The sequence below is a fragment of the Diabrotica virgifera genome, chromosome 3 (genome assembly GCF_917563875.1).
Source record: "Diabrotica virgifera virgifera chromosome 3, PGI_DIABVI_V3a".
NCBI classification, from domain to species: domain Eukaryota; kingdom Metazoa; phylum Arthropoda; class Insecta; order Coleoptera; family Chrysomelidae; genus Diabrotica; species Diabrotica virgifera.
Genome location: NC_065445.1, coordinates 71436854 through 71556946, shown reverse-complemented (window position 1 = coordinate 71556946; position 120093 = coordinate 71436854). Strand labels below are relative to the sequence as shown.

The window sequence follows — 120093 nt, the reverse complement described above, 5'->3', positions numbered from 1 at the left end:
TTGATTACGTTGAATTTGACGATGGATAAATTTGTTATAAAACAAAGTACAAGTTCTAAGCCTTGCACAAACAGACCGTCGAGTGATCTGCAGTCGGGTACAAGTTCTAAAAGCAACAATAATAATAGACAGTCGAGTAATGTCCATCCAGAGGCAGGTACGAGTGGTAATTACAAACGGCCGCTCGATGCGCATTCTACAACTGTCACAAAAAAGAAGAAGGAGTCCTGGACCCGACAGTATTCCGAAGATTACTTACAGTTCGGCTTTATAAAGGGTACTGATGACAAACCATTATGTGTGTGTTATTTGTTACGCTACACTTTCAAATGAGTCCATGAAACCTTCAAAATTGAAGAGGCACTTGGAATTGAAGCACCAGGAATACACTGGTAAGCCAATAGATTTTTTTATAAATAAAAAGAGAGAATTAATAGCTACCAAAAAGACTACGTCTTCGAATTTTTTTCAGAACGCTTAATCTGAAAACCTTGTACTTGCTTCTTAAAGAAATATCAAAGTTAATTGCTGAAACCGGTTATCCTCACACAATTGCCGAGAAATTAATAGTTCCAGCAATGAAAATAGTAACATCTCGGATATGTGATAAAAAGCAGGAAAAGCAAGTGAATTCGCTGGCTCTGTCAAATAACACAGTAAAGCGTAGGATTGTGGAGATGGCAGATAATATTGAAGAAACTATAGGTCACTTGAAGAACTGTAACTATTTTTCCTTGCAAGTTGATGAAAGTACAGACATATCAGATTATGCTAATTGTAAGATACGATAGTGAAAATACTATTCACGAAGAATTTCTATTTTGTAAATCTCTGACAACAAGAACAACAGCTCAAGAAATGTTTAATCTGATTGATAGCTACATTAATGACAATGGCATTGAATGGAATAAATGTGTGGGACTAAGTAGCGATGGAGCACGGGCAATGGCAGGCGTTCGTACTGGACTTTTTCCGAGGATTAAAGCCATAGCGCCAGAATGTGTTTGGGTGCATTGTAGCATACACAGAGAGGCATTAGCTGTCATAAAATGCCACCACTTTTAACCGAATCTATGCAAGAGTGTGTAAAATTTATAAAATCTCGCCCACTGAACTCAAGAGTATTCTCTGCTTTGTGCAAGGAAATGGGAAGTGAACATGAACATCTTCTTTTACACTGCGAAGTGCGTTGGCTATCAAAAGGAAATGTCTTAAAAAGACTTATTGAACTGAAGGAATAAATTTTAATATTCTTAGAACAACATCCACCAACGGCTAGGGATGCAATATTTCAATTTAAAGACAGTTTTCATGATGTCAATTGGTTAATCAAGATAGCCTATCTTTGTGATATTTTTGACTTTTTAAACAATTTAAATATGACATTACAAGGTAGCAATGTAACTATATTTAAAGTACAAGAGAAAGTGGAAGATGCAACAAAAAAAACTTAATTTGTGGACACGTCGCGCGGAAGCAGAAAATTACAAAGCTTTTACGAAGCTAACAGAAATACAAAAACAGTATAACGTGAATTCATTGCCGGATGAGATTTCAGCTGCTTTGAAGGAACACATGCTAGGACTGGAGGCAAATCTGAAGGAATATTTTCCCCCCATTCACAGAAACAAAGCTTGGATAAGGAATCCATTTACAATGAACGTAGAATCCGAGACAGAACTTCAAGATTTAGATATTGAGTCAATAATTGAACTATCGTGTGATAGGGCACTCAAAGATCTATTTGACAAAATACCACTGGTAGATTTTTGGCTGTCTTGCCGCCAGGAGTACCCAGTGTTAGCAGAAAAAGCAATAAAGTTTCTAATTCCTTTTGTTACGACCTATAAGGGCGAGGCAGGATTTTCAACACTGGTTTTCCTCAAAAATAAATATAGAAACCATTTGGAAGTCGAGCCGGACCTGAGGATAAAATTAACATCTTTTCCTCCAAACGTGAAGTTTTTAGTTAACCAGAAACAACTGCATACTTCTCATTAATAAAGTATTTGATTTTTATTTTGTTTTATTACATATTTGAGCTAATGATTCTTTATTAAACTATATAAAACTATAATAAATATTTAAATATGTTTTCTTTTACACCACACCAGGGTATGCAAAATAAATAGTGGGTCGCGAAGGATAAGCCCAAAAATAACCGGGCCACGGAAAAATAAGTTTGGGAAACGCTGCTCTACCGGTTTCGAAACTTATTAGTCTCTCATCAGGAGGCACATATGCTGCTCTCTCTGACCCAACCATGACAAACCCCGGCGTGCAGTCACGGATTGCAACGAACGAAATGGTAGGGATGTCCTAGCGGCAACTGCTAGCAAAAGACCAAGTTTTCAATCTAATAGCACATAAAAGAACACTAAAAATATTGCTCTACATCCCACCAGATTGAAAACAATGGGAACCTTCTCTGGTTACACCTCCGAGGCTTCTAAAATTTGCAAGCCATAACGGATGCTGAGACTAAAGAAGATGAGGGAATTTTACAATTTATAATTCACGTCCCATCTGCTCAGCGCGGTAAAGTTCCAACGAAAATGGTTCCCTTCGTACCCCAATCAGAGTAAATATGTAAATAAAAAATGAATAACCATTTTCAATTTCGTTGCAACACGAAACTACAGCCGAATCATATTCTAGTTCAATCAGAGAGTGCAGCAAGTACCTCCACCGATTTCGAAACTAATTAGTCTCTCATAAGGAGGCACACATGCTGCTCTCTCTGACCCAACCAGGGCAAACCCCGGCGTGCAGTCACGGATTGCAACGAACGAAATGGTAGGGATGCCCTAGCGGCAACTGCTAGCAAAAGACTAAGTTTTCAATCTAATAGCACATAAAAGAACACAAAAAATATTGCTCTACATCCCACCAGATTGAAAACAATGGGAACCTTCTCAGGTTACACCTCAGAGGCTTCTAAAATTTGCAAGCCATAACGGATGCTGAGACTAAAGAAGATGAGGGAATTTTACAATTTATAATTCACGTCCCATCTGCTCAGCGCGGTAAAGTTCCAACGAAAATGGTTCCCTTCGTACCCCAATCAGAGTAAATATGTAAATAAAAAATGAATAACCATTTTCAATTTCGTTGCAACACGAAACTACAGCCGAATCATATTCTAGTTCAATCAGAGAGTGCAGCAAGTACCTCCACCGATTTCGAAACTAATTAGTCTCTCATAAGGAGGCACATATGCTGCTCTCTCTGACCCAACCAGGGCAAACCCCGGCGTGCAGTCACGGATTGCAACGAACGAAATTGTAAGGATGTCCTAGCGGCAACTGCTAGCAAAAGACTAAGTTTTCAATCTAATAGCACATAAAAGAACACTAAAAATATTGCTCTACATCCCACCAGATCGAAAACAATGGGAACCTTCTCTGGTTACACCTACGAGGCTTCTAAAATTTGCAAGCCATAACGGATGCTGAGACTAAAGAAGATGAGGGAATTTTACAATTTATAATTCACGTCCCATCTGCTCAGCGCGGTAAAGTTCCAACGAAAATGGTTCCCTTCGTACCCCAATCAGAGTAAACATGTAAATCAAAAATGAGTAACCATTTTCAATTTCGTTGCAACACGAAACTACAGCCGAATCATATTCTAGTTCAATCATAGAGTGCAGAAAGTACCTCTACCGGTTTCGAAACTTATTAGTCTATCATCAGGAGGCACATATGCTGCTCTCTCTGACCCAACCAGGACAAACCCCGGCGTGCAGTCACGGATTGCAACGAACGAAATGGCAGGGATGCCCTAGCGGCAACTGCTAGCAAAAGACTAAGTTATCAATCTAATAGCACATAAAACAACACTAAAAATATTGCTCTACATCACACCAGATCGAAAACAATGGAAACCTTCTCTGGTTACACCTCCGAGGCTTCTAAAATTTGCAAGCCATAACGGATGCTGAGACTAAAGAAGATGAGGGAATTTTACAATTTATAATTCACGTCCCATCTGCTCAGCGCGGTAAAGTTCCAACGAGAATGGTTCCCTTCGTATCCCAATCAGAGTAAACATGTAAATCAAAAATGAATAACCATTTTAATTTCGTTGCAACACGAAACTACAGCCGAATCATATTCTAGTTCAATCAGAAGAGTGCAGCAAGTACCTCTACCGGTTTCGAAACTTATTAGTCTCTCATCAGGAGGCACATATGCTGCTCTCCCTTATCCAACCAAAACAAACCCCAGCGTGCAGTCCCGAATTGCAACGAACGAAATGGCATAGATGCCCTAGCGGCAACTGCTAGCAAAATACTAGATGGGATCTATCTAGTCTATCATCAGTTGGTCAGCCACATCTTGGAACCTTTGTTGTAAGTGGCAGATGTTCTGCTAGATCGCTTGGGCTTGTGGTTAACGTCCATTTTATACCTCTTATGTCGAAGTCTAGTTTGAAGAGAACATAGTCTATAACTATGTTAAAAAGAAACGGAGAAAGCACGCATCCCTGTCTGACTCCAGTAAGTATCTTAAATTCGTCACTGTTGATCCCGTTATGTGTCACGCTGCATTTCGCCTCGGTGTTCGCAGTGACTTTATGATGGAAATTATTTTTTGTGGGATATTTTTTAGCTCTAAGTTTTCCATATAGCAGCATGAGATAAACTGTCAAAGGCACACTTGAAATCGACAAAAGCGATGTATAAGGGTGTGTTCCATTATTACCCTCACAGTATTTATGTGGTCTATGCAGGAGGATTCTGGTCTAAAGCCTGCTTGATTAGCTCGAACTTCAACTTTGTTAATTTTCTCAGTATGGTAGTGGTGAAAATTTTATTTAAGCGAGGTTATTCCTCTCCAATTTTTGCAGTGTGAGGTTGCCCTCTTTTGGAACCTTGATAATGTTACCTTCTTCCAGTCCGCTGGAATGTGGTTTGCTTCCCACACCTCTCGGATTATGGGGAGCAAAATTTCAGCAGTTAGATGCGAATTGGTTTTTAGTATTTCGACAGGAATGTTGATTTCGATTTTCGGGGACTTATTGTTTCTCAGAGATTTAATAGCTGTTATTATTTCCGTTTTGGAAAGAGAGTTGCAAAAGATATGTAAATCTATATTCTCCGGGTTTTCGACAATTTCATCTGCGTCATCCCTGGGTGTAATTAGCAGCTTTTGAAAATGCTCCTTCCAACTCTCTACTTAGTCATCTGTTGTAGTAATTAATCCACCTGTCTTGAATTGTACAATGTTGATGCTGGACCCATTTTTTTTAATCGTCCAGTAATTTGGTATAGCTTTCTAGTTCTGTTGTGTAGCTGTTTCTGCTTGTTTTGCCAGTTCTTCAGCCCACCTTTTTGTCTCTTCTTGCATTCCTTTTAATTGTTTATTGTTTCATATTCTTGTTATCTATTTGTTCTTTCTTCTACAATGTTTGCTTGAAAGATATCTTTTTTCGAGAACGTTCCAAATTTGATCTGTTATGCAATCTTTTGTGTCTTTCTCTTTCTTTACTCAGTTTTTCTTAAGGTATTTCTGTCAAAATATCTGCTAAATCTTCCCAGCTATTTACTTCGCGCTCTCTTGATTTCCAGTTTAATTTCCCTCTGTATCTTTCTATAGAGCGTTTCACGTTAAGAATAGAACATTGCGGAGATAGCCCCATGTATTTCTTATGAACGATAGAAGCGCGCCGATGCCACGCCGTACTGATTAGACTGAATCGTATATCGACAGTCGAGTACCTATCCACCCGTGAGCGAGAGGTTTGGCAACACTGATCTCCAGGGGCGTTTTTAATTTGTCTAGATTGTATGTTGGACTGTTGGGATTTCGCGTGATTTTGTTTTTTATCATCTTGATTTTAATGGTTCCGATTAGGAAATGATGGTTACTTACGATGTCTGCTCCTCTTATACTACGTACATCAAAAAGAGATGATCTCCACCTTTTTGATATGGCGATGCGGTCTATTTGATTTTCTCTTGTATGACCAGATGCAGTTCATGTATCCTTGTGAATATTTTTATGTAGGAAGATGGTTCCACCAATAACTAAACTATGATTGGAACAAGAATGTGTTAAACGCCCTCCTTCTAGGCCATGTTTACCCACTACGGTTTCAAAGTTAATATTGTCTTTACCAACTTTAGCGTTCATATCGCCCATCACTATTAGTTTATCGCCTGATTTTGCCTTAAAGACTCATTTTCTCTCTCTTATACTGCTGTCAAATTCACGAACCCCGTTTTACATAGCTAAAATTTCCATATTTCGTACCCCTCCGATTTCTTATGTTCGTTGTTTTTCTCTTGCATGCGTCTTTCGCTTCTGTTGTAACGGATGCAAATATTTGACAAGTCTATCAAAATATAAAGAATAAATAAGATAAATAAAAGACCGAGTATCTGAGTATCTTTTATTGGTTGTTTCAAAACGAAATAAATCACGGGTTAGAACATAACCATCATTCAGCTTCTATCGCTTATTTAAAAACCGTAAGAGCTGGTCGCAAATTTATTTACAAAAATAGTCTATTTCTTAATAAAGCAAACCATCTTCAAAAAATAAACTAATATTCAGGGCATCTTACGCTCTATATTGCTACTCACTAATCTAGAACAGTATGTCGTATTTATGTCATTTAAAAAATAATATTTTATATACAAAATCTTTAGAATAACCCTGTACATGTGATTATTTTTGTATAAGGTATATTAAAAATTAATTTTCATTATTTAACAAATTGTTCAAATTGAGAAAAAGTATATCGAAAATATATAAGGATTTTAAAAAGCTTTCTTTACTGCCAGTCTTCCTGCCTTTGCAAGCATATATTTTTAGGAAATCTAAAATTTCCTAAAAATTATACGCTTACAAATAAAAATTTATAATAACTAAATAGTAACACAATTTAAATAAATTAATAAAATAAATAAATAGTTTCTATAAGCGAAAGACTAGAATTATTTTTTGAGTAGAATATTTGCTAAAATTTTATTAGTACTGAACTCTTAGGATCAGGATGCAATAGAAATGACTAACTGTTCACCTTCTACAGAGCAATTAGTCTTTTGACAATTCCAGCTTCATTACTTAAAATACTTCTGCTCCAAAAAATTACACACCGTATTAGAAATCATCCATAATACCAATGACCAATTCGGCTTCAGAATGTAAGATACATCTATAGAAAAAATTCATACGTAGGGAGGAATAAAAAAAAGACAAGTCAAGACTTTAAAGATAAACTTTACTGTTCGGTGAAGTTTACAGATATAAGTCTGTCATACGGGAATTCAGATGATTTACCCAATAATGTATTAAACTTCACACCAATGCATTAAGGAAGATACTACATCAGCAGTGTAACGGTACGAAGGCCATTGATATATCACCCCTTCATTTTTTTGTGTTAAGACCGTATTTATAGTACGCCTCTAGTATTATCGGTTTACCCTGTATGCTGAATCCGTTTGAGGAATTGTACCGTGTATTGTGTGGAATTAGATCATCTGATTTTTTTTCGTTCTCACAGTATTGAATCGATCTTGTGTTTCTCGTGAATTGATGAATTTTTATTTCTTCAACTGTTTACGTTAAACCGCCAAAAGGAATCTTCTTCTTCTTGTGCCGTGCTCGATTATCGAACGTTGGCTATCAAATTGGCTATAGAAATTTTGTTAACGGCAGCTCGGAAAAGGGATGCAGAGGATCTGTTATACCATTCTCTCAGGTTTTTAAGCCATGACGTTCTTCTTCGACCTGGCCCTCTTCTTCCGTCTACCTTGCCTTGTATTATTAAACGGAGTATATTATATCTCTCTGGGTGTCGCATAACATGGCCAAAATATTCAAGTTTTCGATTTTTAACTGTTCTGACGACTTCTGTGACTTTTCCCATCCGGTGCAAAACAACTTCGTTACGAACTCTATCCACCCAACTTATTCGTAGGATTCTTCGGTATACCCAAATTTCAAAGGCTTCCAATTTCTTGAGAAGAGTATCTGTTAAAGTCCAACCTTCGACACCGTACAAAAGAGTAGAGAACACATAACATCTCACTAATCTAATTTTAAGATTCAAAGTAATGTTGTTTCCACATAAAAGTTTCTTTATCTTAAAGAATGCAGCTCTGGCCTTCTCTATACGTATTCTAATTTCTTTGCTTATGTCCCAGTTCTCATTTAGATTACAATCAAGGTAGGTGATACTGTTAGTTCTCTCTAATTGTTCACCATAAGCTGTTACTACTTCCGGTTGTATTGGCGTCTTACTGACAACCATCACCTTGGTCTTTGCGGTGTTTAGCTTGAGTCCATATTCATCACACGTTGTGGTAATCCTATTAATCAGATGTTGAAGTTTTTCATAATTGCTCGCAATTAACACCGTGTCATCCGCATATCTCAAATTATTAATATTGACGCCATTCATTTTGATACCACATTGAGCATTATCCACTGCTTTATTGAAAACAAACTCAGAATAGATGTTAAATATTAGTGGGGACAAAATGCAGCCCTGCCTTACTCCTCTTCGTATTTGAAGTTCTTCAGACGTGTCCCAGCCAATCCTGATGTTTGCACGTTGATGCCAGTAAAGATTTTTGATAATCCGTAGGTCTTTATCATCAATACCCACTTTCTGAAGAATAGCAATCATTTCCGTATGTTTTACCCGATCAAAGGCCTTCTCAAAGTCAATGAAACACATATAAACCGGATGTCCAACATCTCTGCACCATAACCTGAATACTAAACAGTGCTTCTCTGGTCCCAAGGTTATTGCGGAATCCAAACTGTGTATCACCAAGCTGTTCTTCTATTTTTTGGTACATCCTAGAGTGCAAAATTCGTAGAAATATCTTTAAAACATGACTCATCAAGCTAATGGTTCGGTAGTCACTACATCTTTTCGCGTTTGCTTTTTTAGGTATCGTCACAAAAGTCGACAGCAGCCAATCCGTTGGTATATAGCCAGTTTGATAAACTTTATTAAAAAGATGAAGGAGAGATCTTTTACCTGAATTTTCGAAGAGCTTTATTATTTCATTCGGTATTTCGTCTGGTCCCGTCGCTTTTCTGGTCTTTGCTAATCTTATTGCTTGTTCAATTTCGTCCATAGTTATGTCAGGTCCTGTAACTACTTCGTTAATTTCAAGCTCGGGCCTTTCATCATTAAACAGTTCCTCAATGTATTCTTTCCATCTGTCTATTTTATCCAAATCAGTGATAATCAGTTTTCCGTCTCTATCAACGATGTTATTTGCATGTTTTTTGTTCTGACCGGTGAGTTCTTTTATTTTTTTATACATATTAAATGAATCATGTTTTCTCTGCAACTCTTCAATTTCTAAACATTTTTTTTCAAAGTATGTTTCTTTTGCCGCTCGTATTTTAGTCCTTGTCTCTTTATTAATGCGTTTATTCATTTCGATGTTTTGATTCTTAAATTTGCGTCTTTTTTCCATCAAATTCAAAATCTCATCGTTCATCCACTGTTGCTTCTTTTGATTTTTCTCTTTGAAGTTTGGAGTTGAGTTGCTTATAATCGTTTTGATTTGGTTCCAATGATCCTCGATGGATTCTTGTTGTTCGCTATTCTCAAAATTGCTCTCTAAATTGTTTGAAATCCCCTGACTGTTGTTTCTAATAAAATCGGTATCCAGTTTGTTAGAGGATCGTTGTTGTTTTATCCGTTTAAGTTTTAATTTTATTTCGGCTAACAATAGATTGTGATCAGATGGCACATCGGCGCCAGGATAGGTTTTTACAGACGTTAATGCATTTCTGTAACGCTCACTGATGGTTATGTAGGTCATCAAAATGAATCAAAGTCATAAATTCTTCTATGATATATTTTCCGTTTGCCCAGAAGTAGAGCATTTGTTTATCTTCGGCGAGTTATCAAAAGAATTTAATGTTTTTTTGAGACTGAATTCTGTCCACTAGAGCCGGAATGTTGATATAATAAATTCCATAGTAGCGATAAAATTCTCAAGTGACTTTGAGTTTAAATTAGTCGTTAGAGCTGAGCTAGCAATTTTGGTGAGAACCGAAAAACTTGTTTACGGATAATGAGTATTTTCTTATTGGTTAAGAAGAATATTTACAACTGTTAGTAGGATGTTCTTAGGAACATTGGTTTCTTTTTATTGGATAAACTATCTGATGATTGCTGGAATGGGAGTGTAAATTTCTGCGTTGAATTTTGGAGATAGGAGTTTGAGGAGATCGAGAAAGTTAGTTACGTTGGAGCCGTCAAGAAATTAAGTTTAGTTTGAGCTGTAGAGCAGTGAGGTTTTGAAGTGAAGTTCAAGATGTAGTTACAAGTTTCTTCGACGGTTAAGAACATATTGAGATGTAGTTACAAGAGCATATTAATAACATCCCGTTAAGAACCATCCCATATCTCTTCCGATTCTGAGCAACCGAGGACTTGTTCTCCAAATTGTGTAGCACGTCACATCCTTATATGACATATCAACATCGTGTCAAATTCTATATTCCATTAATGTTTCACTTTGTTTTCATTGACGCTACAGCAGAATGGGGCAATGGTAGATCAATCGTTTCAGCTCAAATGACTAAGGAAGACATCATGCATGATTTATGACTAGTGTGACCAACTAGCCCGAAAAATCCGGGACATGGCCTGAATTACGAAGTTGTGTCCCGGCGTCCCGGACAAGGCTTCCGGGCCATCCGAATTTTCAACGTTTTGGTAAAATTCCATATTGAAATTTTTAATACATCATTCTTCTAAGAATTCACATCAAATTGAATTAGTGGGACGAAAAAATGTCGACAATTTCTAGACTGTTATACTAATACCACATTATCCAAAACGCATGCATTTTATATCGTTGTATTAAAGTTCCACGAAAACTCAAACTCTGGACTTTTTCCGGTTTCTGTATTTTAATTATAGTCTTCTGAAAAGACGATATAAAAACACGATAATTATATTTTAACCAAAGGTTCAATTTACATGGAAATCCAACATTAGTTGATTTTCTAATTTTTCATTTTTTGAGAACGATTTCCGGCTTGAAAGTCGAAACGTCAAAAACAAAATGTCAAAAAACAAAAATGTAATTATCATTACAACTCATTCCATCAAAAAAATTTTTGTCAACATAAAAATGTTAATCAATAAAATTATATTATTAAAGTTTTATATTAAAAAAAAATGGCCCGATTTTCATTGAAAAGTCCCGGATTTTAGGTAGTTTTTTCAGTCTTGTCCCGAATTCGACTAAATTGGAGTTGGTCACACTATTTATTACGCCTTGGAAAGAGTTATAGATAGAATCCTCAACAGGTTATGCCTATACTATGCGGGGATTTTAAGGCCAAAATAGACAAAGAACCTAGCCTGCAACCTACAATGTTTATCCACAGTATATCCAATGACAATGTTAAAGACATGGAAATACAAGCAGCAAACAACAATATGGTAATAAAGTCAACCATATTTCCACATAAAGACGTTCACAAATAAATTTGGCTTTCAAACGATCATGTGGCTCAGAAGAATAGATGGAGACACAGATCATTACTTAGTTCGAGCAAAAGTAAATCCAGGATATCGACCCACAAATACAATAAATCAAAAGGTAAACCACAATATTAAACAGGGATGAATTGCAAAACAACAAAAATATAGAGAACTTGAACAAACCTCGAACTTACAAACAAAATGTAATGAAATAGAACTGGGGAGGTTCAACAGCAGAAATGTATCAAAGCATCCAATGTTGATGACTTCAACAGATGGTTTTTAAATAATGATTTTTTAAAGCCCTGGGGAGCTCTTAATTGCTGAAGAAAAAAATTATCTCGTCTCATAATTTCAGTAGCCTAAATAAAAATAAAATGGTACATTTTCTTAGGATTCAGTTGACAATTATGGGCACGCATGATGGGAAAAACCATACATTCTTGGTTTCTGCCTGTTAATTTTCATCGTTCGCAGAAATTTTGCCACGATATATATAGGGTGTCCCAAAAGTAGCGGAACGGTCGAATATTTCGCAAAATAAACATCGGATCGAAAAACTGAAAAATACGTATTCAATGATTTTCAAAAATCTATCAAATAACACTAAACACTACCCCCCACTCCACCTCCTAGAGGTAGAGTGGGGGGTAACTTAAAAATCTTAAATAGAAACCCCCAGTTTTAATTGCAGATTTGGATTCCTTACGTAAAAGTAAGCAACTTTTATTCGAGACATTTTATCAAACTGTGGATAGATGGCGCTATAATTGGGAGAAACGATTTATCCTGATAACATAGGTAAATTATAGAAACGGTCTAATATCTCGAGAAATACACTTCCAAATGAAAGACAAAAAAACACGTATTTAAAATTTTTCAAAAACCTATCGAATAGCACCAAACATAACCCTCCAACCTACCCCTCGAGGTGGGGTGGGGGTAACTTTAAAATCTTAAATAGCAATCCCCACTTTGTATTGCAGATTCGGATTCGTCATGAAAAATTAAGCAACATTTATTCGAAACATTTTTTAAAATTGCTGATAGATGGCGCCTATAAATCGTTCGTATTTTTCCAATTAAAGCGTCATCTATTAACAATTAACAATAAATGTTTCAAATAAATGTTGCTTAATTTTTCATGATGAATCCGAATCTGCAATAAAAAGTGGGGGTTGCTATTTAAGATTTTAAAGTTACCCCCCAGCCCACCTCCAGGGGGTGTTTTTTGGTTTCTCATTTGGACGTGTATTTCTCGAGATATTAGACCGTTTCCATAATTTACCTATGGTATCAGGATAAATCGTTTTTCCCAATTATAGCGCCATCTATCCACAGTTCGAAAAAATGTTTTGAATAAAAGTTGCTTACTTTTACGTATCGAATCCAAATCTACAAGAAAAACTGGGTGTTTCCATTTGAGATTTTAAAGTTACCCCCACCCCACCTCCAGGGGGTGTAGTGGGGGTTGGTGTTTGGTGTCTTTGGATAGATTTTTGAAAATGATTCAACACGTATTTTTCAGTTTTTCGATCCGATGTTTAGTTCGCGAAATATTCGACCGTTCCACTACTTTTGGGACACCTTGTATATAAAAAAGGATTGTAGTTTATGTTATTGTGAAATAAGAGTAATAAATGAATAAATTCACCAAAAACCTTAATACTTGATTCTTTTATACAAAATTTTCATTTATGATTGCCAATAAATATTCGATATTTAGTACTTTATATATTATATTTCCGAATAAAATATTATTGGTCAATACTAAGAGGAAGGTAGTGCAAAAATATACTACCAGAAATAAAACTTTTATATTGGATAATAAATTAAAAGATTTTTATGTAATTTTTTTTTGTTAAAGCAAAAAATTGCTCCAATTTTGAAAAATAATTTTTATTTCTCGTAAACCTTATCACATGTACAGACTATTCTTTACAATAATAAATGGAGATACGTTCCTGATTTGGCGTGATGAAATACACTCGGCCATTCTGGTCATAACATTTTATGAAAATTCGTACTAAATTTCACAGAAATTTAAAGAGCACCTAAAAATATATTAAATTAAAGCAGTCGAAATAAAGGTGAAGAATGGTTAGAGATATTTGACAAGAATAAGTTATAATATTCATTTGCAAGTCAGAAAAGTGAATACTAGGGAGGTCCGATAAGTATTTAGCCTTCAAAAGAAAAACGAAAATTTTGGAAAAGTGGTGATTTATTTCTGAACGCAGTCTCCTCTTAGCACGATACTCCATCTTCTTTAACCCGCCTGAAAAATAAGTTTTCTCGAGGTCTGCAAAGTAGGCTTCCGTGGGGGTGATGAACTCCTCATTCGACTTAAATTTCTGCTCAACGAGTGACTTTTTCAAAATAATAAAGGCAGTTTTTGTTTTTATTCGATTCAGTGTTGGACCACCATCTCCATATATCTATTTCAGCATCCCATGCATCTCCAGTGAAGCTATGCAGTCACAACTCTGAAGCGAATATTAACAACCCTGCCTATTTAAGGGAAACCATCGCGATACAATGATTCCACCTTTTAAGACGAAATCTAGCGGCATTTCTCGCAATACGAGGAAAACAACGAAAAGCCCTAGATACAAAGTTTACTACTTTTTAAACAATTAGAATAATTGAAATAAAAATATATTAAACAATATTTTAAATCCAAGACTTTTCGTTAATAAACTGCTTTCTGGCTGCATCCTGTATCTCTGGCTTTTACAATATATAAGCACAAGAGACGACGAAAATAGGAGAAAGCAAATAGAGGACACTTTGGCCACGCATTTACCTTCTCTCCGTCTAGGAAAAGGACCGAAAGACAAAAGGACCAAGTTTGGAAACAAAAAGAAGTGGTACAGGATCAAATCTGGAGAATACGGTGGGTGGGACCGCAGTTCGTGGCCCAATTTGACCAAGGCGACGGCGGAGATGTGAGCCGGAGCGTTGTCATGGTGGAAGAGTACTTTTATCTTCCCCAATTGGGGCTATTTTTCTGCAATTCATCGTCAAATCGGCCCAATAATACGATATAGTAAAGCCTTGTCACTGTTACGCCCTTTTCCAGGAAGTGGATATAGATCACACGTTGCGATTCCCAGAAAATGGTGGCCATCACCTTTCCGGCAGATTTAGTGCAGTCATTGAAGCTTTTTACCTCAGAAATTTTTTACTATGAACCGATTTACATGAAATTTTGGAATTAGGCTTATCCTACCCTTAACTTCAAAAGTGATATTGACCCGAACTCCGTTTTCACCCTGGGGGTGGTTGCCACCCCTTTTCGGTGGTGGAACATTTTTTTCAAAATAACCTCAGATATCGATAGAATACCTAATTTTAAGCAAAAAATGTTGTATAAAGTTTTTTCAAAAACCCAACACTTTTCAAGTTATTGGCAATTGAAAATTCGGAATTTTGCCACGATTTTCAACAGTTTTTTGCAAATATCTCCAAAAATATGCATTTTAACGATAATAATTATACTGAACAAAATTGTAGCAGGTAAAAAAATGAACAAATTGGTTTTTTAAAGAATGTTCTAGTGCAATATTAAGTGACATATTGAAGTTCAAAGCCGTTTTTTATTTTGTGTGAAATTTAATCGATGTATTCAATACCATCTAGCGAAGAGCGAATAAATTTTATGCATGCGAATGAGAAAGGATTTTATAGTGCTTAAAATAAGTTTTAAAATGAGCACTGTTAAGTCTTTTGTACGTCAAATGAGTAAGCTGTAATGAAAAAAAGAGGAACATCTAATGGTTTTTTTTAATCAATGGATTTCATAAGTGCCATTTCCACCAATATTTAAAAAAAATTCGAATTTTAAAAAAAACCACCTTTTTTTCATAATATCTCAAAAATAATGAAAGATACGTAAAAAAGTGTAATAATAAAAAAAAATAGGTTTTTTTGACAAAAATTTTGGTTTGTTTGTTTTTCCTATCACACAAAAATTGACAAAGATATGATTGATTAAAGAGCGCGCGGTAGCGCAAGGGCTCTCGAGCCCTTTGACCCTTCACCGTTTCAAAATAAAAGGTTTTTCACTACATATTATAATGAAAAAGTTATAGCTCTTTTAATTATCTTCAAAATGGTTTTTTATAAGTTGTGATAGCTTCAAAATTGAAGTAGTTATGGCCCAAAAACTAATCGTATTTTTTTCTACTTAGTAAATTAAACATTTTTAAATAATCATACATATTCAATGTTTTAATTTAAGGGTAGTTTTAAGGGTTAAAGAACTTGAGCATATGATTTTCCAGCATAGCTTTTTCGAGAACGTGGAACGATATTTAAATCCTTTTTAGATTATCAAAAGAAATTTTTTATACAATTTTAATCGAGGGGTTGATTTTAAGCGGTGAAAGGAGTTAACAATTAAATAATTAAGATAGAGAACGTAAAATATTATTTACTCTATATTAAGTCTTCTTGTCAAACCAAATTAATTTTTTGTAATTTTTTTCTATTTAGGGGTTGTTTTTAAGGGTTGAAAGGGGGTTAATAATATGATAATTAAGATAGAGAACGTAAAATATCATTTACTCTATATTTAAATCTTTTTATGTCATACTAAATTAATTTTTGAAGTTATACTTCTTTACGGGCGTAATGACGGTGAAATTTTATACGGGAAAACCTAGCGACCGGGCGCATGCGCATTATAACTTTGTTCTGATTGGATGTTCAAATGACATGACAAAAATTATCCAATATGGCAGCTGTGGCACAGCTGTGGGACTGTGTTTGGTTATAATGTATGCTTGTTGCGTTTTAAAATTTGTAGGAAGAGAAACAACAAACAAAATATGAGTTAATGGTTATACTGCCTTTTTAAATAGTTTTCATATTATATTTTTGGACTTATTTACATAGAAGAGATGATTGTTGCATGCCAATGTGAAAGCTCATCAAACTGTGCCTAGTATGAGTGCCGCAGATCTCGCTTATTCAAAGCTAAAGAATCTTTCACTGGTAAGTGTTTTATAAATAGTTGATCAAATTTTGTTATGATATTTGAACATAGCCACTTTGCACGACGCAAGTGATAGCGAAATTTATTAGTCGTTATACGGGCTCCGATACCTACCTTGAACCTACCAAAATACATAAGTAGTATGTAATACTTTTTTTTACATAATTTGATTACCATCAAAATTTCTATCAATATTCACCTAATATATTGTCTTCTTACCCTATGTTTTGTTATATTTTTTCAATTCTAAATCATTTCAATTCAAAATCAAAATAATTTGATTTACATAAGTTAAAAATGTCAAAAGGTTAGTTTAGTTAGACGATCTTCGCACATAATGACAAGCTGTCTCTGTGGCGCAGTTTTAATGCGAGTGAATCCCAATACAACGCAAATACCAGCCGCGTGGTAAGTTGGTTCGAATCCCAATAGAAACTTTTATTTTTTTATTTTTTTTTATACATTTTATGATTGTAAGTATATTTATTATATAATTTTATTTTCAGAAAATACGTATTTAGTTAAAAAAATTTCCGACAATTAATGTTCAGAAATCATTTGTGGCATTTTTAATGTGTTTGTGTGTGTTTTATTTTTTTATTATTTTAATTTTTGGCACTGTTTTAATAAAAATGTTTGAGAAGTATTAAGTATAAATTAATTTAATATTTAAATAAAATATAAATAAAAAGTATATTAATTTCGTTTATAATCATATAATCATATAATAGAAGTATAACTTCTTACGTGCGTACAAAGTACACACACATTCTTTTTTGTAAATTTTTTCGATTTAGGTGTTGTTGGCAAGTGTTGTACGGTTTTCAAGGGGATGAAAATGAGTTTAACATGAGGTTATTGTGTTAGAAAACACTTCACAATGTCACTCTTTATTATTAAACACGTTTTATGGCGATAAAATGGCTCAATGTCAATTTTTCCATTAAGGGGTTGTTTTCACCCCTTAAAAATAAAAAACGGAGTTCGGGTCAATATCACTTTTGAAGTTTTTTTGTTTGAAGTTTTGAAGTAAATCGGTTCATAGTAAAAAATTTCGGAGGTAAAAACCCATTTTACGCCGAAGCTTCATCGACTGCACTAATTGGACAGTCTTCGCCCTCTTCGGAGCACGTTCTCGAGGTGACGTCCACTGTCCCGACTGTTCCACGGTCTCCGATGTGTATCAGTGGAACCATGTTTCGTAGAAGGTTATGAAACAACGTAGAACCTCATTTGGATTACGCTGAAACAGCATCAGACACTGCCCTGAAGTGGTCTAATAAATGCGCTTATTGTCCGGAGTGAGAAAACTCGGCACCCATCGCGCCGACAGCTTCCTTATGCCCAAAAATGTCATGCAGGATATGGCCAACGAGATCTTTTGAGACGTCTCCTGCCTAAGCTATCTCGCGCACCTTCAGTCGGCGGTCTACCAACACGAAATCGTTGATTTCTTCCGTGTTATCCTCCGTGGTAACCGTTTTCGAGACACCTGGGAGCAAAGCTGGGCAATACCCGGGTACAAGTACCCAAATTTGAGTTTTGGTAGTCAATACCCAGTACCCGAGTACATTTTCAATAAAGTCCTCGGTACTCGTACCCGTAACGTATGGGTAAAATACCCGGTACACGCGTTTATTATACGAGTACATTTTCCGAGTACTTTTTGCAAGTCTAAACTTGTCGCTGCATGTGGGACAGCAAATTAATAGCAACACGCAAAAAGCCGTTTTCAGTATCAGTCCAAAGTCAAGCAAACGCTAATTCTCTTATGCCATAATAATTAATAGCCCTTCAAGAAATGCTCTGAAGAACTGATGAAACTTTGAAAAATTAGTTATCTTAAAAGCCAATAATAATCAGTGAGTGTGAGTGGCGTTATACTTATTACAGTAAAATCTGTGTTACCGGCCACCTGCCAAAATCGGCCCCCTGTACTTACGGCCGGTTTCAAAATTCCTCAAACTAATTATATGTATAATTGCCTATTTATGACCTGCTACTTACGGCCACATTTATAATACGAACTCGGCCAAATATTCACACATTTTTAAAGCCTTTTTATAGAAATTGAATGTGAATGTTAGCCAAAATAATTTTGTCTATTTGTTGATGGAAATTCCCAGTACTATTTATTAGGACCTATTGTATCTACCTAAACAGGAGATTAAAACCTTCATCGGGTCGGTGGCCACAATAGGTTCTTAAAATCCTATAATAAAATGTGGTAAAAGTGTTGTAAAAGAGAAACGTTTGTCACTATTTATAAGTATGATTACAATTCACAAAAGTTGGCCGAAAAATATGGTGTAAAAACTCAAATTATCAAAGGATATAAAAAAATAAAAGTGGGTTGAAAAATTCTTTAAAAAAGCTTAACATCAATATGTTTTTCCGTAGTATAGTTTTGTATTATATTAGGATATTAAAGTAGTTTTAGTAGTTTCCGTTTATGTATAGAATTATATTGATTTTCATTAACAAAATAAACAAAGTTCCAATTATCTTTTATGTATTTGTGGACTACAAAAACTGGAAATACCGGCCACCTTTCTATATCTGCCAATAGTTCCTTCATTTTTAGTGGCCGTTACTGACAAGTTTTATTGTATTAATCGATGATCAATTTTTAAAATTCTTATTTTTTTTTATTTAAGTTGGGGTTGTATGTTATTTTATGTTTTCATGGTTCATAAATATTATATAGATATAAATATTTTATGTTTTCATGGCTCATGTTTAGGGAGACAGAGATCATTATTACCTTCTTACCCTTTTTCGGGTTCTATATTCAAATGTACTAGAAATAAGTACCTGAGAAATTCGGGTAATTGTACTTTGAGTATTGTACTCTGAGTACTTTTTTTTGAGCAATGTACTCGGTACTCTGTACTCGTTCCTCAAATATGAAAAGTACCCGGTACTCTGTACCCGAGTACAATTTATCAGTACCCGGCCCAGCTCTGCCTGGGAGTGACTTACCAAAATCGATGTGCGACCAAGTTGAAACTCGTTAAATCAATTTTTGACGGTCCCATCGAAAGAGAAGAGTCGCCGTACAAAGCATTCAAGCGCTTTTTGATTTCGCTGCGGGATTTTTCTTCCAAAAACAAGAGTCCAATCACCGACCGATATTCTTTTTTCATTTTTCTACAAACTACTAGTCCGATCCGGCTGAGATTATTTTGACATAGGCCGTCTACAAGAATGTATTACACGGTATTTCTTTTGTATTAGTGGCGCCATCGGGAGGAGAGGCTATGTACTTATCAGACAACCCATGTATGTACTACTTAAATGCCCGTCTTTCAAACGGGACAGACAGAAAGATATTTGTTGATTAAAACAAGGAAATCATTGTAAGTTAATGCGTGATCTTTCATACACATTTGCCAATAAACATCGCAACCCACCTAACAGATACAGAGTCCAAGTAAAATGACCGGTAAAAATTTGCTGTTTAGGTAAAAATATTATTCTGTCTTTTGTATACTGTAAATAAACTGTGGTACATATACAAATCTAATATTATGCGGCGTTGAAATCACATCACTATTATGGTATATATACAGGGTTGCGAGAAAGTCTGGCAACACGGTAATTTCTCGGAAACCGCTAGAACGATTTTTATGGATTTTGGTGGGTGAGGGTCTTTTAATACGGCCGATATTATAGTGGTAATTACATTGTAGTCAAATCTTCCGTTTTTCTGGAAATCTAATGAACTTTCTTATGCCAAATAGAATACTCTGTATATTATTTGCGTTTTGGAACTCCTAAGCGATACTGATTATTTTTCATATAATATTCCCTATACCTAAATGCCACAATTTCAGAGTTATTGCTACATTTATATAAAAAAAAATTTAAACAATTTATAAAAATCAATTTTTTCGGCCCGGGTAGACATTATTTTAGGTTCATTGAATCATTGTGAACAAAAAAGGTATTTTGCAATTTTCCTCTAAAGTTAATCGTTTGCGAGTTATAAACAATTTAAAACTGAAAAAAAAATCGAAAAATGACGATTTTCCAGGTTCAAAAACACAAGTAAAAAATAATATTTTTGAAACTACGAAGTGCCTAAATTCAAGTTTAAGCCTTATTTTATCAGTTACCGATAAGCAATTTGGCCTTGTTTCATTTTAAAATATTATTTTTTAGTTGTTAATGCAGCCCCATCGTCCGTTGACTCATATGCGCTTCATTAATAATTTAAAAAACAATATTTTAGAATAAAACGTGCCAAAAATTCTTATAGGTGTCTGATAGAAGGTTTGATCTTGAATTTAAGTAGTTTGTAATTTCAAAAATTATTTTTTTTGCTTCTGTTTTTGAACCTTGAAAATCGTCATTTTTCGTTTTTTTTTTCAGTTTTAAATTGTTTATAACTCGAAAACGATTAATTTTAGAGAAAAATTACAAAAGACCTTTTTTGTTCCCAATGATCTAAAGAACCTAAAATAATGTCTACCCGGGCCGAAAAAATTGATTTTTATAAATTTTTTAAATTGTTTTTTAATAAATGTAGCAATAACTCCGAAATTATGGCATTTAGGTATAGGGAATATCATATGAAAAATAATCAGTATCCCTTAAGGATTAAAAAACTTAAAAAATATACAGGGTGTTCCATTTGAAATAAGAAAGTTCAGTAGATTTCCAGAAAAACGGACAATTTGACAACAATGTAATTAGCACTATGATATCGGCCGCATTAAAAGACCCTTACCCACCAAAATCTATAAAAATCGTTCTAGCTGTTTCCGAGAAAATAACGTGTTGCCAGTCTTTTTCGCAACCCTGTATGGTACGTTGCTTACAACGATTCAACAAAAATTCCATAATATACTTCACTTTTGAATTCATTTTTTGGAACGTCACTTACCATAGTTATCCTATTGTCTCTGCTATATACTATTTTTTAGAATTACTAACCACTTTATTTGACCTTATCTTCACAGATAAGCATAAAAGACGAAACTACCAGATTGGATCTTAAAAAAATAAACTAGTAGTTAGGTTGTACTACGATGGGATGCTTTCTGATACTGAACTAAGATAGAACATATCAGAAAATCTTAAGGCTTATATATTGTAGCTATATTTTAATTTAAATGGAAACAATCAAATATATAACAACGAAACTAATAGTAGAGTATAAAATGATTTAAGGGGCTATCCTAGTGTAAAAGTACGAAATTCATATACTTTTTTGGGGAATTTCTAAAATAAAAAGTACTGTATCAATTATTTTTAAAATTTGCACGAGCATTTACTATAAAAAGAAGTACACGTAAAACAATTTTCATAAAAAAAATATTGAAAATTAAACGATTTATGCGCCATCTACTGGCACCGTGAAAATAAAAACATGGCCCGACTGCTGCGGTGATTGGGACTAATAGAGATCCTGAAACATAAAATTTCAAAGTGATTATTGAAATATAAGTTATTTCTTATACCATCAACTAGGATTTTTGAAAAATATTAAAACTTGCAAAAATGACGAAGTGTTGAAAATTTTTTTTTTAATTAGCTAAAACATTTTCAGTTTCAAAAACCGCCAAATTGACATTTTTTATCCGATCAAAAATCCCCTAGTTGATGGTATAGAAAATAAGTTATATTTCAATAATAACTTTGAAATTTTATGTTTCAGGATCTTTATTAGTCCCAATCACTGCAGCAGTGGAGCTATGTTTTTATTTTCACGCTGCCAGTAGATGGCGCATAAATCGTTTAATTTTCAATATTATTGTATCAAAATTGTTGTTACCAAAACAATTGGTACAGTACGTTTAATTTTAGAAATTCCCAAAAATTTATATGAATTTCGTACTTTTACACTAGGATGGCCCCTTAAGAGCATTTTAGTGAAACAAGTGTAAGCCACAGTTAACGAAACTATCGAACCATTCTTCTCCCGATTAAAAATAAATCAGACATTTTGATTATGCATTTTAAAAATCACGTGTATATTAGTGCAGTGTGACCTGCAACTCAGTTATATCCGTCATATCTTCTTCCATATCACTACCGTCGACGTTTTCGTATTTTTGTTCATATTTGGTTTCTACGATTTCTTCGTGGTCGGCGTCTTGTGCTACAGAAGCCATATTAGCAGAGGAAGTCAGGGAATCGGAAGATGTGTTATTCTGCTGAGCATCGTCAGCACTCGAGGATATCTGTGGTTTGGTCCTACCGTATTTTTCGTGGATGTTTCTGTGCCTCTTCAACGCAAACCTACAAAATATGGAATTAAAGAATATATCCAGGCTCGTATGAATAAAAATGAGAATGTAGTTTATACTCCAAATTTTTGAGTAAATAATACTCCACGTCGTATGAATAAAAAAATAGAAGTAGATACTCGGCTTGAGTAGGTAATATTAGAATATATAGTAGAACCTCGATTATCCGTCTGGGCACCGGACCAAGGTTATGACGGATAATCGAAAAGACGGTTAACAGAACATTAAAAAAAAATTAAAAACGCGTAGTACAATTCTCAAATTTCATTTGTATATTTTGTTTGAAAATATAAGAGAGATTTGTGTTCATACAATCGAATCAATTTAAAATATTCTAAAATCTTTGTTTGTTTTTTTGTTGCTTCACATTTTGCGACGGCTGAATTTCTTAATCGGCATAAAATCATGCAATCCACTTTATTGGCTTCTTCTTGTTGAGAATGCCATTCGATGAATTATTGCATGGGCGATACAGCTTCTCTAGATTATTTACGCAAACCTTTGTCAGTTGCAATAGGTTCATCAACATATCTACAGTCAAATTCCAAGTCTGTGCCAGCTTTTGAATCTGTTTGGTCCGTCTTTGTTGCCATTTCAACGATATATTTATCTATCAGCAATGGATAGCCGTTTGTGTCCTCATCACAAATCAAATTAACTTTTTTCTTTATTTTTTTACATTAAAATTTTTGCTTATGTAGTCAATACAACGTCTGTACAGTCGGAAAAATGAAAGAATACCCATAAACGAACATATAAAACACGCTGTATTTTCCTGTCACCGTGTCACAAAGAAAATTGTCCAGTGCAAGTACATGTAACAATAATTATTACATGTACTTGCGCTGGCCAATTTTTTGTGTGACACGGTGACAGGAAAATACAGCGTGTTTTATATGTTCGTTCATGGGTATTCTTTCATTTTTCCTACTGTATGTACCCTGACGGTTAACAGAGGTGACGGTTAATGGAGAGACGGATAATCGAGGTTCCACTGTACTCATTTTTGATCTGAATAAAAATATATTTATGCTCTTTAGGATGAGAATCTACTCCATAAATTTGACGTCTAATAAGGTCTAATAAGGTCAACAAGGTCAACGAGGACAAGACCAAGTACATGGTGGTTACGAAGAACTTAAGACCAAGGGTTAGACAAAACGTAACAATTAATGAATACAATTTTGAAGTCGTCAAAGAATTTAAGTACTTGGGAGCGATCATAACATCTGAAAATAACTATGAAAAGGACGTGGCAGCCAGGATTATTGCAGGAAACAGGGCATATTACTCGTTAAGGACCCTACTTAAATCAAAAATACTCTCAATACCAGCAAAAATAAGAGTATATAAGACAATAATTCGTCCCACAATAACGTATGGAAGCGAAACCTGGACTCTGAATCAGCGGGAAACAACAAAATTACTGGTACTTGAAAGAAAGATACTGCGGACTATCTATGGGCCTTGCAGAGAAGAGACAACAGGAGAATGGAGAAGAAGACACAATGATGAACTCCAGACAATATACGGAGATGAAAACATAGTACGCTACATTAAATCAAACAGAATACGATGGGCGGGTCACGTACTAAGATCAAGTGACGAAAGACTTCTAAACGCCACATTCTGGGAAAGGCCCGATGGAAAAAGGTCAGTTGGTCGCCCAAGAAAGAGATGGAAGGACGCAGTAGCCAGCGATCTACGCAAAATGGGAGTACAGCAATGGGAAATAGCTGCTCAGGACCGACAACAATGGAGGGAAATAGTAAATGCGGCCAACACTCACATAGAGTTGTAGAGCCAAATGATGATGATGATGAATAGATACCAGACTTCAGTTTGATCGTGGCAAAGCTATTACTGAGTTCATGTTTAATTTGCGTTAAAAAAAAATTATAAACCAAGAAGTATGTGTGATCGTGACTATAAAGAATTATATCGATTTAATAAAGAAAATATTGAGTGGCTTTCAAACAACTTTTTGAGTGAAGAATCGGAAGAAACAAGAGTAGGGGCTAAATTGTAACTTTGATAAAATGAAAATATTTTTAAGATATGGAGGTGGTCCGGGATTTCAAGCAGGAGTGGGAGAAGATATTGGTGGACGCATCATGGCCAGGGGTCGTATTTTCGAATTCATTCGAGCATATTTCGCATACGAAATTATAAGAAATTCGCCCGAAATTCAGTTTCTTGTATTTTCGAATAATTCGTGTACGAATTTTATGGATACGACGACTCGAATGGGTACGAAGTATGAACCATTCGAATTTGGATGCTCGTATACGAGTTGTTGTTGTCATTTCAGTTGTCATTGATCGTTTTAGCCGATATTTTTAATCGTTGTATACAATATTTTTACACTGAACTTTCTTTCAATTGATGGTTTAAATTATTTTTTAATAAAAAGAAAGTACATGTACGAGAATGCATTAAATATATAACCTAACCTAACATTTATGTACGTATTTTGGCATTGTATCTAAGCTCTAAGCTTGACATATGACACTGTTGCCTTATCCTTAATTTTTTCATACTATCACTTTACATAAAGTTACATTTAAAAAATAGTTTTGAATCACCAAAAAAGTAAAGTGTTGAAAACTAAATAGTAAAATATCATAGTAAATTCTCAATTTTTTCATACTATGATTCTTCTCAGAGGCATTTTTCAGTGCGACACAAGTGACAGCAAAAAAGGCACATCCGTGATACATACACTTGTATAACATTTATTCAAGTTGTTGATAGATGGCGCTATAATCGGAAAAGAAATGATTTAGGTAAATATTTACCCATTATTTACCTATTATATATCTATTGGGACCGTGCAAGTTCGGCAAAGCGACACCTATTTCTACGCTCTGCAACTTTATTCGCACTTTTAATTATATTGACCAATTATATTAGTCCTGGTTACTGGATAATTGTCAAGGCCATAGTCCAAAAAAATAATAAGAAGAAAAAATAAGATTCAGGTTGTTATTAAAACGTAAACAATTGTATGTAGTAAATAAAATTAGTTATTAAAATGCAGTACTGCAAGCAAAATACAATTAATTAAATTTACCTTTATATAATAATTGCATATCATATCAATATTGTGGAGCAACATATAATTTTTCTTCTTCAATGACAGTAGATATGAAATTTACGTCAATTTGACAATTTCAATTAACAATATGAATTATTTAAGAAAGTTGCAATATTTCTTCACTATTCGCGCACGATCGTTTCTCAACTCCCTTCCAATTACTTGCACACCGCGAATACGACTATAATTCAAAGTCTTCTCAGTCTTTCAGTGTGTCATTAATGACGTAATATATGATTTTAAGAATCTAGAGTATCCTAGCATGACATTTTAGTTAAATCTGACAGTTGTCAGAATCGTAATCGTAATTTTTTATAAAAACAAATCAATTGTGTTTATTTCATTTATAAAAAGGTATGTTCTTTGATTTGTATAGTCTTATAAATTGTACAGATTATAGTCGTATAGATAATAATTTTCAGATTTAGTCATACGGCTCACACTCCCTCAAAGGGCAAAATTGACTCATCCCAGATACCTACGGTATCAAAAGGATTGAGCTCTGGTGGGACTCTTTCCATGTTATAGAGCCTTAGGTGACTTGGTATGCAGGTGTATCTCCCAAAAATTTTCGTACACTTCTGGCCGTCGCGAGTAGTACAGCTTTCTGCATGGTCTTATAAAGATGTTCATTCAGACCCAGGTTTTTGATGCTTTCGAGGAGGGTCTTCGGAATGACTCCAGTAGTAGACATAATAATCGGTATCGTCTGGGTACTTTGCATTCTCCATTGCCTTCGTATTTGAATTTCCAGATCTCTGTACTTGGCGATCTTTTCAGTAAATTTACTACGTAGATTATTGTTGTTGGGTATCGCCACATCAATTAGTGTTGTTTGTCTTGTTAATTTATTAACTAGTACGAGATCTGGTCTATTATGTGCCACTGTTTGGTCTGTGAGCACAGTGCGGTCCCAGTATAGCTTGTAATTGCCATCCTCAAGCATACTCTCGGGGACGTATTGATAATACGGGAGATGGTCCGTTTTAAGAAGTCCCAGCTTGATAGCTATTTCTTGATGAAGGATATTATTAATATTATTATTATATAAATCATTTTTGTTTGATTATAGCGTCATCTATCAACAACTAGAATAAATGTTATAAATGATTTTAATCACGGACGGACCTTTTTTCTGTCACTTGCAACTCAATGCGTTAGAAAGAAATCGAAAAACTGTGACGCACTGAAAGATGCCTGTGAGAAGGATATTATCAAATTACCTACATAAAGTTGCATTTAAAAAAATAGTTTTGAAACACCAAAAAAGTACAGTTTTGAAAAGTAAATAGTAAAATATCAGTGTAAATACTGGATACAAAAATAATAATAAACAAAACAGCACATTTTCTGCAGACTTTGCAAATCTATTCCAGCTAAAATAGCTGCTAAACATCTTGTCCCAAAAATGGTCTTTTTCTATAATTTGTTTGGACTATAAGTCGATCTTTATATTTTAAACGTTCTTATACAATCTCATTCTTTTACATTATATACCAGTATACAGTGATGATCACGCTAATAACCGGTAAAATAACGCAAAAGATGGAAAACATAATACATTGCGAAACAAAAAGGGATGAAACTAGTGGAGGGGGAAATTATCATTATAAACGTATAAATGAACATTACATAGTTTCCCACATTTAGACGTCTGTGACAGGAGTATTTTATAAAATTCTACTGTCACAGTGACAGTAGTCATACTCCTCTGATACGTCTAAAGGTGGGAAACTATGTAATGTAATGTTAATTTAAACGTTTATAACGATAATTTCCACCTCCACTAGTTTCATCTCTTTTTGTTTCACAATGTATTATGTTTTCCATCGTTTGCGTTATTTTGCCGGTTATTAGCGCGCTCATCACTATATATAACAAATATAACATTATTTGTTTTTAATGCTGTGACTAAACCATTGACTGAAATTATAGAAGAAATAAACAAAAAAGTATAGCAACACTGTGGCTTTCCAGATGCCAAATAAATGAAGGTTAAGTTCAATGTTGTTCGAATTTGCAGTGTTTCCGGTGAAAATTCTTCTCGTATACGTATAACATTTCGAAGGACGTTCAAAAATACACATTTTGATTCGTATACGAAATTTTTCATTCGAGTTTACTCACATACGAAAAAATTCGATTGAATTCGAAAATACGGCCCCAGGATCTGTTCATGATTCACGGATATGGAGCAACTCACAAATTTGTAACAATGCTAAAAATGAGTTTAGGACGTCAAATGCAATAATTTTAGGAGATAAGGATATAGCGTAGCACCGTGGTTATTGGTGCATTTTAGAAATCCGAATACCCCTGAAGAGCTTGCTTTTAACAAATTATTTACAAAGGAGCGTGTAATAATTGAAGGATGTTTTGGACGGCTGAAGAAGCAATTTACTCATTAGCGTGGGGACACGGCTGAATGATACTTTGCAAAAACTGTTCTAATAAAACAATGTAACGTTACAAACGTCACATCTTTGTTATTGTATTTTTAAATAATTATTTTACTTTATTTTCTTTAATATTTCATTAATAATTATCTTCTGTATTCGTTTTAACTTGTTTTTCCGTTAAAAACCTGTTTGGCGCCCGTTCTATAGGCAAATCTCTTTTCATCTAACATCTAAATCGTCATACTGAACGTACTTCATATTATATTCTTACTCTGTAAGTATTTGTCTTACTACGGAACCTGCCTACCTTTCTACAGTTCACGCTGTCATTTCAATTCTCAAAATGGTGGTGGTAAACTCATAAAAGCCAAGGGAGCTTGGAAATAAATTATTTTATTCCGAACAGACGATCTCTTGGGGTAAGAAAATTCATTAATTCTTTTTTCTTGTATTCACAGTTTAACCTTAATAGTTTTTATAGCATTTTTTATACCTAACCTCCCATCTTCTAAAAGCATGTGTTCTGATATTTTAGTTTTAAATATATCTTTTTACTTTACATATTATATGCATATGAGTAATCAAATTATTTAACTATTCCCCTCATTTTAATTCCATTTAATTTATTCTTGTCATCTGCTACTCTTTCTGACGATTATTTCTTAAAAGAATGGCAGACTTGGCACACTTGGGTTTCTCTACTTCTTGATGTTTAATGTTTTTTTATCTTCTAGTTTTTGGGAATAAATCAACTTTTCTCCCTTCGGGAGCCTCAAGCCATCTACATCACCGGTGATGCTACTCATAAGGCGAAGACAACAGGATGCATCTAGATAGACAGCAGCACCCAACATCTGGGATAACTATATATACATAACTATCTTGGATGATTGGAGTAATATTTTCGAATATTATTTCAATTAGCTGGGGTAATCTATCGCGTTTTCGTTTCAACAAGTCTTTTGTAAATATACATATATGTAAATTATTGATACATATTAACACTGGACTTACCTATCTGAAAATCCTACTGAACAAATATCACATTTAAATGGCTTCTCGCCTGAATGTACTTTTGCATGGTTTTTCAAATGGGTCGCTTGATTAAAGCACGAGCCGCAGATATCACACCTGCAGAAACAGAAAATATAAGTAAACAAACAAAACAAGTAAATAATGCAGATGTTAAAAAATATAGGTATGGTGTGATGGTACACGAGAACCCTCAAGGAATTGGCACAATTTCTTTGTTATAAAAATAATGTCATAATATTATAATTGCAATTGTACTTATAACTTATTACGACAGTAGCAAAGTTCAAAGTATTGAATCTATTGAAAGAATGCAATGGAAGCAAACGTCATTCTTACTACACTTTATTTGTAGTTCATTACCATATATGGTAATCTATTATATTTGCACTGTTTTTAACTACACTCCTGGCTAAAAAAATCGGGACACCTTAAAAATGGGCTATTTTTGATGTCTCGAATCTCCTAAACGTGTTGTCCGATTTTAGTGATTTTTTTAGTATGGTGTAGCCTTATTCTTTAAGAATGTCGATGTAGTCATATTGTTGCTGAACATGTAAATGCCATTGTATACCGGATGTAAAAATAATACTGTGTTTTTTTCTGAAAGTTCGTAACACCCTGTGGAATATTCTAGCATTTAAAAAATATTGAAATTAAAACTAAGTCGTAGCCTTAGCCTTTCTTAACATTCTGCTTTTTGACTCATTTACTTATGTTGGACAATGAAAAAGTTAGGTACTTTGACAACTAGCCATGTTCTTCATCAATACACGGTGTTTCTAAATAAGTGCGACAAACTTTAAGGGGTAATTCTGCATGAAAAAATAATGACAGTTTGATTTAAAAACATATGTCTGCAAATGCTTCGTTTCCGAGAAACAGGACGTTGAGTTTTTTTACACATTGACGATTTATTTATTGCTCTAAAACCGGTTGAGATATGCAAATGAAACTTGGTGGGTTTTAAGAGGCAGTTATTGCGCATTTTTTTACATAGAATTAAGTATTTTATGGCGTGTATACGGGTCATATTACCTGTATGCACGCCAATGGCGAATATAAAATTTTTAGTTGTATGTCAAAAAATGTGAAATGACTATCTCTTAAAACCTACCAAATTTCATTTGCATATCTCAACCAGTTTTAAAGCAATAAATAAATCGCCAGTTTTTGAAACTAAGCAGACTTTTCATGTATGTACTAAGCAGAACGTAAGGATTATCCACATTTTTTCTTTAACTAGTCATAATTTTAACCTTTTGCATTCATTATAACGTGGAAATACTTCGTTCTAGGCACTGAAGATGATCTGATCTAGATTGAAAACGTTTTGCGAATCCTTTTGGATGACTTTTTAATAGTTTTTCAATAAACTTTTTATAGCATTATACAAACGAAGTTTTTACTCGTCCCGTATGATTAATATTAAGACGTTTCTTCTTTATAATATCCGAATGAATATTACTCACCTATAAGGTTTTTCTCCTGTGTGTATCCGTCTGTGATTCCATAACGTGGAATGTCTAGCAAAAGATTTATCACATACTTCGCAGATATATGGTCGTTCCCCTGAATGTATCCTTTCGTGGTTCTTTAAATGTGGCGATTGTGAAAACTGCATACCGCATACATTGCACCTAAAAGTAGACTTACATGAATGATTGTATGTGAATTATTGTCTCAATGAGTGTAGTATTTTAGCCCTGAAAGTCATGAGATATTGTCATGATTGTACCACACATAGGTAACTAAATTACTAAGAATTAAATATTAGAGCACCGATACACTATTGAAGCAACTTTGGCCAGTCCTGGTAGTTTACGGACGGGGTCGTTCATAGAGGTGAGAAACACAAAAAAGATAGACACAAGAAGACAAAAAGAACAAGTAAGAGGTTCACCTGACACCGTACGGGGAACATTAAGAGAACAAAATTTATCATCTTAGTACCTGCTACAGGTCCTTTATTGGACGCAGCTCATTGGAGACAACGTTTGAAATTCTGTCTTGCATGCAGATTGGGATAGGGAAGATTGGAGAAACGTTCTGTTTACAGACGAATCTCGTTTTACGAGATACATAGTTACCTGATGCTCGCCAGACAGTGTGGAGAAGGCGTCGAGAGTGCTATACCCAATGTTGCTTAACTCTTAGAGTAGAGTACAGTATATTGGTGAAGGTATAATAATGGTATGGAGGAGGTGTAACCAGGATGATCCTAAGAGGGGGGGGTACAACTACTTGATGGTCTCTGGGGGGTATGGAATAGTAATGGTGTTAAGCGTATAGAGCTCAAAATAGATCCAAATTGGGGGGGGGGAGATTATAACCCCCAAAACCCCCCTGGTTGCGCTTATGTGGAGCACATTCTTTGGAGGCACAAACAGATCTGGTTTTGCTATGGGCATGTGGCCCTAATGCTGTTTAGCATTAGGGCCACATGTCTGGAAGGTGTTACCTTATATGCATTTCGTAGGTGATTAGTACCTAGTTAGAACAGGAGCTCACAAGGGATGCTCTCTTTGTCTTGAACGTTCTAACACAGAGATGCCTAGATGCCAACCAAGAGGTACACGCCTGCTTTATAGACTTTGAAAAGGCCTTTGACAAAGTGCACCACAGTAAACTCAAATAAATCCTGGAGAGTAAGAACATTGACACCAGAGACATACAAATAATATTAAATCTGTACTGGAATCAGCGAGCTAATATAAAAATAGAAGACCAAACATCGGACGAAATAGAAATACGTAGAGGGGTACGACAGGGTTGTATATTGTCACCGCTCTTGTTTAATATCTACAGCTACAGCGAACAAATATGCCAAGAAGCTCTCTCATATGCAAACGAAGGGATAATAGTCAATGGAGAAGTTATCAATAACATTCGATATGCTGACGATACTGTGATAATGGCAAGAACAGCGGAAGATCTACAACATCTAGTTGAAAGTATGAATGAGATATGTAATAACTACGGCATAAGGATGAACGTCAAAAAAACCAAATATATGACCTTCAGTAAGAATCCAATAAATGACACTAGTATCACAATAAACGGTACCCAACTTGAAAAAGTAAACGAATACAAATACTTAGGAACCCTTATCAATGAAACAGGTGACCAAAATCACGAGATAAAAAGACGTATTGAAACTGCCAGGTCTACTTTTATAAAAATGAAAAAATTATTTTGTAATCGTGATATTAGTATTCATCTACGAACTAGAATGTTAAAATGCTATGTATTCAGTACTTTGCTCTACGGTGTTGAGTCATGGACTCTTAAACAGAGGAATATTAAAAATCTTGAAAGCTTTGAGATGTGGTGTTACCGCCGTATACATACTAAGAATAAGTTGGGTGGATAAAATTACAAATGAAGAAGTAATACGCAGAATAAATAACGAGCCAGAAGTTCTACTGAATATAAAAAAGAGAAAACTTGAATACTTAGGCCACCTGATGAGGGGACAAAAGTACACATTCCTACAAAATATAATGCAAGGAAAAATCCAAGGACGAAGAAATCCAGGCCGTAGAAGAATGTCCTGGATGAGAAATTTGAGAGAGTGGTTTGGCTGTACCACTAACGAATTGTTCAAAACAGCAGTAAATAAAATTAGAATCGCCCTAATGATATCCAATCTCCGATAGGAGAGGCACTCAAAGAAGAAGAACAGGAGTTAATAAAAGAGTGGGAACAAATACCGAAAGCGAGATTGCTGCCTTGATTCATATTGCCAGAAAGGATGAGCACTGTTATTCGAGCCCGAGGAGAAACTAATTGATTTTATTATCCATATTTTAGAAATATTTTATGATTTTAATTTGTAAAATGTCTTACTCCGGATTAAAGTTATTTTGTAAAATTTTTATTTTTTGTTACATTAGTCATTATTTTGAAATTTGTTTTATATTTTATGGTTTGTTATTGAACATACAATAAAAATAATTTATTGGAATTAAAATTTTTCTAATACACTCAACTCCCGATTAACCGTAATCGGAATAACCGTGATGCGGCTTAACCGGGACGCGTTTCAGAAAAAATACGTAAAATTAAATGCAGTTGGAGACGGTCCTGTGAAGCTCAGTAGGCGAGTCACTCATCTTCAGCCGGCAGCCGGGCCCTCGCAAGGTCATATACCCCTCCCCTCATATCTCTCCCGATACGTCGACACACTCTCACCCAATGTTACGGCAATGATACAACCAATGGACCAAGGCGTTATTTCTTCTCTGAAACGTAACTATCGCTCAGCTATCCTTCAGAAAAGAATAGAAGAAGGGAACGACCTCAAGAGCTTTTGGAAGGACTTCACAATCTTAGATGCCATCTACGAAGTATGATCTGTTTGGGAAAAAACCAAACCGCTTACTATCGTACGATCTTGGAAAAAAATTATGCCCGAAATTTGTAAAGACTATGACTTTCTAGGATTTGATGAGACTGATTTTGTTGTTAAAAATATCACTGAAGCTATAAAAGATGTGCCAGGAGGAGAGGAAGTGGACGGAGAAAATATACTGCAGTGGTTGGATTGTGATGCGGAAGATCAAGGGTATGAGCAGCTGACAGATGAGCAGATTGTAAACAAGATAACAGGTGGAGTTGGGGAGGACGAGAGTGAAAGTGATGAGGAGCGGGGGGGGGGGGGGGGGGTCACGCGATCAACAACAAACAACTGTGTCGCACAGTGCTGCATTGGCGAGTGTGGAACATCTGCTTGAGTACGTTAAGAGTCAAGAAGATGCTCCAATCGCAGACAAAATTGTGTTACGAAACATGAGAAGTAGAATCAAAAAGAGATGTTTCTCTGTTCAAAAACAGAAAACTGTTACGGATTATTTTCAGTAGTAATAACCCAAGGACATTGATAATTGTTCGAAAAAATTTTATAACAGATTTCGAAAGCTTGTTGCTTGGAAACAGACCGACGCCGTAGGCGGAGGTCTGTTGCCTGTAAGCAACAAGCTTGAGAAAGTTGTTAAAAAATTTTTGAGCATTTATCAATGTTCGAGGGTTATTCGGATAGAAAATTTTTTGCTGGTTATGAAAAAAAAAAATACAGAGCTGAAACAATTTATTTAAATGTGCAATTAACAAAGGAACAATTAGAAAAATTTAATGAAGATTTATAATTTCATTAATATTCTCATCAGTATTACAACCAAATCGTGACATTTTGAAATATTGAATATTTGAAATGTCAAAATCGAAATGAAACGAAATGTAGGTATCCATAGCTACATGATTGAGTGAAAACAGCCCATGGGATCTGTTTTCAGTATAATGTTGGTTTTATTGGTTGTATTCAATCAGATGACCACAAATTAACTGATTTCATTGGATTTCTAATTGAGCAAAAAATTTTCAAAGAAAGTAATTCACGCTAGTTTGTACCTTGTAAATATTTTTTTTACATATTTGAAAGTATGTACTGTTATTGTTCATATTCTTGGTATTTACAGTAACGTGTTTTATTGTGTTACAATATGTATGTGTGTTATTCATGTGATTCTTGTCAAATACAACATTCAGGTATGTTTTAATGCAATATAAATACATTACACCATTTAATAGTGTTTTGCATTTTAATACCCTTTCCTGTTAAATTTATAGTATTTTGCGGATTAACCGCGATTTTACGTATCCGGGAAGCCTTAACCCTACTTTATCCCGGTTAATCGGGAGTTGAGTGTACTTTTTTATTTTACTTAAGAGGCTACAGTAGCGATCAACAGGTAGCAACAAAAGCGGTTCCAGATTGCGGCTGTAATTTTGAATATTTTGTCGAGATATTTGGCACACATATTCGTAATAAAGGGTGATTCATTTAGAGGTACTTTTTTAAAAAAGAAAAAACAATGAAAAAAATGAATTTTATTTGAAAATCTTTATTGTAGTAAAAAAGAACTGTTCTTTACAATTACTTCTTAAAGATAATTTCTTTCAAATGCTGACCATGACTGCGGTTAAGACGGTCCATTCTGAAGGTCTAATTCTCGATGACGCGTTCGAGCTTCTCGATTGGTATTTGACCAGTGACTCGAGTAATACTGGCTCCAATGTCTCAATCGTAGCCGGTTTATTCATGTAAATTTTGGACTTGAGGTAGCCCCAGAGGAAAACGACTAGACGTGTGATGTCACAGGATATAGGCGGCCAACTCACTGGTTCGAAGCGTGAAATAAATTGCTCACCGAACCGTTTTCTCAGTAAAGCCATGCTTTCACGGGATGTATGGCAGTTGGCGCCATATTTTTGGAACAAAATGTCACTTAAACTACGAACTTCAATTTCTGATACCAAATAGTCTGTTACCATGGCGCGATAATGGTCGCCATTCACGGTAACATTCTGGTCGGTCCAAGTCATGGACCGACGATGACACCGGCCCATAAACCACACCAAACAGTGGTTTTTTTTAATGTATTGGCAACTCTTGAACCTCTTTGGGTTGCTCATCAACCCAAATACGGGCATTTTGTTTATTCATGTCCTCATTAAGCCAAAAACGGGTCTCATCGGAAAACATTTTTTTTGCTCTAAGCGCACGAAACACATTCCTCGTTGAACGCCTATTTTCGTAATACAGTTAAATAATTTCTAGACGTTGTGCCGAGTTAAGTCTTTCTAGGATGAAAAGTCAAACAATACTAAATAAGAAAACAACTTTAGGTGATACCATTCATGCACGATCTCCCAACAAATCCTCACCAAAAAAGTACCTCTAAATGAATCACCCTTTATAATAAAGAATGGCAGTATGGCCCAATTTGAGAAATATATTAGTATGTGGAAATTACTCTGTAATTAAATATAATATTAAAAAAACGAGCCTGTACCGCCATTAAGAAGAACAAAAAAATACACTTTCTTCAAATAACCTTTTTTATCCCATGCCTAGATTTTGCGTCATTGTGGACCTACTAAAATTTTTTATTTCTAACAAGAAATCGAACATATTATACCTAATAACTAATTAGGCAACATAGAGAAATTGTCACTGTCATTTTGACAAACCTGCGTCAGATTTTCTCTTATCTGTTCTCTGTTATCTTTATCGATATATGTTCAGTGCAGTAGTGTATTATTTTAAGAATTCGTTATTGTTGTTTCATAGGAAAGTAGTGTTTATTTATAGTTAATTTATTATATGTTTGTGTAATAGAACGAAGTTGTTGGCCTATTTGAAAAAATAGATTATTGTTAATTGTGAGTTTTAGTTATATGTAGGTAGGTAAGTATATTTTACATAAAAATATTTCGAATTCTCATGCGAGTATATAAAGGTAGAGTACCTTTAGCGCTCTAACTAAATAAAAGAAGACGGCTCTTGTTTCGCTTCACAACGAAATGATTATTTATTATTATTATTTCGTGCAAATACCTATGTTAACATAAAATTTTCACCCATTTTGGTTTATTTTTATAAATATTTATTTACCAATAACAAAACTGTTTTTTATTACTTCCATTTAGCGTGCCTATGAGTATAATTGTCAAAATATTGATCTCAGATAATGTCAAAGATTACCACTGTTGCCAAAGTTTCGCAGACCATACGAAAAAAGGTATGATACTATCTCCCGAAGTTATATTGATGACGTGCTACTGTATGCTCTTAAAATAAAATTATAGTGTCCGGTTACTTTTCCAGGATAGGCGGCAACTGTGGACGCGCACTATAAAGCATTTAACAACAGAAATCTTACCTGTACGGTTTCTCTCCTGTGTGTATTCTGGAATGGTTTTTGAGGTACGCAGCTTTTGCAAATGCTAAACCACAAATATTACACTTAAAGTTTTTTTCACCAGTATGAAGCCTTTTGTGAGACCATAGAGAAGAGTACCTGCTGAAGGAACCTGAAAGATATTAAATATTCACATGTTATTGTTCAATATACAGGGTGTCCTGAAAAGATTGGTCATAAATTATACCACAGATTCTGGGGTCAAAAAAATGTTGATTGAACCTCACTTGCCTATATACAATAGTGCACACAAAAAAAGTTACAGCCCTTTGAAGTTACAAAATGAAAATCGATTTTTTTTTCATATATCGAAAACTCTTAAGGATTTTTTATTGAAAATGGACATGTGACATTATTACGGCAGCAAAATCGTAAAAAAAAAATTAAAGTGAAATTTGTGCACCCCATAAAAATTTTATAAGGGTTTTGTTCCTTTAAACTCCCCCCCCCCCAAACTTTTGTGTGCGTTCCAATTAAATTATTATTGTGGCATCATTAGTTAAACATTTTTACCTCTTAGTACTTTTTCGATAAGCCAGTGTTTATCGACATAATTTGATTATTTGTCGAATACACCACATATTTGTATATGATTATGAATAATGTTCCGTTGGTGTATGTTGACGGAAACCATTATTTGAGATAATAAAAAAAATAAGTATAACAACGAACGGTAAATATTTTATTTATTTTGGGAACAAAAGGTATTTCGCTTGGTTTCGGAAAAGGGCCAAACTATAGGTGTGTGTCGTTCACCAGCTGTGTCGTGACTAAAAGGAAAACCACAAACCACAACGATAATCTGTTGATGTTTCTTCTCTCTGACCAGATGACAATAAATCATTTAGGTCTGGCGTATACTTTTAAACGCCCTTGAATGCATTAGTGAGTTGTTGACACAATTGTCTGATATAGTACTTAATTTATGAGGCTTGAGTTTGTTAAACCGCACAAACGAAAAACAGATGGATACATTCCGTTTTTATTTACATGTGAATTTTGAATGACTAACGTCGTTTCGATTTTGAGAAAAAATAATTAAAAATTAAGAAACAATAAAATTAGCAGAAATAGTAATTATAGCGTAATGCTATAAGTACGATTATAGAGACCTGAAATAATCTGAAAATTTATTTATAATTTACATTTTTAGGTATATTTTCAAAAAGGAGCCATATCTCGATAAAAGGTGACTTGTCAAAAAAAGACTAAGAGGCAAAAAAGTTTTAAAAACACTGTGTTTAACTAATGATACCACAATAAAGTTTAATTGGAACGTACACAAACATTTGGGGGTTTAAAGGAACAAAACCCCCATAAAATTTTTATGTAAATATATTAAAAAAGAAGCCGCATCTCGATAAAAACTGGCTTATCGAAAAAATATTAAGAGGCAAAAAGTTTTAATCAAAAATGTTGTATTTAACTAATGGTACCACAATAATGAATTAATTGGAACGTATACAAAAGTATGGGGGGCTTTAAGGGAACAAAACCCCCATAACATTTTTATGGGGTGGACAAACTTCACTGTAATTTTGTTTTAAGATGTTCTTGCCATAAGAATGATACATGTCCATTTTCAATAAAAAAATCTCTAATAGTTTTCGATATATTGAAAAAAATCGATTTTCATTTTGTAACTTCAAAGGGCTGTAACTTTTTTTGTGAGGACATTTGCACTAAGGTAAGTTAGGTTCAATCGAACTATTTTTGACCCCAGAATGTGTGGTATAATTTATGACCAATCTTTTCGGGACACCCTGTATATCATTCTAATTCGTGTATTTATTTAGATAGCGTATGGCTCGAATAATAAATCTATAAAAAACTATATTTATAGTAAACTATTCTCTTTAAAGTGAGTCTGCCAACTCGCTGAACTATTAAGCTGACAATAAACATTTGAAAAGTCGTAATGTTTTATTGCCGTCGTTCTTATTTTTCTTTTATAAGCCCACTTCCATTCGTTCATCGATGTTGACTTGTCTTTGAGCCTTCCCGCGTCTTGTTATATGCTCTATTCTGTTCCATTTATTTTTTTAAATTGTACTGATTACATCTTCCACTTTTGTCCTCTCTCTTTGTCTACTTTGTCTTAGATATTTTACTTTTTTTAAATTGATCTTTATCTGTTTTTCAGCACCTTATTGAAACATCCTACTGCTGTCCAAGTCATACAGATTCTCCTAGTTATCTCTAGTGTTTGAATTGTTTGAAAAAGCTTCGAAACATTGTTACCGAAAAAAATCACTGCTTACTTTGGACATGTAGTATGTAGAGATCGTATGGAGAAGCTGACATTGCAGGGAACGACACAAGGAGTAATAAACTGGAGGAGAAAATCAACACGATATGTGGACCACATTACAAAAGTAGTGCAGAAGACAAAAAAAATATGAAACATGATTAAAAGATGAAACAGAAAAAAAAGAGTCAAGAAACATTATTGATAATTCAAGGTGGTACGATGTCCTAATCGGACGACCTATCCAGGCGCGCATTTCCCTTTGCGTTTTCATTTCACGATAGCGCGGTTTTAAAATAGACACGGGAAATGGCAAGACATAAATATTTGGTTCCAAACAAGTGTTGACTTGAAACTACGTAAGGATTGGAATGCTACATACCAATGCGAAGTAGTTCTATTCTACTACGTCTATTCGCGTCACATGTTGTTTATTAATTTCCATTTGTACAAAAAGCATTTTTAAATAATGTATTTGTGTTAATACCAACTTTATGTAAAATGACAATATGTATCCAAAAAATTTTCATTCGTTGCTTCTGTGGAAACAAAACATAATTTCGTAATATCAAAACTTCCTTGTTTATAAATTTTCAAAAAAACTCAAAGCACCTCAAAGTATGTAGTACGCAAAATATGATACGTTTATCCTAATGTTTATGCACAATAATATATTGTTCTATTAAAAAAACGCACATAAAATCACAAATACTGTCACCGGTTCTTTTATTCTATTTCAACTGTTTATCATAAATAGCTCCTATCTACAGAATCACAAATTGTTCAGCTGAAATTAAATTATGTTTTTAATAAAACATTATTATTGTGGATTGTAAAAATTATTATTGATAAGTATTACTGTGGATTGCAAAAAAATGTATACGTCTCATAATAGTTTTTAAAGATGGTATTTTGGTACTACCTTGAGCTTTTTTTTAAATTCATAAAGAAAAGGGAGGGAAACTTTGGTATTATGAAATTATGTTTTGTTTTCACAGATCCAACGAATGATAATTTTTTGGTTAAATATGTCATTTTGCATAAAACTGGCGTATAGAAAGCATTGGCAGTAAAGAGTCGATTTGTAAATAATAAACATTTTTAAACTTCGAAGTAGTAGAAAACACAAATATGTTTGAAAGTGCTTTTTTACAAATGCAAATTGATAAACAACACATGATACGAATAGACGTAGTACTGCGCACTGGTATGTAGCATTCCAACTCCGCATGTTTCGGTACAAACCCGTACATAGTTCGAAGTTTCGGTACAAATCTCTTTCAAATCAACACTTATTTGGAACCAAATATGTCATGCCGTTTCCGTGTCTATTTCAAAACCGCACTGTCATGAAATAAACACGCAAACGGAAATACACTATCCGGACGATTGGCGAGTTGACTTGGGGTGGACTCAGCCAACTACAATGTTTCTTTTTTATAATTCTTACTTAACCTGAAAACCCTGTGTTTTATTTCATTCCGCCGGCGCCATTTAAAAACCATTATTTTTAAACTCCGTTTAAATTAATCTAATGTATCTTTACAAAATTTGACAGTAAAAATTATTGCTATTATTAATTTTATTATTTTCTGTTAGGTTTGTTATGATTAAAGAAAATTTCGTTACTTCAATAACGTTTCAAGTAAAAATGTCCGATATACTTAGGTTTTTTTTTACTTTTTTGGGTTTTTTTAGAGTTTTACTAATTTTCGCCTAAAAACATTCAAAATTGAGCTATTTATTTAATTTTTCTAACTTACCGTTGCAAATATTACAATGAAAAGGTTTGTCTACATTGTTTTGCTGATTCTTGGAACCACCAATGAATATGATACCACTACCGTTACATTTGGTACATTTGGTGACGCTGGCTACTCCTCTTCTCTTCACTGGATGATTATTCTTTACTCCTATCGGAATTGTGTTTTGCGTTCCTATAAAAAAAATATTTACGGTTTAAAACTTTACGAAAATCCAGCTACTAATCAGTATCGGTAAAAATGAACACCTACTGACACAAAGTACAAGAAGAAATAAATGATAATTTCAGTGGAGCGGAAACCCAAATTCACAACACAGACAATATTGATGAAAAGCTTATTTATATAAATGAGCTATTCCAAGTCAAATCAACACACTTTGAATTAATTTTTTTCCTGACCTATTTAGATTTTGTTAAAATTTAGAGTACTCATAGTGGATGATTAGGCGAAGAAAAATACAAGATTTTAAATTTTTATTTCAAGCCGTTTCTGAAATATGGTTATGTAAAAATTTCCAAAAAAATCCATAACACCGCATCATACTTTATTGGAATGGTTGTAGAAGCTGTCCTAATTGAGCTAGAATGCTGGGAGAGGTGTCATTTTGCAGCATTTTTAAAGCTCTTTACAGTGATATATACAGCATGATGTTATGATAAACAAGTTTTTCTCAAACAAAAAAAAATATTTTGATTAGGTTTTTATCCAAAAATTTTTACATAATTTAAAATTTTCACAATATTCCTACAAATACATAGTACTGTGTTAATAACATATAAAAATTTTATCATGGGATGGTGATGGGTTCAACGTAAGAAAACTAAATTTCACACATACAAGTACGGTGCAACTGAAAGGTAAATTCGTAATGTCGCAATCTGGCGACTTCAAGGAAAAATCTTGAAACAGGTCGATTTTTATTTTTAAATTATAATTTGTTGGCATTTATATCATACTAGTGACGTCATCCATCGGAACGTGATGACGCAATCGATGATTTTTTAAATGAGACTAGGGGTCGTGTGCTAGGTCATTTGAAAGGTTATTCAATTCTCCATCCAGTAATATAAACAATAATATCATTATGTTTACAGGGTGACAAAAAAAGTTTTTTTTAATTAAATTAATTGAGAAAAAAAGAACAATGCATGTAATTTATTTAATTTAAAATAGATTTTACTGCTGCCAGAAAACAGATAAATTACATACATTCTTTTTTTTTGTCAATTAATTTAATTTAAGAAAAAATTTTTTTGCCACCCTGTGTAAATAATTATTTTATTGTTTATATTACTGAACAGAGAATTAAATAACCTTTCAAATGAGCTAACACACGGTCTATAGTTTCATTTTAAAAAATCATCCATTATGCAATCACGCCCAGATGGATGACGTCACTAGTATGATATACGAGGGTCGTTTTTTTTTCAACCTCCGTTTGTCCATAAAAAATTCCCGTGAAGCGTTTCGCCATTGCGGTGCGCAGTGGGCGACAGCGCATCTCCCCCGCTACACTCTACATTAATCCCGACTTCCAGGCATCAGTCTGTACTGTGCTACACACGAAACAACATGGCCGCGACAATTAGTTCTCCCGCCAAGTGTGAATTACTCGCTGTCATTCGCTTTCATTTGACACACACACTTGACACATCAAGGATATTAGACCAGGGCGGATCTGTAAAAATATTAGTACATTTGGACGTTGAGAGGTGACTCAAATTTTTTTTGCAGAAATTGCTTGAAAATAACTCAAATAATAATATTTGAGTTATCCTCCCTCTCAAAAAGGTCCGGAACATTGTTTAAACAATCAAAATGTCAAAAAATGAAGGAAAAATTCGATTTTTTTCTTCGTTTTTTGATTATAACTTTAAAAGTATTAATTTCCGAGAAAAGTTGTACTGACATAAAAGTTGCATAATTAAATTTCCTACAATATAGAATTGGTTATAAATTTAAAAAATAGTCACCCTTGTTGCAAAATAGCAATAATTGCGAAAAAACTATACAAAAACAAGTATTCGCATTTTACGTTTTTTCAACCATTTATACTACACTTAGGGCCTTCATATTTCACTCAGAAAAACTTTATAATACACTAAAACAATACTGTAAATTTCATTAAGATCGGTTCAATAAATTTTGCAAAATAAATTTTGCAATCCAGCTTTCGCAAAAAAAATTCGTTTTTTCAAATTGTTACAGGACTGAAAATAAAGCAGATAGCAAGTTGAATTTTTTTTTGCATATAGAAGTGTACTGTACCTTTTATTTGCAATTTGCAAAATTAAAATCGATTAACTGCCACGGCGTCAGGAATTTTTTTAAATAAACATTAATTATTGGTGCTACGCGCAGGACAGCGGATAGCTTGCTCTGATTGGGCATTTCAATGACTTTTAATAATGACTGATACATTTTAATTTTTATTACATTTCGATATAAATAAATAAATTTGTTTATTGCAAAATAAAAACACATACTTTATCCTTTAAAATAACACTTTTTTTAGCAAAAACTTTCTTTGTTCATATATTTTAACTTAGAGAATAAAAGTTTATTATTTTTAAACATATGCAATGGTTTAAACAATATTTCACAAACAATAATAAAATTAGTTTGATTTTTGTGGAATTAAAATATTAAAATACAACAAAATATAGAGTAAGAAAATAATATATTAGATAAAGATTAGAAGAAATTTTGGTGGAAATCAACTTGTGTGAATCGAACACCGCTGTCCTGCGCGTAGCACCAAAAATTAATGTTTATTTAAAAAATTTCTTGACGCCGTTTTAATTATTCGATTTTAATTTTGCAAATTGCAAATGAAAGGTACAGTACACTTCTATAAGCAAAAAAAAAATCAACTTACTATCTGCTGTATTTTCAGTCCTGCAACATTTTTAAAAAATGAATTTTTTTTGCGAAAGCTGGATTGCAAAATTTATTTTGCAAAATCTATTAAACAGATCTTAATGAAATTACAGTGTTGTTTTACGATATCATAAAGTTTTTCTGGGTAAAATATGAAGGTCCTAAGTGTAGCATAAATGGTTGAAAAACGTAAAATGCGAATACTTGTTTTGGTATGGTTTTTTTTCGCAAGTATTGCTATTTTGCAACAAGGGTGACTATTTTTTAAATTTTTAACCAATTCTATATTGTAGGAAATTTAATTACGCAACTTTTATGTCAGTATAACTTTTCTCAGAAATGAACAGTTTTTAAGTTATAATCAAAAAAACAATAAAAAAATCGAATTTTTCCTTCATATTTTGACATTTTGATTATTTAAACAATGTTCCGGACCATTTTGAGTGGGAGGATAACTCACATATTATTATTTGAGTTATTTTCAAGCAATTTCTGCAAAAAAATTTGAGTCACCTCTCAACGTCCATCTCAAAACAGATGAGCCCTGGACTATATAGAGAAATCGATAAAAATATAAAACAATGAGTAAAGAAAGCCAAAGAACAATAGAGATTAAAGAACAATGCGTAGGAATTGAAAACTATGAAAGGAAGTAAGATTCATGTAATACATTCATGTAGTACCCAAAAGAAACATCAAATAGGATTGCATAAAAACATGAAAGAAAAGATTATTATAGACTTATCACAGAAAATTGAGAGATGGAGTGAATACATAAGCCAATTATTTGAAGACAGCAGAAACACCATTGCCCAATTAAATTGTGACACGGGAGCAAAGACCTGCGAATAATTCTGCATTTGTATTGGAATCCGAAAGCTAATATTAAAACACCGAAACATCTCAAGAAATAGAAATATGCAGAGAAGTAAGACAGGGTTTTTTCTTGTCAACATTGCTATTTGATGTATATAGTGAAAGCATCTGTCTGTAAGTTTTTGTGGAAGCAAACGAAGAAATTGTAATCAAGGAGAGATTCTTCTTCTTCTGCTTATATTAGGCCTCTTGACCTGTTCTTAACCGATTTTGAGCTTGTATTCGTAGCTGTGATGACTGCCAGCTATCTCGCCACCGTTTAAAGGGCCTTCCTATTGGTCTCTTGCCTGTTGGCTTTGAATCTCTGGCTATACGGGCTATTCTCTCGCTGTCCATTCTCGTCACATGCTGATTCCACTCTCGTCTTCTCTTTCTTCCCCACCGTACAATGTCTTGCATGTTACAGAGATCTTTATTCTGTCGTTCGGTATTCTGTCTCTCAGTGTTTTCCCAGTTTTTGACCTCAACGTTCTCATTTCTGATGTTCTCAGTATCCTCTTGCTTTCTGCTGTGCCACATCTTGTTTCTATCGCGTACGTCATGATCGGTATATACACATGATTTGTATATGCGTACTTTACATTCCAGCCTCATATCTTTATTTCTCCAGATGACATCCCTCAGACATCCTGACACATAATTGGCTTTATTTACTTACTTTCGGCCGCTCTCTTTAACATCTCCATAACTACATATTTTGACTCCCAGATATTCGAATCTCGAGACTTGTTCAATTAGTTCGTTGTTTATTACTATTTTGCATCTTATGGGTTCCCTTGACACTACCAGTCATTTGGTCTTAGTTGTGGATATATTCATGCTGTAGTTTTTCGCCACTGTATTAAGAGTCTGTGCCATTCGCTGTAGATTATCCTCGTTATCGGAGATTAAGATTGCGTCGTCAGCACAACCGAGGATTTTTATTTGTTTTTCTGCGGTCTTATCGCCGCCGCCTACGAAAAGTATAACTGCAAAAAATGCCGTTAAGAGTAGAACTTTCAATGAACGCCGCGAAAAATATTATTTTCGATTATATGATTGTGAAAATTATAATCCCTAATAAAGTGTTCGCGAAAAAAAAATTTTTTTTTAGGAGTATCAGCAAAAAACATCATTTCTGTTTGTGGGTCCACGAAAATTATAATTACTAAAAAGTTCTCAGAAATAATTGTTTTCGTCGGCAGAAACAGAAAGGGAAATAATTGTTTTCGTCGACATCTATTATGAACTAAATCTTTTCGTTATAAATATTTTGGGAGTTATAATAATCTTCGCGGACACCCATATAAAAAAAAATTTATCGCCAACACTTATCAAAGAGTTATTATTTTCACTGGAAATGTATTAGGAATCACATTAATCATAGGTACCAGCGTTATATGCTTTTCCTGTACTTTTAATGTCGTCTACGATTTTGTCCATTACTAAATTAAAAAGCAATGGGCTCAATCCTTGTCGGATTCCCGAGTTGATTTCTACTTCCGATGTTAGTTCATTATCTCTCTCTTCCGAGGAGAGGTTGATAATAAAAAAATACTCGATATGCAGAAAATACTGTCCTAGTCACAAGAACAGCCGAAGACTTACATCGACTGCTTACAAATATAAATATTGCTTGTAATAATTAGGGCATAAAAATCAATGTGCATAAAACCAAGTATATGGTCTTCAGTAAGAACATGATACAACCATCGTAAATTAGTATAAATGGCACTCAAATTGAGAAAGTATCAAACTACAAACCTACAAGTACTTGGGAACTTCATTAAATGAAACTGGAGACCAAAACTGAAATAAAAAGGTGTATCAAAATTAGGACACAAGTATCCCTCTACGATTAAGAATGTTGAGAGCCTACTGTATTTAACACGCTATTATACGGAGTCAAGTCCTGGACTCTTAAACAGAACAACAGAAAATGTATTGAAAGCTTCAAAATGTGGTACTACCGTCAAATACTAAAGATAAGCTGGATTGATAGTCACAAACGTGGAAGTCGTATAGTAAAACAGCCGGAGGTTATATTAAATATAAAGCGAAGAAAACTCGAATATTTGGGCCACCTAATGTGAGAACAAAAATATGCATTACATACTTCAAAATATAATGCGGGGAGAAATAAAAGAAAACAGGAATCCAGGCCATAGAATAATGTCATGGTTGCGAAATTTAAGAAAGTGGTTGGCTCACGAGTGAGCTTTTTAGATCAGTTGTAAATGAGATCAAGATAGCCTTGATGACCTTAAAGAACAGAATAAACATTACTATTCAAAAAATCTAGCTAAATCTGCAACCTACACTAATGTACAATATACAGGACCAATTCTCATTTTCGTATGCCCCGAACCAAACATATTTTATTTGCTATTAGGTCAGGAAATGAAGCTGAAAAAAAGTGGCAAAACCTCGCAATTTTTTCGTCCAGCATCGATTTGTACAAAAATTTGGGATTAGGCTCATTTCACCCTCTAGTTCATTTTCTATATTGAGCCGTTGTACGCTTTTGGTTTTTTAAGGTGAAAACTACCCCTAATTGTAACAAATTTTAAAATAATATTTTAAACTTTAATATGGTCAACATTTGGTTTTTATTAGTTAAATAATGATTATTTTATGCTTTAGGATATAATATCATAATATTTCAACCCTTAAAACCACTCTTGTGGGAGCTATATATAAAAGATTTATTTATCCTAAAAGAATGATTCCGGCTTGCATCGATTTGCATAAAAATTTGGATTAAGATCCTCTCACCCTGTACTTCATATTCTATATCACGCTCAAGGGCGTTGATTATTTTTAGGGGTGTAGTTTTTTAGTCTGGTTCTGTGGTATTATATACATTGAAAATGCTCTATTACACTCCCAAGCGGGCTATTTGCTCCCAAAAAAATTCGTTTTATAAACATAGCTCCTTTATTTTTGGTGATAAAAAGTTTTTTCACAAATGATTTTGTAGGGTTTTTTGAAGAGCTATAAGACTATGTAAATTAAATTCGGTAAGATCCCTTAGTTTTTAAGTGGGGTGAGTTTAGAGGGCTCGAATAAGGGGGTGTTTGCTCTTAAACAGAGGTTTTAAACAACTATATAATACCTCGCTAATCACATGCATAAATGTGCAAGAAAATCTATGGACAGAGAAATTTTAGTTATTAAAGAAGCTACAATTTAGTATCTAGTATATCATTTTTTTCGTATCTCCAGTATTTTCCGAGATATTTTGAAGAAAAGGGTGAAAAATACGAAATTGCAAAAAATCAATTTATTTTTAAACTCCAATTTTTCTAAAATTAGGCCTTTTAAATAGGTCAAACTTCTTGAGTGTATTGATAATACGTATATAAAAAGAATCACAGAAGGGTGAATATCAATTTTAATTAGGAAGGTAGTTAGGGGGTTGTTTTCACTGATTTTTTCGTAGAAAAAAGTAGTTTTTCGCTCAATTTTTATGCTAGTAACTTTTTATTTATTTTTTTGAAAGGTCTAATTGTATACTTGAAAAAATATTGTGTAAGTTTTTCTCGAAAAATGCAAAGTTTTCCCGTTATTTGGCTTTGAATACATATTTCAAATTATGTATGCATTTGACGAAAAAAGCTAAACTTTAACATGCCGTATCTCGTTTTATATTGGTCGTAGAAAAATTATAGAAAAAGAATTTTGTTTGTGTTTCTAAAAGATACAATTTTGATATCTACAGTTTTTTTTATTAAATGCATATTTTTCGAGTTATTCTTAAAAAACTCTCTAAAAAAGTCATTTTTTTCGTCGAAAAACTGTTACATTCAACCGCGAATAACTCAAAAAATATTAGTTTTACGAAGAAAACGTAAAGAACATTTTTTTCTTAGAATCACTTTTTGCATCGATTTCCATGGTTAAAATGTAATGAAAAATTCCCACCCGCGAGATGGGGTGGCAACCACCCCCAAGGTTTTAGCGGCATGATATAGAAAATTATCCTTGAGCTATTCCCTACCTTCTGTGAAAATTTCAAGTAAATCCATGCTTGACAAAGAAATTAAGAGTCAAAATGCTTCATTTTCTGGCCTATATATAAATAGAGAGCAGTTGCGCAAATGAGTTCACTTACCCAAGGCCTGCGTTTGCGTCTGCGTGCCAGTACTTTCCTCGAACTTAACCGACGTGTCAGGTGCAGCTGCTACTACAAAAATCTGTGGCTGTATGGCCTCGGCACTAAGACAATTCTCGCATTTGACCTTCATCACTGCCCTTTTCTTATTATTGTCCTGCGGTAATGGTGCTCCACACGACTCGCAATTTTTTATTTTAAGAGTATTTTGCGGCGGCTGAGGCTGCTGTTGCACCTGGAACGTTTTGAGTACCTATTTTCAGTAATCCCCATTATCTCAACGATGGCAAAAAAATTGGAACACTAGTGTAATGTATTGGAATTATTGTTTCAACAAATAAAACATACATAGATAGACAGAGGAAGAAATTATAGTAGAAACGGAATTCGTCAGAAAGCGCAACAAAGTGGCGGTATCAATGTTTGGTATAAATGCCGTAATTTAAAGATAAGCACGTGCCCGTATTTTAACATCCCATTAATCATTGTAAGTTAGTAATTTTAGAACTTACAGTAAACACTTGCATATTTGTACAGTTAAAATAATTAGACGATAAAGATTGGCAAGAGAAATTAAACTTTTTTTTCTACTTTTAAGGACAAAAAACAAGTTCATTAGAGAAACCGAATTCAAAATTATCTTGCACATCATATTTGAAACATTATTTAGTTAAAACACCTCATGTTTGTTGGTAAAAAATGTATTAATTTGTCTGGACTAAATTACAGTTCTGTTGATATCCGAGAAGACTTGGTATTCACACAATGTTGCCAAACTGAATTTTGTTATAATCAGTTTAAATTTTCCAGACGATTTCCGAGTCTACTATACAAAAGAAATTCAGCTTTCTAGTAACTTCCTAGTGAGAGATACCAAATACTATTGACTGTAAGAGGTAACATAGACGGGGCGGCGTACGTCGACAGAACCCCCGCTGAGATGTCGATAGCGACGCATCCCTTACTATATTTTGATGCTGTGACACACACCAGACGCTCTTAACATTTTCTATGCAGCGACTTTCTATCGACATATCCTGGGACCCATCCACCGCCAATCGGTTTTATGACTTCGACGGCATATCATAAATGCGTCTATCGTGGTATGACACACACGTTTGAGCTGTTTTCTAGCGAATTCTGTAGTGAGTGTTGTTAGATCGTGTTTTTGTGATGGAAAATACAAATGTAGAAAAATTAATTAATGAAATTCAGATGAGACCAGCTATTTGTGATTATGGGTATTGATGAATATTCAAACAGAATAATAAAAAAACAGGCCTTATTTATTATTTTATTTATTATGCTCTACAGGCCTTGTATTTACAATTTTAGATAATACAGTTTACGCTAATAATTTATATATAATTTTATTTGATGTCTATGTAAAAATTGCTGAACTATGGTTCTCCACTATATCCTATTTTTCACCTCCTCTTTCCAGTGTGTAATTTCCATCGATACTATACCTTCCTGAAACTTTCTTGCCGTCTTTTTCTTGGTCTACCTCGTCTCCTAGCCCCAACGGGTCTTCTTTGAAGTACCATCTTTGGCATTCTTTCCTTAATCATCCCCTCGACATGACCTGCCCACCTGATTCTTTATGACTTTGTGTATCTTGTTACACTTGGTTCCTTGTAAAGCATCCTTAATTCTTGATTGGCGCTTCTATGCCAGCCGTCTTCTGTATCTGTATTCTTTCCCCTGAAAATAGCTCTTAGTACGTTCCGTTCTCAACTCTATATCATTTTTTCTTCTGTTTTATTTAGCACCCATGTCTCACATCCGTAGGTGACTGTTGCTCTTATTGAGATTTTGTATATTCTGGTTTTCGTCTTTCTCGATGCGTACTTTGACTTTAATTTGAATAATTTTTTTGTTAATATTAATTTGTAAAACATCACTATTTCCCAATAGATGGGTTATAATAGAGGGGCATCAATTTAACACCTGTATTTGCTCAGTGGCGTACCATAGAATGGACAGCCTCTTAGCGTTATAAATAGTTTGTCTTAGGTGATATGCTTTCCCTTATAACGGTGTTATTTCTTGAACACGGCTCTTTAATACTCACTAATAACTCCTGAAAAGATTTTTCCCACCTACCTCTACCGAAAGTATACTTTTCCGGACCTGATTGCAGGGAGCAAAGTTGTACTGTTCCTCCCTAGGGAGGAAAAGTAAAAGTGACGTCATGGTATTTCATTCATAAAATATAACTTATTGTCGCCCTGTACAATATCTATTTTCTATTACGTAAGTATCTATATATTTTAACGTTTAATTATAAAACACCCCTATTTGGCAGAATGGTAAAAAACAGTAAATTGTTATTTTGATTTAACAATGTTTACATTATTAATTTGACTTATATTTGACAGTTGACAGATATGTTGTACCTACTTGTTAGTTTTAGTTTTAATAAATTTTGTTGGTTAGTTACATAAATAAATTAAGTAAAAATGAAAAATAACTTGTTATTAATTTGAGGAAGGTGGAAAAACCATATGTATAACTTGGGAGTAAAGTGCCTTTTCCTCCCTTGAATGATTACTGCCCTCCGCTACGCGTCGGGCAGTAAACTTCATTCTCGGGAGGAAAAGTAGCACTTTCCTCCCTTGTTATACAAATAGCTATTTTTAGACATTCTTCTAAAATTAAAAAACATCTCTGGGCCTTTATTATATTAATTTCCTTAATATAATGTGTAAAAAAGCCCTTATAATTTCGTTCCTTTATGATGGGATGTATCCAATATCTGCGTTTCTTTTTTTCTTTAATCTAAGATAAAATAAACTTGTATTTATTACAAAAGACAAATCGTCATAACTTTCAGACATCGTATCGTACAGCAGCCAACACGCGACTAAATTTGGCAACAACGAAATACAAATACTTTAAATCATAGCATAGCAGCCGCTGTTATACCGCGCCATGTGTTTTGCGCTGCCTCGACGTCGATTCGACGCGCGCCGCCCGGTGTGTCCTTGCTCTAATACATACAACTCTTGACATTTCCCATTACATTTGAGGAAGCAAAAAAATAGCGCCATCTAGTGGTCCGCGGTGATAACCAGAGCAATCTAACCTTACATTTATAAAATTGCTTTATTATTGTTTTTGTATAAGTGTTTGAACTATTTTTATTTTAATTTAATTTTGCAAAATTAGCTCGTTATTCAAAAATTTATAAAATTAAATTTGAATGTTTACGTCAAATTTTACGTTGTGACAAAGTAGTTTCACCGCAAGCCGATAGTGGCGCTAGTGGCAACGTGCTTCCAGATTTCTGTGGGAGTTGGATGTATTACAGTCAATAGTATTTGGAGATACTGATATATTAATTAATATCAACAAAGATTCCAATGCATTACACTAAATGTTTATATTATTTAATTCTTACCTGCTGTGGAGCTTGAGGCTGATGCGACTGTATTTTATGTGTTTTTAGGTCGTTTTGTGTTCCAAATGTATGGCCACATTCTTCACATGAGAAGCGTATTCGATCTGCTGATACTATCTGGATTTGCGTTGGCTGTTGTTGCGGCTGTTGCACCTAAAATACCAGTTAAAAAATTACCTATATATACCATGAAAAGAAGTATCCATAGTTCAAAAATGTGATCTACAGGTAACGAAGTACTCAACTCCAAGAAGGTACGCGTTTCGTTAGCCATCATCAGCAAAATACAGGAGAAACCAAAGAACTGACCCAACAGGAAGGAGAAGAATCAATTAGGTTCGATTAAAAAATTGCATGTACACAAACATTTTAAAAATACGTTTTTTGTAACAATTTACATTATGTTATTGATAAATGGTTGTTTTTGGTGTGGAAGATATCAAGAAGCGTGTTCATCTTGAGGAACCATCTTGCGAACAATTCAGGTGTAAGAAGACATCTGAATTGTTCGCAAGATGGTTATACATGTGCAATATCATCTTATCAGCAACACATCATCTGCTTTGTGTAAGTGATCCTTGAAAAATGATGTTACTGATTAGCACAGCTGGGGAATACCCGGGTACAAGTACCCGAATTTTGTACTCTGAGTACATTTTGGGTACTCAGTACCCGGTACCCGAGTACATTTTCAATAAAGTACTCGGTACTCGTACCCGTAGCATATGGGTAAAATACCCGGAACCCGCGTTTATTATAAGAGTACATTTTCCGAGTACTTTTTGCAAGTATAAACTTGTCGCTGCATGTGGGAGAGCAAATTAATAGCAACACGCAAAAACGCCGTTTTCAGTATCAGTCCATTCGCAAAGTCAAGCAAACGCCTATTCTCTTATACTTTATACCATAATAATTAATAGCCCTTCAAGAAATAATGCTCTGAAGAAATGATGAAACTTTGAAAAATTAGTTATCTTAAAAGCCAATAAAATTAATCAGTGAGTGTGAGTGGTATACTGATTACAGTAAAACCTGTGTTACCGGCCACCTGCCAAAATCGGCCACCTGAACTTACGGCCTGTTTCAAAATTCCGCAAACCAATTATATGTATATTCGCTTATTTATGACCTGCTATTTACGGCCACATTTATAATACGGCCAAATAATCACATATTTTTAAAGCCCATTTTATAGAAATTGAATGTGAATGTTAGCCAAAATAATTTTGTTAAAATAATTTTGTCTATTTGTTGATGGAAATTCCCAGTACTATTTATTAGGACCTATTGTATCTACCTAAACAGGATATTAACCTTTATTGGGTCGGTGGTCACAATAGGTTCTTAAAATCCTATCATAAAATGTCGTAAAAGTGTTGTAAAAGATAAACGTTTGTCACCATTTATAAGTATGATTACAATTCACAAAAGTTAGCCGAAAAATATGGTGTAAAAACTCAAATTATCAAAGGATATAAAAAAATAAAAGTGGGTTGAAAAATTCTTTAAAAAAGCTTAACATCAATATGTTTTTTCCGTAGTATAGTTTTGTTTTATATTAGGATATTAAAGTAGTTTTAGTAGTTTCCGACGTTTCCGTTTATGTATACAATTATATTTGCTTTTATTAACAAAATTAACAAAGTTCCAATTTTATCTTTTATGTATTTGTGGACTACAAAAACTGGAAATACCGGCCACCTTTCTATATCTGCCAATAGTTCCTTCATTTTTAGTGGCCGTTACTGACAGGTTTTATTGTATTAATCAATGATCAATTTTTAAAATTTTATTCTTTTTTTATTTAAGTTGGAGTTGTACGTTATTTTATGTTTTCATGACTCATCAATAAATATGTTTAGAGAAGCAGAGATAATTATTACCTTCTTACCTTTTTTGGTTCTATATGGTTCTATATTCAAATGTACTCGAAATAAGTACCCGAGAAATTCGGGTAATTGTACTTCGAGTATTGTACTCTGAGTACTTTTTTTGAGCAATGTACTCGGTACTCTGTACTCGTTCCTCAAATATGAAAAGTACCCGGTATTCTGTACCCGAGTACAATTTATCAGTATCTGGCCCAGTTCTGCTGATTAGTTAAGAATTAATGAAATAAGAATATCTTCAATTAACACACAAAATTGTTTTGCAATATATGTGAAAATTAAAATAAATTGTGAGGGATACCATGGGTTTAACAAAAATATTACTGTAAGGCATTGAAAAATATTTTAGTTTGCCCATATTTAGATGAACAAAACAATTTTGAGTTTTAGCTATAATAAAAGTAAATTGAAGGCAGAGAATTGGCTCAAAGAAGATCTAATCATGATTAATTAAACATATTGTGAAACAATAAAAGAAAGCATTTAGACTTTTAAAAGACCATAATACTATACCCTGTTTTTAAACCAGGAGGAGTAAACTCAAAGGACAGATTCACACCCGATAATGTCACTAGAAAAATCACCAGATTCATCTTGTTTTTTCGTTGATCTTGTCGGCCTTCGACGGTAATCCATAAATATTATATTATACTAATACGTCGCTAAAGTTCTAAAAACAACTGCTTTTTATATAGTGTCCCAAAAGTAGCGAAACGCTCGAATATTTTACAAAATGAACATAGGATCCAAAAACTGAAACATACCTGTTCAATATTTTTGAAAAATCTATCGAATGATACCAAACATGACCCCCCCACTCCACCCCCTGGAGGCGGGGTGAAGGTAACTTTAAAATCTTAAATAGGAATTCCCATTTTTTTCTAACAGATTTGGATTCCTTACATAAAAATAAGCAACTTTTATTTGAGACATTTTTTCAAATTGCGGATAGATGGCGCTATAATCGAAAAAAAAAAAACGATTTATCGTGATACTGCACCATCTATCAACAATTAGAAAAAATGTCTCAAATACATGTTACTTATTTTTTCATGAAGAATATAGATCTGCAATAAAAAGTGGGGGTCCTTAGTTAGGATTCCAAAATTACTCCCGCCCCACCTTTAGGGGTTGGAAGTGCAGGGTAGTGTTTGGTGTTTTTCTATAGGTTTTTGAAAAATATTTTGTTTTTTGGTTTTTCATTTAGAAGTGTATTTCTCGAGATATTAGACCATTTCTATTCGCGGTGTGCAAGTACTTGGAAGGGAAACGAGAAACGACCGTGCGCGAGTCGCGGAGAAATATTGCAACTATCTTAAATAATTCATATTGTCAATTGAAATTGTCAAATTGACGTATATTTCATACCTTCTGTCGTTGAAGCAGAAAAATTATATATTGCTCCACAATATTGATATGATATGCAATTATTATATAAAGGTAAATTTAATTAATTGTATTGTGCTTGCAGTACTGCATTTTAATAACTAATTTTATTTACTACATACAATTGTTTACGTTTGCATAACATAACCTGCATCTTATTTTTTCTTCTTATTATTTTTTTGGACTATGGCCTTGACAATTATCCAGCAACCAGAACTAACATAATTGGCCAATATAATTAAAAGTGCGAATAAAAGTACAGAGCGTAGAAATAGAGGTCGCTTTGCCGAACTTGCACGGTCCCAATAATTTAACTAGGGTATCATTATAAACCGTTTTTCCAGATTATAGTGCCATCTATCGATAATTTGAAAAAATGCCTCGAATAAAAGTTGCTTACTTTTACCGAATAAAAGTTGCTTACTTTTACGTAAGAAATCAAAATCTGCAATAAAAAAGGGGGATTCCTATTTAAGATTTTAAAGTTAACCCCTACCACATCTCCTAGGGGTGGAGTGCGGGGTCGGGTTTGGTATCGTTCGACAGATTTTTGAAAAATATTGAATACATATTTTTCAATTTTTCGATCCGATGTTCATTTCGCTAAATATTCAACCGTCCCGCTACTTTTGGGACACCATGTATAAAAGCAGACTACAAATCTAAAAATTAAAGGAATAACGCAGAAAACAAAAAAAATCGCCGATAAAGCTTAATTAACCTATGAAATGCCAATAGTGTCAAAATTTCATAAATGTCAATAGTGCCCAATGGCCTTGACAATTATCCAGCAACCAGAACTAACATAATTGGCCAATATAATTAAAAGTGCGAATAAAAGTACAGAGCTTAGAAATAGAGGTCGCTTTGCCGAACTTGCACGATCCCAATAATTTAACTAGGGTATCATTATAAACCGTTTTTCCAGATTATAGTGCCATCTATCGATAATTTGAAAAAATGCCTCGAATAAAAGTTGCTTACTTTTACCGAATAAAAGTTGCTTACTTTTACGTAAGAAATCCAAATCTGCAATAAAAAAGGGGGATTCCTATTTAAGATTTTAAAGTTAACCCCTACCACATCTTCTAGGGGTGGAGTGCGGGGTCGTGTTTGGTATCGTTCGACAGATTTTTGAAAAATATTGAATACATATTTTTCAATTTTTCGATCCGATGTTCATTTCGCTAAATATTCAACCGTCCCGCTACTTTTGGGACACCATGTATAAAAGCAGACTACAAATCTAAAAATTAAAGAAATAACGCAGAAAACAAAAAAAATCGCCGATAAAGCTTAATTAACCTATGAAATGCCAATAGTGTCAAAATTTCATAAATGTCAATAGTGCCCAATGGCCTAACAGTGTAGTAAACTTGCCTGAGGTTGGACCAATTAAAAACAAGCATTACGGCACAGTAATTTTGAATTACTCCTCATAGTTTAAAAACAGGGTATAGTGATTGCCAACATGAGATATCCAAAGAGATTGAGATGTACAAATCAATATAAATGATGAAAGGGTTGCCAATACGAGTCCATTATACCACTGGATAAGGAAATGAGTCAATACTCGCAATCTTATAGTTTGTATGTTATTTATTAGTTGTTACAATCATGGGGCAACCGGTTTCGAAGCTTGCATTTTATGCTTCATCTTCAGGCCCAGTACATATAGTCTTCACATATACAAACTACTAGATGAAATTAACAAAAAGACAAAATGTACATACGTATAAAACATAAAAACAAATATGTCTAGGTTGTGACTAAAAACATACAATAAAGCAAACCAACTGTGGAGTATTGAACTTATTGTTCCATAGAGTGTATATTGGGACTTTCTGCTATACGGAGTGACCAGTCTGATGGAAATTGCTTGTTATATAATTTAATATATACTACCATCAATCCTTAATAGTCCAGGGTAATAAGGTTTTTTCCATGACACTCGAGCAGCCAGGGCACTGAAACGTTTTTTCGACAGGTAATACCTATGAGAACAAATTGTAGCTATTTCCTGCGTAGGATCTGGCGGCCATTCTTATTTATAAACAACTGAATGTCAAAAAACGGCATTTTTCCGTTTTTTTTCAAATCAATGGAAAACAGTGTACCCTGTGGTTACATTAGTATAAACATCTTTGAGAGCATGGAAAAACCTTTACAATGACGTATTACAAAGATCGATACACTTATTTATTGTTAATATAATTGAGAAAAAAGGTCTAAATTGCAATAAAATTAATTTTGCAATAACTATTGTAAACATTGGTGTAAAGCTTTGAAATTTTTGTCAAATGAGGGTTCATTGGTGCTTAATACGTGACAAAAATTTCGAAGTGATTAATTCAATTGTTTATATTTTATTTAAATTGTTTATCACAGAGAGCTTTTTTTTGCAATAACATAAGTCAGAAAAACAGAATGTTAGAACCATTCTGCAGGTGTCCTATGAAAGAGCATAAGCTAAACTTTCAAATCTGTTTAAAAAAAGTTAATAAAAAGTGCATTTATTAGTAATAAATAATTATGCAAAAGTCTCGTCAATTTTTCCTTATAAACAATTTGAATAACTTTCTTGTTATGGCAGGTTCGAACATTTTTTTTACACATTCTAAAAGATGGCATTTTTACACGCACTTAGAAGAAAATAAGTTAGCCTAGTTCAATTAGGGCCAAAGTTAGCAACATTTTTTTAAAAATTCACAGCTAATTTGTTTAAAATAAATAAGGATCGAAAATAGCGCTCTTTGGCTTTCAAAGACACGAAGTATTCAGAAAAATATTTTGGATTTATTTGCTTTTTAAGGGAGTCGTCAATAAAGCTTCAAAAATGAAGTATAAACGCGACCCGCTTGCTACCGACGAAGTAGAAGCATAAAATCCGTGCGACCTAAAATTGAAATATCAACTTCAAAATCCTACAATTTTTTGTAACTTGGGAACCAACCAATGGATTTTAATGTTTTTTTAATTTGTATGTACTTTTAGCGTACTTTACAAATATGGAGTCTGTTGATTTATAAATTATTTAATAAACAATTTAATTTGTTTAAAAAATTTTCTTTTTAAAAAAAGTTTTTTTATCGTGTTTTAGGTGAACAACTACAATGTTATGTATGTAATAATTGATAAAAAATTGTAATAAATATATAGGTATTACTACACTCACCGGTACAAAATTCCGCCACCCAAAATTTTTGATTAAGTTTAATAGTTTATAACGTCATTATTTGTGCTCCGATTTTTAAGATTCTTGCACCAATTTGTAGATACATAATTATATTGATATCGTTTCGTATTTTTCCGGAAAAAAATTGCTTGCATAACATTATACAGGGATGAATGGAAGCATTGTATTTTCTTCTAACTTAAAAAATTTTGTGGAAAAATGGAAGGGCTCATTTTGTTTCATAGTCCTGTCATATTATCCCGGAGAAATCATTAAAATGTTGTTTTTTGAATGATCCGAATATCTCTTTTTTTGTAAGAGCTGTATCATTTTTTGTAAGTAAAACGCTGATTGACTCATAAAATAGAGGTTGGATTGATAAGATTAGAATGGCCCGCATGCAGCCCAGATCTTAATCCTGTTAAGCATTTATGGGATGAATTAGAAAAAGCTATTCGCCGTTATCCTAGGCCTCCAGAAAATTTGGTACAGTTATGGCCTTGGTAGAGGAAAAAAACTTTATATTTTTTATTCATATACATATAAAATCTAAGACAAAAATGATTTCGTAAACAATGAATTACAAAATTCAAATTACTGCAACTGTAAGCAAACTTATAGAGTAAAAGTCGCACTTTTATAGAAATTTTTCTTTTATTATACAGTGAGCACGTAAAGGTTGGAATAAATTCATTTTCTCGAGAATGGAGGATTTTGGAAAAAAATCCCGAAACAGGTCAGTTTTTATTTTTAAATTGCAACTTTTTGGCATATATATCATACTAGTAACGTCACCCATCTGGTGGTGTTGACGTCATCGATGATTTTTTAAATGAGAATAGGGGTCGTGTGATAGCCAATTTGAAAGGTAATTCAATTCTCTATTCAGTAATATAAACATTAACATAATTATTTATACACTGTCAAAAAAAAAAATTTACTAAATTTATTGACTAAAAAAGAAGAATGTATGTAATTTATTTAATTCAAAATACATTTTACTGCGCTCAGAAAACAGAAAACAATGTTTATTTAAAAGATAATCATGGCTTTTCGCTTAAATTAAATGTTCAAACTGTCACGAGGCTGGTGAGTAGCAGCTTTAATATTGAATTTAAGCAAAAAACAATATTTATTTGCCAAAAAAACATTTTTTCCTGTTTTCTGATAGCAGTAAAATGCATTTTGAATTAAATAAATTTCACACATTCTTGTCAATAAATTTAAATCAAAAAAAATTTTTTTGAACACCTTGTATAAATAACTATGTTAATGTTTATATTACTGAATAGAGAATTGAATTATCTTTCAAATGATCTATAACACGATCCCTACTTTCATTTAAAAAATCATGGATGACGTCATCACGCCCAGATGGGTGACGTCACTAGTATAATATATATGCCAAAAAGTCGTAATTTAAAAATAAAAATTGATCTGTTTCAAGATTTTTTTTTAAATTGTCCATTCTCGAGAAAATGTATTTATTCCAACTTTACGTGCTCACTTTATAATATAATATACAGACAGGGGCTAAATTATGGAATAAATTAATTTTCTCTAAAATCGATGACTTTTAAGAAAAATCGCAAAACAGGTTGATTTTTATTTTTAAATTATAATTTTGTGGCATATATTTTATACCAGTGACGTCATCCATCTGAGCGTGATGACGCAATCGATGATTTTTTAAACGGGATTAGGGGTCGTGTGACACCTCATTTGAAAGGGTGTTCAATTTTCTATCCAGTAATATAAACAATTATATCCTTACTAGATGACCCGGTGAACTTCGTTGCACCTTAGATAGTGTGTCAGAATTAGATAATGTGTCATATTTTGATTCTAGATCAATTGCTTGAACGCAATTGCTAGAGATCAATTACTCAAAATCAACCACTCGAAAATGAATTGTTCGACATAAAAATTGATTGAAATACAAATTGCTCGAATAAAAAAGAAAATTATATGTCCAAATATTCATTCATAATAATGCAAAGTTTGTAGGTACATAATAAAGATACATTTAATATGACAAATTATATGATATTCCACGTACACAGTACATAAATCGTTCAGCTGGACATAGGGAACATACAATATAATATATATTTAGATACGTAAATACATAATTGTGGCAACTGAGCTGTCTCGATGACAATATTTTCGGCCTCATATGAAAAGTGCCTAAGTCCCAGAATAAGCAAAAATGAGATTTTTTGCGCCATCTGATTAATATTTATGGTACGTATGCATAGCAAGGTAAAAAAAGAAAGAGTGTACTTTTTACGCACGTAAGAAGTTATACTTTTATTATATGATTGTAACGAAATCAATATACTTTAAATAGTTTATTTATATTTAATTTAATTTAGCAGGGACATTACAATTTCTTTAAAGATAAGACTTCTGAGATGCTACGTGTTCTCCGTATTATTCTATGGGTTGGAGGCTTGGACATTAAAGAAGGATGTTTCGGACAGATTAGAAGCTTTCGAGTTATGGGCCTACAGAAGAATATTAAGAATAAGTTGGGTGGATAGAGTCACGAACATCGAGGTGTTGAGAAGAATGGGAAAAGATAAAGAGGTTTTAAATACAGTTAAAGTCAAAAAACTACAATATCTGGGACATGTTATGAGGGGCGAGCGTTATAACTTGTTACAATTAATAATGCAAGGAAGAATACAGGGTAGAAGGAGTCGCGGAGTAAGACGCATCTCCTGGTTAAACAATTTGAGAGCTTGGTTTAATTGCACTTCTGCTGATCTCTTTAGAGCAGCGGTATCGAAAGTGCGAATTGCCGTGATGGTTGCCAACCTTCTTAGAGGAGATGGTACATGAAGAAGAAGATTTAATTTAAATATTAAACTAATTTTAATACTTACTACTTTCCAAAAATTAAAAAAATAAAAGAATAAAACACACACAAACACATTGAAAAATGTCACAAAGAAATGATTTCCGAACAATAATTGTTGCCAAAAATTTTAATTAAATACGTATTTCCTGGAGAAATTATATAATAATATACTTACAATCATAAAATGTATAAAACAATAAAAAAAATAATAACTTGCATTGGGGCTCGAACCCGCTTCCCGTCGATCCCGCCGCTCGAAAGTCAAAGCGACAAAGTATATGTCATGTGGAAATATACACCAACTGAACGTTTACACCATAAACTTTTTGACATTGTGTTTATTTATATGAATTTAATCAAATTATTAGTTTGATTTTTGTCGAATTAAAATATTAAAATACAACAAAATATAGAGTGAGAAAACGATATATTAGATGAAGATTTGTAGAAAGTTTGTTCGTAATCAGATTATGTAAATTAAAGCATTGCCTACTAATAGGTAAGTACATTATTTTTTTTTTAGATTTTCCAAATAGGTATGAAGATAAGTTTTTATTGCAATACAACTGAAACATTTAGAATTACGTATCTGTGGCTTTTCAAAACTATTTAGAAAGTCACTACAATTGTAAATTTGATTTTATTTCTGTCCTCACGACAATAAAAACTATTATAATATACAACATTTTTGTTTACCGATAACCTCCATATTGAACAATTATTGACAGATCATTTCAACACCCAATCAGAGCCTGTATAACGACTAATACCATACTGTCGGTGTGCGCATTCGCCCAGTAAAATAAAAATTCACTCCAAATCGCGCCTAAAGAAGTATAACTTCAAAAAGTTCAAAAAAGTCAATAGATGTCGCTAGAACCACAAAAAAGAATTATATCCAACTCCATGGCGTTGATGACATTTGGAAACATGAATTAAATGTTGGAATTGTCTTCAGGAACAGATTAGAAACCGGATCTGTACCAGCTGGTATACCGTTTAATGGTTCAGGCGGTGTTTCAATTTCAGGAAGTTTCACCTTTCCTGACACGCAACACATTCCGGCTGGCTCATTTTCAAATTTGAGGGCAATGAGGGCATTCTTTATCCATAGCACCAATTGTCACTTTTGAATGAGTATAATATTCAATATTTGGCTCATACTTGAATGCTAAACGCAGGAATGAATCAGACGTAAATACTCTATTTATCTGTTGGTGTTGTTGGTCATTGACCAGATATGCCAGATATGCGCCTCCGCCAAAATTTTGATGATTATACCAGAGATATGGTCCTTCGGCAAAATTTTGAAATATTTTTTGGTACATTAAAAATAGTAATCGTAAAGTTAAAACTTCATATTTTCACTGATTTTAGTACAATTTTCGCTTGTTCTTTTCGTGTGCTTAGTGTCGTCTCTCGTGCTCTCGTATTGTCCTAGGGCCTAGTTTTGCTATCTCGGAAACTAATTGAGCTAGAGAGACGATTTATACACCGTTTTTTTCGCAATGCCTGCCAAATTTCATGAAAATCGGTCAAGCGGTTTCGGAGGAGTACGGTAACAAAGCCTGCGAATTAGAATTATATATATATATATATATAGATGTTAAACCACGAAATTTTTTTAAAAAAATAACGGTTAAAGATAGAAAAGTGAAAATTTAGGATTATATGTATCTTTTGCTTGTGAATCATATACAATTAAGAAAAATCGGTTTGTCGAAAAATAAAAAAAAAAATTTAGGGGGGCCAAGCCCCCTTATAACGTATGGCTATGAAATATAGATAACAACCTACTCCCTGTCCGGTCGAGTCCACCTGCCAAATTTCATGAAAATCGGTCAAGCGGTTTCGGAGGAGTACGGTAACAAAGCCTGCGAATTAGAATTTTATATATATAGATGTTAAACCACGAAATTTTTTTAAAAAAATAACGGTTAAAGATAGAAAAGTGAAAATTTAGGATTATATGTATCTTTTGCTTGTGAATCATATACAATTAAGAAAAATCGGTTTGTCGAAAAATAAAAAAAAAATTTAGGGGGGCCCAAGCCCCCTTATAACGTACGGCTATGAAATATAGATAACAACCTACTCCCTGTCCGGTCGAGTCCACCTGCCAAATTTCATGAAAATCGGTCAAGCGGTTTCGGAGGAGTACGGTAACAAAGCCTGCGAATTAGAATTTTATATATATAGATGTTAAACCACGAAATTTTTTTAAAAAAATAACGGTTAAAGATAGAAAAGTGAAAATTTAGGATTATATGTATCTTTTGCTTGTGAATCATATACAATTAAGAAAAATCGGTTTGTCGAAAAATAAAAAAAAAATTTAGGGGGGGCCAAGCCCCCTTATAACGTACGGCTATGAAATATAGATAACAACCTACTCCCTGTCCGGTCGAGTCCACCTGCCAAATTTCATGAAAATCGGTCAAGCGGTTTCGGAGGAGTACGGTAACAAAGCCTGCGAATTAGAATTTTATATATATAGATGTTAAACCACGAAATTTTTTTAAAAAAATAACGGTTAAAGATAGAAAAGTGAAAATTTAGGATTATATGTATCTTTTGCTTGTGAATCATATACAATTAAGAAAAATCGGTTTGTCGAAAAATAAAAATAAGATTTTGGGGGGGCCAAGCCCCCTTATAACGTACGGCTATGAAATATAGATAACAACCTACTCCCTGTCCGGTCGAGTCCACCTGCCAAATTTCATGAAAATCGGTCAAGCGGTTTCGGAGGAGTACGGTAACAAAGCCTGCGAATTAGAATTTTATATATATAGATGTTAAACCACGAAATTTTTTTTAAAAAATAACGGTTAAAGATAGAAAAGTGAAAATTTAGGATTATATGTATCTTTTGCTTGTGAATCATATACAATTAAGAAAAATCGGTTTGTCGAAAAATAAAAAAAAAATTTAGGGGGGGCAGAGCCCCCTTATAACGTACGGCTATGAAATATAGATAACAACCTACTCCCTGTCCGGTCGAGTCCACCTGCCAAATTTCATGAAAATCGGTCAAGCGGTTTCGGAGGAGTACGGTAACAAAGCCTGCGAATTAGAATTTTATATATATATAGATTAAAACAGGGTGACCAAAATAATAATTTTTAAATTAAGTTAATTGACGCAAAAAGAAGAATGTATGTAATTTATTTAACTCAAAATACATTGTACTGCTGTCAGTAAATCGAAAAAAAAATTATTTCACAAATAAACATTTCTTTTCGCTTAAATTAAATCACAAACAACCTCTTTGCAATTTTAACATTTAATTTAAGCGAAAATCAATGTTTATTTGCCAAATAAAAATTTTTTCCAATTTTCTGACAGCGATAGAAAGATTTTGAGATAAATAAATTGTCTTCATTCTTCCTTTTTCGTCAATTAGTTTAATTCAAAAACTATTTTTTTGCCCGCCCTGTATAAATAATGATATTAATGTTTATATTACTGAATAGAGAATTGAACACCCTTTCAAATGGGGTATCACACGACCCCTATTTCTAAAAAAATCATCGATTACATCAGCACGCTCAGGTGGATGACGTCACTAATATAAACTATATGCCAAAAAATTGTAATTTAAAAATAAAAATCGACCTGCTTCGGGATTTTTCTCCAAAGTCCTACATTTTAGAGAAAATAAATTTATTCCATAATTTAGCCCCTCCCTGTATATATTATATATATTCACAACAATTTTTTATCAATTATTATGTACATAACATTACTTGGTAGTTGTGCACCTAAAACACGGAAAATAATTAAATAAAATGTTTTTTTTGTTTAAACAAATTAAATTGTTTATTATAATTTATGAATTAACTGACTCCATACTTGTAAAGTACTCTAAAAGTATATACAAATTAAAAAAACATTAAAATTCATTGGTTGATTCCCAAGATACAAAAAACTGTAGGATTGATTATGTTTCAATTTTAGGTCGCATGGATTTTATGCCTCTACTTCGACGGTTGCAAGCGGGTTGCGTTTGTACTTCATTTTTGAAGCTTTATTGACGACTTCCTTGAAAAGCAAATAAAGCCAAAATTTTTTTATGAATACTTCGTGTCTTTAAAAGCGAAAGAGCGCTATTTTCGATCCTTACTTATTATAAACAAATTAGCTGTAAATTTTTTAAAAAGTGTTGCTAACTTTGGCCCTAATTGACCTAGGCTAAATTATTTTTTTTAAGTTCGTATAAAAATACCATCTTTTAGAATGTGCAAAAAAATGTTTGTACCGACCATAACAAAAAAGTTATTCAAATTGTTTATAAGGAAAAATTGACGAGGCTTTTTCATAATTATTTATTACTAATAAATGCACTCTTTAGTAACTTTTTTTAAACAAGTTTGAAAGTTTAACTTATGCTCTTTCATTTGACACCTGCGTAATGGTTCTATCATTCTGTTTTTCTGACTTATGTTATTACAAAAAAAAGCTCTCTGGGATAAACAATTTGAATAAAATATAAACAATTGAATGAATCACTTCTAAATTTTTGTCACGTGTTAAGCACCAATGAACTCTCATTTGACAAAAATTTCAAAGCTGTGAACTAATTTTTACAATAGTTATAGCAAAATTAATTTTTTTGTAATTTAGACCTTTTTTCTCAATTATATTAACAATTAATAAGTATATCAACCTATGTAATACGTCATTTTAAAGCTTTTTTCATGCTCTAGAAGATGTTTGTACTAATGTAACCACAAGGTACACTGTTTTCCATTGATTTGAGAAAAAACGGAAAAAATACCGTTTTTTGACATTAAATTGTTTATAAATAAAAATGGCCGCCAGATCCTACGCAGGAAATAGTTACAATTTGTTCTCGTAGGTATTACCTGTCGAAAAAACGCTTCATTACCCTGGCTGCTCGAGTGTCACGAACAGGGTATATCTTTGCCTTATTACCCTGGCCTATAAGTGTTTAAGGGTTGATGGAGTCTAGACAAGAAGGTATAAATGATCAAAATACACATAAAGTTTTGTTGTAACAGGTATGTACTTACATATCAGTATTTGGTACTGTTCTACAGCCAAAGATATTTACGGAAGTCACCAGCCCCATCAAAAAGCAGACTAGTTTAATTTTCGAATCTTGTGTTGCAAATGATGGATCTTTTTGTAGCAAAAATTAAACTAGTCTGCTTTTTGATGGGGCTGGTGACTTCCGTAAATATCTTTGGCTGTAGAACAGTTCCAAATACTGATATGTAAGTACATACCTGTTACAACAAAACTTTATGTGTATTTTGATCATTTATACCCTCTTGTCTAGACTCCATCAACCCTTAAACACTTAAGGATTGATGGTAGTATATAATATAACAAGCAATTTCCATCAGACTGGTCACTCCGTATAGCAGAAAGTCCCAATATACACTCTATGGAACAATAAGTTCAATACTCCACAGTTGGTTTGCTTTATTGTATGTTTTTAGTCACAACCTAGACATATTTGTTTTTATGTTTTATATGTATGTACATTTTGTCTTTTTGTTAATTTTAGCTAGTAGTTTGTATATGTGAAGACTATATGTACTGGGCCTGAAGGTGAAGCATAAAATGTAAGCTTCGAAACCGGTTGCCCCATGATTGTAACAACTAATAAATAACATACAAACTATAAGATTGCGAGTATTGACTCATTTCCTTATCCAGTGGTAAATCAATATAACTTTTTCTTACCTGAAGAGTAATTTGTGGTTGCTGCCCCTGGCCTTGGTCAGTTTGTCCATGATGCACCTTTTTGTGGTGGTTCAGCAACGAAAGGTGTGCAAACATTAATCCACAACAATCACATTTAAAAGTTATGTTTTGAGTTAATAAGTTCTGATTGACAAGTGTGTAATTATAGCTGAATGGTTGAGTTATATAACACTTGTCATCAGTTAACTGTGACATGTTGACAGTGGAGTTGTGGTTTTGAGTAGTATTAGGTGTAATTTTGTGGATCAAGTTGACATTGCTGTAACAAAATGGAGCAAAGGTGTCCTTCTGGCCCTGCTCTTTATCCTTGTCATTTTGCTGTGGCTGCTGGTATTGTATTTGGGATTGTTGCGTGGTGATGGTATTTGGATCAAACATCATTGAAAATGCTTAATTTGACAGTCGAAACTGCCAAAAACCTAGAAATATACAATTTATTTAAAATCATTCATGAAAATTTCTATACCTAAAATTTACTGTTTTCATTACTAGCCCAATAAATGACCGTTTTGGAGTGTAATTTCCAGGGGCAACTCCGAATTGCATGAAAATTTGGATTTAGGTTCTACTTACCCTCCACTTTAAAGTTGAATTTGTACCGTTGGTTGCTTTTACTTGGGGGGTGACATTTACCACTTCTCGGGCGGTGAAAAACGCGTGCTTAAAATTAGGCCGGAAATGGATAAATTTACTTATTTTAAGCACCTTTTGTTCTATAAAGTTTTTTACGTAAGTCAATACTTTTCGAGTTATTCGCGATTTAAAATGTTGATTTTTCGACAAAAAAACTACGTTTTGAGACCGTTTTTCCCAAATAACTCAAAAAATAAATATTTTATCGAAAAAAATATTTTTAGCAAAAGAGCCTATAAAAAAACGAAAAAAATGGTGTACCAGTAAAGTCTACAGATTGAGTAGAAGCAAAGTTGTAGCTCATGAAAAATACGTTCTTATTCGTCTAATTCCAAATCGAATAATTCAACGCGAAATCACCGAAGAAAGAAGCGTTTTTCGGGAAAACCTTATTAACATTTTTAAAGTATCGAAAAAAAGTTTATTATTTGTTTTTTACAAAAGCTTACAGCATCAAAAATAAACGAGTTACACTGAAAAAAAAGTTGGCCCCTTTTTTTTGGTAAAAAAAATCGTGAAAACCTCCCTCTATTTAGCACCCTAAATGAAATTAATCGTTTGGCTTTACCATCTATTTTAATTGTATGTGTATTGTTTATATGATCTGTAAGTTTGATTGGTTTGAAGTGCTAATTTTTAAAAACATTTGGTTTTATAGTAAAAAAATTTTTTTTTTAATTTTTGAAAAATTTCATTTTTTCAAAATAATTTAAAAAGTATTAGTGATACGAAAAATCTTAAAGAGTAAAAAAAATGTAGGTTTTGCTATTATAAATATGCTGGTTTCATTTGGTTTCTCCGTAAGACAAAAATTGGTTAAGATATGGCTGTTCAAAATTTGCATACACTCGTGATTAGCGACCCATTCAAGCTTTCTCAATTATAACCCTTTCAAAAATAATCACTTTAAATCGGTTAGACTGACAGATCATATAAAAAATAGATAGGTAAGTAAATTGTTTGTAAAGCGGTAGCGATTAATTTCATTTGAAGAGCTAAACACGGCGAGATTTTCATGATTTTTTACAAAAAAAAAGGGCCAACTTTATTTTGAGCGTAGCTCGCTTATTTTTAATGCTAAAACTTTTGTTAACAATTAAAACAAAGCTTTTTATAAACACTTTAAAAAAGTTTAAATGGGTTTTTCCCGAAAAGTGCTTAATTTTTCGGTGATTTCACCTTGAAATATTCGATTTGGAATTAGACGAATAAGAACGTATTTTTCATGAGCTACAACTTTGTTTTTATTTGATTGATAGACTTTACTGATACACCATTTTTTTGGGTTTTTTATAAGCTACACTTTTGCTAAGAATATTTTTTTCGATAAAATATTTACTTTTTGAGTTATTTGCGAAAAACCGTCTGAAAACGTAGTTTTTTTTGTCGAAAAATCAACATTTTCAATGGCAAAAAGAAAGGGTGATTATCACCCCCCAAGTAAAAGCAACCAACGGTACAATTTCAACTTTGAAGTGGATGGTAAGTAGAACCTAAATCCAAATTTTCATGCAATTCGGAGTTGCCCCTGAAAATTACACGGTATCGCCGAATTTCCCGTTCATTTATTGGGCTATACATCAAATACCTACATATAACAAAAAATAAGGACAGATCCAATTACAAAAAAAAAGAATGTGTGTGTACTTTGTATGCACGTAATAAGTTATGCTTCTATTATGATTTCTTAAAAATAAATATACTTTAAACGGTTTGTTTTAATTTTTTTAAACACCAAACTCATTTCTTACAGCTTTCAAAAAAATAAAAAAAAGTATAGGATTGCACTGGATTCGAACTCAAGACCTCTCGATCTCTGGCCGAATGTTATACCAAATAGGCTACGAGGACTGTATATGTATAGGTTCGGACGTACCTAATCAATTCACGGTAACAAACAGACAAGGTGAATAAATATACAATAAAATGTTTTAATAATACTCATCTTACTCCTGAGGAAGACAAATCCAAAGACACAAAAATTAGAATACATATATTTACTAAAAACACTAATATATTCTTTTCACACCTTTTCTTGCACTGATATATTTATACATAACTAGACAGATTTAGCAACTAAACGCCATACTGTCTGTGTGCGCATGCGCGCAGTATTATGAAATGTTACTCTCAATCGCGCCTAAAGAAGTATAACTTCAAAAAGGCACAAATATTGCACAAAAAATTACATTAAACCATTCTTTACCACAAAGCTTAGATGACCTTATCACTAAGAAATGGTGCTTTCACTGCGCATGGCACAGATCCGTGCCAGGCTGAGTGTTCAGACAGTGTGCATGATCTGTGACACATGCACATTCATACTTTTATTGCCAGTAGAAAGTGAGCACCTGGGCATGTCTTCCAAAAAAATGTAGCAGTGAAAGGGTTAAAGAAAAGGTTAGTCATTGACCTTAGGTTCAAGAAATTATTTATTCGACTGCAGTTGTGGTTTATTCTTGTTTTAGACAATTGCACTTAACCTAATCTAATTTAGAAGCATAAATTTGGGAAATGTATGGATAGAATGGGTTGTATACCAGGCATACAAAGAGGTACCTGGGAACCTGGATTTCAGAAAATAATTATCAAACAACAGAAATACAGGCCAGGACAGAAATAACAAGAAATGCGTTTGTAAAAATAAAAACAATCCTCTGCAACAAAGACCTTAGATTAGAACTGAGAGTAAGAGCTTTGAGATGTTACACAGGGTGTTTGGTAAAGAATGGGCCATAGCTTAACCTCAGATTCCTGAGGTTAAAATAGGTCGATTTAAGCTAACTTACCTTAGTACAAAAGTTGATAATAACCGAAATACAGGGTGTCAAAGTTAAACTTTTATTTTATTTATTTTTGAATATTTCCTAACAGGCATGAAACAACAACATGAAATTTTGTAAGTGGTGCTAGTACTGTACACCCTACTAAATTATGTTAAATAAACGTTTCTGGCTACTATCAGAGGCGTACGACGGGGGAACGTGAATGGTTGACCCTTCCCAAAATATACGCCACTGGCGGAATTTCTATTTTAGTGCAATTTTTTGATTCTCCAATACTTTCTACGTAAATATGTAACATACTCTTCATTCGTAACGATAAAGCCATTAGCTTTCGAGATATTTAAAGCTAAAGACGAAGGAGCTATTTAAAGCTAAATACATTAATCAAAATAAGTGTGCCCTTTAATTTTGAATTACAAATATCTCGAAATCTAATTACTTTACCGATACGAATGAAGAGTATATTATTTGCATAGAGAGTATTGGACAATCTAAAAATTATGCTAAAATAGCAGTTTCATCAGTGGCGTAGAATTTGGGAAGGGTCAACCATTCACTTTCCCCTGTCGTACGTCTCTGGTATTAACCACAAACGATTATTTAACATAATTTAGTAGGGTGTACAGTACCTACACTTTCTGCCAAGTACCATAAGGATAATTATGTCAAATAGTTTTATAGTACCGGGCACACATACTTCTTAAAGTTTTAAATAAAGAATAAATTATTAAAAAAAAATAATATTTTAAAATAATTTGACATATCCTTATTATACTTGGCAGAAAGTGTAAGCACTGTACACCCTACTAAATTATGTTAAATAATCGTTTCTGGCTACTACCAGAGGCGTACGACAGGGGAAAGTGAATGGTTGGCCCTTCCCAAATTCTACGTCACTGATGAAACTTCTATTTTAGCATAATTTTAAGATTCTCCAATATTTTCTATGCATATAATATATTCTTCAATCGTAACGATAGTCATTAGTTTTCGAGATATTTGAAGTTAAAAATGAAAAGGCACACTTATTTTGATTAACCCTCGTAAGGCGGTGCTTATATTCTTACGTAAACAACGGTGCGGGGTACATTTGCACCCCATCTGTATATTCATTTTTTATATGTGATCGTCGGGGAAATTGATTTGAAAGATAATTAGGACTTATTTATTATACTATGAAACATAATTTTACAAACAAAGTACTCATTTCTTCTTAAAAAAAAAGGCAAAGACACGAAATTTTTCACAGATAGAGCAACACAAAGTTTTGACACATAATACAGTTATGCCGGGACTTTCGGTCTTTTTTCTTTGACATAAGTAACACCGACCTTGTCCCGTAGCTCAGTTAGCTCCAGGTGGAAAATCAGAAACGTTCAATTAAGGATATGAAATTTTTATCATGTGCACCCTACAGTAATTTTTCCAAAAAAAACACGTAAACGCAAAGAGTTTTAAATGCTGTAATGGGTGGAATGCGTTTAGAATTGAATTTAATGCGAATAAAAAAATCGACAAAAATCAAAAAAAATTATTAAAAAAGATAGGTGAGAAAAACGAGGTCTGGAGTGCAGCTGCACCCCGCACCGCCTTACGAGGGTTAATGTAATGTGCTCCTTCGTTTTTAGCTTCAAATATCTCGAAAACTAATGCCTTTATCGTTACAAATGAAGAGTATGTTATTTACATAGAAAATATTGGAGAATCAAAAAATTGCACTAAAATAGCAATTCCGCCAGTGGCGTAGAATTTGGGAAGGGTCAACCATTCACGTTCCCCCGTCGTACGCCTCTGGTAGTAGCCAGAAACGTCTGTTTAACATAATTTAGTAGATTGTACAATACCAGCACCACTTACCAAATTTCGTGTTGTTGTCCGATGCCTGTCAGGAAATATTCAAAAATAAATAAAATAATAGTTTAACTTTCACCTTTGACACCCTGTATTTCGGTTATTATCAACTTTTGTACTAAGGTAAGTTAGCTTAAATCGACCTAATTTAACCTCAAGAATCTAAGGTTAAGCTATGGACCATTCTTTACCAAACACCCTGTATGTTTTCGATACAGCAATATGGACTTGCAAGCTGGGCATTGAAGCAAGAACACTTAAATACACTACAGTCATTTGAAATGTGGTGTTACAGAAGATGCTTAGAATTGCATGAACACGGAAGAAAACGAACACAAAAGTATTGCGTATTGCAAGAAATAGGCAAAGAGTACGAAATAATACACCTAATAAAATAAGAAAGTTACAATATCTGGGACATGTAATGAGGGGACAGTGATATGAAATGCTAAACTGATAATACAGGGAAAGAAAAAAGGAGGAAGAAGTATTGGAAGAAGGAGAGTGTCATGGTTGAACAATTTAAGGGACTGGTTTAAATGCAGTGCAATGAGAGCCAGAGTGGCTTAACTGATTTTAACATTACTTTACATAATCAAAGAAAATGATCAGAAGCTAATAATGTCCGATTGTTTTAGTAGTTTTATACTGACCAAGAATCATGATTGGTCAACATACAATTACTAAAACAATCGGACATTGATAGCTTCTGATCATTCTCTTTGATTGTGTAAAGTAATGTTAAAATCAGTTAGGCCACTCTAACTCTCATGGCCTCAATTTAGAAAGGGGTGCTTTTATACAGAGTGAGTTTTATGTATGGAAACCCTCGATTATCTCGGAAAGGGCTTGCATGATTTTTATAAATTTTGGTGGGTAAGGGTTTTCTACCGCGGCCGATATTATGGTAGTAATTACTTTGTTGTCAGATCTTCCGTTTTTCTGGAAATCTAATGAACTTTCTTATTTCAAATGAAGCACCCTGTATATTTTTTACGTTTTGATGTCTTTAAGAAAGACTGACTATTTTTCATGTTATATTCCCTATACCTAAATACCATAATTTCGGAGTTATTGCTACCTTTATTAAAAAAAATTTAACAAATTATAAAAATCAATTTTTTTCGGCCCAGGTAGAGATTATTTTAGGTTATTTGGATCATTGAGAACAAAAAATATCTTTTGTTATTTTCCTCTTCTTAAGTTAAACGTTTCCGAGTTATAAACAATTTAAAACTGAAAAAATCGAAAAATGGCGAATTTCAAGGTTTAAACACAAAAATAAAAAATAGTGTTTTTGAAACTTCGAAGCGATTCAAGTTCAAACCTTATTTTATCAGTTAACGATAAGCAACTTGGGCTTATTTAATTTTAAAATATTGTTTTTTAGTTGTTAATGCAGCCTGATTGTCCTCTCATATGCGCTTCATTAACAACTAATAAAAAACAATGTTTTATAATAAAAACGTGCCAAAAATTCTTATGGGAACCTGATAGAAGAAAGTTTAAAATTGAAATTAGGTACTTTCTAATTTTAAATCTAATTTTAAAAATTATATTTTTTACTTTTTAAACCTTGAAAATCCTCATTTTTCGTTTTTTTCAGTTTTAAATTGTTTATAACTCGAAAACGATTAACTTTTAAGAAAAATTACAAAAGACCTTTATCTACTCTATCTCATATTATGTATAAGGTTTTAGTTTGTGAAACTGTCATTATAGATATCAGAACGTAAAAGGTTTAAAGTGTGCCTGAAGTAACAATGTATTTTAAATGGGATTTACTTTTTCGCACTGTTTTTGGCACACTTTCATATAATCAAATATCCTTAACACCCCCTCTGTGGCTCAGTGGTAAGAGCGCCTGCCTTTGGATCGAAAAAATCCGAAAGGTTGTGGGTTCGAATCTCACCAGGGTCAGGAATTTTTCATTTATTATAAATTAATAAATGAATATAGTTTCTGTCCTTGTGGGATCGGTACTCACCGGAGGGACCGCAGACGTTCGGATACAATTAGCGTCTCTTTGCAAAGACAATGACATCGACTTTGCAAAGTAACAAGACACTTACTCAACACACACACTACACATGACACTAGGTACCTAACTGTTCAAAATTACTGTACCTACCATGCCAATGGCCATTAGTTGTTAAGGCATTAACTAAACAAAAAAAAAAAAAAAAAAAAAAAATCCTTAACTGTTGCGTTGTTATGGTGATGATATGTGAGCAATAAATTAGACCAAAAGTTTTGACAATTTTTTGGTTTGAAAGATGTCAAAGTTCTAAAAATTGTAGAATGAAATGAATTCCAGTGACGAAGGGTTACAGTTTTTTTTATTTGTTTATCGTAGATAAAATTTGTATGAAACTGTGCGTGAAGTACTTTTTGTGAACTTACGCGATGTATAGCACTCGCGCCGCTGTCGCTCGTGCTCTAAACATCGCGTGCGTTCGCAAAAAGCATACTTCACGAACTGTTTCATAAATAACTATTTTTGTAATCAATAATCCAAACAACCTAAAATAATGTCTACCCGGATAGAAAAAATTGATTTATCTACTCTATGTCATATTATGTATAAGTTTTTAATTTGTGAAAACTGTCATTATAGATAGCAGTGCGTGAAAGATTTAAAGTGTGCGTGAAGTAACAATGTATATGGGATTTACTTTTTCGCACTGTTTTAACCTTCGCGTTGTCATGGTGACAATCCTTAACTTTCGTGTTGTCATGGTGATGACAATATGAGCAATTAATTACAACAAAAGTTTTGACAGTTTTGTGGTTTGAAAGTAGTTAGAATTTTTAAATGTCAAAGTTCTAAAAATTGTAGGATAGAAATGAATTCCAGTGACGAAGAGTTACAGCTTTTTTATTTGTTTATCGTAGATAAAATATTGTATGAAACTGTGCATGAAGTACTTTTTGCGAACTTACGCGATTTATAGCACTCGCTCCGTTGTCCCTCGTCGCTCTAAAAATCGCGTGCGTTCGCAAAAAGCGTACTTCACGAACTGTTTCATAAATATTTTATAATTTGTTTAGATAATATTTTTTAATAAATGTAGCAATAACTCCGAAATTATGGTATTTAGGTATAGGAAATAATAATATAACATGAAAAATAATCAGTATTTTTAAGGACTTCAAAACAGGAGGGCCCTGTTGTCCGATTGACAATTTTCAATGTCAAAATGACTCATTTTGTGGGGGACCCATTTTTCATGCCGTTGAGTGTATTTGCTATACCATTCTTTTTTCTTTTCAGTGTATAGTCATTTATGTTCTCTATATTACAGCTTTGCCTGAGATCTGTGCTACGTTGTCTAACTCATAATGATTTTCCTGTGACATCTCAGACTATTTTCATTGCACACGTTTCCATCTGTCTTTTTGTCCTTATGGTCTTGTTTCCTCAGTGTAAGTCATAAATTGGCCTAACTACTGTCCTATAAAAAATCTTGGCCTTTGTTTCTGTCCGTAGATGTGTGTTGCGCCAGATAGTGTGTTTAAGACATACTGCTATTCTGTTTGCTTTGTTTATTTGCTGGGCAACTTCCGCTTCTGTATCTCCATAACTGTGCATTAGTACTCTCAGGTAGCTAAAACTTCTTTCTTGCTGGATTATTTTGCTGTCCACTTTCTGCTTGCACCTTTGGATCTTTAGAGATTACCATACTTTTTCTTTTATTTGGTGATAATATTATCATGTTGAATTTTCTTGCTCTTATTATATTAAATTGATATAATTATCAATTTAATAACAATTATTTTTGTTTTTAAATCAATAAATAGAAAGACCATAAAATAATCTCACTGAAATCTGAATTTAATTTATTTCAACAGATACAGGCATACTTGAAGACATTTTTAGAAATTTGTTTTCTTGAATACACATTTTATTCACCATAGGTGATTGTAATCTATTGGACAGGTGCCCTTTATCAATTCAATAGGTAAAAGTAGTGATTTATGAGTAAGGAATAGGTATCTGTTTGGTTTGAAGTACAATGTATTTGCTTACAATATTTATTGGATTAAAAAATAAAGAAATAAATCATTTTTCTTTGCATGATTGAAAATGTAACATATTGTGTTAAAAATACTTCAAAAAATCAGGATGAATTCCTTGGAGAATTTCAACAGTGAGTAATAGACGAGTTACACCATAAGAAGTTGGCATTCCAGTTTGCCGGTGTTTTTTTATTTTAAAGAAATTATTTAAAGACAACATTAAGGCCTTTTTGTAATTTAAAACTGAAGGGTGCGGCAATCTGGCTATCCAAATTTAGAAAAAAAATTAGGGTCGAACGTCAATCAAAACAGAAAATCCTAAATGTCTAGCTTCTCACTCAAAATTTATCTCTTTTTATAACAAAGATGCTGATAAAATGAAATGAAATAAGTATAAGTAACAAAGAAAACCGTTTACCTTCTCTCACACAATAGATCTTCCTTAGGAGACGCGTACGTAGGATACGTCGAAATACATAAAATTTGGCTTTGTGCTTCAATTGCAAAGTTTGTACACTTTAAGAACTACAATATTAACTATTTTGGATTTGAAAATTTCACGAATATGGCATAAATTTCCCAAAATTTATCACAAACAACTTGTTCTATCTCACTTTAGAAAATGGCGGATAGATCCATAGCCATCTTTGTTCCCCTCGCAAACTCGTCATAAGAAACACATGGCGCATGCTTCAACAAATAAGATGTATTCATCGAATTCCGAATTCGAACATCGAATAATAGTTCAATTATATCGCTGTGATGTAATTTATTGAAAATTAAACGATATCTATTTTTAGATTTGTGTTGTTAGTTTTATTCTAATTTTAAATATATTGACCATAATATCATTTTTATGTAACCATTTTTCGTAAAATAAATACAAAAAATTAAAATAAATCCGGCGTTTTGTTTGTTTTTATTAATATTACATTATTGTTTATTTTTGTTATTATTAAATGTATCTTTATTAATATTTGTATACATAATGCAGTGTAATCAAAAACTCTTTGGATATTTACCAAGTTGTTCTTATTTTATTAGGTTTTATGTTTAAGGATAAAAGTCTTTTTTCAATAATAAAAATTTTCTGAATGGAGACAAGTTAATTATTATTATTATTAATTAAGTATTAAAATGGAATCATATCTTAACATATAAATTCACGCATAATTCATAGTGATGATGTTTTTCTTTGCATTTAATAAAAAATCAAGTAGGTATTATAAACCAATTGAAGAACAAAATTAGTATAAAAAGTGGGTATTACGTATTTTAAGTATAAAATACTTGATTTGCAAATATAGTAATAGACAAAACGAAAACGGCGGGTTCGTTGGAAAATATATTCCCATGAGATTTGTTTGCATAATCACATTCGTGAGACACCCCAGAATAAGGTTCAAGAAGTCGCTCACGCGGAAAGTGGTCCAAATTTTTTTAACAATTTTTTTAATCAAATTGCAAAAATAAATTGTTTTGGTCCGCACAAATTTTTTAAGGTTTTTTGCATGTTTTTTGGACCTTCTGGACAAAAAAAGGGCTCTTGTAATTTTTTTTAAGTTTATAGTTTTCGAGTTATAAGCAATTTAACATTTGAAAACGGGAATATGGCCATTTTTAAGACTTATCTGTTAAATATTATTATTATGAAAGTCAGAAAGTGACTAAATCAAAGTTTAAATCCTCCCCTACATGATCCCGAACAAATTTGTGTCATTAATTTATTACTAAGCTGTTATTGTTAATTATTAACAATGAGCGGTAAGATCGTATTGACGCGGCTGTAAATGTGAGTGCGAGTAAGATGCACCATTGACTGCCGGAATGGCATCTCTCTCGCACTCACCATTGACTGCAGCCTAATACGTGCATGGCGCTCATTATTATTACTTATAAATAACAGCTTAGTAATAAAATAATGACAAAAATTTCTTCAGGATCTTGTAGGGGTGGCTTTAATCTTTGATTTAGTCACTTTCTGACTTTCATTAAAATAATTTTAACCGAGTTATTAAGCCTTGAAAATCGTCATTTTTCGTTTTTTTCAATTTTAAATTGCTTATAACTCGAAAACGATCAACTTTAGAGAAAAATTATAAGAGACCCTTTTGTCCAGAATGGTCCAAGAAACCTAAAAAAAATTGTCCGGGTCGAAAATATTGATTTTTGCAATTTGATTAAAAAAAATTGTTAAAAAAAATGTTGACCACTTTTCACGTGGGCGACTTCTTGAACCTTATTCTGGGATGTCTCACGGATGTGATTATGCAAAAAATCTCATGGGAATATTTTTTCTAACGAACCCGTCGCGCCGTTTTCGCCTTGTCTATAAAAAACTTGTCTCGTAAAACTCTTCCCTTCAAAAACAAATAAGTAATAACCACAAAAAGAAAAAAATTCTTTTTTAAAGGAAGGTGATGCTGCTTTAACACGACGCAATACGCGATAGGTTGTGAACTATTCTTAATATTGGTCTGAGATTAAATTTGGATAAAGTAATAAGAATAATTAAAGCCATGAATTCCAGGCTATGTCATTACTAGACTTAGGCAAATATGCAAATTGCATATTTTGCATATATGTAATGCATAAAAAATGCAAAAATTTCCAATTTTGCATATTTTTATATAAGTTTGCATAAGTGCATATAATTTTAAATTTTGGTTGTAACTATACATATATTTTTATATTACTCTAACAAGTAGCTTGGAAATCTCAATATTTAATTTTGTTTTATAATCTCTTGGTACATATTCAAATTTTGGGTACCTGAATGTAGTAACTAAAAAAAAGAGCGGCTTTATTATATGTACACAGTTTTGTCACGTTTTGGTTACAAAGGTTCCAAAATCAGCCAGTTTATATCTCTAGTTAAAAATTTTTATTTTGACGGCCCATTTCGCTTTTGTTGTAAAATAAGCCGTGAACACGTGTCTTCGTAATTGTGAATAATTATTGTGCTTTGAAAATGCCGCAAATAGACAGTTCAGTGTCGTGGTGTCATTTATAAAATCAAACTATAGTTTTGTTCAGAAAACTATTACTCAATTAGAATCCTCCAAATAATTATCATTGTTAGACAGTACATTTTAAATTAATAGTATATTACATACCTAGCGGGAAAGTACTCTATTTCAGCCGAGCGGCAAGGTAGTTTACCGAGGTGCGAAGCACCGAGGTAAATTACAGACGCGAGGCTAGAATGAGTTCCCGCGAGGTTTGTAGACTATTTTACTCACAATCGGTTAGTAGTTTATGGATTTCTAATACTCACAATCTACCAATAATAATTTCGTTTCAAATATCTGTATCCATTTTCATTATGTGATAAGATGAATTATTTTAAGTAACCTGTGAGATCGTTGCTAGGTAACAAAACAAGTTTGTTGAATCTGACATTTAGGCGATACACGACGCCATTAATTGTACATATAATCAAATTGTGTTTATTTTACAAAAATGTCTGATAGTGAATTTGAATGTACGCCACCAGAACTGCGGGTAGCTGCAGAGAGAGCTACTGAAGGAATAATTCCTGAAAAAGGCAGAGAGAGGTATGAAAACACCTATGAACTATACAGTAAATGGTGCGTGGCTGAAGGTGTGCAGCATACCTCTGAGACGGTACTTCTTGCTTATTTTTGTGAAATACAATCAAACAAAGTAAAGCCTCCACATTATGGTCAAGATATTCGATGTTGCGAGCAGTATTAAACTTTAGGCATAATGTTGATATTAGTAAATACGCAAAATTGCGGGCATTTTTGAAAAGGCAGAATGTGGGATATCAAGCTAAAAAGTCAAGTGTTTTTTCTGAAGCAGACATCGATACATTTTTAAACAATGCCCCGATAGAATATCTTTCTCAAAAGGTAATTTTAATTTATTTAGTGCATATTAAATATATGTTATATTAAATTTTTTTAGGTTGCTTTAATTATTGGCATTTCCGGAGCCTGTAGGTGCGATGAACTTTTGAAAATGAAAATAAGTGACCTGGATATTTTAGAAAATCGAATTATAATAGTGATTCCTGTCACAAAAACCTACTCTTCCCGTACATTTGTAATTACAAAATCGGAATGGATAAAAATAATAAAGCAATACTGTGACCTTCGTAATAACATTGACTCTGATAGATTTTTTTTACAAATAAGATTTGGTAAAATTACACGACAGCCTTTTGGGCATAATGCTATTGGGACCGTGCAAGTTCGGCAAAGCGACCCCTATTTCTACGCTCTGTAACTTTATTCGCACTTTTAATTATATTGTCCAATTATATTAGTCCTGGTTACTGGATAATTGTCAAGGCCATAGCCCAAAAAATAATAGGAAGAAAAAATTAGATTCAGGTTATGTTATCAAAACGTAAACAATTGTATGTAGTAAATAAAATTAGTTATTAAAATGCAGTACTGCAAGCAAAATACAATTAATTAAATTTACCTTTATATAATAATTGCATATCATATCAATATTGTGGAGCAATATATAATTTTTCTGCTTCAATGACAGAAGGTATGAAATATACGTCAATTTGACAATTTCAATTGACAATATGAATTATTTAAGATAGTTGCAATATTTCTCCGCGACTCGCGCACGGTCGTTTCTCGTTTCCCTTCCAAGTACTTGCACACCGCGAATAGGAAGTTTTCCCAAAAAAATAGCAACTTAAAGTTGGAAATGTTAACAGGTTTACAGGACATTGTTTTAGACGTACTTCAGCAACATTATTAGCAAATACAGGTGGAGACATCCTACAGTTGAAAAAGTTGGGGGGTTGGAAATCCAACACCGTAGCAGAGGGATATGTGGAGAATTCATTACATGAACAAATAAAAATTGCTAATATATGTTAGTCTCATGTAGAAAATCCAGAAACGTCGGCGTCATCATCTATTTCTGAAACTCATAATTTTGAGCAACACGGTCTTACTTTAACCGTTAATAGTAATCATAATTCCAATGTAACCATTAATATTTATAATTCCAAATAGTTTTCTTTTTGTTATTGCTGTTGTTGTTTCTTAATTAAATAAATGTTGAGTGGATTCTATTCTTTCTAAACCATCTTTTAATCAAAAATGACATTGACATTTGCAGGTAGAAAAGTGACAGATGCTAGCCGGGAAAGTACTTTCCCGGCGAGCTGGGAAAGTAAAGTAAGTAATAAGTCGCTTCCTGATTACTTCAAAGGTTAGAAATCCATAAATTACTAACCGATTGTGAGTAAAGAATTTGAATCATTGTTTCAAAACGTCAAAGGTATACATATTGGGTATAATAGGAAATTTTTCAAAAATTTAAAGCAACCATGGAAAAAAAACAGTGGTTATTACCAGATTCTTTCTCAAGTGGTTCAAGTACTAGCTGGGACATTTTTCGAAGCACTTAATTTAAAACCAACTATTATCGTAAATTTGAACAATGTCCCAATTACATCAGTTAATATCGAAAGAAGTTTTTCTATGTAATCAGATAGAAGCCATAAGTATCTGTTAGAAAATTTTGAACAGCATTTGATAATTATGTATTGTTACCACAATTCGAAATAATATCAATTATTTATTTGTTAAAATACTTAAATATTTAAATATTTAATTAATTAGCTTAGTTAGTAAAATATATACATGTTAATTAATACACCATGTGGAGATATTGTAAATATGTTTGTAAATAAAAAAATACTGTAAATATTTTTTTAAATACATGCATATTTTCTAATTAGATAAACGTGCATATTTTTGGGTAAAATACTGCATATTTATGCGCATATTTCATACCTTATTATTTGCATATTTGCCTAAGTCTAGTCATTACAATGGAATAGACAATTGAAGAGAAAGAATCACATATCCATATTAATACCTTGTGAAATGTATCTCAGCTCCATCGTGCTTGCAAGTTGCACGAGTTGCAGATTGATGATTCAAGTACGGGTCTGACTTTTCGCTTCTCTAAAAATATTAGTTTTAATCAATTTAAATACTTTGATATTTCAAAGACATTTGCTGTAATTGAAACTACTATTTATTTCTATTATTTAAAAATATGTCTTCTAATTCTCGATAGTTTAATTTACAATTCGTTACAACGAATAAATAGAATCCACAAGGAAAGAAAAGTTTTCCTGTAGTTGGCTGTATACCATCAATCACAAAAATTGGAATAAATCCTTTGTAAAAGGTATAAAATTTATTAAAATCCCTAAAGGGCTACATCAGAACAAAACGTTTTCGACTTTATTACAAAATCATCATCAGTGTAAGACAGTCTGGATGCTAGCTGAGCCACCAAAGAAATATAGGGCTAATAACCCTTCAAATATCAAATGTATGCTTTACAGATGCATATTTACTTAAAATGCCTTGTGATGGGCAAAAGGCAACAGGAATAATGCCCTAAGGTAAGGTATTTAAATTCCCAACATGTGGGATGCAAAAAAATTTGAGTTTACATTTCGATGACTTTATGGCAACTGAATAAATAGAGTGAATATTATATTCGGTAAGAAAATTTTTAGATTATTTGTTATTGTTTTATTAAACATGCTTAAGTTATTTTAAACTTTCATGGTTTCATGTCTGTATTTCCTATGTCAATTTAGGAAAATGTTATGACGGACCTGTATTCGATGTAAGTGTCAATTTTTAGTAACATTTCATGTTTTCCCAAATAGTGAAGGCTGTGTGTGTGTTGGGTTGCGATGTCGGATATAGGAAGTGGTGATGAAGGTTCAAGCTCGCAAAGTAAGTGCTTGAAATTATAAGAAAATGTATTCTTAACATTGTGAGGTTTTCATTTTCATTTAAAAACAAACCATAACCCCTGCCCCTATCGACTTCTCTTTAACTTTCCTTTGCGATTTTGACAAGTCTACCAAAATGGCGAATGGATTGTTCTCTTTGAAAATTTTTCGATTTTTGATTATATACCCATGAAAACGTGCAATATATTTTTCTCCCAATGGAGGTTTTTAAAGTACATGTTTGTTTAAATAGTTATGGAAGAATTGGGTCATAAAGTGTGTCAAAATTACCGCAAAAGACCTGCATAAGTTAAATATTGTCGTAGTCTATTAATGACCTTGGCCAACGTCGATTTGGTTGCCTTTTACTCTAACCAAACGTCAAATCATGGCAAAATGAACCTTATAGGACGGTTTGGTGTTTTTGATCAATTTTTATAAAAATCTGCTAGCTCTAATCGCGAATGTTAAAAATCGTTCTAAAATATTATAAGATACAAGAGAACATTGTGTATTTTTGTTTAAATTCGTGATTTTCTTTCAGAATATCACCAGGGAATGGAGCAGGGAAGTGAATATGATTCTGGTAAGTACCTGAGCAGTATATTACATGCAAAAAAGAAGTTTATTTCATCTAATTCGAAAAATAATCTAATTGCATCACGATACAGATCCTAAACTTATCAGCTTTAGATGATCACTTTATGAATGAAGTGCTTAGCTGATGACTCATTGGATTCCAGGAAATTCATAGTAACTTCTACTATAGAATTCTCATCAATATGATTCATAACTAGTTGAACCAATTCCTTTGCCGGTAGTGTAGCTATTTGTGTAAATTTTTTGCAAAATGTTACCTAGTGAATGGACTTTGGGCAAAATTCAATATTGGCAAGATCCCAGTATGTGATACTTTGACCTGATTATACCTAGTTTTAGTGACCCAAACATTATGTGTTGTTATATTCCTTTTAAACCTTTTCCAAAATGTGATTTCCAAATGGAAGTAGTAAGTGTTACAGATTTGGTTGAATGAAAAATGATTTAAAAGTTTTCAATCGAAATATTTTATATGTAAAAAATTGTTAATAACAATTTTTTAAGTATTTTATATTTATTTTTGGAAATATATCTGTAAAAATAATAAATTTGAATAGGTTGCGAATCTTTGTTTATTATCACTTGAAAAATGTCAATGTTCTAAGTTTCTTTGTTTGATAATAATTTGAAAAAATATGTTTGTATTATTATTTACACAACCTCTCATTGCAACAATTACTTTTATGCTTTTAATATTAATAATTTAATTTTAAAATTAATAGTTTATTAAGTAATTTTTTTACATTCCTTGAAAAATATTTTTTTTATTGAAAACACTAACTTTTGTGCATCGTTTTGCACATTTACATAAATCTGATCTCCACTTTCAAATAATTATAGTATAGGGTCATAAGACCTCCCTGCATACAAACCCAGTTGCATTTTAATTGGACAAAAACCAATAACACAAATTTATTTTTCTGAATTAAAATTCATTTAACTACTATAAATTAAATGGATTGTCAAGTGTGTGTTGAAGAAATAATTTATGGATTACATAAGTTGATTTAATTTACAGTAGACTCCCGTAAGTTCGGCCACCTCGGGACCGGACCCTAGGCCGAACTTAAAAGTGGCCGAACTAACCGTTGCTTATCTAAAAAATGCCCATTTATTGTTTGTATGGATCTAGCAAAAACAAAACACTTTTACATTAAGTAGAAGACAACACAGAGGAATACTCTGACATATATTTAACATAATATAATATGAAAAGATAGACCGTTACAAAAATACTATAAGACAATACTTACAGAACTCTAGGCCTAATAAAATTTAAAAATATTGCACATTGGTGATTTGGCTTCTTAAACACTTAAAAAAATCAGTATTTTTTTTCTGAATTTTCTTTTCTAATGATTTTTGATATGCAAAGTGTGTGACTAATGCTCAGAGAGCCGGCCGGACTAAGAGGAGACCGAACTAACCGAGACCGAACTTACGGGAGTCTACTGTAGTTGCTTTTCAAAATGGTTTGCAGAAAGTGCTTATCTAAAGATTTACAAAATTCCATTGTTGTGGCCCATAATAAAGGACTTTCTGAACATAACATTGCTCAAAATTTAAGTATTCCTCCGGGAACTGTGAGAAATATAATTGCACAATTTAAAAAATCGGAACTGTTGAAACAAATGTTAAGACTGGTCATGTCATACTTCAAAAATTACTGAAAGAGATAAACGTTGTATTTGAATACTTATTAAACAAGATTGCCAAGCTTCTTTTCATGTATTAGCTGTAAAATGTGCTCATGCTGTTGGTAAACTGGTTAAACTATCTTATACAGGGTGTTTGGTAAAGAATGGGCCATAGCTTAACCTTAGATTCCTGAGATTAAAATAGGTTGATTTAAGCTAACTTACCTTAGTACAAAAGTTGATACACTGAATTCGCTCTGAGATTCACTTTGACACTGACTTTAGTGATTTCTTTTTTGGGAAGTTCAGTTGTCAGAAGTGATTGGAAATTACTACACAACCAACGCCCCTGCTCATAGCCAATATTATTAATAGTAAACAGACATAAAAATAACATAAACCTACGCCAATCAATAATTATTTATTTACACCATTATAATGTATTGATAACAAATAAGAAAATTATTTATTGTACAAAATAAAAATATGTTGTAGAAATAAACTCCACAAAATTTTATGAGATCAGTAGACATTCCCACTATTTCTAATAATTCTTCTTTTTTTAATGAAAGAATAGAGAGTTATCAAGTAACCCTAGGAGAATACGGTAACGCTATTTTACTGTATACTTTACATGTTATTTATAACGTTACTGTATTCTCATAGAGTTACTTGATAACTCTCGATTAAGTTGATTTTAGCAGTTAATAGTGTGAGGTAGGAATTTTGTGTTGTATGTTTCCTATTCCGAATGTGTCAAAGTGAATCTCGATAGAGCGAATTCAGTATAACACAAATTTATTTTTCTGAATTAAAATTCATTTAACTACTATAAATTAAATGGATACCATTGTCAAGTGTGTGTTGAGGAAATAATTTATGGATTACATAAGTTGATTTAATTTAGTTGCTTTTCAAAATGGTTTCTCAGAAAGTGCTTATCTACCGATTTACAAAATTCCATTGTTGTGGCCCATTAATAAAGGACTTTCTGAACATAACATTGCTCAAAATTTAAGTATTCCTGCAGGAACTGTGAGAAATATAATTGCACAATTTAAAAAATGGGAACTGTTGAAACAAATGTTAAAACTGGTCATGTCATATTTCAAAGATTACTGAAAGAGATGAACGTTATATTTGAATACTTATTAAACAAGATTGCCAAGCTTCTTTTTATGTATTAACTGTAAAATGTGCTCATGCTGTTGGTAAACTGCTTAAACTATCTTATACAGGGTGTTTGGTAAAGAATGGGCCATAGCTTAACCTTACATTCCTGAGATTAAAATAGGTCGATTTAAGCTAACTTACCTTAGTACAAAAGTTGATAATAACCGAAATACAGGCTGTCAAAGTTAAACCTTTATTTTATTTATTTTTGAATATTTCCTGACAGGCATGAGACAACAATACGAAATTTGGTAAGTGGTGCTGGTACTGTACACGTGTACACCCTACTAAATTATGTTAAACAAACATTTCTGACTACTACCTGAGGCATACGACGGGGGAACATGAATGGTTGACCCTTCCTAAATTCTACGCCACTGGCGGAATTGCTATTTTACTGCAATTTTTTGGTTTTCCAATAGTTTCTATGTAAATAACATATCCTTCATTCGTAACGATAAAGCCATTAGTTTTCGAGATATTTCAAGCTAAAAACGAAGGAGCATAAATATATTAATCAAAATTTGTATGCCTTTTCATTTTTAACTTCAAATATCTCAAAAACTAATGACTTTATCGTTACGAATAAAGAGTATATTATTTGCATAGAAAGTATTGGAAAATCTAAAAATTATGCTAAAATAGCAGTTTCATCAGTGGCGTAGAATTTGGTAAGGGTCAACCATTCACTTTTCCCTGTCGTACACCTCTGGTAGTAGCCAGAAACGATTATTTAACATAATTTAGTAGGGTGTACAGTGCCTACACTTTCTGCCTTCCCAAATTCTACGCCACTAACGAAACTGCTATTTTAGCATAATTTTTAGATTCTCCAATACTTTCTATGTAAATAATATACTCTTCATTCGTAACGATAAAGCCATTAGTTTTCGAGATATTTCAAGCTAAAAATGAAGGAGCATAAATATATTAATCAAAATTTGTATGCCTTTTCATTTTTAACTTCAAATATCTCAAAAACTAATGACTTTATCGTTACGAATAAAGAGTATATTATTTGCATAGAAAGTATTGGAAAATCTAAAAATTATGCTAAAATAGCAGTTTTATCAGTGGCGTAGAATTTACTAAGGGTCAACCATTCACTTTTCCCTGTCGTACGCCTCTGGTAGTAGCCAGAAACGATTATTTAACATAATTTAGTAGGGTGTACAGTGCCTACACTTTCTGCCTTCCCAAATTCTACGCCACTAACGAAACTGCTATTTTAGCATAATTTTTAGATTCTCCAATACTTTCTATGCAAATAATGTACTCTTCATTCGTAACGATAAAGTCATTAGGTTTCGAGATATTTGAAATTAAAAATAAAAAGGCACACATATTTTGATTAATGTATTATGCTGCTTCGTTTTTAGCTGGAAATACCTCGAAAACTAATGGCCTTATCGTTACGAATGAAGTATATGTTATTTACATAGAAGGTATTGGAGAATCAAAAAATTGCACTAAAATAGAAATTCCGCCAGTGGCGTAGAATTTGGGAAGGATCAACCATTCACGTTCACCCGTCGTACGCCTCTGGTAGTAGCCAGAAACGTTTGTTTAACATAATTTAGTAGGGTGTACAGTACCAGCACCACTTAGCAAATTTCGTGTTGTTTTCCCATGCCTGTCAGGAAATATTCAAAAATAAATAAAATAAAAGTTTAACTTTGACACCCTGTATTTCGGTTATTATTAACTTTTGTACTAAAGTAAGTTAGCTTAAATCGACCTATTTTAACCTCAGGAATTTAAGGTTAAGCTATGGCCCATTATTTACCAAACACCCTGTATATTAAAACTTATCATCACACTTTAGGCAAAGGAAAAACCACTTCTTACGAAAAGACAGAAAAGAAACCGATGTTTGTGGCATAAGAGCAACCATTTGGGTTTAACAATATATACGAAGTAGAGATATTCGAATGCCAGGGCAAGAGTATCAAAAATATTGCCTCAAAAGACAGGTTAAGTTCCTGATATATGTGATGGTCTGAGGTTGTATGCCCTCTCAAGGAGATGGACATCTCCTTTTCATTGATTGTAGGCCAATTCTAGGAAGTACAAATGTATTTTACAAGAAAAATTATTGCCTTCTGTTAATGATTCAACTGCCAAATGGGAAATTTATATTTCAACAAGATGGAGCAGTCTACTATACAGTGAAATCCATAACATCATGGTTACAGGAACTGATTACTCCTGTTTTAAAATTATCTTCAAGCAGTCCTGATCTATCCCATATTGAGCCTTTTTGGCATCAGATGATAAAAGCATTTCAAACTGCACCAGTGCGCACTATTCCTGAATTAAAGGGTTCAAAATTTGAAATAACTTTCAACTAGATTACTGCTAAACATTAATAGGTACTATGCAAAAGAGTATCAATGCTGTTGTAAATCATAAGGGTACCATTATTCCACACAGTGGTACCGCTCACTAAATATTTGGTCCAATTAATTTGTGCCAAACATTTCTTTTCTTTTACTTTTACTTCACAAAAGTATAAGATATTGTTGATTACTTGGCAAAACCACATAAAATAAAATAAGCTTAATCATATCCATCTAATTTATAACAGTTACTTAAATAAATTCTAATTCAGAAAAATAAAATTGTGTTGCAATTCATATGAGTCTAATTCATATGAGTCTGGGCTCATATAGTGCAAAATCTTTTGTGTATACCATTTTGTGGCAGGGCACAAAATATCCATGATATTTATATAAATATCAAGATATCGTATATATATGATATATTATCCGATATATATCCAAAATGTGATATTTATGATATTTTGGAAAACATTTCAATAGAGAAACTAAATTGACCAAAATAAGACTCTAATGTAGAATGTAACAGTATAAAAGATATATTTTTACTTAAATAAAAAATACAAAAATATAAACGTACATATGGTAGTATGTTACATAAATAAAAAACAAAATGATACGAGTATCCAAGTAACAACTAAATATTGACAACAATAATTTAAACATATAGGTATTTCTATTTTTCCAAAATAACTTAAAATTCTGAACATTTAAAAAACAAAATCAAAATTTAGAAAATTAATTAAGATGATGGTTTAACATCGGAAGTGTCTGAATCAAAACCATTAAAGCACTCAAGACTTAATTCTGCCTCTTCATTTTCCCTTCTTTCAGTTACTTGTTCAGGCCAACTCCATTCCAAATTGTCATGTTTTTGGTATGAAGAACTGTTTAAATATTTGAACATGAATACAAGTTTAACAGCCTTTTCGGTTCCTAAATTATTTCGTAATTTGGAATGCACAAGTCCAAAGCTTGAAAAGCACCTTTCAATGCCTGCCGTTGAGGCTACTGCTGTAAGTAATTGGTTAATTCGTTCGATAAATATGTTTTTATCAGGCCAAGCAGATTCAGCGATTGGAACAGACTTCCGCCATAATAATGGAGATGTTTTTTTTTTTAATTTGGACCATACATGAAAGACGGAAAAGGTTTAGACTTCGAAGTTAGGGCCATTACAAACGGAACAAAATTTGTGTTGGTTGAATTATAATATTCATAAGCCTGTTCTTTTTGTTCGGCAGTAAGTCTTTCTCCCAAAAAGCGATGGTCCAGTAAGTTTGCCAAAAATTGAGGCAAACCTAGAGCCATATTCCTCCTTTTGTAATAAAAGGAGGACTTCTTAATTTGAATTGGTTGATCACTCAGATCTTTTTCCAGTTGAATCCAAATTTCTACGGCGACAGCAATAATTATTGTCGTTGGTATTAACCTTCTTATGTAAAAATTAGTACTGATATATATCACGATATATATAATATAAATATCGTGATATATATCACGATATATATCGTGATATATATCAGTGGATATATATCCTCGCGCCCTGTTTTGTGGTGTGTGTTGATCAAATGACTTGTAACTATGTAAAGTGGACCTTTGTGTATATAAAGATTCCCCTATAATATGTTAAGGATTACTGCACTTCTACGGAGTCTACTGATTTGATGAACATAACAATTTCTTTCCAGGAGAAAAATTTCTGTGTCTGCTCAAATTCATATCTGTGACTAACTAAATGGTCAGTAAGCTATACCCCTGATGGTACTACAACAGTTTATGTTTTTGTTAGTGTGTAGGTATGTGTGTATAGAGTGTGTACAACACAATGTCCATTTTTTCAATTATGACATTTTTACACACTTAGTGAAGCATCACTGGATGCCACAACAACAAAATTGCATATAAAAATCCATATACTCTCACGTAATTTTGAGTGATAGAAAGGTATTCAAAATGTAGCCTGTCAGTCATATATGACCAACATGGTCTCACCGTAAAAATTTCTGTCAGTCATATGTCTGACATCGCCTCCAAGAGTTGGAACAACTTTTTTGGTATGGCGCCCCATGAAACTTTTTGAGAAAGGCGGGTGGCAGGCAATGTGTTAAGTATATCAGGCATAAGTGTTGGGAGAGCTTAATGCATATCAGTTATCACTTTGCTGTTCCATCTTTTATGTGGCCTTCCTTTTGGTCTTCTACACTTCATTTTACCATCTAGAGCTCTCGGCAACCTATCATCATCCATCCTTACTCCATTACCATCCCACTAAAGTTTTTCAGATTCACAATATAACAAAAATACAGGTCATAAATTAAATCACATATTCTGGGACCAAAAATAGTTCGAATGAACCTAACTTACCTTAGTACAAATATGCACATAAAAAAAGTTATAGCCCTTTGAAGTTACAAAATGAAAATCGATTTTTTCGAATATATCGAAAACTATTAGAGATTTTTTATTGAAAATGAATATGTGGCATTCTTATGGCAGGAGCATCTTAAAGAAAAATTATAGTGAAATTTGTGCTCCCCATAAAAATTTTATGGGGGTTTTGTTCCCTTAAACCCCCCCAAACTTTTCTGTACGTTCCAATTAAATTATTACTGTGGTACCATTAGTTAAATTCAATATTTTTAAAACTTTTTTGACTCTTAGTATTTTTTCGATAAGGCAGTTTTTATCGAGTTGCGGCTTCTTTTTTAATATGTTTACATAAAAATTTTATGGGGGTTTTGTTCCTTTAAACCCCCCAAATGTTTGTGTATGCTCCAATTAAACTATTACTGCGATACCATTAGTTAAACAAAATGTTTTTAAAACTTTTTTGCCTCTTTGTATTTTTTCGAGAAGGCAAGTTTTATCGAGATATGGCTTCTTTTTTAATACGGTTCAAAATATACCTAAAAATGTAAATCATACATAAATTTTCATATTATTACCAAGTCTTCATAATCGTACTTAACCATATACAAATATGTGGTGGATTTGACAAATATTCAAAATATCTCGATAAAAACTGACTTTTCGAAAAAGTACTAAGAGCCAAAAAAGTTTTAAAAATATTGTGTTTAAGTAATGGTACTACAATAATAATTTAATTGGAACATACACAAAAGTTTGGGAGGGTTTAAAGGAACTAAACCCCCATAAAATTTTTATAGGGTGTTCAAATTTCACTATAATTTTTTTTAAGATTCTACTGTCATAAGAATGCCATATGTCCATTTTCAATAAAAAATCTTTAATAGTTTTCGATATATTGGAAAAAATCGATTTTCATTTTGTAACTTCAAAGGGTTGTAACTTTTTTTATATGCACATTTGTACTAAGGTAAGTTAGGTTCAATCAAACTATTTTTGGTCCCAGAATATGTGATTAAATTTATGACCTGTATTTTCGTTACACCCTGTATAATTGGTCTATTTATGGTTTTAGAGACCTGAATCTTTGATTTATGATGTATGGTTTTGGAGTGGAATATCTCAGTCAGCAAGAAGCAGTTGTTGTTGCCCTTCAATATTATTTTTTAATTTATTTTCCTGTTCCTGCTGTATTTAATTTGATTCTTAGCTTTGCTCTCTACTTTTAATTTGATTTGTAGTTCTCTTTGTTATTGACTGTATTAGTGTTTTGTATGGTTATTCTTGGTCCAATCTTCTTGCCTGCTCTTTTCAATTATGAATATGTTTGTGTCACCTCCCCTATATAGGACATGATGTTAATATTATCATCAGGGTAGGTGACAAGTTGTACTGATTTATTTTTTAGGAGATTATCTGCCAGATTGAACAGTATTAGAGCCAACCCATTGCAATATTTTGGACCTTAAATGATTTTTAAGTTTTCATTATTTTCTTCATTTTGTATGTGGACCATTTCCTCTGTTGAGCCTATTGTCGCTTTTACTAGTTGGATATACTTACAGGCTTTTCTCTATCGAGTCATAGGCCTGTTTGAAATGAATGAATATATTGTGAAGATGTAAAGATTTTATAATCTGATCTCCAAGTGGGTTATGCCTCGATAATTTTCACATTAAAATTTTTCCCTCTTTTTATAGATTTGGTAAATAATTCCCGGTTTTCAGTTTTATGAGTGCATAAATATATGAGCTTATGTGAGTGTATGTCTCTATACTGCTAAGTGTTCGGTACCTAATTTGAACAATTCGGAGGGAAGAGCATCGAATCCTGCCACCTTGTTGTTTCTTTGGAACTGTATTGTTTGTTTTACCTCTTCAAGAGTGGGGAGTCCTATCAGTTTATTCCCTCCTCTTTCTTTCTTGTCTTCATAGCAGAGCTTGGAAATGAGTTTTTCAAACTTATTTATTCCATTTTCTGTATCATATCATCTTTGAATTTGCTTTTTCTCTTCTGTATATTTTACTCACCCTCCATCATGCTTCCTCAAATATCATCTTTGAATTTGCTTTTTCTCTTCTGCATATTTTACTCACCCTCCATCATGCTTCCTCAAAACTTGTCTTTTTTCCTAGTTCTCCTTTCCATATATTTTTTGTGTGCTTGACTTTTTTTTGTGTACCATTTACCTTCATTATGCCACTCTGCTATTTTCTTTTTCTTCTTTTTGTTCATGGTCTTTATTGTTGTGTTGAATACTTTTTTTCTTTTTACTGCTCGGCATAGTCTATGTAGGTTGTCTATGTTTATTACTATTTAGTCATTTCTGTCACGTAGTTCTGTTAAGTATTTCAGTGCCTGCTGTGCGGTTGATTGGTTCTGCTTATCGTTTTTTCTTGAGATCCTGCTATTTTATCTACACCATTCAGTGATCAGAGGCACAACATGCTCCCCTTCATCTTTTTTCATCTAGATTATTTGTGGTAGCCCTTTTGTCTATCAAGACCTGATCAATTTGATTGATGACTACTCTACCTGACATAATGCATATTGCTTTATGTATATCCAGGTGTGCAAAGAATCTTTAGCTTCATGTTTTGTCTGCTGGCAAAATTGATTAAAAATTCTCTGTTCTCATTGGCGTTTTGATGGAATGAGTGTTTGCCGACTGTTTCTGAGAATTGTTGTTTTTTGCTTGTGTATCCTCTTGATGTCATAATTAAAAAGAAATTTTATGTGTAAATAGTTATATTTTGTTAAACTTGTTCCTACGTTTGACAAACTGTACAAAAATATTTTTGTCCTGATGTATTTTGAAAAGTTTCTATGCAGAATAGTTATTTTTCTACAACCACTATTCAAAGTGCACTTTTCTGCACGGTTTTATGTTAGCAAACTTGATATTTTCTCACAGTATAAGATATTTGACATTAGTGTGCAGAAAAGTGACGTTTCTGTGCCGCAAAGTGACGTTTCTGTGCCGCAAAGTTCTTTTCTGCACAGTTGACTACCTCATTCTGAGTAACGTTATATTCTGTTTAAATCCGTGGACTACCGCATTCTGAGTAACGTTATATTCTGTTTACATCCGTGGTTAAACTTTAGAGAAATATATAACCTATAAGACAATTATTATATTTAACTATAGCATAGAAACTAAATTATGGATGTTACAACTGTTTTATTTTACAATTTTATTCTTATTAAACATTTTATAATTATCAAATAACCAATAAGGATTTAGCAACCTGTGCAAGAGACGTCGAATGAAGTAGGTTTTGTGTAAAAACGTGACTGCATAAATATAATGTCAATAATGTGTAATAATTGTTTAAATTTAAACAAATTAAGGCAGTGCATTAATTTTTTAACTGATTTCTGTGCAATTTATTTAGGTATAAGGAATTTAAATTGATTAGTAGGTATTAATTAAATACAGTTTAAAATTTATCACATAGGTACCTATTATAATTAATCGTCGTTTGGAAATTGTGATTTTTATTTTTAGGAAAAACTGTGCTTGTAGAAAAAGTATAGCGTGAAACACGTGCAGAAAGGTAATTTCTCACTCGTTTGAATTGCGGCACTCGCTTGCGCTCGTACCGCAACTTTTCAAACTCGTGAGAAATTAGTACCTTTCTGCACTTGTTGCACAATATACTATTTCCTAACTAGTGCGGAAAGTGATACTTTCATGCACGAGACTGCCGTTGACCCGAACGACGCGATAGTGGAGTTCAGGCAAGCAGTCGAGTGCGGGGAAGACACTTTCCGCATGAGTTAGGAACAATATTTTTTCTAGGGCCGTACGTTTGGAAAAAGCCACAAAAATAGTTATATCAATTTTTATTTAGAAGTGAAAATACACAAATTAATTCTTTGACAAGGTTGTCAAAACCAAACTTTCAATATAATGGGTTACCAGGACGACGATATTGGTTTCCATGACGACGATTCAAAACCATTGTAATTGACTACTGATTTGACTTTTAAATATTATGTCAAACTAATTTTATTTCATCAAATTATCGCGCTAATTTCATTAAAACATGAACACAATAAGATAAATTTGAAATAAATTAGTAAATAATATCTAAATATTAGTTTATTGCATGTATTATAATTAGTGTGACCAACTCCAATTCAGTCGAATCCAGGACAAGGCTGAAAAAAATACCTAAAATCCGGGACTTTTCAAAGAAAATCGGGCCATTTTTTTCAGAGGACGATAATTAAAATACAGAAACGAAAAAAAGTCCACCGTTTTAGTTTTCGTAGAACTATAATACCACGATATAAAATGCATGCGTTTTGGATGTGGTATTAGTATTACACTCTAGAAATTATCCACTTTTTTTCGTCCCACCAATTCAATTTGATGTGAATTCCTAGAAGAATAACGTATTCAAAATTTCAAAATAGAATTTTACCAAAACGTTGAAAATTCGGATGGCCCGGAAGCATTGTCCGGGACGCCGGGACACGACTTCGTAATTCGGGCCATGTCCCGGATTTTTCGGGCTAGTTGGTCACACTAATTATAATATATTATAATGCCATATTACAAGGTATTTTACTTGCCCGCACGCCGTGCGGGAAAGTGCAACTTTCGGAAACGAAATGCGTGCGTGACAGTGGCTCCTTTAGCACGGCCATAGAAAAAATAGATTTCTTCATAGTTAATACAAAAATATCGGGTTTCTCTGCATTTCTTTTGCCTAATCTATACTCTATTCTATATGAGTTGCTTGTATGAAGTTTTTCTCAGCAAAAGATTGTAAATAATATAAAGACAATTTTGTGATAGGTATATTGAATTATTCAATAATAAAAATATTTTTAAACATTATATTATACATACACTTTTTTATAAGATATTATGTATTAGACAAAATTAGCATGAGTGATTATTAAAAAACCAGGTGGCAGTAAAATTATTGATATGAAATAGTCTTATTAATCTATATTTAAGTCATGTGGAAAAATTCACTCATCCCAGATACTTACTGTGTACTGTGTCAGAAGGATTGAGCTCTGGAGGACTCTTTCGTGGCATCGAGCCCTAGGTGACTTATATGCTGAAGTATCTCCCAGTTATTATTATTGTTCATATTTAACACGTTGACGGACAGTGCGTCAAATGTATAAGCAAGTGTTGTGACACTATATGTATTTTACAAAGTATATATATTTTCAAAAAACCGTTTTACCACATAGTGGTGTAAGGTGACAATGCATTACATTATGTTACATTATAATACAATACAAAAACAACTTAATCTTAAATTTAACTAATAACTGCTATACATTTATATTATGTACAAATTTGACCCATTCCTTCTTATTTCTAGCCAGCGTCCTTGCTTCTATCCACGTTGTTCCCCTTTTCTCAATTATGTTGCCTAGTGTTCTATCCCAGGTTTGTCGTGGTCTACCTTTCTTCTTTCTTCTTTGCGTTTTTGCCTGCCAAATTTCTTTCACCGGTTTTGTCTGTTCCGTTCTCTGAAGATGACCCCACCAACTGAGTTGCCTTCTCTCTATAAATTCTAACTTTGACTCTATTTCCAAGTCTTCTCTTATTTATTTGTGTGTTCTGTAGTCTATCTCTTTTGGTAACTTCTCGAACTTGTCTAAGGTATTTCATTTCTACTGCCTGTATTTTACTCTTTTGTCGTTCTGTTAGTACCCATGACTCGCAACCAAAGTAGAATAGGAAAAAATGCAACGTCTATGTATAGATGTTGTGTCACATTACATCAATGGAAATTAGACGCCTATAGACGTTCTGTCCGTCAACGTGTTAAGCATACAGCTCATTCACTCCATTGTAAGGGAGAAATTCCATTAGAGGAAAATTCACTCATCCCAGATATCTACAGTATCGAAAGGGTTGTGCTAATTATTATTGATAATATTAATATAATCAAAAAACCTAAAAAGTCAAATAAACTAAAATCAACCAAGTCTGTAATACATGCTCTTTTCAATGCAATTTAGCATGATTGGTTTAAATTAATATTTACTCATAAAACTTAAATTTTAGGTCAGCAGCAAGTCGAGCAAGAGCTCGCTACCAAGATGTTGCAGATCCAAAGCAAACGTTTTTACTTAGATGTAAAACAGAATCGCCGAGGCCGCTTCATTAAGGTTGCTGAGGTACGTATTTTTATAATTGTTGATAAAAATATGGACTCCTTAACGCATTTTAATAAAACAGTATTAAATGCATTTAAAACGCCTATCGCGACACAGGCATCAAGCGTCTCACCGATGTTGATTCATAAAAGAGGCTACGCTCAGACAAGCGACAATTTACGGCGCTGTAAGAGCAGTAAAATGAAGCGCGAAAATGGGTCCCACAGTGAGTGTAGAGGATGGCCAGACTGCATAGTACTCCAGGGAAATAAGAAATAACTTTTTTGTTAGTGTAGACCTATAGGAAGAAAACCTACCTGTTTCCTGCCTAGAGTTCGCATTTGTTTTTAATTATTGACAAATTAGTGCAAAAAACGCGATTTTTTCGATTTTTTGCACCCTATTAAAAAACTAAATATGTAGTTGAAATAAAATTACAAAATTTAATTTTTTATTAACATTGAAAAACCTTCAAAATGCCGATTTTTGAAAGTTAAAACGTTAATTTGTTGCTACGCAAACTGCAAAATAAGTGAAAATCGTTATTTGTTAATAACTTTTACTAAAACTACCTTAGAACTTTAGTGTTTTACCCACAGTTGGGTATTGGGGTACTAAACAAACCCTCAAAATTTGAGACCGATCCATTAATTAGTTATTCTATTTGTTTATCCCAGAGACCTTTATTTTGCAATAGCATGAGGCAGAAAATAATGAAGATGGGGCAATTCTGCGTATGCCATATGAAAGTAGAAAAGTGATATGTACTATCAAAATGTATTAAAAAAAATAAAAAAATTATATACATAATATCATTGTTTATATAGGGACAGTTGGTCAGCCCAATAGGAAAATTTGTTTGATTCAAATTGAGACAGTCACCAGATGTCCCCACAATTTCTGTCAGGGTCGCAACGTCAAAATGCATAGACACAAGTTGAATACGATCCTATTCAGAACACCCCGACTCGCATACATTTTAAGAAAAATAAATATATATGAAAGTATATATTTAGAAATTGAATTAATGATGTCATGCTATTATATACAGCATGTCTACTTAAGTTGGAAACATATGGGCAAATTTTTTATTATTAATTTTACGAAAAAAAGTTATTCTTTATGAAAAGTTCTGCATGCCCCAAAACCTAAGATTCAATCATCAGATATTAAATTTTCTCAATAGTATACGAGGTATGGGACCGTCCATTAATCACGTGATGTTGTTTTTTGGCATTTTTTAACCCCCCCTCCCCCTTGGTGATACATGCTGAGGTTTAAAAGTAACCCCCCCCCTACCCCCTATATCACGTGTATTTTTTAGTATCTACAAAAATTCTTCCTTTGTATATTTTTGTTTCCCGTTAACCCACAATTCATTTAATTCTTTTTGAGCAACACCAGGATTTTCTCCTTTCTTATACTCTGTAAATAGTTCTTTATAGAGATCACCTAGCTTAGACATTGTGATGAAAAAAGTAGGAAGTTAAAAACAGTTTAAACGCTTGTATTCAGTGACAAAACAAGGGAATAAAACTGACAGGATTTTGAGAATTTCCAATTCATCAGATAGTAGGTAAAACACATGTAAGGCTCATAAATAAAGAGTCGGAGAGGCCGACAGAGTCCCGGTCAGTATTCCTATTTAGTGGAAACATATGCTACATTCACAAAAAAAGGCTTTGAAATGGGTCGCTCCTTATCATAACATTCAACATAATTTAGGTGGAACCAATTTGCTGGGTTGTGTATGTTATGAAAGAGAAATGGATTTTTTTTAATATTAGTCACAGCAATGCCGCTTTCGATTTTTGTACGCAATTGACAAAAAATAAATACACGTAACGGGTTAAGTATCGCGCATTTTCCGAAAAAAATACACGTGATATATTATTACACCCCCCTACCTCCTTGTGATGTTTCGTGATTTTTTATGGACCCCTCCCCCCCTTTCCAGTATCACATGATTAATGGACAGCCCCTATGTCAAAAAATGAATTTCGGTCAAGGGTAAAGTACCTTTATTTCTCTCAATATCGAAAATTCTTATGATAAAAAGTTGTTTGGAATTAAAAACTAAGATCAAATATGCAATTACATGCTTCTAATTAAAAAAAATAAATAAAACTCTTTTCTCAAATTTATGGATACTCAACATCGTTTTTAATTATTACAAATTTGATAACTCTTTTATTATTCATTTTACGAAAAAAAGTTATTCTTCATAAAAAGCTCTGCATGTTCTAAAATCTAAGACACAACCATGATATATCAACTTTTATTAATTTTATACGAGGTGTGTCAAAAAATATGAAATTCATTCAAGATTATAGTACCTTTATATTTCACAATATTTCAATTAGAAGGATGTAATTGCATATTGAAACATAGTTTTAATTCTAAACAACTTTTTTTAATAACCATTTTCAATATTGTGAAAAATAAAGGTACTTTACTCTTGACTGAAATTCATATTTTTTGACATACCTCGTATAAAATTAATAAAATGTGATATCTGTTGGTTGCATCTTCGGTCTTAGGATATATAGAGCTTTTTATAAAGAATACCTTTTTTTCGTAAAAGTAATAATAAAAGAGTTATCGTATGTGTAATAAATAAAAACGAAGTTAAGTATCAATAAATTTGAGAAAAATTTGGAAAATATTTTTTTTTTCAATTAGAAGCATGTAATTGCATACTTGATCTTAGTTTTTATTTCCAACCAACTTTTCATAATAAGAATTTTCGATATTGAGAGAAATAAAGGTACTTTACTCTTGAAAGAAGTTCATATTTTTTGACATACCTCGTATAATATTGACAAAACTTGATATCTGACGATTGAATCTTAGATTTTAGAGCATGCAGAACTTTTTATAAAGAATAACTTTTTTTCCTAAAATGAATAACAAAAAAGTTTCCCATATGTTTCCAACTTAAGTATAATATAATGTATAGTTGCATGACATCATTAATTCAATTTCTAAATATATTCTTCCATATATATTTATTTTTCTTAATATGTATGCGAGTTGGGGTGTTATGAATAGGATCGTATCCAACTTGGTGTCTATGCATTTTGATGTTGCGACCCTGACAGAAATTGTGGGGACATCTGGTGACTGTCTCAATTTGAATCAAACAAATTTTTCTATTGGGCTGACCAACTATCTCCCTATATAAACAATGCTAATATAGTCAAAAATATTAATGCCAAATTTTTGAAATTTTGTAGTTTATATAAACATTTAGAATAACTTTAAAAATATTGTCCGTAGACAAAATCATTTTACACATTCGAAAAGTTGGTATTTTACACGAATTTTTAAAAATGTAGTTCAATTGGTGACTATAGTAACGCTAAGTGAACGGGGAGCTGGGAGCCGACGAATGCACGAGTTCAAAAACTAAAAAAGCAACTTAAAACTACTATCATTTTCTATATCTCGGGATCTACTGAATAGATTTTGATCTATCTTTTTTTAGTTTGTATGTAATTTTTCTGTACATTACAAATATGCAATTTGTCTAGACATTTATTAATTAATAAACAGTCTAATTTGTTTAAACAATTTTTAAAAAAATAATTTTTTCCCAAAAATCCATGTTTTTAATCATACTATCATTATTTAATCATAAATAGAAACAGTTAAGGTATGTAATAATAAATAAATTATCTTCAATAAATAATTATCTAATAAAAAGAATTTATTTATTAACGTGTACTTTAACTTTTTCTATGATCATTAATGATACTATGATTAAAAAATAGATTTTTGGAAAAAAATATTTTTTCAAGAATTGTTTAAACAAATTACACTGTTAATTAATTAACTTTATAAACAAATTGCATATTTGTAATGTATGCAGAAATTACATACAAATTAAAAAAAGAAAGATCAAAATCCATTGAGTTGATCCGGAGGTACAGAAAATTGTATTAGTTTGAAATTACTTTTTCGGTATTTTAACTCGGTGGATTTGTTCCCCCTAGTAACTGTTTGAACTACATTTTTGGAAATTCGTAGAGGGTGCTGTGAAGGAACAATGTTTGTTCAAATTTTTGAACAAAAAATACAAATTCCATTCTTTAAAATGGCATCAAGGAGATTTCTTAAACTATTAAACAAATTAGCTGTGAATTAAATAAAAACACCTGGCTAACTTTGTCCCAAATGAACCCAGGCTAAATTTTTGTATTTGAAAATTCGTGTGAAAATACTAGCTTTTCGAATGTATAAAAAGATTGTTTCTACTGACAATATTTTTAAAGTTATTCTAAATGTCGTATAAACTACAAAATTTCAAAAATTTTACATTAGGATTTTTAACTATATAAATTAATTTTTTTTATCTTTTTTAATACGTTTTGATACTATCACTCTTCTACTTTCATTTGGCATACGCAGAATTGCCCTATATTCATAATTTTCTGTCTTATGTTATTGCAAAACAAAGGTCTCTCTCTGGGATAGACAAATAGAACAGCTTTTAAACTAATTAATGGATCGGTCTCAAATTTTGAGGGTTTGTTAAGTACCAAAATACCTAACTTTGGGTGAAACCCTAAAATTTTCAGTTAAATTTAGTAATAGTTATTAACAAATATCGAATTTCATTTATTTTGCGAAACAACAAATTGACTTTTAACATTCAAACATCGGTATTTTGAAGCTTTTTCAATGTTCTAAAAAATCAAATTTTGTAATTTTATGTCATCTATTTAGCTTTTTAATGGGGTGCAAAAAATCGAAAAAATCACGTTTTTTGCACTAAATTGTTAATTGTAATTAAAAACGGACGCGAACTGTAGGCAGGAAACAGGTACGTTTTCTTCTTATAGGTCTACAATAACTAAAAAAGGTGTCAGCTACCTGGATATTTAGTCCTGTCGCCAGGGGGGTACAACGGCCTCTTTTATTCAGATCGACTTACCCAAGTTTTTTTATGTATTTTGACGCGTAGAACACGAATTTTTTGGGCAACAGTTGATCCGGATGTCGATAAGATTGTTATAAACAAAGAACTTGAGGAATTACATAACAGCGATGTCTCGCAAAACAAAACATTTTTTTGTATTTTTTGGGTCATTATAAGCAAACAATGTTCTTACAAGTTTTTTCGTAGGATGCATAGTTTTCGCGATACACGTGGTTGAACTTTCAAAAAATCGAAAAATTGCAATTTTTGAACCCGATTAACTTTTGATTAAAAAATAAAATAGCAATTCTGTTTACTAACTAGCGCTAACTGATGATCGCCTGACTGGACTGAAAACATTCCGAAGGATTTGTAATCCATTTAGATGGATTTTAGATTTTTTAAATAAATTATTCCATCATACACTCGAAATTTTTTACTTTTTTGTAAACTTGTTTTTTTAAACTATGTTATATACTGGGATTTTCGCTTTTATATTATTAATATTTTTTTAGATCGGAGCCGATGGACGACGATCTCAAATTTTCCTTGCTCTTTCAACTGCTGCTGAGTTCAGAGACCACCTTTCCGCATTCAGTGACTTCTACTCTTCACTTGGTAAGTAAAGACGTGCCGCTTTTCTTATATATAACTTGAAGAAGAAATATTTTGAATGTTACCAATAGTTTGTGTCTTAACGAATTTTTTTATTTATTCTAGGACCCCCAAACCCTGACAACGTCCCAGAAGATGGTAAGCTTAAAAGCGAAATGATGATCAAGGATAATCGCAGATATTATTTGGACCTAAAGGAAAATTCAAGAGGACGTTTCTTGCGAGTTTCCCAGATGATCACCAGAGGAGGGCCACGCAGTCAGGTGGCTATACCCGCACAGGGTATGATCGAGTTCAGAGATGCTCTGACAGATCTACTTGACGAATTCAGTACTGATGAACATTCTTACAAGCCTGACTTGCCGGAAGGTAGACATATGCACGTCGACAACAAAAACTTCTATTTTGATATAGGTAAGTAAATCTGATGGCCTTATTGAATGAAAACGACAGTTTGTGCTGTCAAACAAATTTTGTTGTTTAATATAATCTCTAATATCAATACATTTGATCCAGCACTGACAGTTTTGTTGTGTTGTCTGTTTACTCTCAAAAGAGTATAGGGAAATCGTGGACTACCTCTCTTCTGAGCAGGTTAATGTTAGGTATCATCTGCATATGTAAGTTTCGCCATTCTTTTGCCACCTATCGTTATTTCGTCTCTCCGTCCTTCCAAGACATAACATGCTCCCCCATATATTAAATACACTGCGCGCCAAAATTAACACATAGTTTTAAAATTATAATTTCAGTTGTAATTAAAAAATTTTTGTTTGTTCTTCTGGGCTTTAAGATTGGTTTTAGAACATCTGAAATAAAAAACTTTTCTTAAAAAAAATGTATTGAAATAAACAATATAACATCATAAATCTAAACATCTAAACAAACTAACATCATAAATAAATGATGGAATTGAAAATTTTAAAGTTCAAGAAAGTACTAGTACCGAGTATTGTCTTCCCTGACATTTATTACTGCTTGACAACGATCTCTCATACTGAGAATTGCTGTTCTTATTTCTTCGTGATCGATTTGATCCCAAATTTCAACCAACCGCAAAAACAGTTCATCTAATGGGTTTGGTGCATTAGGTAGTTGTCATAGTCGTCTGCCTATGATGTCCCAAACATGTTCTATTGGGTTGAGGTCAGGACTTCTTGCAGGCCAATCCATGGCAGGAATTCCAACCTCCTGACGATATTGCTGCACAATTCTTGCCATGTGGGTTCTGGCATTATCTTGCATAAGCATGAAATTATCCCCAATAAATGGTGCAAATGCTACGACATTTTCTTCTAAAATGTCTGTAACATACCTGTGTGATGTAAGCCGCCCGCGATCTATTCTAACTCCGTACGAGCCTTAAAATTAATCCCACACCACACCATTATCGAGCCACCACCATACTGTGCAGTCCCTATGGTGTTACACTGTGCGTAGCGTTCCCCACGCTTTCTGTACACTCCGTTCCACCTGTCATCAGAAAAGACAGTACCTGGATTCATCGGTGAACAACATTCTTCCCCAATCGTCATTATTACAAACAACATGTTCACGAGCAAAATGCAGTCTTTGCCTTCTATGGTCTCTGATCAATAATGGGCCAGTGGGTGCCCTGCCAGGGCGTGTAGGTCGTTTTCGGCAAGTCTTCTTATCGTATTTTGGTTGATTCTAAAGTTATAACGATCCAAAAATTCATTTTGTAGAGAAGTACTGGTCATAAACCTTTGTCTCACTGTACGAAGTGTCAAAAACCGGTCTTGATTAAGAGTTGTAACCCTTCTACGGCCTTGACAGGGACTTCTCGAGTTCCTTTTAGTAACAGAAAAACGTGTTTAAATGGTTGACTGAGTGACGTTAACGTTCATTGAGGTCTATTTGACTTTATTCTTCTTCGCGAAGAGTAACCATTCTAATACAGTGATTTTCGATTTTCTTGCTGCTGGTGGTTCATTTAAAAGAAAAAAAAAACTTAATAAACTTGAAAAACGCCTTTAAACTTTTATCACAACATACTCCAACCCAACTAAATTTGAATTAAAATGAAGCACAACTAGCATATTAAACAATTTGCAAAAAATGATAAAAACACCAGCGTTTATTACCCTTCTTTCGATAAATTTTACAATATACCGGAGGTAACAATAATATATTATCGCATATGCGTTAATTTTGGCGCGCAGTGTAGTACGGGTGATGTACCACAGTCTTATCTCATACCAGATTTTGGTCTAAGTTGTTTGGAAAGAACCTTTATTTTCTGAAACTTTTTTCATATCTTCTTCTTAACGTGCCCTATCAAGTCCCCTTGACGTTGGCGATTAACATGGCGAAACTGTCTCTGTCTTTTTTCATATACCGATTGAGAAATTTCTCATGGTTGGTATGCGACTTTAATGAGAGCGTAAAAGAGACATGTATTTATTATACATTTAAAACGGGCTAGAAGATATACGCCGGCAAAGCGAGGTAGTGCGAACAACCCACTTCATGTCGTAGGTAGGGCTATCTCAGCATAGCGTTGCCAAAGTAGATTTAAAAAAGAAAATAACAAAGTAGAAAAAATTATAATATTTAACTTATTGTAAACGAATATAATAAACAAATTATTTAAGGTACTAGTACACTTTCTTTAGAAGACCAAAAATAAGCATTTTTTCAAGATTTTTTTTGTCAGAACCTTTATTAAAAATGAACATAAAACTTTTCACATATTAATATCTACTTCTTAAAGAATACAAAATATATATATTTTTTTATTTGCGTAAGTACACTAATATTGTAGAGGGCGCCAAAGTCGAGGCCTCGAAAAAAAGTAGCTGCGATGGCGGACAGTTAATCTCAGGATTGGGATCTCTGAAACAAAAAAATCGTACGGTATTTGAAAAAGGAAGGTTTCTTACGTGACAATTTACCACCGTTAATGAAAAATTCCGCAAAAGAAAGATGTTACGAAAATTTTAAAAATTTTTGTGAAAAAATCACCCGTTTTTCTTCAGTTTTTCATGGTTAAAAAATATTTATTTTTTATTTTTTGGTTAAATTGTGGTAAATTGTCACGTAAGGAACATTACTTTTTCACATGCAGTACGATTTTTTTGTTTCAGATTAATCCTGAGATTAACTGTCCGCCGTCATTTTTCGAGGCCTCGACTTTTGCGCCCTCTACAATATTAGTGTAAGTGCACAAATAAAAAAAGATTAATTTTTTGTACTCTCTAAGAGTTAAAGATTCATATGTAAAAAGTTTTATGTTCATTTGTAATCAAGGTTCTGAGAAAAAAGTTCTCAAAAAAAAATGATTATTTTTGGTCCTATAAAGTGTACCTTAAAAGAAAAAAAACTTAAGTAAAAAAATATTGTTTTCGCCCATTTTAAAAAAAAGTGGATTGATATTTAATTGATGAATTATATTTCAACGTTTTGACATTTTTTTAAAATGGATGAAAACAATATTTTACTTAAGTTTTTTTCTTTTAAATAATTTGTTTATTATATTCGTTTACAATAAGTTAAATAAATATTATATTTTTTTCTACTTTGTTATTTTCTTTTTTAAATCTACTTTGGCAACGCTGTGCTGAGAAAGCCCTACCTACGACATGAAGTGGGTTGTTCGCGCTACCTCGCTTTGCCGGCGTATATCTTCTAGCCCGTTTTAAATGTATACATGTCTCTTTGGCGCTCTCATTAAAGGAGCATACCAACCATGAGAAATTTCTCAATCGCTACACAATTTTAAGAAGCGGAATCAGATACTTTGAAACCCCCATATTTTCCGGGACCAACAGTAGTCTTCTCAAGTTCACACAATCTCAAATGTTTTAGTGTAATCGACGAAGCATAATTTTTTTAACATTAAGTTCGTATTATTTTTCTTTTATTTGTCGGTCATTTGCAATTTGTTCTCTCGTTACTGCAGGCACAAACCCTGTTTGTTCATCAGGTATATGTGCTAGCAAGAAAGGTTTTATGCTCTAGCATATGATATGAAGTCGAATCTTACTTGCATGAGACATAAAAGCTATTGTTCTGTAGCTGCTACATTCTGCCAATGAGCCTTTCCTTCCACACCCTTTCTTTGGCTATTTATCATGTTACCAAAGCATGAGACATTGCTTATGGATTGTGTCATTACCTATTTCTACTATGGCTTTATTTCGAATGCTGCTCTGTCTTCACCAGGTAATTTATTGTTTTTATTTCTATTTGTTGTTTTCGGTACAATGTCGATTTCTCCCTGTAGTGTTCGCCTAAAATGCAGAAAAGTATTCACCCAGATCCGCATGCATTAGCTTCTTCATTGGTTTTGTATCTTTTTTCTATATCTATACATACGTCTTCAGGGTAAATTGGATGTATTTTAATGGTACCCTATTTATACCAACTATGTAGTTTCATTTTGTCATTTTTGTTCACATCACTTTTCTCAGTTTTCTATGAATCTTTGGTTTATATACTTAAGGCCATCGGTACATAATTCGCCAATATTTTACGACTATCCCTATTTTTTCTGTCTTTACACGGCAAATTACGTGGTATCGATATGTAAACATTACTAGAATGTCATTCTGCTTGACAATGTCATCATTAACTTTAAAGAGATGGCTTTTGAATGTTCTTGGATAACTGTTATTTTTGTATAATTGCAAATTATTAATTCAGTTAATAAATGTGATAATTTTTTCACTAACTATGTATTTAGTGATTATAATAATTTATATGTACAGCAAAAACTAATACTCAATCGAGAAAAGAGGAAAAGTGTTAAAGTGATTTGTTAATAATATTATATTGTTACTATTTAACGCTTACAATTTTGAACATCTTTAACAACAAAATACTTGGATCTTCCATAAATTAATAATAAACAATAAATAACTTTTTATTAAGTTCACGTCTTAAATCAATTATTTATCAAATACACTATCAATATTATTTAATCAACAACTCAAAATATTCCCGATCCCATGTCAAATATTTAAAACTGTGATTGTCTTGTCATCATATTCTATTTGACTCAGTGCGTTGTAGTCCAGGGCGCATCTGTTTTGAGATGGACGTTGAGAGGTGACTCAAATTTTTTTGTAGAAATTGCTTGAAAATAACTCAAATAATAATATTTGAGTTATCCTCCCACTCAAAATGGTCCGGAACATTGTTTAAATAATCAAAATGTCAAAATATGAAGGAAAAATGCGATTTTTTTTATTGGTTTTTTGATTATAACTTTAAAACTATACATTTCTGAGAAAAGTTGTACTGACATAAAAGTTGCGTAATTAAGTTTCCTACAATATAGAATTGGTTAAAAATTTAAAAAATGGTCACCCTTGTTGCAAAATAGCAATAATTGCGAAAAAACCCATACAAAAACAAGTATTCGCATTTTACGTTTTTCAACCATTTATGCTACACTTAGGAGCTTCATATTTTACCCAGAAAAACTTTATGATATAGTAAAACAACACTGTAAATTTCATTAAGATCGGTTTAATAGATTTTGCAAAATAAATTTTGCAATCCAGCTTTCGCAAAAAAAATTCATTTTTTTTAAATATTGCAAGACTGAAAATAAAGCAGATAGCAAGTTGATTTTTTTTTGCTTATAGAAGTGTACTGTACCTTTCATTTGCAATTTGCAAAATTAAAATCGATTAATTACCACGGCGTCAGGAAATTTTTTAAATAAACATTAATTTTTGGTGCTACGCGCAGGACAGCGGTGTTCGATTCACACAAGTTGATTTCCACCAAAATTTCTTCCAATCTTTATCTAATATATTATTTTCTTACTCTATATTTTGTTGTATTTTAATATTTTAATTCCACCAAAATCAAACTAATTTTATTATTGTTTGTGAAATATTGTTTAAATAATTGCATATGTTTAAAAATAATAAACTTTCACTCTCTAAGTTAAAATATATGAACAAAGAAAGTTTTTGCTAAAAAAGTGTTATTTCAAAGGATACAGTATGTGTTTTTATTTTGCAATAAACAAATTTATTAATTTATATCGAAATGTAATAAAAATTAAAATAATCAATCATTATCAAAGGTCATTGGAATGCCCAATCAGAGCAAACTATCCGCTGTCCTGGGCGTAGCACCAATAATTAATGTTTATTTAAAAAAAATCCTGACGCCGTGGTAGTTAATCGATTTTAATTTTGTAAATTGCTTATGAAAGGTACAGTACACTTCTATACGCAAAAAAATTTCAACTTGCTATCTGCTTTATTTTCAGTCCTGTAACATTTTGAAAAAATGAATTTTTTTTGCGAAAGCTGGATTGCAAAATTTATTTTGCAAAATCTATTAAACCGATCTTAATGAAATTTACAGTGTTGTTTTACTATATCATAAAGTTTTTCTGGGTAAAATATGAAGTTCCTAAGTGTAGCATAAATGGTTGAAGAACGTAAAATGCGAATACTTGTTTATGTATGGGTTTTTTCGCAATTATTGCTATTTTGCAACATGGGTGACTATTTTTTTAATTTTTAACCAATTCTATATTGTAGGAAATTTAATTATGCAACTTTTATGTCAGTACAACTTTTCTCGGAAATGAATACTTTTAAAGTTATAATCAAAAACGAAGAGAAAAATCGAATTTCTCCTTCATTTTTTTACATTTTGATTATTTAAACAATGTTCCGGACCTTTTTGAGAGGGAGGATAACTCAAATATTATTATTTGAGTTATTTTCAAGCAATTTCTGCAAAAAAATTTGAGTCACCTCTCAACGTCCAAATGTACTAATTTTTTTACAGATGCGCCCTGGTCTATTGTATGACAAAGATAGCGAATGTTCGATTTGGAAAATATCACCACGGACATGGTGTCCATTTTTTTCGAATCCTGAAAAAACTAATAAATATTTTTTAAAAATTTAAACGCAGAATGAAAGACTAAATTATTATCGAGGGCCGAAAGTCCCTTAGAATAAATAGAAAGTTTCTTTTGAATGAGATATTTGAAATTAAAAATTACACTATATTTTCTCTTAGTTTTTCACCCCTGTAACTTATTAAAATAAACATTATAGAAGTTTTCAGGGACTTTCAGCCCTCGGTAAGAACGTAATCTTTCATTCTGCGTTTAAATTTTTCAAAAATACTTATTAGTTTTCTCAGGATTCGAAAAAAATGGTCCCTTAACTTATTAAAAACATTTCCTTAATTAATTTTTGGCTTATTAATTTTCTATTGGTCATCATTCCTGCATTTCCTTTACGAACTAACATTTTTACAGATTAATAAAGTTGTATGAATTTTTGTAGTATTAGAAGCTGTGTTACATTCTCATGTTTGATTCAACGCCCTTTTACAGGACAAAATAACCGCGGTGTATACATGCGCATCTCCGAAGTGAAAACTAATTTCAGAACAGCTATTACCGTACCTGAAAAGAGTTGGCAAAGGTTCAGAGATATATTAAGTGACTACTGTGACAAGATCAAGCAGCCATCTCAAGGTTCTGGTGGAGGTGTTGCTTCCCAAGATCAGCCACATCCATTGGTAAGTCATTTTTTTATTACTGTATTTTATTTATATTACTGTAATGTATTTAGCCCGATCAAAGAACAATCTGACCCCAAAAAAAAAATAAAGGAAGGATGAAAAAGTTTACAATTCTACATCCCCTCCACTGTACAGAAATGGAGGGAATACCCCCTCTCGAAGATGAAAAAAATACATTCAAGATAAGACCGGAATTGGATAAAATGACTAATTCTAAACAACTTTTCTTCTATAGAGTTTTTTCACTAAGTCAATACTTTTCGAGTTATTTGCGACTGAATATGTTCATGTTAACAAAATAAAATATGTTTTTGGACGGTTTTTCGGAGATAACTCAAAAAGTAAGTATTTTAGCGAAAAAAATATTCTTAGCAAAAATATAGCCCATCGAAAATTGAAAAAAATGGTGTATACATGAGGTCTGTGGACCCAGTAGAAGCAGAGTTGCAGCTAATGAAAAGTAGGTTCTTCGTCAAATTCTAAATCGAATATTTCAATGTGAAATAATCCAAAAACGAAGCAAAAGTGTATAAAAAAAAGGTTTATTTTTGTTTTAAAAAAAAACTTGTAATATTAAAAGTAAGTGAATTACGCTCCAAATATTGTTGGTCCCTTTTATTTTTTGGTAAGAAAATCGCGAAAATCACCCCCTAATTAGCATCACATATTATACGTTTTAACATTACCACTTCACAAGTTACTTTGTCTATGTATTATTTATATGATCTGTAAGTTTCACCGGTTCAAAAATCGTCTAAAAATTTTTGTCTAACAAGAAAACAAAAAATCAAAAATATTCAGAAAAGCAAAACGTACATTTTATTACTCTTTGAGATTCTTGGTATTCCTAATTTTTTTAAGTTAATTCCATGAACAATTACGATTTTTTTCAAAATTAAAAAAAAATGATTTATTTTAAACCCAATTTTTTTCAAAACTAAGCACTTTTAACCAATGAAACTTATATATAATATAAACAATGCATAAAAAAAGTAACTTGTAAAGCGGTAACGATTAATTTTATTTGAGAAGCTAATTAAGGGGTGATTTTCGCCATTTTTTTACCAAAAAATAAAAGGGACCAACAATATTTTGAGCGTAACTCACTTACTTTTAATGTTGGAAGTTTTTTTAAAAAACAAAAATAAACCTTTTTTTAAACACTTTAAAAAAGTTGTAATGAATTTTCCCCGAAAAGTGCTCCGTTTTTTGGTTATTTCACATTGAAATATTCGATTTGGAATTTGACGAAGAAGAACCTACATTTGATTAGCTGCAACTCTGCTTCTCTGGGTCTGCAGACCTCACGCATACACCATTTTTTAAAATTTTTTATAAGCTATATTTTTACTAAGAATATTTTTTTCGCTAAAATACTTACTTTTTGAGTTATCTCCGAAAAACCGTCCAAAAACATTTTTTTTTTGGTTAAAAATGAACACATTCACTCGCAAATAACTCAAAAAGTATTGACTTAGTAAAAAAACTCTATAGAACAAAAGTTACTTAGAATTAATCATTTTATCCAATTCCGGACTTATTTTGAACGTATATTTTTTCACCCCGTATTTTCCAATTTTTGTAAAATTTTTTCCAATTTCAACTACCTATTGCCAAATTTTCATCCTTCCTTTATTTTTTTGGAGGTTTTCGTAAAATTTTGCGTTCCCTGATCGGGCTAATTGGAAAGAAAAGTACTTTAAAAGTGTTTAACCTTTAACTACCCGCGCATCAAGTTATGACATAACTACACGCGTGGCGTACTTTATACGCCACAAGAAAATACACAATAACAGCGGATTTGTTTATTTTTTTTTTGAAAAAATACACTTAGTTGTTTGTTATAAACCTTAATTTGGCATCAGTGAATACTTGGAGTTTCTTCTCAGTAAGCCAATTGGGATTTATAACTGGAATTATGGAATAACTGGATTCCATGATAAATAAAATTGCTAATAAAAAATTTTTTGAAATGTGATTTTTTACGGGAGAAAAAGTATTGTTTATAAAGAAAAATATATTTTGTGCCATAATGACTAAAAAACAATTGAAATATGTACTTATATTACTACTTATATTAATATAATTGTGGCGCATATTGTGCACCACCGGAAACAACAAATAATAAACTGTAAATTACGATCTTCCCAGAACGCCGATTATAACGAAACTAAAACCAAATTGTAAAGCACATTCCACTGATAGGTTAGAGACATAAACAAGGTCAAAAATTAAATTTTTAAATATATTTGCAGTAGAATTCTTATATCTGGCGTACAAAATACGCCAGCGCGTGTAGTTAAAGGTTAAGGCATTTAAATTCCTAGCTGAGCGCTTTTGGCCTACAAATTCATCTTCAGAGCTATGCTACAATATAATAAATTAATGTAAGCAATTATTTAAATGTAAAATGTCTTAACTTACATCAAATTTTAATAGATACCACTATAAAAGAGGAACAAATTTTTTCATCACAACTTAAAGACTTAAAAAAAGTTTAAAAAATCATTTAAAAAGACAGCACAAAAAGATGTTAAAAGTTTAGTTATGGTACGGGTGCCAGCAACCAGACATCTGAATCCTATGCTGGGTTTTAAATACTTTTTTAAAATGACAACTGATAAGTGTCATAATTTCAATTTTCCACAATTTTACACACTTTTAAATTGCTGTTCTTCTGAATGCATTCGTTTGTTAAAGTGTATACAAAATATATCAATATTTTGCAATTATTTTATTATTTATTACTTTTAAGCGGTAAATTTCATTGAAATATTTATTAAGCCTTATTAATAATGATACAAATGGTGAAGGAATAGAATGCATATTATAGGAATAGAATGTTTTAGTATAGGGATAGGAATGGATTAATTAGGAACACGCAAGAACAAACATATTCCAGAGATTCAACAATGTTAAGTGTATGTGTCAATCTTGACCAATGTGGGATTGCGCAAAATGAGAAGGAATGTGTGAGTGGGAGGATTTGTATGAATTTGCAGCTTTGAGATTTAGTATGTAACGCGTTGCTTGCTACTTTCCTGGTTATTCTAAATCATGATATAGGAAGCTTCTTACTCCAAATATATATAGTAAAACAAAATTGTTTTTTCAACTCCAAATTACAATAGACATATTGTAAGAGATGAGCCTATTATACAGGGTGTCCCGAAAAGATTGGTCATAAATTATACCACAGATTCTGGAGTCAAAAATAGATTGATTGAAGCTACAAAATGAAAATCGATTTTTTTTCATATACATATCGAAAACTCTCAGAGATTTTTTATTGAAAGTGGACATGTGGCATTTTTATGGCAGCAACATCTTAAAAAAAAAATTAAAGTGAAATTTGTGCTCCCCATAAAAATTTTATGGGGTTTTGTTCCCTTAAACCCCCTCAAACTTTTGTGTACGTCCCAATTGAATTATTATTGTGGCACCATTATTTAAACACAATGTTTCCAAAACTTTTTTGCCTCTTAATACTTTTTCGATAAGTCAGTGTTTATCGAGATATTTTGAATATTAGTCGAATCTACCACATATTTGTATATGGTTAAATACAGTTATAGGTCTGGATCCCGCGTATGAATAAAAAGTTGATTAATAGCAAGCTGAAAATTTGTTAATAGCTTAAGGGTGTCTAGTCGGATAAACTTTGATATATGGGAACACTGGAACAGGGGCAGTTTTAATTGTGGAACAGGTTAAAAATTTGGAACGATCAGACCGCAAAAACGGCACATTTATTTTGTCCGACAGAATAGACTTAAACTCTCCGAACAGAGATTAAACTCTCATGAAAAATCAGACTGCTATTTATCACCTGTCATATTCTACATGTTCCACTCATTAAAAGGCCCATTTGGTGATAAATAGCAGTCTGATTTTTGCATGAGAGTTTAATCTCTGTTCGGAGAGTTTAAGTCTGTTCTGTCGGACAAAATACATGTGCCGTTTTCGTGGTCTGACCGTTCCAAATTTTTAACCTGTTCCACAATTAAAACTGCCCCTGTTCCAGTGTTCCCATATATCAAAGTTTATCCGACTAGACACCCTTAAGCTATTAACAAATTTTCAGCTTGCTATTAATCAACTTTTTTTTCATACGCGGGATCCAGACCTATTATAGAGACCTGTTAATAATCTGAAAATTTATTTATAATTTACATTTTTAGGTATATTTTGAAAAAGAAGCTACATCTCGATAATAGGTGACTTATAAAAAAAGACTAAGAGGCAAAAGTCTTAAAAACACTGTGTTTAACTAATGGTACCACAATAATAGTTTAATTGGAACATACACAAACATTTGGGGGGTTTAAAGGAACAAAACCCCCATAAAATTTTTACGTAAATACATTGAAAAAGAAGCCGCATCTCGATAAAAGCTGGCTTATCGAAAAAATACTAGGAGGCAATAAAGTTTTAAAACGTTGTGTTTAACCACAATAATGTGTTCTCTGTGGTACCACAATAATGAATTAATTGGAATGTACACAAAAGTTTGGGGGGTTTAAGGGAACAAAATCCCCATAAATTTTTTATGGGGTGGACAGATTTCACTATAATTTTGTTTTAAGATGTTCCTGCCATAAGAATGATACATGTCCATTTTCAAAAAAAATCTCTAATAGTTTTCGATATATTGAAAACAATCGATTTTCATTTTGTAACTTCAAAGGGCTGTAACTTTTTTTATGAGCACATTTGTCCTAAGGTAAGTTAGGTTCAATCGAACTATTTTTGACCCCAGAATGTGTGGTATAATTTATGACCAATCTTTTCGGGACACCCTGTATAACGAGACTGGTTGATACAAGAAGAATTGACCATGTAACAAAAACCAGCAATGAATAACTGTTTAACGTAGTAATTTAACATCTAATTTATAGAAAACAGTCATTTTTTAACCTTTTTTCAATTTTGTACTCCCAATGTTCTTAATGATTTTCACATTCATTAATTGCTGAGCTATAGCACTTGTGCAAGCAAAAATTTCACTGTGGAATTATAAGGTAGTTGTGGTGCAGGTGTCTTGTTATTTGCCTCTTGAGCAAGGTGTAGATGTACAAGTGTGCATGTGTACTTTGTGTTTGTGTGTATGTGATGCTCTGTGTCATGTTAACACATTCGCTGCAGATCACACGCCAGCGCGTGATAAGATTACTTCAGTCAGGTGCCGTTTACGCGCCAGCGAGTGATATGGTTACTTCAGTCAGGTGTTATTCAACAAAATGGCTCCTAGCCGAGTTCCATCATTTTCGATAGATAGCGAATGTGTTAAATCAACAAATCTACAGTTAATGATAGAATTGCAGCCGCTATATCATGTTTTCAGTTGATCGGCGGATATTTATTTGGTTATACCTTATTTGAACCTATCCTATACATCCATATAACGTTCCCTATTAGCCATTGTGACGCGCCGTGTCGGGGATGAAAACTTCTTCAGTCAGTTTGTCCTACACGGAGTCCTAAAACAATGTATCATTACAAATTAATTTAAGGTCTAGTCAAATCTAATTTATGTATATATTTGAATGTTTTAGGTTGGCAATAACACCCAACAAGATTCCGGGACAAGTTTAAAGTAGGCTAGCAGGCCATTTTAGACTATTAGATTTATTAATATAACAAATTAAAAAATTGGATAGGAACAGCAGTCGATTTTTTAACCACAAAAACAGAAAAATAATTTTCCCCTCTTTCAATTAATAAATGTGTGATTTTCGAATGCCAGGCTGAGAAATCGACCACTGTCTAAAATATTGATCAGTTCAAGGAGTTGGTTCTTTTGTGCAGTGTTACAAACACTATAAATGTTAGATTCTCTATTATATGTTACAAAATAATACTAAATTATTTATGTATTTATTTGTTTTAAGTTGTTACGGTAGTGATGTTTTTACTTTTGAGTAAACCATAGTCGTTACACGAATGATACTTTCTGTACAGATAGGAGAAGGTCACGATAGACGGTTTTTGGGTAGTTTATACGCGGAGCACCCAGTACTACTCTTTTGAGTTAAATGTTGCGAATTAGGTTTATTTTACGCGAACTAAGTTCTCTGTGGTACCAAAAGTACCGTCTAGCGCTGTCAGAAAGTAAGTACTTTTTACACAATCTTTTACGTCTTTCCATTAAATAATCGAAGTTTTTTAATTCCGCAATTGCTCGCGGTTCTTCACATTACAAACGTATTAAGTTTACTTCTTCACCTTACTTCTGCTTTAATTCAAGACATACACGAGGCCATCATTAGAGAAGAAATGCAAATTAATGGCACTATTAAACAATAAACCAAATTGAAAGAACCAAAAAATGTGCCCGCATCTTTTAAGTAATCACTCCAGTATTCTCTAGAACAATATGAATTATTCTGAATGCCGTTTTGATACATGGCGTTTTCCATGTTTTCGTTTGTTTATTCCATTTAATTTCGCAACATTTCCTTGTAGTCTGTGGCGACACATTTTTCTTCCTATTCTGTATTGAAACATGTAAATTTTAAACGATCATCACTGCAAGCCTCTGCAAATTTTTGCGAATACTTCTTCAATATATTTTTTTTGCTCTCTATGTCTGGATTATTCCCGACAGTAGTGGGGATATGCCCGATATGGCAAACCCATCCTACGTTTAGTATGACTGGATTTATGGGCATTAATTGTTTCTTGTATTACAAAATTGTAATCTCCCGTTACGAAAAATAGACAATACATTAATACTGTACTCCCATTTACACAGTAGTAATATATTGTAAAATCTAGTTATTTGACTTTTTAATACATGCATGCAAATTTTTTAACGGTTTTCAAAATAGCCAAATCATTTCTTTGATTTCGTTTGTCAGTAAAAAGGCCTTTTCCTATCTACGACGAACGATCTACATTAATACAGATTGTTTTATTATATAAAGGTTGCCAATTGCCATAGTACATCCTGATAAGTTGGGTCAGGTTACCCAACTTTACGGGTCTATTGACTATTGTTTATTCAAAGGCTTACTTTATTTTCAAAGGTTTGATGGGCACCACTTTCTTGTGATTTCAAAATATTATGACGATGTCAAACATCGTCGATAATCTGTGATTATTTTAATAACACTACAACAAATATTGTATATTAGTTCGTAACCTATAAAGAACGCCATAATCGACACTAAAGTTGCAGCAACATATACCTATCAGACCAGCCCTGTCAAATAACTCTATTATGTTAAAGGCTGTTTTTGTAGGTTATACCCTTAAAACAATCTTTGTAGTAGTGTAGAAAGCTTAATATTTTTATTGTATTAAAATTAATCTTTTGTTATACTGAAAAAATAAAAATATAACGAATCACATCGTAATGTTTGCTTCTCTAATTTTATTATATTCCTTTTATATAACAAAGGACTCCTCCTGTCTAACACAACAGAATTTGAGATGAAACTTAAATTTAATTTAATGTATCTTATAATCTTATCTATAGGAGAATCTTTTGGCGACATACCTACAAAATTTATACTCAGCATAGTAATGTGGCCACTATTGAACGAAATGTTCATATTCTAGTTCCTTTCTTTGTGTAAATGAATTTAAACACAAGTGAATTTCTTTATCCTATTGTTGCAGAGGCAAAGAATCTATTGTTTAAGGCACTTACTTTTAAGTTTTCAAGAAATCAAAAAACAGTTATTTCTCGCTTTTTCTTTGAGATGTCATTGCAGCGTCCCAAAAGTGGATTTTAAACTATTTTTGAAATTCCACATACATAGGCAGTTTGGTTTCGTTTTGCTTCAGAGGTGTGCACGTGCACGCACCTCTACTGAAGAAGTCTGTACAACAGAAACAGCTGTCTAGAGATTTTGCATCGCCTCCGAATCAAAAGGAAACATAAACTGTCTTTTTCATCACAGTTATTTCTGTTTAATAATAGCGCAGATGAATAAAATGTGCTTCCAGGGATAAAGAAGAGCTCGGGCGCCTTTATTCTAATATCAAATCAAATAAATTCAAATATATTTTTGAAAAATTTTCACATTATGCTTATACATGGCATTTTTCACCACAATGTGCCTGTTCAGATTTCAGGTGTCACCGTAGAGCTCGTACATACCAAAGAACAGGTTGTGCCGAACATCTAATATACTAAGGATACGAAGACATAATTTTAATATTAATTTATGTTACATAACGGAGCTGAGATGTACCGTAAATGATGATACATCTTTTTGTAGTGCCTATCCGTTTCGGATGTTGGCGACCATCATGGCAATCTGTACTTTGCACATTGCTGCTCTGAAAATATTTAAGGATGTTGTGTTCCAAGTACATGCATTGATTTTTCAGCCAGAAAATTTTTCGCCGTATGGTCTTTGTTTTCCTTCTACTTTTCCCTGTAAAATTAGTTGCAGCAATCCATATCTACTAGCTTTTCCTCATGATATGGCCAAGGTATTCTGTTTTAGCTGTTTTTATTGTGGTTAACAGCTCTTTTCCTTTTTGTATTCGTAATAAGGCGTCCTGATTAGTCACTGAGTCGGTAGAAGATATCTTCAGGATTCGACGATAAAGCCACATTTCGAAAGCCTCAATTTTCTTGCAGGTAGCGCCTGTGAGAGTCCACGACTCAACTCCGTACATCATGATGATGATACATAACAAAAGCAAATTTTTGAAAATTAATTGTTGAATTTAATAAATTGAGTCAATAAATATAAAAATACGGTTAATATAAACCACAAAAATGTACAGATAAAACCTTTTTTAATTTAAATGCAGTCTGGGGTATTTTCTTACTTACTTGCCATGTATAAGTAAATATAGAAGACATTTTTCAAAACTACAATTTGAATATATTTATTTCATATAAAAATGGATTTCCATCAAGTAAATGTCATCTCGGTTCTACATATATTATTTATTTGACATCTCCCATTTTTGCAGTAATCAGATTTCTACTGAATCATCTACTTTATGCCAGGAGAAGTCCTATTTACTATATTATCTATCTTAGTTGTTTAAATAATTATCAAATCATTCTTGTTTGACCTAAAGTAGTGCTTTTTATTTGTCGGATATTACAAATAGACCTAAACTCGAAATAATTTTTTTAAATAGTCTAAAATTAAATTTATTAAACTATTATTAAATTTATTATTAAACTGTAAATAATTTAACACTTTCGCTGCCGAAACCGTCATAATATGGAGAAAGACACCATACTATGGTGTGTTTCGTATTTCTGGGACGATGCCATTTGGCGTTATCTACGTATTGCCTATCATCATCATCATCAGTAGCTCGACAACCCTTTTTGGGTCTTGGTTTGTTCTAGGATTTTTCGCCATTCTGTTCTGTTCCTTGCTTTGTTCTTCCAATTATTAATCTCAAGT

The 120093-nt window shown here is 32.7% G+C and overlaps 2 protein-coding genes across 4 annotated transcripts; one reads left to right on the top strand and one right to left on the bottom strand.

Moving 5' to 3' along the window:
* Window positions 1-6382: 6382 nt before the first annotated feature.
* Window positions 6383-77347, bottom strand: LOC114325277 (zinc finger protein 62). Of its 2 annotated transcripts, none has more exons than XM_050646559.1 (9): window positions 77049-77347; window positions 67320-67759; window positions 52292-52444; window positions 48889-49141; window positions 41037-41210; window positions 36987-37137; window positions 30735-30902; window positions 29245-29361; window positions 6383-22726 (listed from the first exon to the last, which is right to left on the bottom strand). In XM_050646559.1, the coding sequence occupies exons 2-9, from the start codon at window positions 67719-67721 to the stop codon at window positions 22462-22464; spliced, it is 1683 nt and encodes a 560-aa protein (XP_050502516.1). In that variant the 5' UTR covers window positions 67722-67759; window positions 77049-77347; the 3' UTR covers window positions 6383-22461. The 2 variants fall into 2 exon arrangements, with proteins under 2 accessions (XP_050502516.1, XP_050502517.1); XM_050646560.1 differs by having other exon boundaries at window positions 48889-49123.
* Window positions 77348-83288: 5941 nt separating this feature from the next.
* Window positions 83289-118065, top strand: LOC114325293 (transcriptional activator protein Pur-beta). 2 transcript variants are annotated; one of them, XM_028273315.1, is made up of 7 exons: window positions 83289-83388; window positions 83932-83973; window positions 97550-97662; window positions 103078-103180; window positions 103283-103591; window positions 110517-110704; window positions 116263-118065. In XM_028273315.1, the coding sequence occupies exons 1-7, from the start codon at window positions 83346-83348 to the stop codon at window positions 116305-116307; spliced, it is 843 nt and encodes a 280-aa protein (XP_028129116.1). In that variant the 5' UTR covers window positions 83289-83345; the 3' UTR covers window positions 116308-118065. The 2 variants fall into 2 exon arrangements, with proteins under 2 accessions (XP_028129116.1, XP_028129117.1); XM_028273316.2 differs by lacking the exons at window positions 83289-83388; window positions 83932-83973 and adding an exon at window positions 84210-84289.
* The last annotated feature ends 2028 nt before the right edge of the window (window positions 118066-120093 follow it).

Excerpts from the sequence above, each read along its gene's own strand:
- LOC114325277 (XM_050646559.1), bottom strand. The coding sequence starts at position 67,721 with ATGATGTTTGATCCAAATACCATCACCACGCAACAATCCCAAATACAA. Across the intron at positions 37,138-41,036 it reads TCATTGTAATATTTGCAACG|GTTCCTTCAGCAGGTACTCT; the intron begins GTAAGTTAGAAA and ends AATATCTTTCAG. Across the intron at positions 29,362-30,734 it reads ACAGGAGAAAAACCTTATAG|GTGTGATATCTGCGGCTCGT; the intron begins GTGAGTAATATT and ends CTGTTTCTGCAG.
- LOC114325293 (XM_028273315.1), top strand. The coding sequence starts at position 83,346 with ATGTCGGATATAGGAAGTGGTGATGAAGGTTCAAGCTCGCAAA. Across the intron at positions 83,389-83,931 it reads TGAAGGTTCAAGCTCGCAAA|AATATCACCAGGGAATGGAG; the intron begins GTAAGTGCTTGA and ends ATTTTCTTTCAG. Across the intron at positions 97,663-103,077 it reads GCTTCATTAAGGTTGCTGAG|ATCGGAGCCGATGGACGACG; the intron begins GTACGTATTTTT and ends ATATTTTTTTAG.